Genomic DNA, 144,179 nt, shown 5'->3' with positions numbered 1-144,179 from the left:
GATTATATGAATCTTCAAGTATATAAGCTCTTCTCACAGAAATTCTCAGAGGACTGTGATGATGATCGTGTTGATGTTTAATCTTAGATCTAAAGTACGACCTTTTATTGTCAAAATCAACAAAACGAGGAACCTTCAGCATGATGGAGAAAGACTTCTCCAGTAGTCCAGGATTCTGCCGAACAAAAGCATTAAGAAGTTTTTTGTGCTTCTCTGCAAATTTTACAAAAGCAATGTGCTTCTCATCAACTTTTGTTGCCGATGTAGGTGTTTTTGGCTGCATAGCAGAAGCAGTAGCTTCTTCTGGATCAGGAACTGTCGCAATACTGAACTCCTGCCCTGCACCCAAATGCCCAGGATGCAACTTCTCACACATCACAAAAAAGGACTCTATGTACGGTAAAATGTTTTGTGTGCCTGCAGGGAGGGGAGGCATTGCTCCAGCAGGTTTAGATGAGGTAACAATGGATGAACGAGGAAGGTTGGGTGCTGTTTCAGAAAAACTCTCTATTGTGCTAATGCAAGTGCTTAGCTCCTGCCATAGAGGTTCTAAAGCTGTGTTAATGTCCCAAACCAGGGAGATAGTAGCACCGTGCTCCTTCTCAGAAATAATTTGATTCTCGTTGTTCTTGTCACCAATTGAAGCAACAAGAGAGCTTAATGCTTGTAAAACCCTGAGTATCACAGCGCCATCAGTTGAAGTGGTACTGAGCAGTGCTTTTTCCACTTCCCTAAACTTGTTTAACTCATCCATCGCAGATCTGGTCAGACTTTGCACAGAGCCAGCAAGCTCAGTAATAAATAAATGACAAATGGCAGGAGCTATGGCCACCAACTTTTTCAGTACCTCAGCTACCAAAGAGTAAGCATTGTCTGAAAGACTGATAAAAGAAGAAAGCATTAAAAAGCTTCAATAACAAATAAAGTAATACATTATTCAGCGAGACTCGAGTAAAAATAACCCACTGAAGGTTCAAAATCACTTGGTCATGTGAAGACAATAGCAAAGTATTAAAATATCAAATAAGTGCATGTACAACCAAACAGATAATTCAATGCCTGAAATAGAAGCCATAGGCACGGAAATTTTGACAAGACCGTCACACCAAGCAGTCAGTTAATTTACTGATCCAACTTTTAAACAAGAATGAAAATATGTTAAGTGCAAAATTAGTAAAGTATTATCAACCTGCTGGCAAACACACAAGTCTCTAAATTAAGGGGTGTCTCACAGAAATAATATCTACAGAACTTGTCACATCAAACCATGGTATCTACAATTTCAAATACACATCACAGGATTAGGAACTAGCTTACCCTTCTCTGGCAAGCAATGAGCACAGGCGTCGAAGCTCTAATTGTGGTAGACTGAGTAGAATACTTTCAGTACTTTGGTCTCTGCTTGCAACAGAGGACGATGCTCCAGATTTGTCCTCAACCTCAGGTGAAGCTGCATGAGATTCAGTATTCATTTCTGCAGCAGATTGGATTGGAGGACCAGTCAGTTGCTCTGTAGAGGATGTGCCAGGTTCTTCACGCGCATTTGATTTGCTTTCTGTGTTTTGGACTACAACATCTAGCAGATTTAACAGCTAGATACAAAAAGGAAATTAGTTAATGACAGCAAGAAACACCAGATAATGACTACTCAAAGAGACATCCCACTTGTGCAAACTACCTGCTCTAGATGTGCAACACTTCTCAAATAAAGGGGATGATTCAAGAGGCCCAAAAGCAATGCAAGAGATACTTGTCCTTCAAGCTGCCATCTACCTGGTCCATCAGCCTCAACCATAACAGCTTTTCCCCGCCTCTGATCTGGAACTATTGGCCCTTCCAGCACTGGTCGAGGGAGCCTGAATTCAAGTAGAGTCTTTGCAACTAAAGAATGGTTCTTTGCCAAGTATGTAAGTGTCTCAAGAACACGACGAGATAGTAATGGAGGAATTCCTACAAGCCATGAGATAAATAAAATTTAGCCAAGGCAAAAAACAACACAAATACAACAGTAGTAACAATAGATGTGATACTGATGCATGATAAAAAGTTAAGCAAGATGATAAGGTCTCACCATCAAGATGTTGAGGACGCGAATACATCACATTACTTTGGCAACCATATAGTCGATATGGGGGTTCAGCTGTATTCAGATCATTAGCAGGCTGTCCGACATCAAGCATCAACAAGTCCATAAATATTTTCACTAAAGCAGTTCTTGTTTCTGCATGTGCACTGAGATTCAACATCAGCCTCTGTAGAGGAACTTTGTAAATTGGCTGCAAAAGAACCAGGTGTCAATGTTCAAATCATAGAAGCAAGAAAAACAGTAATTCAACCTCACCAAGTTTATACCTGGAATACGCGGAGCAACCGCACCAAAGCTCTTAAGCCCTCAGTGTCGACTAAGGGAGACCCATCTGCCTCCAGAGGCTTACTTCCAGCTGATCTACGCGAAAGGGTTCCACCAGCCCTGTCCAATTGTTCATTCCGCCTAGAGTCGCCTCTACGACTTCTAGGATACATACCAAAAAGTGTTCGGTTATACCTACGTGCAAACCTCTCACGCAACATATTTGCTTCCGCCACAAGAGCAGGTGTTAAATTAGCAAGAATGGCATCAGAAGATGTCAGAAGGACCTGCGAGATACAATGTCAGATCCAATAATAGCCATAAAAGGATTCAAGAAAACCAAACTTAAATCAGAACTTGAAAAAAACAAAAAGAAATAGGAAAACAAGGTCGCTACTTGTAATAGAGTAAATGAAACAAAAATTCACATCGATTACACTTAATTCATCTAAAGAAGTACCTCTTCCCGTAGTTCTGAAGGGAATGTAGCAATAATTGACACAGTGTCCATCTCAACAGGCTGGCCTTCTAATTCTTGTGACTGCTGCAGCCGCTGTGCCCTTTGCTGTGCCAACACTTCTTCTCGGATGTCAGACGGAAGGGCTGCCAGAAATTCTGGATCAATATCTCCACCATTTTGAGGCTCAGAATTTGGTGGTTGAGTTGCTTGACCCTGTTGAGCTGAGAGAACCTCGGCTCGCAACTCCTCAGGAAGCGCCTCTAGAAATGCAGGATCAATTGATCCAGAATCAGCATCTACATTACGTTGCTGTTCATCATTGGGTCCACTTTGTTCTGCTTCTTGATTTGGATGTTCTGAAGCTTCAGATACACTGTGAAGGGCAACGTCCCTCGCACTTACCTGAGTAGAATTTCCAAACGATACATTAGTCCTCCTAATTCGAGCATCTGCTGGACCTTGTCTATCACCACCATCATCATGCCCATCAGCACTTCCAATTTCAACATCAAGACTTCGAAGACTTTCACCCAGAGTTGCACCACTTCCACTGCTTTCTTGGCTAACTGCCTCAACATCCCTTATGGCAACATCGTTCTGTTCAAACTGCATTTCGACAGGTTGAGATTGGCTACTTGGTGCATCTGTTCCCTGAGAAGACACATTTGCTACAGGTGTCACATTAGCACCACCAGATTCATCCAACACTGTTGAGGGGGTAGAGGCATCTCTGGCTTCATTGTTGTTATTGTTCTCCATAGCACTTTCAGCTGCCATTTCACCTGATCCAACAAACTGGGTGGCCTCACCTCTATTCTGAGACCCTTCTGTAGCATCTTGATCAGCTGATTTCTCAGGGCTAGGCCGCCTCAAGTGGGAAACAAGCAAATCCTCAAAACCCTGTGGAAGAGCAGAGGCACCTGATCCACCGCTTTGTTGGTTATCATTGGTCCAAAAATTGAACCGTTGGCCATGACGACTGCTCCGGAGAGAACGGAAAACAGAATCCAAGCGCGATGAGGTTCCTTCTGAGCTCCTATCGGAATAAGCATCACGGATACTCTCTGATGAAAAGGAAGAAAGCAATGAGATATTTTTTGAAACCAATAAACAAAGGCAATGAGATTTCACATCAGATAAAAATTACGATATTAACCAGTAGTACAGATACCTGATTGACGTGGCTGACCCAACTGCAGCAAGGAAGAGGGTTCCACCAGAAGGGGATGTTGTGAAGGAGCAATGCTGTCACCACCTCTTCCCAAAAGATTGTAGATGGATGTCGTGCGCCCCTGGCGCCTAGAGCCAAAAACTTCAACAGGCATAACATGTAAAGTTTCACTGGAGAGACTATGCTCTCGACCAAAAACTTCAATATGGTCAAATACATTTATTCCATTCATTCCATCACCCAGACGAAGTATTACACCATCCTCCTCATCCTCATCCTCTTCATCCTCTTCATCCATTACCTCCTCATCAAAGTCATCTTCATCAATCTCTTGGTCATCTTGATCAGTATCAGGATGTTGCAAGTGATGAGCTTCATCTTCCTCGAGGTCATTATGTTCTTCATCCCCCTCTTCGTCTTCATCAACCTCATCTCCTTCATCACCTGACATCTCATCATCATCATCATCGTCCTCATCATCATCATCTTCATCAAGATGCTCTTGTACATCAGGCTGGATTTCAAATCTTATCTCAAGGCCATTTTCCAGATTTCTAGTGTCCTCATTACTTTCATGCATGTAATCATCTTCATTGGATGGACCAAAACCTCCATCAATATCCTGGTCATGTTCCATATCATCAGTGACAGCTTCAGACCCACCAAAATTTTGAGCTGCGCCAAAGGGCTCAATGTGATCTGTTGGCACTGAATTCACATTAGGCTGTGATAAAGTTTCATTAGCCAGGACTGCAAGGGCATCAATAGCAGTTCCAGATTGATTATGATCCTGAGTTTTTGTTGACTGTTCTCCCCTTCCAGCATTGGACTCAGCCGCATGGACATGCTCCTTTGTTACCAACTCCAGAACTTTTACAACACCAGTAACAACCTTGGAAGAATCAGTATGATCCAGGTCCAAGACATGAAGAGCTCGGGTCAGAGATTGAACCAGACCGACATCTATGAAAGTAGCTGAAGCTTCTGCTGAGATGGAAGAACCTGTAGGTGCACGAGCAGTCAGTACATCACTGAGAAGATCAATAAAAGCTTGAATTTCGATTCCAGGTGCCCTAAAACCACTTCCAAACTCAATAAAATCACTAAACACGCTGTTAATCTCAGTAAAGATTCTTCTCCTTGCCTCCGTTGAGCGAACACAAGATGCCACGAGAAACTGGCTAGCTCTGCTTGAAAGTTTTTGCCTCCAGTCCACATCAGTTTTTCTCTCTTTCTTAGAACTCTTGGTATACGGTAAAAACTTGTGAAGAATATGATGAAAAATTCCACCAGCAAGGTGCCCTGTCCGTAAAGGAACAGCTATGCAACTGCTAACTTCAGAATCTTTTCTAAGCAAAATGTGAACTGAAGCAGTATACATCAAAAGAATCTCAGTCAGAAGCTTCAAAATGAATACAATCTTAGCCATATATGCAGACAATTCATGGTTATCAGCTTCACTTGCTTCAGAAGCAGAGGCGATAGCTTTCCCTTTGCCCTTGTTCGCGGAAATATCAATCTCCATATCCGTTGAACCAAGGTTCTCTTTTGTTGCTGGTTCATCTTTCAAAGGAGGAACAAACTTGACAACTGGATCCAAGAGAAGCTCAATAACGCTTACAAAGCTGTGAGGCGGCTTTCGATGAACTTTCACATTCTTAGAATTCGCATCAAGACTCTTGCCATGCACTCCATGGCTCACATTACCAACACCAGACTTCAAATCTGCATTCTGCATTTTATCTTTGTCTTCTGATTTCTCTTTCTCCCTGTCTTTATCCTTTTTGTCCTTCTCACGGTCCCTCAACAAGACCACATAAGGTCGTTCACCAACCATCTCCACTTGGCACACAGAACGAGCAGCCCGCATGAAAATCACTGGATCCCGCTGAATAACAGAAGTCAAATTCAACAGGAAATTACGAGGTGTGAGCCTTCCACTTGACTGTCTATTAGAAGCAGACACAACATTATGCCGTATCTCTGCTTCCATAGCTTGCTGTAGAGTCTGGGGATCCTCAAGAACATGTCTTATTATAGTAGCGGCGATGTTGTCAAACCCAATAAACAAGCTGCTGGTTGGCAAGGAAAGCAGCAACTGCAATCCACCGGCATCCAGAAAGTTAACAGCAACAGAGTGAGTTCTTGTAAGAGTTGCACACAGCTGCAACACAGCATGCATTGTTTCCGAGGGAAGCTGGTTTCTCATACAACCACAAGCTATTTCAACAAGCTGCTTCTGCTCTTGGACATCCAGATATTTTGGAGACAAAGAAGACTGCAACTTATTATACTTATCCTCGTTGATCGAAACTGATTTCTGTGTAGCGTCATCTCCCTTAAGCTGTTCCAGTATATCAGCATTCACCTTCTGATCCACTTGAGCAAGCCGATCAATAGCAACAAAAGCTGCTGTCACCCATTTGGGGACTTTCTCCCTATCAAATGTACTGGAAATCCATTGTGAAAGAAGATCAGATGAGACATTCACCAAACCATTCTTTGCAGCTATCTCTCTGGCATCAGTATCTTCATTAAGAATCAGAGCAAGAACATGAAAGAGATTAGAAAGAATGCTGCGGTTTCCATCCTCAGACACATTACTAGAAAGCTTCACTTGTTCAACAATAAAAGAAACCACAGCCGACCGATGTTCACCATCATTCTGGGAGCATATCATCACAAGAAGATCCCTGACAGGAAAAGCAAGAGAGTCTTTCATCTGTAGAAGCTTTCGGCATGTGGACAACAACTCATCAACAGGAGGAGGCTGAACCATTTCTTCGTCAATGGTCACGCTGCTTTCTTTGGGAACATCTTCCTTTGCCTCTGATCCAGAGTTCCCAAGTGACATGGCAAGGGCACGGGCAAGTTCATCATCTTCTTGTACTTCCTCTGGATGCGAGAACAACCACTCCATTGCCAGCTCAACACTGTTTGAACCAACCTGCCTCAAAGCCTCTTCTGCTCTATTCCTGGAGAACCCCATTTCAACAATTGTAGAAATTGTAGTTTCATTTGGGGGAGGACCAGACACACGAGTAGCAGTACTGTTTGTGTTTTTGACTTCTACTCCAGAGTAGATGTGCCTAATGATGTTGAGAACAGCTGCAATGAAATCATAATTGCATTCTGTGAATTGTGGATGAGTCCAAACGGGAAGTACAGTCTTCAATACCATGGATTGAAGAACCTTTACAAATGTCTCCTCATCCCGTGGAAATGGGATATCACCACTAACCAAAGGTTGAGTCAGTAAATGCTTTGTGAAAGGAGATAGAATTAAAGATGAAGTCGCCAGATGATCCATCAGCTTCCCATAACTACCTAAGGGACCATATATCCATGAACGGTCTGCATCCTCAACTCCATCCTGCCTGGTATGTGTCTCATCAGTCTCCATAGGAGAAGTAGGAGCTCTATTGACAGCAAAGAGCAACTGACTAGTAGCTTCAAACGTAGTTAACACTGACTGAATAACCCCACGCCCATAAAGGCAATTTAATATAACAGCATTGCAAGAATCAGGCTTGTCCAGCAGAATACCATCAATAAATTCAATAACCTTGCCAAAATAACGACATTTGGTCGACACAGGTGCCTCCGATCCAGAAGTTACATGACCTCCAAAATTCATGTGATCAATAGCAATTGAAGCAAAAGTTGAAGCAACAGATTTTGAGGGAGCTGACACATTGAGTGTATCATCCCGCCTACGTGATGGAAGTAGCATTACCTTGCCCATCTCTTGAAACAAATGGGTGATATGGATTGACAGGGATTTCACCATATCACGGCAAGAATGATAATATGACCTCTGTTTGTCCTCTTTTCTATTACTGGCACCAGCATCATCAAGAGAACCTGCTTGTTGTGATTGATGACTAGCTTCTATCCGGACATTTGAAGGACCATCAGTGGTCTGACGTTGCTGAATACTAGAAGCTCTAGTCAGATCACGATATAGATTGATCAGATCAAAAAACTGTGATTCAAAACTCCACCCTGACATCCTCCTGCGAAGTAACGGGTCAAGGAACTGTCTGAAGGAATTTAATCTTTGTTCTTCAGAATCAGTTGTACTCAATTCTGACTGCCGTGCCTCGTCAGTTGCACCAGCACTACCTTCCTCAACATCAACCTTAGATTCTTCAAGCAACGCCAACTGCCAAAGAATTTCACGATGAATACGACCAATATCTTCCAAGACATCTTTGCTTCCATTTCCAAACTCTGTTAACAGAGCAGTTACCCATCGGTTGTCTTTGGAGGCAGCCAGAAATAAAAGAAACTCAACTAGAAAAAGTGAAGAGAATGTCCTATCTGGAGTACTTTTAGGATCCAACATAAAAGCACCAGAAACCACATCAAATCCAGACAGCGCTTTTTTCAAATGATCCTTGAGAAAGAAACAGAAAGCACGAGCCAGAGCAGCAGAGTGATGTTGGGTGAAAGTCTTGAAGACCATGGTGCTGTGTAATGCTATGGACATCCCTTCAGATGACTGTGCAACACTCGGCCGTAGGAGTAGTTTCAACAAAGATTCAATGCCCGACTTCTCCACAAATAACCGACAAGTTTCAGAGTTCTCCATTGTACGATGAACAAGTACCATCACATGAAAGACAGCCAACTGAATGAACTGTTCATCACTGATAGTTTCCCCAGAAGAATAAGTTGATTCAACCAATGAGCTGGATGCAACACTCTCTCTGTTATCTGTGTCCGTGTCCATTTCAGTAGTCTCACTTGATTTCCCTGATGACTCAGCATGTTCACCATCACCACGTGAAGCAATACTGTTAACAATCTCAATAATTAAATCCACTCCAGTACCTCTCAGTGAAGATACATGGCGTAACAGCTCTTCTACAGCATTTGCCAACGGGACAATACCTTCATTCATAGCTACCACGTACTTCTTGTTGGTAAATATGTCAACAAGGAAACGCAACGCTGAAGTTTCTTTTACCGACTCCAGTCCCTTCGGATTAAGGCAAATTGCACCTAGACCATTAGGTACACAAGTAAGAGCTTTTGGAGACGGTAGTATCCCAGATACCACTGAAGACAAAAAAGCAATAGGAAGACCCAATTCATGCAGAGCAGGAAAACATGTCGGGTCTTTGTGAATTATTTCACTCATAACAGTCACGGCCGAGGAATAGATATCCCCTCCAAATTTTTCCACATTACTAAATAGCAGACACAAAGTGGCAGGTAAAGATGCATCATTAGAACCCTGTGATCTGGCCGAATTTGCAGGAGCATAGGTAGCAGACCCAAGTGCCTTCAATAAGACCCTAATAAGTCTCTTTTGAGAATATATTTGTTCTTCACTAGATTTAAAATGCTCACCAATGACCATAGAATTGTCATCATCTCCAGCCACGGCAATCACTCTGTGCACTTCTATCTGTAACCTATTAGCCAAAAGCTCAACTCCACCTAGATCTTTGAAAAGGGTTACTGCTGCATTACTATAATCCAGAAGCTTTTGCAGTGTTTTCACAGCCAGGCAAACAAGATGTATATGTGCAGGATCAGCGTCCTCTACTAGAGGCAAAAAAGTTGGCACCATTCCAGACCCTCGAATAACACTACCGGAGCTTGAAGAGGATATGACATGTAGCAGGTAAAACTGCAGAACAGCTTCAACAAAGGATACTGATGACAAGTCATTTGAGCTGCTTAGTGACAAGATTGCTCTCTGTAAAACATTCAGGAGGATCATGCGATTACCACCAGCAAAACTGATGCTTGATCCACTCAAAATCCTTGCCCGCTCATGTGATGATGCATAAGCAGCTAATTGTGCCCCCAAGGCATTCATTGCTAGCGTTCTAACATTTCCAGAGATGGTTTCTTCAGATCTGACAATCCTGATCAACTCATTTGTGTATTCAGGTTCATTAGCAAAAAAGGACGCAAGTTCATCATGGGAATCACTAGCCTGGACAAGCACAATGAAAGCAAGAAGGCAAATCTTGCTGTAAAGTCTGCATACTCTGGGGGAACGGAATGCGTGTGCATATCTGATTCTTGTCAGCAACGCAAACCTTTGCTCAGGAGGAACATTGTACTGCTCAATACAGAACTTCATTAGCGACAGATCTTCTTCTTTCCGTACATGGAGATCAGGTATGTTAATTACACTCATGCTCGTTGATACTGCGCCATCCTCAGCTTCAGCATTGCTTTGAGCATTGGCACTATGCAACTCAAAATAAAGGGTGGAACCCAAGTGATAAAGTGACTTGTCACCGTCATTTTCCACATTGGATGGAAACAAAGATAGGCCTTCATCCTGACTTCTTTCGTTTACAGTAACACAATAATACAAGCCCAGACCTTCTTCCTTGCTTCCCCACCCCTGCGCAAGTGACAGGAGACAGCTATTTATAGTACCACACCCAACCAATTTACCACTTGCATGTAGCTTCGATGGATTTATTTTTACTAATAAAGCAAGAGTCTCTAAAGTTGCAATGAGGATCTCAGGATCTGTTGAAGCCAACAAAAGCATGAAATGCTGCCAGGTTCAAAGTAAATAAATTCAGACATCATCAGTACATGTGAATACTTGTTACAGACATTCATTCAAAAACGAGTGAAAAGTTCTAGTATCTTCAGCTTACCTCCAAGCCACTAAACGAACCCTTATTATGACAATTCTCTAGTATGATCTGCATCACACGTAAGATCTGTAGAACTGCTTGCTTGGGGAAAGGGCTATCATCTCCTAATATATTATCAGACAAGCCAAGATCTTTCCTACTACATAAGTAGGTCTTGAAATATGTATCAAAATGTAGAAACAATGGTCTCCAGTGATGAAAATTTCCCTGAAAAGGGAAGGCCAAGTAAGTAAAAGTCCAAAGTATAAAGGCAGGATAAACAGAGGTAAGATGGATTTACCTTGCCATACTCCCAGCGGAAACCAGAAAGAGGTATTGCTATATCTTGTAATGGACACTGGATGACCTTGTCAATAAAGGCCTTTATTTTTGGGGGCTGACATGCAGATAAATGCACAATAAGATCATAGCAGATAATGGAGAGAAGGCTCGAAAAGAAAGATAGAAGCAGGAAAGATAGAAGCGGGAATCTACTGCAACAGAGAACAGTAGTGAAAAGCAGAAGTCCATGCAATTCTTTCAAGCAGCTGAAGTCAAGACACTAATCAGATGATTTATTGCTTTATTATTTCCTTGCATATGACTAAATCGATGTATATTTCTAGATCCCTGAAAGGATGTTTAAAAGGCTCCCACAAACTTAAGAATTACTCCTACGAGAATAACCACAGTTCATCCAAATAAAATGTAAAAAGGTGCAATATACTATGGTATTGCCTAATTTTTCTTTTTGTTTTCTTATGATAGCTATGGTCTTGCCTGATGTTAAGGAACACAACAGTACTAGAAACATAAAACACACCGAGAAAACATAAGAGCCACTAAACATTTTTTACCAAGATAAACAATAACAATCCTCAAAACACACCAGCATCTTCAGCTACATAAAAGAGTACTCATTGAAAGGTAATAAGGAAGAGAATTACTATCAAATTCAATGATTGTCGTGGAAATGCAACTGTGCAGAAAATCAAAGGGGGTTGTATTGCAACTTCCTATTTTTGGTGTAAAGAACAACGCATAGAAGATGCTGAACAGATAGTTGATCTCTTAGGATTCCTGTAATTACTCTTCTGTTTTGGCTTGTTACAGCCTTTTTATGGAGGTCACCAGCATATCCTAAATGCTGAGGAATACAACATCACAAGTTTCAACAAAAAAAAAAATGAATGGTCCAAGTGTGTATACGCGCCAAAGAATGATAATCAAAGATGCTAAAGAAGAGCCAATCAAATGGCTGAAAATTGGCGCAACCCCTCCCCCACAATTTCATAGAAACAACAGGAACTTAGATAGACTGCAATAAATAGTAGAAGTATTCTTACCGGTACCCACCTAGTCAGGATTAAGTCTTTTGTATCTTTTTGGGAGAACGTAACATATGTTGTATATATAAAAGATAGACTGCACAAGAAAATTGCGTACTCGCACATATAGGATAAAGTCTTGGTTTGATCAAGTTTACATTAGCTCAGTTGTTGTCAAAATTGCTGGTTATACTTGAATCTTAGTACAAGGACAAGTGTGAAATCGAAAAGCTTCTACTTTTAAGGAGCTCCTATTTGACTTAGGAGACAAATTCACCACTGTCGAATGAAAATGAATTGGCTCGAAAAGTAAAAAGGATACTAAGAATCAAATTGTTGATATCTACCATTAGCAAAACAAAACTGACTGGCCCGAGTTGAGAAAAAAAGAAAATAGAGAATCTATTGTTGACCTCAACTAGTTTGGACTTGAGATATAGCTGATTGACAGATTGCTTGATATTGAGAAGTAACAGGGAAAAGAAAAGGACAAAAAGAAATAAATGTATGCTTGCGAAATAATAGTATTAAAGTTGAACTTCAAGAAATAAATGTATGCTGGCGAAGTAATAGTATTACCACTGTCAGTTTGAAACAAGAAAAGGACAAAAAGAAAAATAACAGTATTACTTCAAAAAATAAAATGCATGCTGGCGAAGTAATAGTATTACCACTGTCAGTCTGAAACTATCTTTTTTTTCCAGATAGATCTCAGTTTGGTTTGTACTAAAACACTTCAAAAAATGTGATGATAGACGAAATGATATCTCCAAAAAGAAGAATTTAAGAAAAAGCAAAGCTAGTTTGATGGAAACATCAGATAACTCTAGCTCCCTAAAGGAGACCAAGACGAATGGATCCTGTTTATTTTGAGATCTAAATATATTTGAGATTCACACATGTACATTATACAGTTTCAATTGACAGTCTCATATTAGACCAGCTCCTGTCATATTCAATTCCAGAGTCATCCCATTTCATCATCCTATTAGCTATGAGGTTCTAAAGATAACATGCTAATGATCACAATAATGAGACTCAATTTTAGTGATATCCAACCAGCACCTTGATGTTACCATAACCAACCTCTCACCTCCTTACCGGGGCATCTGAGCAAATTCTCTTCACATACTCAAACCATCCTCAAAGGAAGGCATCAATCTACTATAATTTAGTCCTTTTTGTGCTTAAATGTAAAATGAGATTTTCTAAATGTACACTAGTAGGCTTATACGGGGGGAAGTACTCATGCTACAAATACAATAGCTACGCCTTAGTCCCAAACAAGTTGGATCGGCTCCCAATGGAAGAGGAAAAATATTCTTTTTTTTAATAGGTAAATAATTTTATTATCATTGGGGAAACCCCAAATACAAGCCATATACCAAAAGAAGTGAACCTACATCAAATATGGTTCTCAACAAAAGAGATTCAATCCTCTATACAAAAATGGACCTCGTAAGTAGACCAAATGAATCTAGAGATAAAACACTACTTGACATCTTTAAAAATCTTGTTTCAACCCTTCAAAACTCTTCCTATTTCTCTTTTTCTAAATGACCCACATGATTGCTAAAGGGGTAATCCTCCCTGTCGTTTGACTTCTATTTCCCCTCCTCAGACCAACTTTGCAGAGCCACCTTCCTGTGCTTGACATCACCCATTGCATCCCAATTAGACTGAGAGCCACCCTCCATAACCGACTAGCCACCTTGCAACGCTACAGGATCTACACTTTCAGCTAAATTCTTAAACATAAAACACCAACTAACATATGTGATCCTCCATGGAAAAAACATTCTTCTTAAAGCAACATCTAGTGAGTGTATTTATGAGTGGTTACTGGTTAGGGAACTTCATTAATCTTTATGCTTTGAGCCCTTCTAGTATCCTTAATATTTTCCGCTTCATTTAAATAATGTACCAAATTGTTCTCTTTGTTTTTAATTTATCTTTAATAAAGTCCTACTAGTACAACCAATGACTTCTTTGAGCAATGGCAGATATTTGCTACTCATTGACTGCAGAAATTGAATTACTCGACACAAAAAAGTCAAACGTGATCAGAATAAAAATGTTGTGCATCACACAAGAAGTTGCTAGTTGCTACTTCACGCAGCACTATAGCCAATCCATAAATCCCCTATACATTAGCCTGCAACTTCAACTCTCATCAACTTTAACAGGATCCAATCTCAGATCCTAGGATCTAGAGCTAAGCATCTCCCTGATATGAGTGGTTGCAAAGTTGTGATGTCGACTGGTAAAGATTGGTAAAGATAGTCAAGATCAATATTATTTTTGATACATTTACTACCGGAACCTTAATATAGTTAGTAGTATCAGCTCTCAAACAAGCTTGAGACCATGTCGATATCAGTTCTGAAGGAAAGGGCAGGTATACTTTCTTGGTAAAGAAGTATGGGTACATAGCTAATAGCAGTAACACAGAGCTGGAATTCCACCGTGGTAACAATTAGCACGACTGGGTACTTGTCATAGAAATTTCACAAAAAGAACCCAAAGGAATCATAAAAGCAAATAGCTGCAATTTCCAATTCTTAGCGACCACAAAAAGAAGCAAAAAGGTTAATCAACAACAAATTTAGCAGCAGAAAGGACCTTAAATGTGATTCCAGTGGCAAACCGAAGTAAGCAAAAATATAAAATCAATTAGATATTTTCAGTATCTTGTAACCAAATACCAAATGCAAAATCAAACTCAAGGTATGTTATAAATTCTGTTCTTGCTACACAAGAAAAATAATCAATTTTTGACTCACATGGCATAAACACACTTGTAATAGAAACATTAAGTTTCAGACCCAGGCATCATCAGTACACTTGTGACAGAGAATTTCCACGTACCGATCATAAGAAATAACAAAATTCAAAGAAAAAAAGCAGGTAAATGACTGATAATAAAAGTATAGATTACATAACAGTTAAAAACAATAAACCACATAGAGAAGAGGTACATTATGAAATATGATTTTCAATAAAAAATAAACCCTAAGAAACAACAGAACATACAATAATTAACTTCTGATTCTCAACTCCACAGCAAGACTAAACCCTAACAGCACACATTACACGTCTGGAATAAAACAACACTGAAAATGCACATTGTGAAATGATTCCAAAAAAAAAACTATGAAAAGAAACTGCTCAACAACACACAAAAACAACCAAATGCAAAATAAAAGTAAGAAAAACAAAAAAGGAACGAGTAAAACGAGTACATACAGGTTCAGAGTCGAGTTTAATAGATGGACCAATGGCTCCTTCGCTGGAGAGAAGTTGCCGTAACCTGGACGGCAAACTCGATCTTAAGGTCGTCATATCCAACCTCTACTTTCTCTCCTTGTATTCACTAACCAAAACACAAATCCAACACACAAATCAGAGAAAAAATAACAAAATCTCTGCACACATTCAAATACATCAGAAAAAAACGCATAGAACATTAAATCGATCAAATAAACACACAAAAAAAGCAGAATCCATAGTAACTGATTTATTCTATCGGTACCTGAATTAACAAAGTAACGAACGGGCGACTCATCCAGAGAGTGTGTAAAGACTGTACAGAAAATAGGGTTTATAGAGAGAAGAAGAAGGAGAAGAACAAGGAAAACCCCAAAGCCAAGAAAGAGAAAAATGGTGAGAAGGGGGGGGTGAGGTGGGGGTAGGGGGGTTCCTTTTGCCTTTTGTGTGTGAAATTGGTCTAACTAGTACTAACCCTGGGAACGATGACAGGGGAGAAGCTTATATACACGTAGAGATGCACACAAATTGAGTCTTCTTCTATTGAGGGACTTCTATTCAAGTCGGTTTGGCTATTTGGTCCTCTTTTTTTCCTTCTCTTCTAATTTTGCCTATAAGAAATTATTTCTTAAGGTAAGTGTAATAATTTCGGAAAAAAATTAAAATTAATTTATGTTTATATTTGATTTGACGTGTTAGATAATTTTTTTTAAAAAAGTATTTATTTTATTATTTATATTAAAATAGTTTGATTACTGTTTAAACTCATGAAATATTTTTGTTTAATTCACATCTTATGTACCAAACGTTTCTTTTGGAGTTCTTATTTTTGGTTTAAGACATAGTCAGCTTCTTAAATTTGTTAGTATATTTGATTTAGACGCTCGAACTAAGTTATGTTTGAATTAAACACCTCAACTCTTAATAAGGTGTTCGAATTAGATATTTTCGATTCAAATTATAGTTTAAAAAACATGTGTATTTCATTTGTCTATTAGGTAGTTAAATTGAACACTTAAAGTATGTCATCTCTTTTAAATAGAAATTTTCATAATCACAGAAAAAAATGAAAGTATCAAAAGTTATATGTTTTAAATTTAAAATTAGAATAATGCTCAAGGACAGAAATAATTTGTAAAGATAACACTAATAAAAGAAATTGATTCATAGTTTGGTTAAGGGGAGAAAGTTACGCTTCATTGATAGGGGCCCAAAGTAAGATGAGAACGGTTGATTCAATCTGGAACAAAAACTCTCAATCAAGGCATGGATTCATAGTTTGATTAGCTGTGCAAGGCACGTTGTTGACTAAAAACATATTACAAAGATGAACATATCAGTGGATAACCCAATATGTAGTTTATGTGATGTGCAAGTTGTAGGGACACAAAATTACTTTTTTTTTTTAATGTGACTGGACCAAGGAAATCACTAAAAAAATGGTTCAATGGGTTGAATTGTAGATTCCAGTATGAGATGTTAAATAAATACTGAACAAAATTATGAGGAAGAACTGGAAGCAACTGTACAAGGAGATAATCACAGCACTTTGGGGCTCAATAGTATATCACACGTGACAGACAATAAATTGGAGATTGTATAGGGGTATAATTGTGACTATATTACACATATTAAGTAAAGTTGATGCGGTTATTTGGTTCAAAAAATTGTCATGTAATTAAAGCGATATATAGGGCTTAACTTACATAGTCCCCTTCTACGAAACTAGTTGTGAAGTTAGGTGTTTTTAGGTGTATTGATTTGGTTGTTAAAAGCAATATTTACATTTGTTACCAAAAATAATAATAATATGATATTATCTTTAAATGTACGAATATTAAATTTAAGTGCTTGACATGTATTATATCATGATGGTGAAGAAAATAAAGCAAGGAGTTTTTTTTCATATTTTTATGAATTTTGGCTAAGACTTTCATCTTAATCTCATCTTCTGAAAAGGGATGTAAAATTAGTTAAAATGATTATATATTTTCAAGTTTATCCTAACAGTCTCATCTACGAAAAATGAGATATATAATTATCTGGAATAATTATATATTTTTAGTGAAAATTTCATATATGACATATTATATTAATATTTTCAAGTTATAACAGTAGATTTAAACTTTCAAGTTGTAACATTAAAAGTTTCAGGTTCTAACAATTTATTAAAAAAAAGTTATTTTTAATAATTGAAAACATTTGTTTTAAAAAAGAAAAAGATAAAAAAAAAAACAAAAAAAAACATTTTTGAAGGCAAAAAGGTAAAAAACAGAAATAGGGGTGTTAATTTAATTTGAATTGAGTGTAGACAATTACTAATTAGCACGAATTAAGGAATTCAAACTTATTAAGAATATATAGTTTCCTTAATTCACTAAAATTAGTTAAACTTAATTTAAAATTCTGATTTTATCCTTTTTTTTTGTTCAACGTTTCTCTCTTTTCAATTTTCTGCCAAAAGTCTTCTCACTGTCGAGTAATTGAAGTTTTTTTTTTATTTGAAAAATCTTGATTTTGTTGTGATGGACAACTACGTATCAATATTAATTAAACATGGTGGAAGATGAGATCTTTCAGGTTAGTATTTATTATTGTTTAGTGATTGGTCAAAATTCGTTTTTGTTATTTTTTGTTCATAATACGTTTTTGTTAATTTTGTTCATAATACGGTTTGGTAAGTTTCTTTTTTTTTTGTTGTTTGATTAATTTGTATACTGTCAAAATCATGATTTCCTGAGAAATATGCACAATATATGAAAGATTTGAGTATAAATGTATAAAATATAAATAGTTTTATCGTTGTAGATGAAGTAGGTATAGTAAAATTGTAATATTGATTACTGGTTTTTTTTTCGAAAATATAAATTAAATGTAAAATGTTGAATGAATTTGGTAGTATAAATGTAATGAAATTGGTATGAAAGTGTGTTCACTAATGTGTAAAAAAATTATTTAGATTTTTGAAGAAATGTATGAAAAGTGTTTTAATTTGGTATGAAATTTGAAATTTTATTGATTTTATATGTTTTGTCATTTGTGTATAAATTTGTGTGAGAGTAATGAATTATTTGGTATGAGAGATGTATAAAATTGGTATGAATGATGATTGTTGTATGAAATGTGTATTAAGTGAGTATAAAATGTGAAATATTATTTTTTGTATGAAATTTATTTTGTAGTGTACTGTCTGAATGATATTTGTATGAAAAAATAATGACGAGTGTGTATAATATTGTTGTTATTATAATCAATTTAAGATGAAACAGGAAAATATGCAATTCAAAAAGTGTCGGAGCATAAATTGATACAAAAAAATATTGTTTCAGTGTGCATTATCATATTATATATAGTTTTGTAAAGTTTTTTGTACTTTTGTATCCTGTAATTAATACTAACACAATAGTTTATGATGGAACAGGAAAATATGCAATTCAAAAAGTGCCGGAGCATAAATTATTGTCGTCTGGTTCAAAAAGAATTGTAGGGAGACCACAACATGAACGTTGGAAAGGATTTGCTGATGTGAAATGCAAGAGGTCTAAGGGTACGTGCAGTACATGTCGCCAGGAGGGACACAACAAGAAGACATGTTCAAATTACTTTGCTGAAAAAAAAAGACATATTTATTTTTATTTTGTTTTGATTGTTTTAATGTGACAAACTCATGTTTTGATTTATTTTGTCTTTTAAGTTAATGAATTATAATTTCAGAAAATTTATTATGTGTACTAGTTAATCATTTGTGTATTAAGTGTTTTTCAAATGTATAGTAAAAAAACTAGATAATGATGGTATGCAATTGATATCAACTGAAAATTCAAATATTAGTATGAAATTGATATACATTTGGTATCCAACTGATGTCCCAGCAATAAAATTGAAAAAAAAAACTTGTAATTGAGATTTCAACTGAAATAGCCAACCTAAAACTAATTAATGTTGCATCTAATTTGTATGCATTTGGTATCGAATTGATATCTCATTGGAAAAATTGAAAAAAGGGCATGTAATTGAGATTTCAACCGAATTAGACAACCTAAACTATTTAATTTTATATCCAATTGAAAAAATTGAAAAAAATATGTAATTGAGATTTCAACTAAATTAGTCAACCTAAAACTAGTTAATTTGTACCCAATTGGTGTACACTTGGTATCGAACTGATATCCCATTTGAAAAATTGAATAAAACATGTAACTGAGATTTCAACTAAATTAGTCAACCTAAAACTAGTTAATCTGTACCCAATTGGTGTACACTTGGTATCGAACTGATATTCCATTGAAAAATTGAAAAAAACATGTAATTAAGATCTCAAATGAATTTGACTGCCTACCAACAATATTCATGTTTCATTCCGATACCAACTTCATTTTATAAGTAGTTATAAATTAATTATTTCACATAATTTATACAAAAATTAAATCAATTTCATATCAACATTCATACACTATATATAAAATTCAGTCCAGACCAATATTATTCATGTTTCATTCCATATTCATGTACATAAATTTTAATAAAACAGTATGCCATATTTGAAAAAAAATTCACACCAATATTATTCAAACATCATACAAGATTTCATGTGCATTGTGGCATTTAACAAACGACTCTAAAATCAACTAATTGGGCTACTGATATCAAATCAATTTCATACCAATATCAAATAACAATTCATACCAGTTGAATACCAACATTACATCACATTTCATACAATATTCATATATCATATATTAATGTCATATTCATACAAATATTATTCAAATTTCGTACAGTTTTCACATCAATATAAGTTTCGTAACAACAATAATCATAATACAATATTTTTAACACAAAAATACTAAATTGAATAATTCAAAAATAAATTAAATAAAATACTTATCCTAACCACTTTTTTGCCTTTTTTTGAAATTGGGATTTCTGAGTTCTCCTTCCTTGTTGTTTTTCTTGTTGATTGGTTTTGAAGACTTGACCAATTTCGACATTTGTTGCTTTTTTTTTCTTTTTAATCTCACATACGAAATCTGAATCCGAATCCAAAAAAGAATGAGTCGCTTCTACAATTTTCACATTCTTTTTTTTTCCTTTTGATTTGCATGTCTAACTGTTTTGTTTGCTTGACTAATCTTCGACTAAGAAGAAGCATCTTTTACCGGAATTTCATTATTTGTTGGTATTGCAGCACTTATCTCTAGTTCAAAAGTAGAAACCTTGGCCAACGCCTCTTCTCGAGTTGCCTACTACCGACAACAAAAGAGTTGATAGAGAGAACAAAAGAATATAAAGAAAAAATCAGAATTCATAACTGACATTCTTTCCTGCACATATAATTTTTAAAACATGTGTTAATTTTAAAACAAATACAGATCCACTTCTAGGGGGGCACAAGTAAGCATTCGCTTCTTCCAATTATCAAACATAACAAAAAATTCATACAGAAAGGAAAGTATGTTATCTTATTTTTTTCCTTCCACATCCATGGGTCTCAATCGTGAGTTCTGCTGATTTTCTTTTTTAATGAAGAAGACGAATGTTGAAGATGGTGAGAGAGAAAAAAATAATTCTATGTAAAAGAGGAACATGGGGGTGGGGGGTGTGAAAACTGGAAAAAAAATCCCTAAAATGGTGTAAGAGATAATGACAATTGATTATCTTATTTCTCTTACTTATTAATTGTAAGGTAATTATAAAAATAATAACTAATTAATAAATCAAATAAATTAAATTATAGATTAAAACTAATATGTTAATACTTGTAATTAAACTGTTATAAGTAGTAATATAAAAAAAAATACATCTAAAGACTGTAATATTAAGCTTTAAATAGATATGTGGGGTGAATTTTCCATATTTTTATATTTATGTATAACTTATATGACAACATTCGTTTCTCGGTTAAGTTATTTTCTCAGTAATGATAATATATAAATGAAAAATAGTTTATCCTAAGAGTTTTTTTTTTTTTGAAATGGTGTGTCCGTCAACCATTTTATTGATCAAATATTTAACCACACAAAATTCGGGCAAAGCCCACCAATCTAAACAATGAGGCCAGATTTAGGATAACCATGCCCAATACTAATCGAACTACACTCTGCAGCTGAGAGTGTTCTCTACCCTTTCCTAATTGTTGTCCACTCCTCTTCCCCGTATTGCCTGCCTCTCTCCATTGAAAATTGCATTTACTTCGTCTCCTGGTGTGAGTATTTCGCACCCTATCTCTTGATGATTCTTGATGGCTTTGTCTGATATAATGTATGATCCCGTCCCTTTCCTCTTTTGCCATGTTGTTTCCTTCTAACCATTTTCGATATATCTCAGGTCGTTGTGATTTCTCTCTGTAGAGGTACTTTTGTGGACAAAACCCTCTCTGGTTGCTGTTGTTTTCCTCTATCTCCTGATGAATGACCCCGATCTTGCTATATTCTCTTCTTGGTGGACATATTTTACAGCAACGACTAGTCCTAGCTAGACTTTCGTCATAGCTTCTATCATTCATCGCCCTAACACCGTTTGTTATGTATTTGACTTTATCATATTTATTTGCTTCCTCTATCAATCTCATTGTGTGGTTATCTTTCTTGTTTTAATTCTGATGTTTGGTATTTGAGCTTTATCCATGTTAGCAGCCATGGAAGAACTCATAAGCTTGAGAATCATGCAAGAGTAGGCTTGAGAGAGAAGAGAGGAAAATCAATCTTATTCACAAACTGAACTGTAGAGTACATTTTATAGTTAGAGAACTAGCTAACTCTGTAAACTAACTAACTATGCCTAACAGACTTTCTAACAACTTGCAAAATATCTTAATTGAGTAAAGACACAATTACCCATCAGCTTGGTATGGTTCTCATAATTCAACATCCCTCCTCAAGCTGATGGGCCAAACAGGTCTTTTACACCAAGTAAACTAAGTAAATACTCATGTTGAGCTCTTCTTAGGCCTTTAGTTAGTATATCATCTAGTTGATCATTGGTAGATACATGATAAGTTCTGATCAGGCCCTGCAGTACTCTTTCCCTCACAAAATGACAATCTATGTCTATGTGCTTGGTCCTTTCATGAAAAATAGGATTCACAGCTATTTGAATGGCTGCTTTACTGTCACACATTAGTTGCACAGGAACTTGTACTTCAACTCCCAACTCCTTTAGTAAACCAGTTAACCAAATAATCTCAGCAGTTGCAGATGCCATGCTTCTGAATTCGGCTTCAGCTGAACTTCTAGACACCGTGTCTTTTTTTTTATTTCCATGAAACCAATGCTCCTCCAAGCTTCACAAGGTAACCTGTCACTGATCTTCTGGTCTGCAGACATGCTCCTCAATCTGAGTCACAGTAGCAAGTCAGATTGTTTGTGGATTCTGCTAGCATATACAATCCTAGACCAGGTGTCCCTTTTATGTACCTTACAACTCTCAGGGCAGCTGACATATGTGAGACCTTTGGACTATGCATATACTGACTTAGAACCTGAACTGCAAAGGCCAAGTCAGGTCTAGTCATAGTTAGATATAATAACCTGCCTACTAACCTCTGATATGGACCAGGATCCTTGAGTACAGTGTCATTGTTTTCCCTCTTTATACATTTGTCATATTCTTCAGAGGTGAGCTTCAGATTCAACTCTAAAGGTGTTCCTGCTGGTTTAGAGCCACTCAGGCCAGATTCTGCAACTAGCTCTAGAGCATATTTTCTTTGTGACATTACTATCCCACACTTTGATCTGGCAAATTCTATGCCTAGAAAGAACCTTAGTTCACCAAGATCTTTCATCTTGAACTTGGTTTGCAACTCAGCTCTTGTATGATTTATCAGTGTTGGACAACTTCCTGTGACCAACAGATCATCAACATACACTAGAACTACTGTAATGTGTTCCCCTCTCTTCTTAGTGAATAATGAGTAGTCAAAATGGCTTTGTATGAACCCCAAATCTTCTAGAGCCTCAGTCAGTTTTTTGTTCCACTGTCTAGGGGCCTGTTTAAGACCATAGAGTGACTTGTGGAGTTTGCAGACTTTAGGAGAGCCTCCCTGTCTAGCAAACCCATCAGGAAGTTTCATGTACACCTCTTCCACAAGATCACCATTGAGGAAAGCATTATGAACATCCATCTAGTAGATGAACCACTGTTTGGAAGCAGCCAGAGCAATCACAGTCCTCACAGACACCATTTTAGCCACTAGAACAAAAGTTTCAGAGTAGTCTATACCCTCTTTTTGGCTGAACCCCTTTGCCACTAATCTAGCCTTGAACCGCTCCACCTCACCATTAGCTTGGTATTTGACTTTGTAGATCCATTTACAACCAATAGGGGACTTATTAGGAGGTAGATCCACTATACTCCAAGTATGATTATCTTCAAGTGCAGCAATTTCTAATTTCATAGCATCCACCCACCTATGATCAAGAGAAGCCTCCTTGAATGAATGAGGCTCATGATGAGTATCAATAGACGTTAGGACTTGTACATGAGTTGGGTTCACAGTTAAATAATTGACATATGAGTGACTTCAAGGGCATTTCGGATTGGAATCTGAGGGATCTGGCCATACCAAGTATGGTTCTGTGCCTCCTTTCAACCACTCCATTTTGCTGGGGAGTGTAGACACATGTGGTTTGATGTTGGATGCCAAAGACCTTTAAAATATCTTGAAAACAAGTACTTAGAAACTCACAGCCATTATCAGTTAGAAGAGTCTTAATAGTAGAAGAGAAAACATTTTGAACTGTATTAATAAAGGCTTTCATGACTACAACAGTATCAGATTTAGAATGCAACAAGCACAACCAAGTAAATCTAGAGTAGTCATCGACTAAGGTAACAAAGTATCGCTTATCATCATACGTGGGAACTCTATAGGGACCCCATACATCACAATGAAGTAATTGAAAAGCAAATTGAGACCTACTAGTACTAACAGGAAAAGGTAATTTTGCTTGTTTGGCTATTGGGCACACAGAGCAATGAGAGGACTGAGTAGACTGAGGGAGGTGAGGAAGACCACCAAGCTTGGTTAACACTTCTAACGGAGCATGACCCAATCTAAGATGCCAAAGATGAGCATTATTCGTAGAAATTGAGGTGACTGTGTGACTGGCTGGATAAGAGGGAGAGGAACAAGTTTGAAGACCTGATCCTCCATGTAGCACATATAGACCTTGGTGTTCTCTACCAATCCCCTTCACCTATCCAGTGGAGAGGTCCTGAAATATACAAAAATCACGAAAAAATGCTGCTGAGCACTGTAATTCTTTTGTGAGTTGGGATACTGATAGAAGATTGTACTTAAAATTCAGGTATGAACAACACATTTGTAATATCCTGATCCTTAAACACATTGGTTTTCCCTGTATGAGAAACTGACACAATATTTCCAGTTGGTAACTGCATTTGACTACTGGTAGAGGTTGAAATAGCCTGACAGTTTTTCAATGTGGTTATGTCTGATGTCATATGGTTGGATGCACCTGTATCAATTATCCAATTCTGACTCATGTAATTGGACATTAGGGATATCAGGTTACCTGCTGCGGTAGTACTGGTGGAGGAGCCATCAGCAGGACTCTTATTCAGCATTTGAATAACCTGTTGGTACTGCTCAGGAGTGAAGTAAGGCCTGACATGATGCATGAGTTGAGAATCTCCTCTACTTTGCTGAAGGTCAAACTGCTGCATCTGAGGAAGAACTCTGGAGTTGTGAGACTGCATTTGGAGATTTGGTGAGTAGCCTTCAGTGGGAAATTGCTGCAGAGGTAGTTGATGACCAATCTGTTGAGGCCAGTAGCTGTGTTGACTGCTTGTCCCTGTGCCTGCAGTCAGAACACTAGTATGATTGGCAAAGGGAATATTACCTGCATGGCTGGACTGATAGTTTGCTGGTACTCCCTTCTTTCTCCCTTTCCAATCTGCAGGATATCCAACAATCCTGTAACAGGTATCCTTTGTGTGTCCTTTGAAACCACAAACTTCACATAAGACCTGAGGTTTTTTTCCTTTATAGTTGCTGCTACTACTAGCACCATGAGATAAACCGCCACTACCACTCATATGATTAGTAACCCTATTGTTGCCAAATAATGCAGTAACATCATTGTGACTTAACAGAGCAGTTCTATCATGTGTATCACCAATGTGCATCCCCTGAGTAAAATTGACTAATGTTCTCTGGCTCTCCTGATCAATTAACATTGAGTAGGCCTTATTAACACTTGGAGTTGGGCTCATCATCATAATTTGACTCCTGGATTGAGAATATGACTCATTCAGTCCCATTAAGAACGGGAGTAACCTCTGGTATTCGAAATGTTGCAAATAGCTTTGAGATTCTAGACAAGGACAACCTGGGCAAGGCATGATGGCATCAAACTCATCCCAGAGATCCCTCAATTTAGAGAAGTAATCTGCAATTGTCATTGTTCCTTGAGTGAGAGTATGAATCTCTTTATGTAGAAACAGGACTCTAGATCCATTCACTTTGTTGAATCTCTCCTTTAGATCCTTCCATACTTTGCTAGCATTTGACGCATATATTACACTACTTAGAAGCCCAGGTCTAACTGAATTCATGATCCAGGACAGAACTACAACATTCACTTTTTCCCACTGATCGTGATACATTGCTGGAAATTAAGACTTAGGAAATCTACCATCTACAAACCCCAACTTGCTTTTACCTAGCAGACCAATTCTCATAGACCGACTCCATAAAGCATAGTTGTCAGATCCAGTTAACTGAAGTGAGATGAGAGAACTACCTGAAGTGTCAGTTGGCTGCAGAAACAGTGGGTGATTGTGATCTAGTGTAGGAATGGCGTGAATTGTCTGTTGAACATTCACTCCATTTGTGTTGATTTGCTCTTCCTCGATTGCCATGCTTTACGATTCAAATCTGGCTTAGATGAAATAACTTCCCACGAGCTTGCTGCTTTGAGTTGAGACAGAAACTGCTTCAGATCGATAGTGGAAGCTCTGATACCATGTTAAATTAGGTTTTAGGCCTAACTCACACCCCAAAAGCTAGCTCAAAGGGAGAAGGATTGCCCAAGCCTTATAAGGAGTCTATCCATCTCATTAACCACCGATGTGGGACTTTTGTCATTCTTTAACGCCCCACCTCACGCCCAGTGCTTAGCATCTGGTGCATGGGCAATTTTGATTTTTGGGGCCCCAGCATCAGGTGAGACGGGCCCTGCTCTGATACCATGTTAGCAGCTATGGAAGAACTCATAAGCTTGAGAATCATGCAAGAGTAGGCTTGAGAGAGAAGAGAGGAAAATGAATCTTGTTCACAAACTGAACTGTAGAGTACATTTTATAATTAGAGAATTAGCTAACTCTGTAAACTAACTAACTATGCCTAACAGACTTTCTAACAACTTTACAAAATATCTTAATTGAGTAAAGACACAATTACCCATCAGCTTGGTATGGTTCTCATAATTCAACATCCATGTTTAGTATTTTCTTCATGTTGCAGGGTAGTTCTTGAAATGTATTGTATGTCTTTGTGTCTTGTGTTTCCACCACTTGGTTTGCTAAAGCATCTGCTAGGTTATTACCTTCTTTGGATGTATGGACGATGTTTGCATTTAACATCTGCATAATCCTAATAATCTCCTCAACCCTCTCCGTAATCTCCCAGGGGATTCGCCATAGCCTTTGAATGATGTTCCTCGTAATCAATGAATCAATTTCGATAGTGACTCCTCTTAATCCCTTCTCTTGGCAGTGTTTCAAAGCACTATATATGGCCCTGGATTCAGCTTCTGTATTTGTTGTTATACCAATTTCCTGATCTTTTGTAAACATCATATCGTAAGAGTCTCATCTACGGAAAAAGAGATATATAATTATCTAAAATAATTATAGATTTTTAAATTTATTTATAACCTATATGACAACATTCATTTTTTGATTAAGTTATTTTCTCAGTAGATAATATGTAAATGAAAAATAAATTATTTTTGGTGTCATAGTTCTTTACTAATGTAGAGAAGGTTGCACAATTATATGTTTGAATGTATAGCAAGTGCAACACTGAAAAATAATGACAAGCCATTTGTAAGTATTATATGTATTTGAATTGTTAGTCTTGATAATTTAGTTTATGTAAAACAATAATTAAGTTCTCAAAGTGATCATAGATGTTTGTTGAACAGAACCATATAAGATGGTCATATAGCAATTGAGATTAAGAGATAAATAACAAAATTCAAATAGTACTTTCAATCCTTTATTAATCCCCTTTTCGCAATAAGAAGAATATGCGACCATTTTCAAAATTTAAATATTTTGCACTATTTCATGATTTACTTCTCAATAAAAAACATATTTCAAAATTATTGATGCCATGATTTTTTTTTTCTCTGTTTTAAAGTGGAGATTGTTGGTCACTAGTTTCTTTTTTTTTTGCTTAAATCATATATTTAAGTATAATATGATTGCAACACCAAATGAATAACTTAAAATTTTATTATATAGTATATTATTTGTATTTGTACAATTCTTGACAATTTAGTTATTTAATAATAACGATGAATAGGTTCTCAAGTGATAAGGATGTTCGTTGAAAAATAAAATCTAAAATATGATCATATATTTACTAGTTTACTTATGACGGAGACAACAAAATCTAAATAATATTTTTAATATCTTGATAACCACCTTCTTGGTTAAGAAAAGAATGTGGATCCGACTTTTTAATTTCACTAGCTCTTCATTTACAATTTTAATGTATATTAAAGATATAATCAAAATTTAAAGCTTATGAATCTTGTTTTTTAAGTAATTAAATTTTAGATTATAATTTGTACAAGTTAAATAATTTTTTAAAACAAATCAAAGGTGTCAAACTTTTCCCACAGAAGATACATCCATCCTCATATACTGCAGAAGTATTATAAATACTTATCCTCGAATTTATCACGATCTAAACATATCTCTAATTATGATGATACCAACTATTTCTAAGTTAAGCAAACCAAACATGTATTACTCAAGACATGGTAATTAGGTCTAAAATAGTGAAACAACATAAATAAAGGATAGATTTAATACAATGTGAAAGCCATAAACCCCAAAATTGAAACTAATTAAACTCCCCAAAATTTATTGTTGCATTATCATGAGCAAAATTAAAGAATGAGTCTAACAACACAAGAAAGTTACTCAAATAAAATGGATGTCATAGCCACTATGATAAAGCAAGTGGCTTATTATAGAGAGTGATAGCAACTAGAACTCACTTCAAGATTGTACTGGTACTAGATATTAATATACACAAAGATCAATACAATAAATGCAACATGATTTTAATAATTAACGTGTATAAAATTCAATATTTATAGTAACATTTATAGTTTACATGAAAATAATATAAATAGAGCAATAACATAAATATAAATAACATAAGTTCTTTACCTATAATGAATTTAAGCAAAGAAAATAGTCAAGAAAACAATATAAGTGGATCTTTATCACACAATTTATCCCTCAATTCGTCAATTTTTTTACAATCAAACTACACACTATAATGAAGGTACATACTATAAGTCAATGCCTCACGGATGAATATGGGTACATGTCTATATAATACCTCGTATTTGTGAAAGGATAATTTTTAAATGAGCCGTATAAAAAAATTTAAACGAATGTATCTTTCATGTTATAAGCGTTAAGATTAAATGACCTTTTTGCCTTTGCATGCTAATAAGTTCTATATGTTATAAGTTTAGTAAGTTTCAAAAGTCTCTTATGAGATTTAGATGCTCATATTACAAGTTCAGCGGTCATAATAGCTTACAATAACTAAATTCTTTCTATAAATAAATAATACTCCATATATTTGTGTTCAGAAATTTAAATATATATTTTACGTAGAGAATAAAAATTAAATATAATTCGTTTAAGAGGCAATTTGTAAAAAAACTTCTTATTATTGTCGTACCATTCCATCCAATTCCGTAGCATATTTGTACTGAATGTTCACCTTTTTATGTGTCTCATTTATGTATATTTGAATTCTAGTTTTGACAATAGTCATATAAATAATATAATTGGACTTTGCTATTAATATTAAATGCTCTTCAGAATAACGCGAACTATATATTATACTTTTCTTAGTACCGGCGTTCCAAAAAAATTGATGAATCAGCTATAAAGTAGACGGGACATGTTGATTTAGTCTTATCATTTGTTCCATCACTTTATTTATTTTTTTGGAGGATATTTAATTATTTTTTCTCTACTAGTATTTGAAATTGTGAAGTAAGAGTTATCACAATATAGTTTTCTCCTTTCTTTCATTCATCTGAAAAATGTTTTTCTTGCATTTTGTACCCTTTTTTTCCTGCAAACTTCAATGTTATCTAAGTGAAAAATAAAATCATAAAATTTGTTGGCCAAATGCTTTATTAGTCTACTCTTGAGCCACCCGGGTTACACTTATTAAGGGATGTCAAAATATAAAAAAATAAACACACGAGAAAGTCAACAAAATATTTTTTATCAATAAAAGTAAAGGATAGTTAGTACATTATAACTCGATGAGATATGTAATATGATGAGTAAAATATGTGTCGTTTTAATTGTTTAAAAATGAAAAAAAGGGCTGCAGTCAAAAAGCAAAAGGTTGTTACTATAATGTTCGCTTGCTAGCAGGGGTGAAATACATAACCTCTAAATTTTTGCCCTTAATCATTGTACGAGGTAATATCTCATATGATAATTTAACTTTGAATATTTCGCTTAAAAAGTCACTCAACTTAAGCTTGTTCAAATAGAAAGTCACTCAACTTTGTTTAATAACTCAAAAGTCACTCAACTATTGATATTTCACTTAGTAAGTCACTCAACTATTACTATTTTATTTATATAGTCACCCAATCAACTTAAATATTTTTTTCATTAAATTTTGTTGAAATAAAGTATCTATTTTAATTATCTTATCGACCCACTCTAATTATTTAATTATATTTTTTTTCTGAAAAACGTATCGAAGCGATTGACAAAAAAAATAATCTCTTTTCTATTCCAGCAATTGTCTAACTGGAACTAATGCTAAAAAATGATTATTTTTTTTGTTTTTTAAAAATGGATTGGAATCAAGAAGTTAAGAAATAATTCAAAAATAATAACTGTAGCAATCTTATTATTTTTTTTTAAAAATAGTTCAAAACAAAAAAATATATTTAAAAAAGTTTAATAAAATAATTAAAATGAGCATCTTATTAGTTTTTAAAAATAAGTCTAAAACAAAAATTGTATTTTAACAAAATTTAATTTAAAATAATTTAAATTAGTTGAGTGACTTTCCACGTAAAATATCATAGTTGAGTGACTTTCTTAATGAAATACTTATAATTAAATGACTTTTGAGTTATAAAACAAAGTTGAGTGACTTTTCAAGTAAACTACTTTAAGTTGAGTGACTTTCTAAGAGAACTATGGAAAGTTGAGTGACCATCTGAGATATTAACTCATCATTGTACTAAGCCTTCAGTTTATATAAAAAAAAGTCAACATTTGAATAAATATTTATCAAACCAAAACTTGGCGCATATATATATGTAATGTAATTTTTCGATGAAGTTAGTCGTTTAACCCTTATATATAATGTAATTTTTCGATGAAGTTGTGTCGTTTAACCCTTATATATAGTGAATTCAATTCCTAAGAAATACTTTAATTCACCTAGATCCTTCATCTTGAAAGCTTGTTGTAATGCTCTTTTTGTATCTTCTATCAGTTTTAGACTGCTACCAGTGATCAACATATCATCCACATACACAAGTACAATAATGATCCCCTCTTCTGCTTTGTTAATAAACAGTGAATGATCATGTTGACTCTGTTGAAACTTTAGTTTGAGAAGTGCTTCAGTCAACTTATGGTTCCACTGTCTAGGTGCTTGTTTGAGGCCATAGAGGGATTTGGTCAGCCTATATTCATTCTCCCCTTGACTGACAAAGCCCTGTGCCAACTGCATATATATCTCATCTAGCTCACCATATAGAAATGCATTAAACACATCCATCTGATTAACATGCCAATGCCTTGAAGCAGCAAAAGAAACAATGGTACTAACAATAACCATCTTCACAACAGGTGAAAAAGTTTCCTTGTAGTCTATTCCTTCCTGCTGGCTATACCCCTTAGCAACTAGCCTTGCTTTGAATCTTTCAACTTCCTCTGTGGAATTATACTTCACTTTATAGATCCATCTACAACCTATAGGTCTTTTTACTTGTGGTAGATCAGTGATCACCCAAGTGTTATTACTTTTAAGGGCCTGGATTTCAGATTGCATAGCATCCACCCATCTTTTATCTTTAACAGCCTCAAAGTAGGTATTAGGTTCCCTTATTATAGAGGTTGCAACAATGTAAGCTTGATAAGAAGATGAAAGATGATCATATAGCTCATATAGTTGCACATAGAGTAGGGAACAGGTTTATGGAGAGTATATGAAACAAAATCCTTCAGCCATAATGGAGATTGTTTATGCCTAGAAGATCTTCTAACAGCAGGCAGTCTAGAAGTCTCATTAACAGAATCTTAAGTTACAATACCAGTATCTTCGTCAGGAACAGGTATGGCATGACTTAAGGGCAACTCAGACTCCTTCTGTTGATCAGCATATGGACAATCAGTAGTAGGAACATAGTGAGACAACATGTGATCTAAGCTAGGAGGCATAACTGCAGAATCATGCATGGAGTCTGTAAACACCTTCTCTTGAATTGAACTAGACATCTGAGCAAAAGGAAATTGATCCTCTCTAAACAACACATCTCTACTAATAAAAAAGGACATTTAACTTAGATCAAGTAGAATATATCCTTTCTGAATTTCTGAATATCCCATAAGAACAGCAACCTGGATATTGGCATTAGTTTGTCATGTTCAGTCAATTGTTTAGCATAGCACAAACATCCTATAGTTTTGAGATGAGTCAATACTGGTTTTCTACCATACCACCTTTCATAAGGTATCTCGTAATCAAGCACACTACTAGGTAACCTGTTAATGAGATAAGTAGCATCTAACACACACTGACCCCAATAACTCATTGGTATACTAGCCTGAAACCTGAGTGCTCTTGTGACTTCAAGTAAATGCCTATGTTTCCTTTTAGTAACACCATTTTACTGAGGAGTATAAGGACATGATCTTTGATATATAATACCCATCTATTTGAACATATTAACACACACAGAGTTCACAGACTCAGTACCATTGTCAGACCTCACTATTTTGACTGCCTTCCCAAATTGAGTTTTAACATACACAAGAAACTCTTTAATAGAAACACAAACAGTTGATTTATGTTTGAGCAAGAATAACCAAGTCATTCTAGAAAAGTCATCAACAATGGTAAGAAAGTACTTGCTACCATCAACTGTAGGTACAACATAGGGACCCTAAACATCAACATGTATCAAATCAAAGCAGGCTACAGTTTTAGTACTACTCACAGGAAATGCTAGTCTTGTTTGTTTGGCATAAGGACATAAAAAACATTTAGACAATGCACATAGAGTTTGTTGATTCACCTCAAACATTCTTGCAAGAACTGCAGAAGACACATGTCCTAATCTTTGATGCTACAACTCCATTTCTACTGCCTTTGTATTGTTGACAACAAATGCAACTTCCTTTTCACTACTGGTACTTGAATCATTTTTATTGTTTAAGTGCTGCATTAGCAAGTATAAACCACCCTCTTCTTTACCAACTTCCTTCACCTTTCCATTGCAGAGTTCCTGGAAAACACAAAAATTAGAAAAGAAGGTGATAGAACAACCTAACTCCTTTGTGATCTGACTGACTGATAATAGATTATACTTTAAGTCAGGAACATGTAATGCATTAGTGATCACACTTTTGGCTGATAGAGCACATGAACCATATGAGACACTTGAGTGATAGTACAATTTGGAAGATACACAGGTTTAACTTATGTAAGCTTTGACACTGAGCCTTCCACCATCATATCTAAGCTAGAGACCATATGATTTGTTGCACCTGTATCAATAATCCACACTCGACTGTGATCAACAAGAAAAGACTTTTTACCTGTGGTACTAGCAGTGTTGCAGGTAGAAACAATAGATGCATCTGACTTCTGTTGAACCATCTTAAAAATATGATCATATTGATCTTTTGTAAAGGTGCACCCCTGTAGCATCTGTTGAACCTCTTTCTCAGCCTTACTGATTTTTGGATTGATAGTAGATCCCTCAGAACTGTGTTGTTGTTATTGTTGATTAAGTGGAAGTCCCCAGCCTAGTGGAGAAATGTTAGTGCTGAGACCATATGTGAAATTGGCCTGAGCTGATGGTTAATGGTTAGATTGATTGCCAGTTGGGGAAATTGATCCCCCTTGCACCTTTCTTTTTTACTTAAAATCAGGAGGATAACTTACCACTTTGTAGCAAAATTCTTTGTTGTGACCTTTGCATTTACGAAAGTCACATATTAGTATTGAATTCCTCTTAAACTTCTGATTAACACCTGAGTTATTACTAACACCTGAACTGCTACCAACTTTTGAGTACATAACAACAGATGAATCCAAGATGATCGAAGTCATTCTCAAGCTAGTAGTATAACTCATCACAGCCTTTTGACATTCATCCCCAACTATCATAGAATACAAATGATTGATTGTTAGTAAGAGATCTATCATGAGAATTTGACTTCTAGCTTGCTGATAGGATTCAATTAGTCCCATTAAGAACTGATAAACCGTCTGCCTGTTCATATGAGCTACAAATCCCTTTGAAACCTCACAGTTACAACAAGGAGCAGGTACTAATATCTCAAACTCATCCCACATAGTTTTGAGCCTTGTGTAATACTCAGAGACAGACGTTGTACTCTGTTGCATAGAAACAATATCTTTGTGTAAGCTATATGTTCTAGAGCCATCTACTCGATCAAACCTTTTTCTTAAATCAGTCCAAACATCAAATGCACTAGAGGCAAAATCAAGTTCACTCAATAACCCTTTAGATACAAAGTTTAGTAGCCAGGACAACACAATTGCATCCACTATTTCCCAATGTCCCCATAATTCTACACCATACATCTTTTTTCTAATAGTTCCATCAATTAACCCAAGCTTATTCCTTCCTAACAGTGCTAGTCGAATAGATCTACTCCGTAACATATAGTTTTCATTATCAAGCAGTTGAACGAAATCAAACTAATACCACTAACATCAGTAGGATTAAGAAACAAGGGATGATTGTAGTCAATACCTTGGCCTTGTACTGAACTGCTAGTTTGAGGAACAAAAGGTGCAGATTCATTCTTAGGTAAATCAATCGATCTATCTTCAGGCGCCATTGATGATCAAATTGAACTTCTACTCGTGGAAAAACAATAAACTAACAATTACCAGAAGATACAGATTCCAGCCTTATTTTAAGCTACGATCTGCAACCAATTTTGACTCAACTCTATGAATCGATGAATCAGACACTTGATTCTTTGATCCTTTGACAATTACCAACTTTAGATCTTAATCAGATTGAAGTGTGAAGCTCTGATACCATGTTCGTAAACTAAAGAAGTTTAATTACACCATGAATGAGAGATTGAGAAAGAGGAACTTTGTTTATTTCAGCTTAAAGAAGAAGGAGTACAGAATGAGAGAATAGCTATTTATACAACTATCTCTTACAATTATGTAACTAACAATTCAGAAATTAGTTATAACAAACTTCCCTGAAATGACTAAACTGCCCTTTCTACTTCTAACTAATGTCAACACTAATGTCACCTACTTATATCACAACACATTCCTCACTCTTGATCACAACATCTTGCAAGATGAGAGTTCAGACATTGTTACAAAATCTGTAGGTGTGAAGATGTCCTTGCAATGATAGTATGACATTCAAATTAGAGACGGATTTAGATTTTTGAGTTTATAAGTTCTGGATTCTAGAAAAGACATTTACTAAGTTTTGAATAAATTAGTTATACATATCAAGTGTATTTCTTAGCTTTTAACCAAAGCTACTGAGTTTAGCCGAACCTCTAGCTCTAGCTCCACCCCTGATTCAAATGAGGTGGTCAAGAGGCCAAACTCCGTAACATTTACCAGCACAGAGCCAAAAATTTAAGTTGAAAACTCGAGGAACCAAAAAATCATAAATGAAGGCCCAGTGCAGCAGAGTCAAAGACATAAATAAGATGAATGAAAGCTACTATTTCTAAGAATACAAACAAGTAGCTTTGTTCTCCAGAATGAAAGTGGGATCTCAAGATCGAATAGCATACAGAGAGGAGAAATCTAACAAGAAGAGTTAAAAAGGAACTGATGGTACACCGGAAAATTTAGATATTTTAGCATGTACTCAAATCACTTTTTCACATTTTCTTCATAATAGGTAGAATGACAAATTAGCACAATCCGCGGAATTACTCCCCAAATGGCAATTAATTCAAAGAAGATATGAAGATTATATTTTTCAGTTTTGAAGAATTGACATTTGATTGCAAGAGTAACAACATTAGTATAGCAATGCTGTGATAATTGGGTAGTACTAAAAGATAATAAGGACCAGAAGAGATGTTGAGTCAAATTATTAGTTCAAGCAACCTATCAATGACAGACAATATTGACCACTAATAGCATAGCAAAGTCAAGGAAATGACGATTGAGAGGAAAAACATTCAAGAATAAGATTTAATTAGAAAGCATTCTGCATTAAGGTTCATCTGATCTCATCATCTTCGCTAGGAAATATAAGTAATGAATGTGGGAATTGAAAAAACATTGAAATAGTTTGCCTCTCGACCGATAATGATCATTAGTGTCTGACAATTTGGCAACGAATATTTGGCCATAAATTCTTTTAAGTTTGATTTTCTCACTGCGACAAAATATATATATTTAAGTGTTAAAAACACACCTAAAGTTCTAAACTATATTTTTTGAGTTTCATACCTAAATTATTGAGAGTGTGAGTTTCATACCTAAACATATTTAGGTATGAAACTAAAAAAAGAGGATAAGTTAGGTGTGTTTTTTGTTAGGACCGAAAATAATCAGGTGTAATACGGAAGCTAGCAAAGCAAACCTCGAAAGACCACGAGTAAAAAGACAAACGAGAAACATGCCAAAATAGACAGATTTAACGTGGTTCGGTCAATCGGCCTACATCCACAAAGGAGATGAGCAATCCACTATAAATATGAGAGTACAAAATATAGAGAGAAACAACCTCAACCAATTCGCTCGGAATACAAGGAGGTACACAAAATTCTCCTTCATAACCGCAACTCTCAAAACCCTAGGACTACATTGTGAATGCTAATTAAGTTAGAAGGAACAAACCTATATTTATAGAGTCCTAAAACCTTTCCTACAAGAAAATGACTAGTCAAAATATTAAAACCTTTTCCTAAAAGGAAAACCTATTTATGGTAAGAAATTAGGGCAAATAAACCCCTAACATTTTTAACAGTTATCTCATACATACACACAAGGATGGCTTAAGGATAAGGCAAATTTTTTGGGAGGCACTAACATTTTAATAGTAAATTTATAATTTTAATTTCAATTGAAATAATATTGGAAAAAATAATACAAGTTTAAATTAAAAGAAGAAGAAGAACTAGTTATTCTTTATCAAGAATAGTTTAGAACTTTGAATTAAGCAACTTAAATATTTATATTAATAAGTATTAATTTTTATAATAACATCTAAGGTAATGTATTGCAAACAAATGACTAACTTCTTATTAACTAGAGTTAATCCTTACTTTTATAAATAATAATATTACACTTTCTTCTTTTAGACGTTAGTAATGTCAGGTTGACAAGAAGAAGTTGTTTGGATGGTAAGCACCCCTCACTTTCAACTTTAAGTTGTGAGTTCGAGTAACCAATGAAGCAAAGGTAGGAGCTCAAGTTCGAGTAATCAAGAGAACAAAGGTGGGAGTTATTAGGAGTAAAATGAAACGACAGGTGGAGATTTCAGAAAGTTGTCAAAACATAAATAAAGACTAACATCTCTATATGTATTTAAATCATTGTGGATAATCTTCAAGCATTTGATTGAACATACCTAATTCTTATTTCATCCACACTAGCCTCTATATATGTATTTAATCCGTTCTTATTTCATCCGCCCTACGTAAAGACAATATTGGGAAAATGCATAAGTACCCCCCCAGCCTATGTCCAAAATCCCAGAGACACACCTAACCTTTACTAAGGTCCTATTACCCCCCCGAACTTAATTTAACTATAATATTCTACCCCTTTTCGGCCTACGTGGCACTATCCTTGAAAAAAAAGTCAACATGCATTGGGCCCATAAGATAGTGCCACGTAGGCCAAAAAGGGGTAGAATATTACATATAAAATAAGTTCGGGGGGGTAATAGGACCTTAGTAAAGATTAGGTGTGTCTCTGGGATTTCGGGTATAGGCTGGGGGGTACTTATGCATTTTCCCTAATTTTAATAAGAAAACCATTATCATAAAACATGTATATTTTCAAATTAACAATAGTGCTAGATTTAAAATTGAAAAAAGAAGAAGACATTTAATTTTTAGTTTATACTCTTCATTTGTAAAAACATTTTTTATTTCAAGCAATATAATAAAACACACTATTTTCATGAGCCTAAGTATACTTCTGCTTGCTTTAACATATTCATATGAGGATACTCTCAGAATTGAGACTAGAGCTCTGGACACGCTTGCAAACTAACTTAACCATTCAGCCTACATTCCTTATGCTTCTATTGTCTGTAAATCATTCAATTCACTTTATGTTAATAAGCAATAAATATTCAAACCGTTAATAAATGTACCTAAAAAGAGTTAGATTAAGACACGTGCTCTTGACCTCATATAAAATAAATGTTCCATTTTTAGGGTAAACAATTATACCTAAATGCTCTTGTGATAATATTTACTTCTTACTAACCGAAACACCAGAAAATAAATAATAAAATCACTTATATTCCAAGAAAATATTTTCCTTCCTACCAAACACAACCTATGACTTTTCTACTTTTGCTTAGTTACTATTAATTATACTTAAACTCATTTTTTAATCAAGTGTTCAAACTACTAATCATTCTACTATGACAATACTGGATACCTCTGCTCTGGATTGTATTTTTAAGTCTTCAAATATCATTCTACTATATATATATTTGAAACAATGAATACACAAACACAAGCAGCAATGGGTGCATTTCTGTAAATCATCCGTACCTAGAGACGAAATTAGGATCCAGAGTCTATGGGTTCACAATGAGAGTGATCTTATTTTATACATAGTTTACAACAAAAGCAATTTGTTTAGTTGAACACACAAGAACTGTTCTTGACTGTGCCATTAAAAGTACTTATAATACATGGCGGAAAGAGGAGGAGTTTCCAGACGAATATAGTCATACATAATCCCATTGAGAGCACTGACGCTCCGTGCTTGTTTGAGGTATATGATATTCTCTCCTTGAAAGAGTTGTCCTGCAGCTACCTCCACATTAAACAACCAATACAGCCCATGGACTCCATGTCTGGCAATTGTATTATCACTTCCAATCAATCCACTTGAGAAATGTGGTGGATTTGCTTCTTCCTCATTCACCCTTACCTGAGACATGAGTAACATAACACGATTATGTCATTAGTGTTATTTACTTAAATAATTAGCAAAACACATAAATTATGAGTTCTTTCATTGAGAAATGGGAAGGACTCAACCGAGACAAAAATTTCAAGTGATTTCTTCCCATCTGTTCAAAACTTATAACTAGATAGGGTTATACGGTATTTATGTCGGTGAGGGGTAGCAAATACTCATACACCACAATCCACGATTATCAAAAAGAGAAGGGATAGTTATATATATACGGTTCGGCCATGTAGATTACCAAATATGGCCAAAGTATACACTACATATACACTCGGTCAGTTGTATATGCTGTGTATACATATGTACATATATGTATATTATATAATACACATATTAGTATTAAGAATACACTATCTATACACTGTGTACATATTTCGTAAACTAGATGGTCCAAAGGTATTGTGATGTAAGCTTCTTAAAAGAAAACAAAGGGAAGAAGGTCGATGTTTCATAACAGAATACCTCCAATATAGAAGAAGTTGCAGATGAGAGCGCAATACGGAGTGTGTAACTTCCATTATGATCAATGCTTTCTAAATTGAATTTAATTTGCCATGTTGTAGGTTTATATGCTTTATCACCAACTTTTCTGCTCAAATGCAAAAATAAGAAACGAAAAAAGGAAATCAATCTTGCATTCAAGAGCTCCAACATAACTATAGTATTAACTAATTCCAATATGACCAACATGGGTTGTGGTGCACTAGTGGGAGTGCTTCACCCTTAACCAGAGGTCTCAGGTTCGAGTCCTGGGTATGGAGAAAATCCTGTTGGGAGCGCCACCCCCGAATGGGCCCTGCTCCGAACACCGGGTGGGAAACCAAAATAAACACTAATTCCAATATGTATTTATTCTAAATTCCTGTTTCAGTTTATATTATATGAATCTACGTTGGTCGCGAAACGTGTACCTTGTCACCTGAGCATAGAACCAATCTTTTTTATAGTCACTGCTTCCAACTGTAAATACCAAATCTTGATCTGGATATAAATCTGCATATCTCTCCCATAATCCGTACTGTCTAAACCTGGAAAAAAAAGAGAGACTATTGTTGAGTTTACGGTTCTAGATTCTAGAAAAGATAGCTTACTATGTTTGGAGTAAATTATTATACTTATTAAGTGGATTTCTTAATACAAATACAAAAGTTTGACCGAGTCAGTAACTACAGCTCTAGGTACGCCCCTGTTTATAGACATATACTATTAGTATACGTAAAGTTAAATCAGCAAACTCTAATCAGGAAGAAAAGATTCTATTAAGAACTTTTAAAAATGCGGCTAGCTAGAAGATTAACCTGTTTTCTGGTTGGTTTATGTAAAGTTTGTTGATATACTGTGGATCAGGGTCAGGAACGTAGAATTCTGCAGCAGAACGATCAGGGATACCGATTTCCCACAATGTAGGACCACTCCTCGGAGGCTCGTACATAAGTTCACCGATATCAACATCAGAAGCTGAAGCCACAAGAAATGTGGTACAATGGATTATTTGAAAATTGGAAGTGAATGAAGACTTTTAGAAAATGTGAAATGATTGGAACCTGCAGTAATTGCTATGGATTTTTCATATTTGTAATCTCCAATGAAACCAGGTACCCAAGCATAGAGGTTATAGTCTCCCGGACGAACATTTTGGATTGAGAAATAGCCTTCATCATCCGAGTTCGTCCAGAATTGGTAGCCCTGAGTAAAATACAGTGTAACTTACTTTGTTATCACGTTTGTTCTTATTTGATTCCATGTCATAAACAATGTACTTATCGGTAAGCTATATATTATGATCTACGACAGGACATGCAATATTTTTTAAGCCCAAATAGTGACCTTATGTTAACAAAAAACTTGCATCTCACCTTGCATTCTCTTTGAAATGATCCTGCATTTCCAGGTGGAGCTAGTCCCACAAAAGCACCCTTTGCAGACAAATACTCCTTGCTTATACACCTTTTGTCGATACAAAATTCCACAAAACTTGAATTTCATATGAAATTAACATGTACTAATAATTCATTTATTTCATTTTTCTTGATTAAATTAGGCAACTGATCTTGAAGTAGCCAGGGAGAATATTTTTTCTTTTTGAATTTGTACCTGTCATTGACTAATAATCTACCACGGATGGCACCTCTTTGGTCAGCTTTTGGAAAATCTTCTGAACTCGCGAAACTATAAGGCCAGCAGTCGACTTCTTTGTGCATCTAAAGTAACATATATACAAAAGGACACATGAATTAACGAGAAGATCATTATATGTGCAAAAGTAGGCTTTGATCCCTTGATGGTATACCCGTTCTTTCGCGTCATCCCATAGGGAAAGTGTATCAGTCTTGTCTGCTACAGAATTGAGATATATAAAAACAGGTCCAAAAACTTTCTTCCATTGTTCGCCTGATCCAAATTGAGTCACAAAATCCTGGCCTCCATAATGAGTGCTCATGAACATCTAAAAACCATTTTGATCAATAAAACTTAAATTACTTCAAATGTTTGATGAGTCGAAACTCGAAAGGTTTTCAACTACTTACAGCCAGAGTTGTTGGATTAACATGAGAAGTAAGATCTTGTTTGATAGGTCCACCTGTTCTGAACTCATTGCTTGGCGTAATTTGCCAGAATCCCACAGGAGGATCTAAGCAAATGAAGCCGTGGACTTTGTTATCTTTGTTCTCACATGAATACTGATACTTGTCATCAACCTACTCATTGAAAGGAAAACATAAATTCTGAGGCTTAAGTACTAAGTGAATCATACATATCAAATATGAATCACTTTTACGGGCAAACAGAGAGTGTTGTATTTACTTCTCCTTTGAATTCTGGCTCCACAGGATCGACTAGCAGGACTGCTTCTGGATATGCCAATTCCTTCCCTCTTGGAGGTACCCGATCTTCAGGAAGGGGCATTAGTCTTTGCCTATCATCTGCCATAGCCATGTACCGAAACCTAAAAGTTGGATACAAGTACATCACTTCATCAGTAATTCAGCAGTTTTGTTGATGAAACTAAGTACTCTTTTGTCTTGTAAGAGAACAACATTAAGCTTTCAGAAGTTCCAATTCTTGATTGAAAAAGAAGTTTTTATACAGAGGGAGAAATAGTACTTTTCGATGCTGAGCATGAAAGCTATCCTGGTTTCGTTGAGGTTGAATGCTGGCATATTCTCTTTGTGTTCATAAATAGCATAAGAGTAAAAACCAGGCGAATCATGAAGAATTATGTACCTGAAATTACCATATCTCAGTGCTGCTAAAGAAATGACCACAATAAACTCTACTTTAAACATGAGATATATTATATATGCACGTGTATGAAAAAAAGACACACACAAAAAAACTTGAACCTTATGTCTATGGTTAACGGGGATTGGTCGCCCTGAAGTGAAGGATCCCATGTCCTTGTAAAGGAGAGCTCTATCTGTTCTTCAGTTTCCACTATAACTTTAAAACTATTACATTCAATCCTGCATAATAGCTAATTATGAACACCGATATAGAAACTATGATAAGTAATATGCATCACTAGATCATGGTTATTTTGTGGTTTAAGGGGAAATATTATACTCATCAAATTTTCCTCTTGTTCCAGAAGTTCCAGGTACACTCCAGTTTAAGTCCCAGAACCTGCATATCAATTGTAAAGTAGCTAAAATAATAAGTGACTTCCCGCTACATGAACTCAATATACATAGAGTGCTAACTTACATTTTTTTCTACTTTTAAGTTCATATTACTTTCTCCAACTAACATAACATTGTTAATGATCAAGAACACACCTGAACAATCACTTTTTCGTGATTTCATACCTCAACTATCCATTGTTCCATTTACTACCTTAACTATCACTCCTTTTGTATTAAAACACACCTCGATGCTGAGTTGGCCTACACAAGCCTGTTATCAAGTGGGAACAATATTTGGCCACTCAGCATAGGTATGTTTTTTTAATATAAAGGTAATGATAGTTTTGGTTGAAACGTAAAGGAAATAACAGATAGTTAAGGAATGAAACTCTAAAATAAAATAAAATAGTTTAAGTGTGTTTTTGACCATTAACTCTTGTCATAAGTTGATACACTCTCCGATCTTGTAATATAATTATTAATATTTGAGACAATATATGTTTTCTTTGGCGAACATTTGTACTCACCAACTAAACACTTGAAAACATTTTTCATGAGAAATGACTTTCATCCTACCAAACATACACCGAAAAGGAACAAAAAGAGTAGAATTCGTGCAGTTTACCCTCCATTCAAGATTGGGTTGTTGAGTTCCAACAAATTTTCAATCCCATTATATTGAATTCCAATGATTTTTCCTCCTGGATTTGTCAATCTGAGTTGGAATATGCCATTATCTATTACCACCTGCACTTAATAAAACATATCAAAATGGCTCTACTTGTTGCAACTTCAGGTGTTGAATGAATTAAAGACCATATTTTAGTCCTTGTTTTGGCTTATCTGATAAAAACACAAGTACTACAAGAAGGTCAAAATGGGCGGGTCAAGATGAGCTAAGCTAATTAACCCATCCAAACATAAAAGGGTTGGACGGGTCAATTTTGACACTTCCAGTACAATCAAAGTTTTTTTTTTTTGGTTATTCCATTCGGTGTCTGATATTTATGTTAGAGTTGGACTAAATCTGAATTCATATTTGAAAAGTCTCATATTGGAGGCTAAACCAAACAAAGACGACTCCATAACCACGAGACTCAAACCTGACACCTCTAGTTAAAGAAGAGCTAAAGTTGAGACTTCTAGTTAAAGATGAATGTCTACTTATTACCCTTCGCCAAAACCTTTGACTGTATTAACCAACAAATATGACTCTTATATACTCAGATGTCCTGGGTTCGAGCTTTAAAAATGACAAAAGTTCTTCTCTCTTTATGAACCTTACAGTAAGTAATATATAGTCTATCCTCCCAACCTAAATATTATGAATGAAAAGAAATAACTGCACTATTTATATGAGAAATAATAATATATTAATATTATATACTGTACTTGGTCCTCTGGCTGAAGAAGCTGCAGAACTGGAGTTGATATTTGTGAACGCTTTGGTACAATCATAATGCAAAACAGAACTTGGAGCAGCTAGAAAGATTCTTTAATATTGAACTAAACCTGCACAAATATACAAGTTCAATGAGTATAAGAAACTTAGAATTTCTTTATGTGGATAAGGAAGATATATATATATAGGTGACAAAATTAGCCAATGAAATCATAATTTGCCTATGCCCAAGTTTAAGTGGATTATTGACCCGTCTATTTATTAGCTAAGCCTATTTAATTCTCAAAGTTTGGGCTGATTATTGACTCGTTCATTTATTAGTTAGCCCATTTTAGACTATCAAAGTTTGAATTGATATCTAATCCAAATTGAAACATGAGAAATTATTAAAATATTTAGTAAAAATTGACAGGTTAAATTTTGATTTGCATTTTAATTTATTTCAGCCCTAGTTATTTTTCCAAGGGTTAATAACCTGTCAATTTATTAAGCTCAAATTATCTTGACCTATTCAAATTTAACCCAATTCGCTCATTTGACACGTATAAATATACCATCCTCCCCCACTCCTAGTTAAGGATTCGTTTTCTTTCCTTAATTTGTTCATGTTTGAGTGTCTTTACGCCAAAGCTACTCCTATTTACAAGCCAATTGTGTCTTTGACAAATTAGACGATCACAACTCACAAGGCATGAGCAATTCTTCTCTTTTTGAGTTAGTTTTGGGGTTCGAGTTAGATCTAAAACCTAATTTAACAGTAAGCCTCACAAAACAAAGCCAAGATTAATAAGTTATTCCATTATATAGATGGATGACTTATCCATCACTAAGATATAAATGACGGGATAATAAGTTATTCCATCATATATATGTGATGGCTTATCCCATCTAGATATAAATGGTGAGATAATAATCTCAAGACTGCCTAATACTTCAAACCAAATGCATAGATTATTATAGGCATAATACATAAATATGACCCTTAATTTGATTACAGTAGTCAACTATGACCTTTAACTTTGATAATGCACAAATAAACACTTAAACTTAGTTGTCAGCTGAAGTCAAGTTAAGAACTATATTTATGTATTAAGCATTTATTATACCTTATACGTTACGATTTCTAAATATATGAATTAGATTTGGTATAATTATTTTTTTCAGATTTTTTAATGAAATTATAGTATGTTATTGTTGTATCGCCTTCCCAAATGCCAGCCTTTACTTTCCTTGTGTAATATTTCCTTGTCTCTATCTTAAAGCAACATCACATCAACTTTTGTCATTCTGGCAGCATTCTCGACGCAGCAAGTAAGGTGCAAAAGTTCTGTTTGAAGGCAGGGGCCAAAACAGTGAATATTATACAATTCTCTCTTCTCCCAATACATATTTGAAGATACCAAAAAGAGAAAAGAACAAGATACGTGAATGCTACATCCTATAGACAACAAAGAAAAAATTATAATTTAATTTAATCTAATATGAATATTTATTATAATGTTTGTATTAATTAATTAATTTATAGTCTTAGGTTTATTAGTATAATTTGAGAAATAAGTAATTAATATTAAAAATAAAATATACTGTAATTCTTTTTTATTTTAAATGTGACAAATAAAAATGAAAAAATATTTTTTGGATACTAGATAGATAAAAAGTGAACAGAGGTACCCGAAGTGGCCCAGTGGTTTGGGCTTGAGACTTCTATGTTGACGGTTTCAAGTTCGAAACCCCTAGCCAGCGAAAGTAAGGCATTTGCCTTCTCGATTGAGCTCGTCACATCGAACTTGCCTAGTGCGAGTTACCTCAACTATGTGATTAGCGATTTTTGCACCAAAACAAAAAAGTGAGCAGAAGCAGCAACTAGCCTATTACTTATTTTGAGAAGGATTCAAGCTAAGATAGTTTCGTTTAGGGAATCAAACAATTTTTATAATCAAAACTATTAAATTATTATTTTTAAGAATTTAAATTCCATATATTGACGTTGTTAAATGTACCATATTTTTTTCTTTTTCCCTCTGAATTTTCTGATCATGGACTAACAAATGCTTGGTTACTATTGCTTTTAGTGGGTAATTTAACCAAGCTGAAATCAGCCTCTTTCCTTATTAAAAAAATACTGTAGAAGAGAAAAAATAAATAAAAAGAAAGAATGTTAGAGAGTTACATACCATGTGCCAAAAATCCTTAAAATAATTGATATGGAACAATGCACAAAATTCAAAAGAAGAAGAAGAAAATGATAAACATTGGTTGATAACATTCAAAGAAATTAATTAGTACATACTATATGCCAACATTTGGGTCGATAATGCATGCATAGAGAATCTACGCGAATCTGTTCTTTTGTTGGTCTATATAACTTAAACTCTTATAAAAGTTAAAAATAATATAATATCTATACAATGAATTCTCAAACAATTTGTCTTAGTCATGGGAAGGAGGTCCTTCTAAACGAATATAATCGTACATGATCCCTTGAAAAGGACTAGTTGCATTTGCTTGTGTCAAATATATAGTATTTTCCCCTTCAATTAGTATAGTACCCTGCAAATTCACATTGAACAGCCAGTAGAGTCCATGAATTCCATGTCTTGCTATCGCATTATCCTTCCCTATCACTCCACTTGAAAATAGAGGAGTATTCGTGCTTGAATTATCATTGACACGAACCTACAAGTTTCATTTCAATGATTTCTTGTATCGTTGACTCGATAATACTCTAATGGTGATAAGAAAAAAAATGATGTGAAATTAACATTGTGCTATATGTACCTGTAGTTCAGCTTGAGCTGCTGATGCAAGTGCCAGTCTTAGTGTATAGATTTCATTTTGATCAACATTGTCGAGTTTGAACTTTATTTGCCATGTTGTTCCTTGATATGTCTTCTCATCAGTTTTCCTAACATGCCCAAAAAACACGAAAAAAAGGAAGAAAATTCATGTTTCATTTCATTGAAGACATCGAATATTAGGTCTAATTAGTGATTTAGCTGTTTTTTACCTAGTGACTTGAACAAAGAACCATTCTTTTTTGTAGTCACTCTCTCCAATTGTAAAGACTATATCCCCATTTGGATACAAGTCGGCGTATCTCTCCCATAGCCCATACTGTCTAAACCTGAGGACGTTGATGATGATGATGATCAACGGTGAGATGAAGAGAAAAACATTAAACTTATGAGGGAGGAGAAAGCTAACCTATCAGGATGATTAATAAAGAGTTTGTTAACATATTTTGGATCAGGATCAGGAATGTAAAACTCGCGAGCAGAACGATCAGGAATGCCAATTTCCCAGAGTGTAGGTCCATTTCTTGGGGGTTCAAAGACGAGATCATCCATCTCAATGCTGCAGCCTGATTTATAACATGTTAATTTTTGGCTCATAATCTCGAAAAGTTTGAAATAATGGTCTACTTGCCAAAATGGAAAATTAGTACCTGAGGTAATTGTGATTTTGATATCGTACTTGTAGTCTCCAATGAATCCAGGGACATATGCATACAAGTTATAGTCGCCTGCTCGTATATTACTTATGACGTAATTGCCTTCCTCATCTGCTCTTGTCCAGAATTGGTAGTCCTGATTAACATCAACGGTTGAAATTGTTGAACAGAAAACAAATTCTAAGTAGTTTTCGAGTACTGATTGAGTTTTTATGTTCTCCTGAATCACCTTGCATTCTCTTTGCCAGGAACCAGCTTCTCCTGGTGGAGCTAAACCAACATATGCACCAGAAGCAGATATCTTATCGTCTTTGAAGTATCTAAGTAAAACAAACGAGAATATAAGTAGAACCAATGACCATAGAGTAAATGGATCCTCCAAAAGAAAAATGAAAATATGGCAACAATAGAGGCGGAGCCAGAATTTGAACTTTTTAGGTCCTAAATTCTAGAATAGCGATATCAAGTATTAGTAATTGGGTTCTGAATTTTGTTTTTTTATACGTATTTAATGGATTTTAAATACAGATAGTGTGTTTGGACTAAAGTTACTAGGCTTGACAAACCCATAGGCAACCTTCTATCTCTGCCCTTGGATAACATTAGAGCAAATTAGCGAATAATACCTGTCTAGGACTAACAGTCTTCCACTAATATTACCGCGTTGAGACAATGATGGAAAATCCTCAGAGGCTGGAAAACTGAAAGGCCAGCTTTGAACTTCCATCAGCATCTGGTTTTTGCATTCAGTGCTTAGATAATCATGTTACCTTAAATAAAGAAAATCTCAAAGATCCCATTTATGTTCAGTTTTTTGTACAAAAAAATAATCTGTTTTACTTAATTATACCTGTTTTTTAGCATCCTCCCAGAGAGTAAGAGGATCCTCCCCTGAAGTGACAGAATTCAGATATATAAAAACTGGTCCAAAGACTTTTTTCCATGGCTCCCCTTGTCCAAACTTTGGAACCAAATCTTCTCCTGCATAATGAGCACTGAGAAACACCTGCAAAAAGAGGCGAGAGTCAGGATTTAAACTTTATGAATTTTAAATTCTAGAATAACGATATCAGGTGTTAGTAATTGAGTTCTGAATTCAATTTTTGTACATATTTAGCGAATTTCTTAATACTAATTTATTAGTTTCCAGCTCCTCCCCTGCCTGCAAAATAACATCTCTTGACACAATCAAGAAAGACAAGAAAATGTGTTAAAGGCTTGTGATTATGTTACTTACAGAAAGAGCAGTTGGACCAACATGAGATGTGAGGTTTTGTTTAAGGGGTCCTCCAGATCGAAATTCGTCACTGGGAATAATTATCCAGAATCCTAGTGATGGATCCAAACAAATCCATCCATGGACCTTGAGATCTTTGTCCTCACATGAGTACTGATACTTGTCATCAACCTGATAGCATTATCAATCAAGAAACCTTATGAAATTGATTAATTGGACAATATTGCCTCTTTGCAACGAGTAAAAAGAAGTACTAACAAACTTAAGCCGAGAGCACATTTTTAATTACTTAATTATATTATATCTCAATGCCACATCCTCTCGTGCAGAGTTGATTCTTTTTGTCATGAGCCAAGCATGTTAGAATATATTTTTTTTTTGGACGGAGAGATTGATATATGAATACATGACTAGTGTATGCTCTAATACCATGTCGAATTGTGTATCATCTCATCCAAAACTTATGCCGTTAGAGAGAACATGTTTGTAATTTCTTGATTAAAATATATCTCTACAAATGACAGAAGAAACAAGGTACCTCGCCTTTGAACTCAGGCTCGATGGGATTGACAAGTTGGACTGCTTCTGGATAAGCAAGTGGTTGCCCTCTATCCGGTAACCTGTCATCAGGTAAGGGCATGTATCTCTGCCTGTTATCTGCCATAGCCATGTAATGAAACCTGGTCGACGTTCAAGATTAAACAGTTAAGCATCCTTCTCAATTGTAGTCAACGAAGATATAATTAAGAGATTTGACAATGCGTCTGTGATGTATACAATGATGAAGTGTGTGACCATCTCATCTAAAAACTTAAGTTGTTAAAGAGAGCACACTTTAATCATTTAATTGTATTCTCAACATACAACAACTACGCCTCAGTCCCAAACAAGTTGGGATCGACAATGTGTCTGTGAGTATGAAGACGAAGTGAGTATTTACTTGTCTTTTCTGAGCTTGAATGCAATCCTAGTTTCATCAAGGTTGAAACCAGGCCATCCCTCTAAATGTTCATAAATTGCATAAGAATAGAACCCCGAGGAACCTTTAAGCATTATAAACCTGAACATCATCCATCTAATTAGTCATCAAGTATCATCTCAAATCCATTTACTATTCAAAAAAATGCAACCAGATGTTTAAACAACGAAAAGAAAACGAAGAAAAAAAAACAACCTTTTGTCTATGTTCAGGGGAATAATCTCGTCCTGAAGCGACACATCCCATGTCCTTGAGAAGGACAACTCTATTTGATCATCTGTTTCCAATATGACCTTATATGTTGTGCATATGAGCCTACATTATATAAGTGACACAATTTTATTTCTTCAAAACACTTTTTATTTTACAAAATAAGTTTATTGTTTGAGATTCTTTGTCTATATATACGAGGTACGACCTTTCAAATGTTCCAGTAGTCCCTGTAGTTCCTGTCGAACTCCAAACAACGTCCCAATATCTAGAGAAAGCATTACATTTACACATTGTTACATTCATCAAAAAGGAGAACTTACTTGATTCATTTTCCACAAGGGAAGTTAAATATGAGTTACTTACCCTCTGTTTGTTTCATCATTTAGAACCTCAAGCAAATTATCGACGCCATTGTATGTAATTCCAGTTACAATGCCATCTGGTACTGATAAAGTCACTTGGAGAATGCCATTGTCCATCACCACCTGAAGAATTTTATCAAAAAAAATCCAACTTTGTAGTGTTTTTTATTATTGTGCAAGTAACATAGTTTAGTAACTTTACTCCGTACAAAAACATCACTTTTTTCCATTGAAATTTTTCACTGGAAAATGTTCACAGGCTTACTCTCATAGATATTTTGATTGAGGAAAGAAAAATGCCCAGTAACTATTCTCAGTATTTCAGTGAAAATATATTTTCCACCTGCATTTTTCCAATGAGCTGGTTCGATGAAAATATAGTGGGAAAATCATGTTTGTAGCATAAATTTGAAAAAAAAAAACAAACTCTGTTTCCGGTAGTAGTTGTTACATAACTAGTTTTGTGACTTTAGTGTTCCAAATAGTTGGACAAAAAATATAGTTTTATGGCCTTAATGTTATAAAGAGTAAGTTTAGTGATCATATGTGAAATTAACTCGGACATAGTTATAGATGAGAAAAAAATATTTCTTCAAAATGATATAGTGACGAATAAATTACATGGTGATCATCGGGAAGATGTAGTTGTACTCCTGGAGCAGTCATTAATCTTAGCTTCTTCTTAATTCAATACTGCAAAAATGAAAAAAATAATAAAATTTTCATTTTATTCCCCAAGAAATTGAAATCCTAAAATATGACATAAAAAAAGAATAAAAAAGAAAGAAATATTATTTGACCTCTTCTTGCAGTTTGGAAGAAGCAGAATAATGTAAGGTATTAATATGCATATGTTTGATTCACACTTCCCTTGAAAGGTAATAATTAAGTAAAAAGAAAACAAAGTTTGAATATGTGATATAAAATCATTATTTGAAATTATGATTTGAAATTTTGTTTGGATAAATAATTTGAATCTTTTAAATTGTATTTTTTTCCTTCATAAATATAAAACCCCATAAATTGTGAAAACAATCAAAAATTTCTAAATTCTTATACAATCTTACTAAATGAGCAAATCATAACTCATAAATAATATATCATAATATCCTAAGGCGCTGCATTAATACATCACATCTCTCGATGTTTCTCTTATAAATAAATATTTGTGATTACAAACTTTCAAATACACATAATTTTATAAAGATTTACTAGTCAATAGCAGTGATAACTAGTTATTCTTAAAAATAATCCTATCAGATGATACGAACAATCTCTTCGGGCGAAGTATGAGTTTTTTTTTTTTTACAACATTTGAACACATGGTCAAGTTTTACATTTATTTTTTTTAAAAAATCATGATTAAAAATCCCAAATCATATTTTTTTTTTTGGACTATTTAGGATTTAAAATCATGATCTCAAATCATGACTTCATATCGCGTGTTCGATCGAAAACTTAGCTTACTCGTCAACACTAGTTTGGTACAATTACTCATATATTTCTTTTAGCGTGTAAGAATGGACAAGGGGAGTGTGCCAAGTGCCAACTGATCATGAAATCACTACTTATATGTGGGACACTGATGGGAATTTTAGAGTAGTAGTTAAATTACTTGCCCAATGGAAAAAAAAAAAGCCAATTTAAAGTTTGCTTTGATTAGCAGAATATTGAATCATGTTATGTGACATCTCGCAATGATGCGTATGGGTCAAAATTAGGATTTGATAGCTGGCCGTATCAAAAAATGATGACACGTTGAAATAGAAGTAATTTTTATTTTTATTTTTGTTAATCTGCTAATTAGGGGAAAAAAGAAACAAAAAGATATTTTGAAAAAACACTAATAAAGGAGCAGTGTGTAGGTTGGCATGTTTCTCATATGTTTTTGCAAGTATTTGGAGAAGAAAATCGCCTTGGGGGGCAAGAGAACGGGGTGTGTGCAGATATTTCTGGAAAATGGGTGGGGGTATTTCTGCAAATGGACTGGGGTGTTTAGAGAAGAAGACTGTGGGGGTGGGTGAGGGAATTTTATTTGCTAAATTTTTTTAAAAAATTATTTGGGCAAAAATCCATATGTCAATATTCATTGGTTACTTTTTATTTTTACTCAAAATTTATTGTTTAGGAATTGTTTTTGACACAAATGACAAATGTCATCGTTTAATTTGTCACTTTACACGTCATTCGCGAGTGTAACACACACACTTCATATATTTTTGTTGATTGGAAAAAAAGTGTCAAAATGATATAGCGGTACCGTACATGAGGTGTCTAAAATAAACATCGTCCAATTGAGATGTCTAACTGAAACTTCAATTCGTGTCAACTTCAAGGGGCCACCGATGGGTTAGGCTATAAAGATGATATTGATCTCAACATACATGGCTCGTAGCTCCCGTCACCCGAAGGACGAGACCTATAAGGTGTGTTTGGTATGAAGAAAAATGTTTTCTTGAAAAATTTGAGTCATGTGCTTGGCCCCGGAGATGTAATATTGAGAACATCTTAGTGGCCGGCCGGTCAAAACAAATCCCATTGTTTGGTCATCTCAATTTTGTGTCCGTGAACCACATCAACAAGTTCAATTGTTATTCTAAGTCACAAATTTAGGAGTAAACAGTCGGGTTAAAGATAAGAATTAAAGAAGTTTCTAGGCTGACAAGCTTATGATGAAGGGGTGCACATTGACACCTTAGGCAATGCAATATCACATGATTGTAGGAGAAAAGTGAAAAACTTTACAAGATATGATACAACTTTACACGTTACATGCATTTTTGAACTCAATGATAACGTAGCATAAAAGACAAATTTATAAGGTTTGTTAGGCCAAAACAAACAATACATATCATTGGTTGTGGTGTGACATGTAATTAGTTACATCCTCAATATTGTGAGAGTTGATTTCAATATGATACAATCTATTCAAACATTATATTCATTCAAAATAATACAATATGCAATACAACCAAATAGAGTGTTAGAATTATACTATTATTTGCTTAGTTTGGTGGTGCTTCGAGACGAATATAGTCATACATAATCCCATGGAAAGGACTTTGGCGTCTTGGTTGGCCTAAGTATATGGTGTTGTCCCCTGTCACTAGCAGATTCCCATGTATGTCTATATTGTGCAGCCAGTATAATCCATGAATTCCATGCCTAGCAATTGAGCTGTCATTTCCAATCAATCCGGTTGTAAATAGAGGCTGGTTTGTGCTCGGATTATTCACTCGAACCTGCAAATACAAGAATTTAGTAAGGGACTTTCTGGTGTGAACTTTGATTCTGTTTTCGGTCATTTAGAAAGTATTAGATACTTCAGTCGTAACTCGTACATGCTTTCCTTTTAAGCTTGTTGCAGAAAGAATGTTTCTTTCTATACTTGGTAATTCTTTAACTTCAACATCCCAAGTGACATGTTTAAGACCACAAGATGTACTTTACACACATATTTACCTTAAGATCATAAGAGTCAAAAGTCTTCCTAAATAACTTTTGTTAAACTTTATGTCCAATCAAACTAAAACACGTAATGAAATGGAGGGAGTAATTGACTACAAATTGCAAATTGCAGTTTACATAAATAGGGATCAGTGTACCTGCACTTCAGCTAAAGATGCAGAAGCAATTGCAATGCGCAATTTATACATTCTGCTTTGATTGACTGAATCAAGTTTGAATATGATTCTCCATGTCGTTCCTTGATATGTGCCATCATTGTTACTCCTACACATAAGATGGTTTCTGCTTAGTTCTGCTTCCCAATTTATATGATCACACTTTTTTGAAACATTGTAATTTGAAACGAGGAATTTAATATAGCATTTCAGTTTTCAACTCATCAGATTGCTGATTAGATTACCTTGGAACCTGAACAAAAAACCAGTCTTTTCTATAGTCACTTTTTCCAATTACATACTCAAGGTCATCGGTTGGATGTAACTCGGAGCACCTATCCCACAATCCGTATTGCCTAAACCTGCCAATTAAAGATGTGATGACATTAGAGAAAGAGAACGGAATTGTATTAACTATGTGGAGTTAATTTATCATTCTGTGTTCAACTCTAGAGGAAATAAAAAATAAGGCCAATACATAAAGGTAGGTTAATAACCTGTCAGGATGATTGATGAAAAGCTTGTTGATGAATTTCGGGTTAGGGTCAGGAACAAAAAACTCTGCAGCAGTACGATCAGGAATCCCTATTTCCCATAATGTGGGGCCATTTCTTGGAGGCTGATATACGATATCGTGCACATTAATTCTACTACCTGTTTGCATGTATCACGCGATCCAAGAGATTCAGAGTTTTTGTTTGAAGAATAGGAGTTGAATTGAATGATAAACGTGGAGTCAAGACCTGGAGTTACAGAAATGAGTTTCTTATATACATAGTCCCCAATGAATCCAGGGACCCATGCATAAAGATTGTAGTGACCGCGACATATATTTTTTATTGAGAAGTTTCCATTGTTGTCTGTTTTAGCCCAAAATTGGTAGCCCTGAAACAGAAAACACTAAGACTTCAGTTTTACCTTTCAAATTTTTGAGTTAAGTAAATCATTTATACCGAAATGCAATGTCAAACAGAGCATTCAACTTTAGGAGGGGATTTCTCAGCTTGTCATTGGATCGTAATATCAAGTTCACATCTAGATCTACAATCATCATCATCATTCAGGACCAATATGCTAGAAGTCATCTTGCTTGTTTTTTGCAAACATTTGGGAACATGTTTGATTTGTTGATAGATATTTAGCATAGAAAAAAGACCTTGCATTCTCTTTGCCATGAACCAGCTTCTCCTGGTTGAGCAAGCCCAACATAAGCGCCATTTGCTGGTATATGACCTTGATTCTTGTACCTATCAAAAGTAGTTAAAAATCCATAGAAAATCATATTAACTTTTTGTTTGAATACATATTTTCAAGAAAAACTGTGTTATGTCCTTACTTGTCTTGTACCAAAAGTCTACCACTAACATTGCCTCTTTGATTTGCTGATGAAAAATCTTCTGATGCTGGAAAACTGTAAGGCCAGCTTTGAACTTCATGTTGCATCTGCATCAGTAGCCGATATAAGTACTTTGACATCATGCACAACAAAATCCGGAGTAAATTTCAAACCCTTTCACTGCTAAACCTGTATCTTGGCATCATGCCATAGAGCAATAGGATGTCCTCCCTGCTTAACAGAATTAACGTATATAAACACGGGGCCAAAAACTTTCTTCCAGGCTTCGCCTTGAGCAAACTTTGGTATTAGATCATCCCCAGCGTAATGAGAGCTTATAAACATCTGAGAATATCACATTTCACCTTTTAAATGTATAACCGCGGAAAAGTATCCTATTGTTGTGAATTTATTCATCTTGTTGAAAATGTTCATGGTAAAAGTAATGAGTTAGAAGAAAGCTCTTACAGCTAGAGTAGTTGGACCAACATGGGATGTAAGGTTCTGTTTGACAGGTCCACCAGATCGGAATTCATCACTCGGAGTAATTTGCCAGAATCCCACAGGTGGATTCATAGATATCCAGCCGTGGACCTTGTTGTCTTTATTTTCACACGAGTACTGGTATTTATCATCGACCTGTATGCACGGGATGATTCAAAGCACAAACCATTGCGCGATAGCAGTCTAATAAGTTTTGAGTCTTTATGAAATTGACAACTAGAAATATTGCTTCTTCGCACAAGTAAAGAGAAGTAACAAACTTATGCCGCGCAAGCACACTTTTAGTTACTTAATTAGATCATATCTCAACACCCCTCTTCATCTGTGGAGCTGATTCTTTTTTCATGCGCCAAACAATATGTTAAAATATTTTTTTCTTGTTCATGGGTGGTGGAGAGTTTGACATAAGAATTTATGACCTCTGCATGCTCTGATACATGTCGAAGCATGTAACCATCCGATCTAAAGCTAACGTTGTTAGAGAGAACATACTTTTAATTACATAATTGAATTATATCTCAATAAATGCCATAAGAAAATAGTCACCTCGCCTTTGAACTCAGGCTCGATGGGATTGACAAGTAGGACTGCTTCTGGATAAGCAAGTGGTTTTCCTCTATGTGGTAACCTGTCATCAGGTGAAGGCATATATCTCTGCTTGTTATCTGCCACGGCCATGTAATGAAACCTGGTCGACCGGTGTTCAAGATTAGGCAATAGAACATCCCTCTTAATGTTGCCAATGAAGATATACATAAGAGATTCACAATGTGTCTTTGATGTATACTGTATACAAACAATTAATCGTTTATTTTGTATATTTTTTTATCATTTCATAAGTATGACTATAAAAGAATATGCCATCACGAAAATGTTAGCAAATAGGTATATAGACATACATTCCTTGTCATGACCAGGGGCGGAGCTAGAGCCTAGAGGGTGGTAGGGGGTTCATTTGAACCTCCTTCTCAGGCAAACCACACCGTATATATAAGATTAAATTATATATATAGATGTTGAATCCCGGTCCTTGGTGAAAATCATGCCCTTCACCAGTCGTTACAACAACTGGATAAAAATAGATGGATGAAGAGAAAGTGAGTATTTACTTGTCTTTTCTGAGCTTAAATGCAATCCTATTCTCGTCAAGGTTGAAACCAGGCCATCCCTTTAAATGTTCATAAATTGCATAAGAATAGAATCCTGAGGAACCTTTAAGCATTATAAACCTGAATATCATACTTCTGGTTAGTCATCAAGTATCATCTCAAATCCATCTACTAATCAAAAAGTACATCCAGAGATATTTAAAGAATGAAAAGAAAACGGATAAAAAAAACCTCTTGTCTATGTTCAGAGGAATAAGTTTGTTCTGAAGCGACACGTCCCATTCCCTTGAGAAGGACAGCTCTATTTGATCATTTGTTTGCAATATGACATTATAGGTTGTGCATATGAGGCTACATTATATAAGTGACACAGTTTTATTGCTCATAACACTTTTGGTTTGACAAAATAGTTTTTTGTTTGTGGTTCTTTGTCTATTTTTATATATACCTGTCAAATTTTCCTGTAGTTCCTGTCGAGCTCCAGACAACGTCCCAGTATCTAGAGAAAAACATTACACATTTTCATATTCACAAATAGAAATTAGTTGATTCATTTTCATGAAAAAAAGGATTTTTTAAGTATCTGATTCCTTTTTCTTCTTCATAAATATGTGACTTATAGTGGCTATTTTATTTCATTACAGTCAGGGCAGAGCTAGAGTTCTAGTTGCAGGAACAAGTCAAAAGTTTATATGTTCATTTGATAAATACACTTAATATGAATACATATTTATTCACAATCCAGTAAACGTTTTTAATTTCTATAATTCAAAATCGTTAAACTCAAAATTCTGGATCCGACTGTGATTATAGTGAACTTGAGCTAAAGAAATGGCAGATGAAGTTACCCTCTGTCTGTTTCATCATTAAGAACCTCAAGAAAATTGTCGACGCCATTGTATCTGATTCCGGTTACAATGCCATCTGGTACTGATAATGTCACTTGGAGAATACCATTGTCCATCACCACCTGAAATTTTTTAAATACCTATTAACTAGTACAACTTAACTATACTTTTTTTTTTTTTGGGTTTCCCACTTGTTGTCTAGTACTCACATTAAAGCCCGACTAAATCCAGATCGTGCACTACGAGGCGTATTTCTATGCGCAGCACTTCAACAGAACTTAACTATACTTCATTATAAAAGAACAAATGGCTACATTTTAAGCTACATGCTCTGTACTGATTAAGGAAAAAACGGCTTTGATCCTATACCATGAACACATTAATCTAGAGATTAACTTTCTTTTTCAAGTACAAGTAATATGCTTTGGTCCGAATTCTGTATTTATCTTTAAAATAATTTGAAAATCTACAAATTATTAATTTAGAACCCAATATATACTTCTGATTAAAATACAAAATTCATAAGCTTCAAATCTTAGCTCTGTAATCTGTTAAGCACATATAGTCAAATGAAAGAAAAACATATATTCTACAAAACAAGTGCTCCCTCCTTCCTATTCATGTGACACTCATTCTTTTTAGTCAATTCTAGAACAACTGTAGCTTAATATAATTAGAAATAATTTAATTTTAAAATTATCACCTACCCTTAATGAAATGATTTGCATCCACATAAATATCTAAGGATTGTTTTAGACCACAAATTTTAAAAGTCTTCATTTCTTTTCTTAAATGCCATGCCAAGTCAAAGGATGTCACATAAAATAGAATAGAGGGATTAATGTGTTTGACCATGAATACAAATTGAAATCATTTTTAACTTTTCGTGAGTAATTTGAAGTGGAAAAAAAATGAAAATACCTTTTTTGTTGTTTTCCAAAATCTTGAAAATTTTGGAATTCAACTTAATTAGTAATTTTATGGTCAAACGTGAACTCTTAAAAAAAAAGTGAAAAATATCATGGCCAAACACCTAATTTATGAATAAATGATTACATGGCGATCGTCCTGAAGGTGAAGCTGTACTCCTTGTGCCATAATTGATCTTGTTTTATGAATGTCTTCTTATCTACTGCATAAATGAAATTTCTTAAGATATGATAAGTCCAAAAAGTATGACACAAAAAATAAATAAAAAGAGAGAGAGAGAGAGATTGTTTACATCTTCTTGTAGTTTAGCAAAGTGCAAGCATGTAAGGTATTAATATACACCCGTTTTTAATCACTAAGTACTTTTGTTGAATTTTTGTTTTTTAAAACAAGAAGGCAAAATTCAGTTGCTGTTTCCAAATTGAATATCACTAGTTTAGTATAGTTAGACATCAACAAATTCAATTGCTATTCTCAATTAATAGGGGTAAATAGTCAGGTTATAAAAGATAAAATTTGACAAGTTTCTGATGAAGAGGTGCACATTGACATCTCAGACAATATCACATGATTGTAGGGAAAAAGTGAAAAGTTTTACAAGATATAATACAACTTCACATATTATATACGTTTTTTAACTCAATAATGACGTAGCTAAAGGAATAAATCCATAAAGTCTATTAGATCGACACAAACAATACGTGTCATGGATTGAAGTGCTACATGCTCAAATATCTTAAATTCATCCTAAGGAGATTACTGCGACGCTTGTGTCTTATCCCAAGCTCCATTGATCCCAAAATAGATAGACTTATTGTATATTACAAGTCCATCTCAAAATGGCTAACAACATGTATAAAGTATTAGATGTTATTTTTGTTCGACTCTAGAGAAGCGTACAAAACAACCATTATGATGTCTAAACACTACAACAAAAACATATTTTAGCGGCAATTAATAGACAAATTATTAAAGAAGGCTAAAGTTTTCACCAACATTAGTTAAGTGTCATTAGATTCAATGTCGCTAAAGGCTTTAGGAACATATATAAAGAGTGCTAATTGCCACTAAAAATACATATTTAGCGACAATTGAGCTATTGTCGTTAATTAATTACCGCTAAAGATCATTTTGGATGTAGTGAAATTAACTGGATTTTCAATTCATACCGTATTTCACCACTTGGTTAAATTATCTCTACAAGAAATTTATGCATTTTATACTAGGTGGCAAAATTTAATATGCTCAAGATATATACACCGTCAGATAATGTAACGTAGTTGTATGTAAATAGTATCCGATAAGGTTTGGAGTTGAATTCCAAGAGAATAACGAGAAACTAAATTTTAGTTGGTTTGCCACATAAACTTTCACCTTATTGGTGAGAGTTCGATTCCACTTTATAACCCCATCCACATTTTCCCTTTCCCTACTTCTATATTTTTATTTTTATTATTTTTTAAAAAAGATGTGACAAAATTAAACCGTGAAAATACAACCTATTTAAGTTGGGTAGATTATTGACCTGCTTATTTATTAGCTCAATTCATTTAAATTCACAAAAAAAATAGGTTGATATGTAGATCAAATTGATCAATGAAAAATCTTATTAATTTTTTTTCAAATTTACTTTTTTTTTTTAAAAAAAAAAGAATTGATATGTTATATGCAACTATAATAATAATAAAAAAAACAAGAGAGAGTTGCTTAGATGGTAAACACCTACCTCCACCTTAAGGTTGTGGGTTCGAGTTACCAAGAGAGCAAAAAAAGTGAGAGATCCTGGGAAGGGGTAAAAAAAAGATTTAAAAACATAATTAAAAAAAAAAGTAGTTTTATTAGGGCACTATAAATTATATAAAAAAAACAAATAAATAAAGCAATTAAAACTTATTAAAAATTTGACGGGTTGAGTTATTATGACCCGTATTTTAACTCATTTCAGCCCAAGTAACTTTTCGGGTTAAGTATTTGTAGACGTTCTTGCAAGTATCTCTAGTTTTCCATTTTTTCTAAAGAAAAAGATTCTTCTTGAGAGACATTTATACTCCATCTTCTTACTAAATTACATAATGTATTTATTGATTTCTTAATGAACGAGAGTTTTGCCAAAATAACACCTATTTTAAACGGATGGAGTAATAGATTAAACTAAAACAAAATTGTAAAGTTGAGAACAATTAAGGTCGCAAAGAATTGCATGTGATATTGTGATGTTTAGTATGCCTTTAAATCTTAAATTCAATTCAAAAAAAATATTCAAGAATATATGCGTTACTAGAAGGGCAAGTAGAGCAAATAGTCCAAATGATTTTTGTATAGAATTGCAAAATAATCAATCTCCAAGCGACTCTGTTTCCAATTTCTACTGACTTGTTAATTGTTATCCAATATCGAATTCTTCAAAAATACACTACTTTTAGACAATCTGACTCATATCTGGCGGCATGAGCGGAATCTAGTGGCGCAAATGGTACAATTTGTATAATAGCACCTATCATAGTGAGATAGTTTTCTCGAAATTTTCAACTGTATAAGTAGAAAGACACAATCCAAAAGCTAGCTATTAAGGTGGGAGAGCCAAGGCTATATAAGCCCCACATCAGCTTGCCATTAAGGACTCTGTAGATCGCGAGAATGCATGTTCTGATGCTTGCACGGCCTAATCAATCTGCTTCGAACAATCTAACAAAGTGAGTTTCATAGAAGGGAGGTTGTGGGATCCCAACTCTGAGGAAAGGAAGCTCGAGCATGAAAAGACAAGTCATGTTTAACCACATATATATGAATTGGTTTGCGGCCCAGACAAACGTGGACTCCCATGGTTTTCTCGGAAAAGAGTCGAGTATCCCTCTCTTTCTATTAGCTCCTGTAGGCTGTAGCTATGGAAATTTTGGATAATCTATGTATCTTAAAAGATCGTTAGAAGTCTTATCCTCTATCTTTTATTCCGCAAACTTCATGGTTGTTTGAATCCTCTATTGTTATCTCATACCTCGCAGTAGGATCATAACAATATCCTTTGCATTTGCAAGTAATTCATTACAATGTGGAATTTTATTGCTTTTTTTAATGATAAACAGGTAATACAAATCAAACACATAAACAATTTACTTACTTAGAATTATAATAATCTGAAACATTTCTTAGTTTGGTGGAGCTTCAAGACGAATATAGTCATACATAATCCCCTGGAAAGGACTTTGATGTCTTGGTTGGCCTAAGTAAATGGTGTTGTCCCCTTGCACTAGAAGATTTCCCTGTATGTCTATATTGAACAGCCAATATAATCCATGAATGCCATGCCTAGCAATTGAGTTATCTCTTCCAAACAATCCGGTTGTAAATAGAGGTCGGTTTGTGCTAGGATTATTCACACGAACCTGCAAGTACAAGAATATAGTAAGGAACTTTCTGGCTTGAACTCTGATTCTGTTTTCGGTCATTTAGAAAGTATTAGATACTTCATTCGTTTCAATTCATGTGTCGTACTTTCATGTTTAGTTTGTTGCAAAAAGAATGTCACTTTCTATATTCAGTAACTCTTTAAATCCAATCCCACATGACATGTTTAAGATTACAAGATTCAAGTATATTTTGGTACGTTACACAGATTTACTTCAAGATCACAATAGTCAAAAGTTTTCCTTAATTAATTTTGTTAAACTGTGTCTAGTCAAACTAAGACATAAGATGGAACGGAGGGAGTAATTGAGAACAAATTATGCAATTTCACTTAGTCAAAAGTTAGTTATTTGCCAATAGTGATTTTTATACACTAATCAAAGACTGTTTCTGGTTATAGAAGTGCAATTCTGATCAAATTTGAGTAATATATTGAAACCAAATGTGTACCTGCACTTCAGCTAAAGTTGCAGATGCAATTGCAATGCGCAATTTATATGTTCCTCCTTGATTGACTGAATCAAGTTTAAATCTGATTTGCCATGTCGTTCCTTGATACGTGCCATCCTCTTTTCTCCTACACAAAAGATGGTTTCTGCTTAGTTCTGCTTCCCAATTTATATGATCACACTCTTTTGAAACATTGTAATTTGATNTACTTTCATGTTTAGTTTGTTGCAAAAAGAATGTCACTTTCTATATTTAGTAACTCTTTAACTCCAACATCCCACATGACATGTTTAAGATCACAATAGTCAAAAGTCTTCCTTAATTAATTTTGTTAAACTTTGTGTCTAGTCAAACTAAGACATAAAAAGGAACAGAGGGAGTAGTACTTGAGTACAAATTATGCAATTTCAATTAGTCAAAAGTTAGTTATTTGCCAACAGTGATTTTTATACATTAATCAAAGACTGTTTCTGGTTGTAGAAGTGCAACTCTGATCAAATTTGAGTAATATTTTGAAACCAAATGTGTACCTGCACTTCAGCTAAAGTTGCAGATGCAATTGCAATGCGCAATTTATATGTTCCTCCTTGATTGACTGAATCAAGTTTAAATCTGATTTGCCATGTCGTTCCTTGATACGTGCCATCCTCTTTTCTCCTACACAAAAGATGGTTTCTGCTTAGTTCTGCTTCCCAATTTATATGATCACACTCTTTTGAAACATTGTAATTTGATTGTGAAGTACTAAATGATACGGATAAATGTTGGAAAAGAAACGAGGAATTTAACATAATATTTCAGTCTTCAACTTATCAGGTTGCTGATTGTAGATTACCTTGGAACCTGAGCAAAAAACCAGTCTTTTCTATAATCACTTTTTCCAATTACATACACAAGGTCATCCGTTGGATATAACTCGGAGTACCTATCCCACAATCCATATTGCCTAAACCTGCTTAAAGACAATAATGAAGATGTTATTCTCAATGCCACATGACATTTTTGGATAGATGTGATGACATTTGAGAAAAAAACAGAATTGTATTAACTACGTGGACTTAATTTATCATTCCGTATTCTACTCTAGAGGAAACAAATAGTAAGGCCAATACATAAAGGTAAGTTGATAACCTGTCAGGATGATTGACGAAAACCTTGTTGATAAATTTCGGGTTGGGTTCAGGAACAAAATATTCTGCAGCACTACGATCAGGAATGCCTATTTCCCATAATGTAGGGCCATCTCTTGGAGGCTGATATACGATTTCGTGCACATTAATTTTACAACCTTTTTGCATGTATCACACGATTCATGAGATTCAGAGTTTTTGTTTGAAGAATAGGAATTGAACTGAATAATAAACGTGGAGTTGAGACCTGAAGTTATGGAAATGGGAGTCCCATATACATAGTCCCCAATGAATCCAGGGACCCATGCATAAAGATTGTAGTCACCGCAACGTATATTGTTTATAGAAAAGTATCCATTGTTGTCTGATTTAGCCCAAAATTGGTAGCCCTGAAACAGAAAACATTATCCGGGAGCACTATACAGGAAGTCCTCTTGCTTGTTTTGATGCAAGCATTTTGTGAACATGTTTAATTTATTGATAAATAATTAGGTTAACAAAAATGACCTTGCATTCTCTTTGCCAGGAACCAGCTTCTCCTGGTCGAGCAAGCCCAACATACGCGCCATTTGCAGGTATACGACCATCACTCGTGTACCTATCAAAAGTAGTTAAAATTCTTTAGAAAATCATATTAACTTTTATTTGAATACACTTTTCAAGAGGAGAAGTGTTAGTATGTCCTTACTTGTCTTGAACCAAAAGTCTACCACTAACATTGCCCCTTTGATTTGCTGATGGAAAATCTTTTGAGGCTGGAAAACTGTAAGGCCAACTTTGAACTTCATGCTGCATCTGCATCAGTATCCGATATAAGTACTTGATTCATTAACACACAAAAGTTGGAGTAAATTTCAGATCCTTTCACTGCTAAACCTGTATCTTGGCATCATCCCATAGAGCAACAGGATCTTCTCCTTTCTTAACAGAATTAACATATAAAAACACGGGGCCAAAAACTTTCTTCCAGGCTTCACCTTGTGCAAACTTTGGTATTAGATCAGCCCCAGCGTAATGAGGACTTAGAAATGTCTGAGAATATCACAAATTTTTTACTTTTAATGACTTAATGTATAAAACACGGAAAAGTATTCTATTGTTGTGAATTTATTCATCTTGTTGAAAATGTTCATTGTAATAGTAATGAGTTAGAAGAAAGATCTTACAGCTAGATTAGTTGGACCGACATGGGATGTAAGGCTCTGTTTGACAGGTCCACCAGATCGAAATTCATCACTCGGTGTAATTTGCCAGAATCCCACAGGTGGATCCATAGATATCCAGCCGTGGATCTTGTTGTCTTTATTATCACACGAGTACTGGTATTTATCATCGACCTGTATGCATGGGATGAGTAAACTCACTAACCATTTCGCTATAGCATTCTAATAATTCTTGAGTCCTTATGAAATGAATAAGTAGAAATATTGCTTCTTTGCACAAGTAAGCAGAAGTAATAAACTTAAGCCGAGAGCACACTTTTAGTTACTAAATTAGATCATATCTCCACGCCCCCTCCTCATCTGTGGAATTGATTCTTTTTTCATGCGCCAAACATATATGTTGAAATATTTTTTGCTTTTTCTTGGGTGGTGGAGAGTTTGACATAAGAATTCATGACCTCTGCATGCTCTGATACATCTAAAGCTAATGTTGTTAGAGAGAACATACTTTTAATTGCATAATTAAATTATATCTCAATAAATGACAGAGGAAAATAAGCACCTCACCTTTGAACTCAGACTCGATAGGATCAACAAGTAGGACTGCTTCTGGATAAGCAAGTCGTTGTCCTCTAGGTGGTAACCTGTCATCAGGTAAAGGCATATATCTTCGCCTGTTATCTGCCATGGCCATATAATGAAACCTGATCGATCGGTGTTCAAAATTAGACAATAGAACATAGAACATCCCTCTTAAATGTTGCCAATGAAGGTATACATAAGAGATTCACAATGTGTCTTTGATGTATACAAACAATTAATCACTTATATTGTATATGTATCATTTCAAAAGTATGACTATGAAAGAATATGCCATCAAGGAAACATTAGCAAACAGGTCTATAAACCTGCTTTCCCTGTCCATGACCAGGGGTGGAGCTAGAGGGTGGTAGGGGTTCATTTGAACCTCCCTCGCAGGAAAATCACACTGTGTTTATTAGATCAAATTATATAGATGTTAAATCTCCTTAGTGAAAATTCTGCCTCTGTTAGTCGTTATTACTGCTGGAGAAAAAAGTTGGATGAAGAGAAAGTGAGTATTTACTTGTCTTTTCTGAGCTTGAACGCAATCCTAGTCTCATCAAGGTGGAAATCAGGCCATCCCTCTAAATGTTCATAAATTGCATAAGAATAGAATCCTGAGGAACCTTTAAGCATTATAAACCTGAATATCATACTTTTGGTTAGTCATCAAGTATCATCTCAAATCCATTTACGAATAAAAAAATGCAACCAGATATTTAAAGAACGAAAAGAAAACCAAGAAAAAAACAACCTTTTGTCTATGTTCAGGGGAATAAGTTTGTTCTGAAGCGACACATCCCATTTCCTTGAGAAGGACAGCTCTATTTGATCCTTCGTTTTCAAAATGACCTTATAGTTTGTGCATTTGAGCCTACATTATATAAGTAACACAATTTCATTGCTCAAAATACTTTTGGTTTAACAAAATAATATTTTTGTTTGACATTCTTTGTCTATATACATATATAGCTAGGTAGATACCTTTCAAATTTTGAAGTAGTTCCTGTCGAGCTCCAGACAACGTCCCAGTATCTAGAGAAAAACATTACACATTTTCACATTCACAAGGAGAAATTAGGTTATTCATTTTCATGATAAAAAGGGGAATTTAAATAATTGATCTCTTTTTTCTTCTTCACAAGTATGTCATAATATGACTTAGAGTGGCTATTTTATTTTATTGTAGTCAGGGTAGAGCTAGAGTTTTAGTTCCAGGCACAAGTCAAAACTCTATATTTCCGAATCCAGTAAAAGTTCTTTTTCTAAAATTCAGAACCCCTTAAACTCAAAATTCTAGATCCGACTGTGGTTATAGTAAACTTGAGCTAAAGAAATGACAGATGGAATTACCCTCTGTTTTCTTCAGGATTTCGAGCCTCGAGCAAATTGTTGACGCCATTGTATCTGATTCCAGTTACAATTCCATCTGGTACTGATATAGTCACTTTGAGAATGCCATTATCCATCACCACCTGAAGAATTTTAGGTACCTATTAATTATTAATTTTGAACCCAATATATACTTAAAAAGATTAGAATCCAAAATTTGTAAGTTTCAAATCCTGATTCCGCCTCTGTCAACAGGCACATAGTCAAGTGAAAGAAGAACATAGATGATTACATGGCGATTGTCCTGAAGGTGAAGCTGTACTCCTTGTGCCATAATTGATCTTGTTTTATGAATGTCTTGCTAAGCTTTACTCCCAAAGATATTATAAGTCCAAAAAGTATGACAAAGAAAAGAAAAAAAAAACAAGAGAAACTGTATGGTACAATTAGGCATATTTTGTAGCGTGTAACAACTGATCATGAATTCATGACTAATATGTGGGACAGTATTGAGAATTTCAGAATTCATGAAATTTGTGTTTGCTTACGATATCTAACAAAACATCTACTTCAATTTGAAATTTTGATTCCAAATTCCATAAATGGTAGAATTTCAATTTCAAATTTGTGACTTCAAACTTAGGTTTTGTAAAAAAAAAAAAACTAAAAAAAAACTCATGCTCAACCAAAAGAAATTGTGTGTACCATGTAGAAGCATTATATTAAAAGTAGTAGTAAGTAGCAGCTAGTTACTACTACTGTGATTTATTGGACCAGTAAATCTTTATAAAATTATATATATTGAAAAGTTTGCAATAGCATGTTGTTAGAGTGGGTAAAAGTCCCACATTAGTTGGGGAATGGACCGTGGTCTGCTTTATATGGACTTGAGCAATCCTCCCCTCATGAGCTAACTTTTGAGATTGAGTTAGATTCATGTGTTATATCTTTACCTGATATCAGAGCACATCATACCTGTTTATGAACTATGATTTGTTCAAGACATGGGATATCTAGAGGGTCAGTTAAGGTTCATATCAAGAAATTTATCGAATTATACATTATCAATCCAGTTATTATGTTAAAGTTACACTGAGCTAAATCCCAATCGTCAAGAAATTTATCGAATTATACATTATCAATTCAGTTATTATGTTAAAGTTACCATAGACTTCAAATACTTTAAGGTGTAGCACAAATGGTACAATATGTATAATAACAGTATAACACTGAGCTAAATCCCAATCGTTGATCGCATCAGTAATTGGAACAGTTTACATCTGAACGAAACGCAGAATTTTATTGCTTCACAAACCAGAAGTTAATGCAAAACTGGTAATACAAATCAAACAATTAACAGTTACTATCTTATTTACATAGAATTAGAATTACTTGAGCTCTGTATAAGAAAGGGAAATCTGAAACACTGCTTAGTTTGGTGGAGCTTCGAGACGAATATAGTCATACATAATCCCCTGGAAAGGACTTTGGTTTCTTGGTTGGCCTAAGTACATGGTGTTGTCCCCTTGTACTAACAAATTTCCCTGTATGTCTATATTGTATAGCCAATATAATCCGTGAATTCCATGTCTAGCAATTGAATTGTCTCTTCCAATCAATCCGGTTGAAAATACAGGTCTATTTGTGCTTGGATTATTCACCCGAACCTGCAAGTGCAAGAATATAATAAGGGGCTTTCTGGTTTGAGTTCTGATTCTGTTTTCAATCATTCAGAAAGTATTAGATAATTGACTACAAATTATGCAATGTGATCAAGGACATTTTGGTATGTCATACAAATATTTACTTCAAAATCACAATATTCAAAAGTCTTCCTAGACGGAGGGACTATGAGTACAAATAGCGCAGTTTCACTTGGCCTAAAGTTAAGTATTAGCCAAAAGTGAATTTTATACACTAATCAAGGACTAATTCTGGTTGTAGAAGTCTGACTAATATGAGTAAAATAATTCAAACCAAATAGGAGAGAAGTTGACATCAATAGGGATAAGTGTACCTGCACTTCAGCTAAAGTTGCAGATGCAATTGCAATGCGCAATTTATACGTTCCTCCTTGATTGACTGAATCAAGTTTAAATCTGATTTGCCATGTCGTTCCTTGATATGAGCCGTCCTCTTTTCTCCTGTAAAATAAATGCCTTATTACTTATTAGCAGGTAATTATAAAAGAGAGAAGAGTATGTGGCGATGTAGTTCACCATTATTCATGCATAAGATGTTTTCTGATTGGATAAATGTAGGTGAAAATGAGGAATTTAGCATAGTATTTCAGTTATCGACTCATCAGATTGCTGAATTGCTTACCTTGGAACCTGAGTGAAAAACCAGTCTTTGGTATAATCACTTTCTCCAGTTACATACACAAGATCATCCGTTGGATATAGCTCGGAGTACCTATCCCACAATCCATATTGCCTAAACCTGTAAAGACAATAACGAAGACACTATTCTCAATGCATATATTTACTGGACAGATGTGATGAATTTTTGTGAAAGATAAAGGAATTTATTTTTAACTAAATGGAGTTCAACTCTAGAGGAAACAAAATTTAAGGCCAAAACATAAAGGTATGTTAATAACCTGTCAGGATGATTGACGAAAAGCTTGTTGATAAATTTCGGGTTGGGTTCAGGAACAAAAAATTCAGCAGCAGTACGATCAGGAATGCCTATTTCCCATAATGTGGGACCATCTCTTGGAGGATGATATATGATTTCGTCCACATCAATACTACAACCTGTTTCCATGTACCACACAATCCATGAAATTCAGAGAGCTTGGTTAAAGAATAGCGTAGAATTGAGAAGTAAACATAGTGTCAAGACCTGGAGTTATGGAAATGGGAGTCTCATATAGATAGTCCCCAATGTATCCAGGTACCCATGCATAAAGTTTGTAGTCACCGGGACGTATATTGTTTATGGAGAAGTTTCCATTGTTGTCTGATTTAGCCCAAAATTGGTAGTCCTGAAACAGAAGACATCAAGACTTCAATTTCCAAGGTGTACAATCATCATCATCATCCGGGAGAGCTATACTGTAAGTCCTCCTTTATGCAAGTTAATATGAAGATTTTAGGAGTAATTAGGTAAGCAAAAATGACCTTGCATTCTTTTTGCCAGGAACCAGCTTCTCCTGGCGGAGCAAGGCCGACATAAGCGCCATTTGCGGGTATATGATCATCACTAATGTACCTATCAAAAGTAGTTTATAAACTTTAGAAAATCATAGTAACTTTTAGCTTGAATACAATGTTTAATATAAATCCAAGGAGGAAATCATGATGTCCTTACTTGTCTTGAACCAAAAGTTTACCGCTAACACTGCCTCTTTGATCTGCTGATGGAAAATCCTCAGATACTGGAAAACTGTAAGGCCAACTTTGAACTTCATGCTGCATCTGCATCAGTAGCTGATATAAGAACTTTGGATTCAAAAACACACACACAAGTATGGAGTAAATTTCAAATCCTTTCACTGCTAAACCTGTATCTTGGCATCATCCCATAGAGTAACAGGATCTTCCCCTGGCATAACAGAATTGAGATATATAAACACGGGGCCAAAAACTTTCTTCCAGGCTTCACCTTGAGCAAAATTTGGTGTTAGATCATCCCCAGCGTAATGAGAGCTTAGAAACATCTGAGAATATCACACTTTCAGCTTTAAATGACTAAATGTATCCATCTTGTTGAAAATGTTCATGGTAAAAGTAATGAGTTAGAAAAAAGCTCTTACAGCTAAGGTAGTTGGACCGACATGTGATGTGAGGTTTTGTTTGACAGGTCCACCGGATCGAAATTCATCACTTGGAGTGATTTGCCAGAATCCCACAGGTGGATCCATAGATATCCAGCCGTGGACCTTGTTGTCTTTATTATCACATGAATATTGGTACTTGTCATCGACCTGTGTGCACGGGATGAATCAAAGAACTAACCATTTTGCTATAGCTGTCTAGCAATTCTTGAGGATCTATGCAAGTCAATATGAGTTACTGTTATGAAGTTCTCAACTGGTTCATGAATAAACTTTTTTTAACCTGTCATTTATATTGAGGAACATCATCAGATTGATGAATCGATATTCCTCAAGTGATCAGCTATTTTGTCAAGTATCAATCGGGTTGGTAATAAACACAGAGATGTCAGAAGTATGGTTTAAGAAACTGTATCCAGATCCTTATGTGGGATATCATTTTCTAGCAAAGTTGAAGGAACCGAACAATCAGAAAAACCAGAGTTACCTCTCCTCTTAACTCTGGCTCCACAGGATTATTCAGAAGGACCGCTTCTGCATAGGCAAGGCGCTGGCATCTTGCAGGCATTCGGTCATCTGGTAGAGGCATGAATCTTTGCCTATTGTCTGCCACAGCCATATAATGAAACCTATCCAGTGAAAGTACCAAACTTATCATGAATCTGTGATTAAATAAATGATAAATATTTGACACATGGACAAAGAATAATCGACCTCTAACTAAGTGAAATTGTACTGATAATTTCTTCCAAAATGGTTTTTATCCAAGGTTTATAGACCAGACATTTGGTTTTGAACATACAACTAGTTTTTTCTTTCCTTGATAATCGAGGTATCCACGCCAACTTGCGCGTGCCTAGACTACTTCCACGGGTTACCTACTACCTCCCATCAACATAGATACCGGGTAACTTTCTCTACCAACCACCAAGGTTAGACCAGATGAGAAGAAATCACCTAGTGTTTTTACCTCAGATGAGTGATGACATACAACTAGTTCTTACCAACCACTACATAAGCATAAGGGTAGGAAAAGGAGGAAAAATTCTTCTTACTTATCTTTCCGGAGCTTGAATGCTATTCTGGTTTCACCGATGCTGAAAGCAGGCCACTCAGGTGAACCAACATGCTCATAAATGGCATAAGAGTAGAAACCAGAACAGCCACGGAGCAAAATAAACCTGTTACACCATCATTAGTTTGATTATCACAACAATATCAGTAATGCAACATTAGCAGTATGCACATTCTCATTTTACCCCATATGAAGTAATTAGGAAAGAGAACCTTTTGTCAATATTCAGCGGAACAAGTTTGCCTTGGAGGGAGGGATCCCATGGTCGCGAAAATGATATCTCTACTTGATCATCTGTTTCCTTTATAACCTTGAAATTAGTACCCTTAATCCTACAGTAATTGGTCATGTTTTGTGCTTAAATTAGCCAGATTTTGATTTGATCAATTGTAAATAAGTAATATAGAAAACCATACACTTCAAATACTCCAGTTTTTCCACCATCGGGAGAATTCCAGACAACGTCCCAGTACCTGATATTACATTCATAGCTTAAGGTCACCAGTTCTGCATCATAAAGAAAAGCATGCATACATATATACTGAAAAAAAAAACACTTATCTTCACAATCCAAAAAATTAATGTACTTGTTTCAGATGTGGTAGCTTGTTTTATGCACTTAGGTACACACAAATTACATTTTCATGAGCTCAACCTAAGAAATATGCAAGAAACATGTAAATTGAAGCCAATTACCCTCTATTAGATTCATCGTTAAGGCCTTCAAGTAGATTATCAACGTCATTATAGCGTATTCCAGTGACAATTCCATCTGGATTTGATAACGTGACTTGTACTAGGCCATTATCCATCATCACCTGCAAAAAAGTTAATGTTGTAACAACTTTATCTGTGTAGAGGAAACTTCGTAAAGGTAAGCGCCATCTACTTTTCAAAATGTGCAAACATGCTCACATCCTTATTCATCTTTACATAGCACATAATAAAACGGAATGAGATGCAGTAACTGATACACACGGGATGTAAATAGCAGTACAAAGATCAAAATTTAATCCTTAAAATGAAGCACGAGGAACGCGCCTGTTAACTAAGATATCATTTTCAAATTTCGTTGTGTGTGTTCTTTTTTCTTCTGAAAATACTTGGAAAGAAACATAGTTTAATGCTTGCTAGCAAGACAAAAACAATGCAACAACTTTGCTAATTCAAGCAATAATTAAACGTGTGTTTGGTATGGAAGGAAAGTATTTCCCTTCATACCAAACACACCCAAAGAAAACAAATATATAGATATTCCAAATGTTCTTTGTTCCTTACATGGCGGTCTTGAATGTACAATCTCACTCCAATTGGAGACATTGTTCCAGGGCCTCCACTATGACAACAAGCTCCTATAAAATACAAAAACAAGGAAAAACAATGTCATATTGGCTCATTATGGTGCAGTTTATCCAAGTACATATTTGCAAGGCGGATCCAGGGCAAGTTCCAAGGGTTCAACTAAACTCATTACTTTCGACTAAAGTTATGTATACAAATGTAAAAAATGTTTAAAATACATTTGATAGTACTGTAAAATTAGGAAGGAGAGCCTTAGAACAATAGTAAAAGTTAACCTATATAGATCACGAGTTCGAGGCGTGACCTATATAGGTCACATGTTAAGAAGAAACTTGTTCTCCATGTATTACTAACCAATTTGTAGTTATGTTGGTTGTAGGAGTAGAGATATACAAACTACATCAATAGCTATAGCACACATATATAACAATCTCTAATTTTGTAATTAGACTTAACTTTAAGTACAGGGAAAGAAAAATCTTTTATTTTCCTGGCTTTAGCTTTAATAATCCACTTCCACTTTTGCTATTGCGCCACTATCGTTTGGTAAAATTAGAAATACCTTGGAAGTAAAGACGCCCAGTTGAAGAAATCAAGTAATCATGAATGCATGTAAGTAGTGGTGGTAAAATCAAGTAATCAGTCCCGGACATTTTTGTTAGGGAGCTCTTTATCCATGTGAGACTTTTTCGCGTGAATCTGAATTTAATTGAGCTCCAATGTGGGTACCGGACACCAGATTGGAAACCAAAAATAAAAAATAAAAAATGGAACTAGCCCATGAAAACATAATCCGATTAAGTTTGAACGGATTATTGATCTGTTCATTTTTTATCTCAGTTCATTTCATTCCATCAAAATTGGGTTGATATGTAGCCCAAATTGATTCATGAAAAAAGTGTCGAAATATTTTCAAACGACTTTTATTTAATGTAAGATTGACATTTTTATTTATTTTTTAATGTAAGATTTACATTCATTTTTAATAATTTATCTGGTTTTAAGCTATCTTTGTTATGTAACATTTAACTTGATGTTTGTGAAATATTCATTTGATGGTTGAGATGTGAGAAGAATAAAAATGGGTTAATGGGAAAGAAATTTGTGGACTTGATGAAAATCGAGTATTTAATTTAACCTTTTTTTTATAATACTCAATTATCATATTAATTTGAAGCTAATAAAGAGTAAAGACCATAAATATAGAAATGTTGCTGTAGCAAAGTCGCGGACACAAAGCAACGTATAATGTGATTTCTTTAATGAGCATTGTTATTTTATTTTTTACCGACATTTCTGTTATTACTTTATTTGTAGTGTTTCTCTTTTTATATGTTCCTTATGAAAATATTAACAAGGAAGATTTTTCTTTTTACTATTTTACTCTCATATATGTGTTATGATAAACCTATCGTCATTCAACATTTATTCTATTAAGATATTTGTAGTCTCGAAAAATAATTACTATTACGGATAAAATATGGACAAAAATATTTACTAATTTTATTTTGAACTTCTAAAATGAAAAATAATTTAAAATAATTATCATTAGAAATCACGATAGATAATTTGAGAAAGAGAAAGTATTACTATTAGGGATCCTAACTTTTAGCATAGGGAAAATTACATTTCAATACCTTCGTAGCATCTAATTTACAAAATATATATATATATATATATATATATATACACACACACACTAGTTTCACAGCATGTGTGTTGCACGTGTATATGTATATATAGTATACGAAATTAATTTTTTTTAGTAAATAATTATAGTTTAAAGAACATAGGACAAGTGCTTTTCAATGATTAACACAAACTGTCATAGAATTACTTGTATTTTGATATCAAAACGACCAAATATAATTGAAACATTTCAAAATATATTCAAAGTTTAAATATGAGGAGAAAGTGACATTTCTTTAGTAGTATTATTTTTTACTTTACTAAATTTTGTAAGCAAATCTAACCAACAAAATTTTAAAAAAATATCAATACAAAAAATGTCACCAATAGTCTTTCCTCTTGAGGTTATGAACATAAATTATGGACACCATTTAAGTATATTTTTTCTCTTAAATATTCATACTTTAAATTTAGTATGTGCATGACACTAATAAGGATTACCATAAATATTACAATATTTTATCTTTATACACAATCTATCTTTTACTTGTTGTCTAATGAAAGTATCTAGTATCTTATAGAAGCTCTATCGTGATATAAAATATTAAACTTTTTAAATAATAAAAATTAATAGATGAATAAAATTTAAAGTATTGTTTATAGAATATTTAATTTGATTTAAGATTATTTTATGATCAATCACTATATTCTTATCTATTTTATAAAGCTAGCAAGGAGTGTATCTTGTGACATATCATTTTCTCAAATTAAAATGAACACAAAATAACAGGAAATTCATACTTAAAAAATTTCATACTCAATATAAATATTAAAAAAAATATATGGAACGATACATAACCAATGAAGAAGGAAGACGAAAATATATGATCATGTTATATTCACTATAGTGTTCCATTTGATTAAAATCTCTTGTCACCACCACTTTACTTTCTCCGTTCATTTTTACTTACATATCTATTAAAAATAATTATTATCATGACTATATTATCATATTATTATAAGTAAAAGTGAAAATATATTTTTGAAATAGTGGAATTAACATCAAAACTAATGATTCAATAGACTACTTTGATGCCCGTTCTTTTAGCAAAATTAGAAAGAAACTCCTTCATTGGAGGGTAAAACAATAATTAAAAAAAAACAAAGAACAAATATCTTACCCAAATAATGTGACTATTTTCATATTTGTTTATTTTTATTGTCTTTCCCATAACTTTTCGTCACTATTAACTCATGAAAATCGTAAGAAAAAATACGAGGGTGAATTTATGAATGATTTGCTACAATTTGTTCTCCAACTCTTTCTTATGTGGTACCTCGAATTTTGTTGAACTTTGAACTTAATCACTGTTGCAAATAACCCAGAGATTATTTAAGAAGAAGAAGAGTAGAAAACTTTAAAAAATCTTAGTTTAAAAGTGAGAGGAAGACCCACTATTTATAGCTAACAAATAGTAGTATGAATAAATGTTAATTGTGCCTTATCAGAAAAGTTACAACCTTTCTAAAAAGTCATTGCTCATCGGAAAAGTCACAACCTTTTGCAAAAGTTACAACCTTTTGCAAAAGTCACAACTCATCGGAAAAGGCACAACCCTTTGGAAAAGTCACAACCCTTTGAAAAAATCACAACCCTTCAGAAAAGTCTCAACTCATAGAAAATGTCAAAACCCGTCAAAAAAGTCACAACCCTTTGAAAAAATCACAACTCTTCCGAAAAGTCACAACTCATCGAAAATGTCAAAACCCATCAAAAAAGTCACAACCCCTTGGAAAAGTCACAACTCTTTAATATAAAAGGGTATCTACTTTTAATATAATACAAATAATTAAATTAATAAATAAAATAAATTAAGTATTTTTAATTAGGGGTATTATAGTAATTTAACATTTAATTTAGGAGTTCATGCTTTTAAGGTAATATATATATATATATATATATATATATATATATATATATATATATATATGCTTATACACACAACATATAGAATTGAAGTGTATAAATAATGTATACTTAAACTGTATTAATAAACTAAATTAAATTAGATGGGTGAAAGTGTATATTTACATAAGTTTCCCGTTAATATACTTGTAAGTTGAATAAAGTTGTAACTGATTTAATTAGGAAGACTTATTATATTGGGAAAATTACGCGGTTAAGCAAACTTATACTACTTAATTACTCATCATAGTTATAGTTTGCTATAATTATCACTCACAACTAACATTATACATTAATTAAGCGGGTTGACTTCGAGTTTGTATAATTTGCCACGTTTGTATATGTATAATTCGCCAGAATATATAAATACATATGTATAATATACAATTATCTAACCTTTATACATATACAATTCACCTCTCTCCCACTCTCTGCCCTCTCTCGCTCGCCTCTCTCCTCCCTCTCCCAATCTCACTTGCCATATATACAAATGCATATGTATAATATACAATTATCTAACCTTTATACATATACAATTCACCTCTCTCCCACTCTCTGCCCTTTCTCGCTCGCCTCTCTCCACCCTCTCCCAATCTCGCTTGCCATATATACAAATACATATGTATAATATACAATTATCTAACCTATATATATATATACAATTCACCTTTCTCCCACTCTTTGCCCCCTCTCTCTCGCCTCTCTCCTCTCTCACCCAGTCTCGCTCGCCTCTCTCCTCCATATAACATGTACCTACGAATTGTAATTATCAAACTATAGTTATGGAGAGTAATTAGGCTATTTTTGAGTGGCTATATGTGAAAGTTCACCTATTATATTACTCCCTTGTTTTCTCACTCAAGGCGGGTCGATCCATACAAGTAGGATGGGCCAAACTTTTCTTCAATGGACTAAACTTCGGCTGGCCTAATGAGTTATTGCTCATGGGCCTTATTTGGGCTAAGATATGCCATTTCCCATTTTCATCGGGTCAAAGTGCACAAATACGCTATTTGGGGACAATTCATAGAAATATATATCCACAGTGAGTAAGAGCTTGTTTGACATTGCTGTTGGGAGCCAGAAGCATTTATTTTGAGAAAAAAATATTTTTTTTTAAAAAAGTAGATGTTTCACAAAACTATAAAAGTGTTTTTAAATAGAAGCAGAAGCAGTTTTCTTGTTATTGAGAAGAAGTTAAAAATTTCCGCTTCTTAAAAAAAACAGAAGGAAGCAGAAGCAAAAAATTATATATATATATATATATATATATCTTATTACTTAATTAACATATATCATATGTTTGGTTAAGTTCCATTTAATAATTTTATTTCTATATAACAAATTTTATTTTATTTTATTTATTACTTTACAAAATTAGAAAACAAGAAAAAGGCAACAACAATATTTTTGTAAGATTAGGAAAAAAAACATAACAATTAAAGATTTCTACCCATCAAAAAATGTATAATATTGATTGAAAATTTGAATATGAACATTTTATTTTAATAAAAATTTAATTTAACTTTTTGTAATAGACGTTTAAACTAGTTTCTCTCTATAAAATCACCATAATATTAAAAGTACATTAATACTTGCCCTTAATAGTAATTTGACTCTCAAAAGCACTTTTTTAAAAAGATTAGTCAAGCACAATTTAGTTAGAAGAAACATTTTTCAAATGAATCAGCCAAACACAAATTGCTTTTTTTTTCAAAGCACTTTTCTGAAAAGCTATTTTAAAAAAATGCTTATGAAAATAAGCAGTTTTTAGCAGTAATGCCAAACATGCCCTAAATATTTAACTTGAGATATATATGCATATACTTCAAGTGAAAATAATTAAAATTCAGTCATATGAAAGTTCAGATAAAATACTTGAACTTCATATATTTTTTAAAAAAAAACATACATTCTTATTACTTTGTATATGTTTAATTAATTTAAAGAAATACTTTATCTTTACTAGAGTAATAGTTTTTGTTTTACCAATATAGCTGCATTGAGGCTTGATTAAATTTAATTTGCGCAATAAGGACCCAATTTTAGACATGGCGCTCTCAACGGATTTTTCTTTCATCCTAATTAATTATAGAGTGACCTCAATCATCCCACCACTATTCATGTTATCAACAAAAACTTGGTTAAACACTTCTATTCTCCAAAGTAAAATATTTTGTTTATAAAATAAATATTTATGTATCCCAAAAACTTAACTAAACATGGTATAAATAAAAAATCTTTATAGTTTAGTTGATTGACTATTTTTTCCTTAGGTTTTGATTCCCACCCCCAATTATTTTTTTCAAAATAAAAAAAGCACGTATAAATATCTCTAGTAACTGGGGCCACTAGCTAGACAAATGTAATAAGCATCTCCTAATATTTTGGGACACGTGTGAATATCAATTGCCAGTAGTAGTTAGACGTGTTACCTGTTTGTCCAGCGCACGCGCATAATAAGCATTTAATCATGCGTTTGAAGCGACGCCCATTACCCATTTGTGTAACTGTATATGCACTTTCCCCGTTCAACCACGCGCCACCAACTTCCGCCGTTTCACACCGCTTCTGCCGTCAATCAATCTGCTCAATTGCCGCCCTCACATCGACCAACTTATGCCTGAAGCATCGTGTTTCCGTTGTTGGTAAAATTCAATTATATTTTATTTCTCCAAAAAAAATAAAAAATTATAAAGATAGTACGCGTCTTTGATTTATCGGAAATTTGTTTGTTCTTGAACACATGATTTAACCAAATAAAATCATATATTATATGGGTTTGGAACTTTTTTCGGTACAAGGCGATATTGAACGAGAGTTTTGGAGTTGGTTACTGTTACTGCTTGAACTTCAAAGTGGACGGGCCCATACGAGTACCTCTTTCATTTGGGAATTGGGATTCGTAGTTTCATTTTTAGTGAATTTTAGGTATAGCAAGCATGCCATGGAATAATTGTGCTCTATAGTAAATTTTATGTTTGCTATAGAGCATCAGATTTGTATAAATTGTAGGTAGGCATTTCATTTGTATAAAAGCGTATCGATTGTATATGTATATCGGTTATATAATGATATATATGTAATTACTATGTATATGTATCAATGATTGTGTTTGTATATATGCATAAAATTTGTATTTGTATACAATTGAATCGAAATAAAATATTTCTATATCAAATATCTCTCTCGCTTTATACAACACAAATTATACATTGTAATTTGTATAATTTGTGTTTGTATAAAGCAAGAAAGAGAGAAAAGCAAAAGAGAACTAGTAGGGGAAGATCTGTGTTTGTATAATTATAAGTGTATAGGACAAAAATATATGTATTTGTATTTGTATATACAATTTTCTCTCGTTTTATACAAATACAAACGCAATTTATATATTTGTGTTTGTATAAAAGTGAGAGATGCGAGGGAGAGTGGTGAACGAGATCAGGGAGAGTGGCAAGTGAGAATTCTAGGAAGAGACGCGAATAGCAAGTATTTGCTACATGTTAGAATTAAATGAAACTGTAATTATAACATTTAATTTGAATTAATAGGTTGTTATTTTATACAATTTTCCCTCTGTGGTTGTTAATATTATTACTCCCGCCTCAAATTATCTATCTAATTTCTATAGTTATCTTAATTAAGAGGTGATATTAGGATTGTTTGAAGTATCAATGATTACCAAGAGTAAAAATATTTTTTAAAAAAATACTCCTAATTAATGCTTTTTTCGTCCATTTTATTTGTCAATTTTAAAAAAAAATACAAAATGATTTATTACTTAATTCTTAATATACCTTCATAATTAACTATAATTATTTCCAAATGCATAATTAGCCGACGAAGTAGTTTGCTAACAGTTGGAGGTTGGACTTCAGTAGAGGTAGGTGGGGGAAAACAAAATAGAAATCATGACTTTTGAAATCGTTTGGTAGAATGTATTTACTTTAGTATGAAATAAGATATATCAGTAACGTTGAAATTATTTCTTATCCATTACTATTTGATGATTAATAGATTCTTGTAGTGCTAATATCATAATTTGCTACGTACTAATATACACCCTAAAATACTAAATAGGATGTACAACTAAACTGAAATTCCTACCAGACAAAATTAAATAAACATAACTAATATATATTGTTTTCTCTAATACATCATACCAAACGATCCAAGTATTTTGGGTACTGTAGTCAGTGCTGTGATACAAGTTTCTCTGCAAGTCCGAAGTTGCAAAAGAAATTAACTGTGTAACGGCAATTTTGTAACCTCAAAGCAGAACGCATGATACAGCCATTTAACATAATCATCACTGAATAATACATTGAGATAACACAATTGCTTCAACAAGAACTGCTTCCACTTTATGACGGACCGAAATGTTAAAAAAGGCAGACACATTATTTTCACTACCACTAAAGATACAATTTTATCAACTTTCACTTTACACAACACCCCGTAAGCAGTTCAACTCATCTCATAGGAAATGGATTCGCATATTAACTACTTGTACAGGCGGAATTCTTAGGCATATAGTTATTATACTTATGGTAAGTTCTCTGATAGGTAGAAAATCTAGTGATTTTTGAGGTTTCAGTTGATGGTTGAAAACCAACGCTTGTTGATAGCGCCTTCAGTGTACTAGTGCACTTGAGTCTGCTAGACTTTCCTCTGGAAAAGAAGTGAGCCTAATAAAACAGCAATGCCTGCTATCGCTATTGTAAACAGAAGCCGCTTTTTGGAGAACTCTTGTGGCTGCCTTCTTGGTGGACCACGGTCTCTTTCCGCTGTGTGTGTGTTCCTTCAGAGAAACCAAAGAGCAACAAAATGAAAAAACATATACCAGAGCACTTGACATGCAACAGATAAGTTATGGTGTCGAAAGTTCAATTGATTGTTCAAGATTTGGTCCCCATTTACGGATTTGAGAGGAAATGGTGGAAATTCATTTCAACAAATGAACTACAAACAGATTGCACTATAGCGAGCAAATAAGAAACGGAACACATGCTCAGGCCTGGGAACTTTGAGTCTATGAATTTCATTCTACAGATGGTAAAAATCATGTTTCTTCACCTACTGTTTTAGAACTTTCAGCATTGACCATTGCATGATTCCACAACTGCTTGTTTTCTTATTCACAACTAAACACGGGTTTTTTATTTGATGCACTACTAAGACTAGTTAGTAGTGACAAAGAATCTGAAGCCCCTATATCTCAATCTTAAATTCTGAATACCGACATGTCAAGGTTGAGAGTGCAGAACTTAAACATGTCAGCCATCTGATGTATATGAGAGAAACGGAAAGACTTCCTCCTGATAGGTTCATCAGTTTTTTTTAAGGTTCATCAGTTATTCAAAGAGAGGATAAGGTTGATTACGGGTAAAAAAAACTTTTAGCTTGCTGATTTTCTGGGGCTTTAGCTGGTTAAATTGCACATATGCTGACCAATCTATGTTTTAATTCAATGCCATGGATCATTTTAAGGGCCATCCACATACTAACAGAGGTTTAAATAGTTATTTGAGAGTTGAAATATGTCAATGGGTGATGCCGTGAAAAATATTAGAAAGAGAATTTAGCATTGGGCAGCTGAAGAAAAGACGAAAACTTCTTCAATCAATGTAGAGAAGAAAGATGAAATCACGGAAAAAGATGAAGTTGTTATGAATAAGAAAAAAAGAAGTAAACAAGTTCAAATGCAAGGTTTGGACACTTTGGAGTCCATCTTTAAGTGATCGTTAAGTAAAAAGTCTGCATTTTTATATCTTCTGTCATTAACCTTAATGCATCAGGGAGGGGATTTACAAACTGGTTATTGTACCAATAAAATAGGAACACATTTAGGTCCCAAAAAAAAAACAGACAATAAGAATGCCAGGGAATAGCATGTTCGCAATGGGAGTGGAACTTGATCTAAAGAATATACCAACAATGGATCTTACATATCAATATTATAAAAGACCTCGATAAGAGAATATCTGTAAAAAGCCATTTAAGCATATAGTGTTTTTAATACCTGGAAGATTCTGCAACATTATTTATGATTCCATTGCATCTACTCTCATGAACATCTCTTTCTCGGAGTCTAATATATTTGCTACAAAGATGACATAATTCTGTCCGGTTCCCACATACTTCCTGGGGTCAAGGCAGTGTAAATATCACACTAACGAGCAAGATGCTAAATTCTAATCACTCCCAAAGATACAAAACATGAAACCATACCAGAACTTTGATATTTCTTATTACCTGATGCTCAAATAGATCAATTGCAGGCAAAGGAAACTCGCAATATTCGCATGTCACAATCCTTTTTGGGCAATTTTCACCTCTATGAACAGCTAAAATCTCACGTTCCATTGTCTCGCTACACAAAGAACATGCAACCTAAAAATAAACAAGCACAGTAATAACATCAAAAGGTATAGTTTGGCCTACAGATTTTCCATCTAAACTACAAAAAAGAGAGAACTGAATATTATCCCTGCCCCACGGCAACCACAGCCTGCTCTCTCTCAATAAAAACTGAATGGAGAAAAGGTGAGAGAACATTTAAACAATATCTTCTACATATGTATCCTAAGGGAGGAAGAAAAACTTTAACCTAAATCCAGTACTCTTAGAGATGGTTCTCCATTTCAATATCCCTATTACTTATCCGTTGGTAATACTTGAATAGGAAAGGCACAAGCCAAAACATCTTGGGTTCTCTAAAGCCCTACTACCTCTTGTTTGCTCAATAGTTGCTAGCTGTTTGTTCTTAAAGCAAAATTTTAGAAGATATATTCAGCTAAAAGTTAAATCTAACATTAACATCACATTTTGTAAGCAAAAAGACAACAAAATAATACTTCGTCGATTGCTCTGCAGGCCTTAATACCTCTAAATTGTGTGGTAGATTTTAGCAGTCCATTCTTAAGGCAAATTTTCAAAGATATAATCAACTAGTTGAAGCTTAACGCCGCTTGTTGTAAGCAAGAAGACAAAAAAATAATACTTGCTATGCAGGCTTAGCACTGTAAACTATTAACAGTCTGAGTAAATTTGATACAAGCCCACTGTGAGGAATCATTTTAGTTTCACCGATGGCAGATCATTCAAAAGCTTGAGATTTTTGCTGTGGGTAGGGGCTGCTGAAGTGCTCAATGGTAAATACTGTTTACCCCTCCCTGTTCATGTTGTTTATCACTACTCAAAACCTCCTAAATCGTTTATAAAAAAATCTAGAATGGATCACATGCAACACACTATCGCGTCCATGCTCTATACAGAAAATTCAGTTGCAAGGACTATCATCAAAACAAAAATGAAGAAGGCCCAAGGAAACCTATGTACTCAGTTGATTATAGAGACAGCAATTGAAATCACAGGCAAATTCAGTTTTTTATTTATTTTGATAAAAAACAGGCAAATACACATTGATGACTTGAAAAGGTAGGATTAATTAGAGTAGAGTAGACTAATTGAGCAGCGGAAGACCGCACTCATCGAGCTTTTTTTTTTAGTCAGTTCCAGTGAAGATAATTATACACCCTCTTATGCTATTCCAGCTTGTAACTCAACTATCTGAGGACATGTGGAGTATGAAAACTAGTGAGTTCTTAACCACATCACCTAAGAGCAAATACTTATTATCCACATCTTCAGATTCCATAAATTACACCATGAAGTAGATACTTCTTGTTTTTTCTAACTTATAGATTCTACAACTACTGATGCCAAAAGGAACGAGATAGTGAAACATGTGGGCTAATGCTTGATACATCATACATCTATTCATGTTTATAAAGACATATTTCTAGTTGTATTCTTCTTCTTCTTTATTTTAAACTTGTATGGTTTATTATTGGTAATTGCAAAAAAACTGACAGGGAAAAAACCCTTGCTCTAAACAACCAAGGGCCACCTGCTCACGGTTCAGAACTCGGTTGATAATGGCCCCGCCACTCTACCCTTCTCCACTTAAGACCAGGATTTAGTCTGTGACACAATTAGAAATTGTGTCGTGTGCTTAAGCTATATATTGTGTGTGGTGCTCTTACCATCAAAGCAAAGCCCTGGGGCAAAATTATAGATGTCGGAATAAACATAAATATATAAAGAGAGCCTACACAACTCGTGCAATTTTAATTTTAATTTTTTCAAACATGTTCTGAAACACAATTTTCCTTGAGATGAGGGTTTACCGGAAACAGCCTCTATACCCCTACAAAGGTAGGGGTCCCTCCCTAGGATACACTGGGTATGTTGTAGTTGTATAAAAAGGGAACCCACATTATACATGTTTACAAATATATATATATAGATAGATAGATAAAATGATGTACAAATCCATTCAGCTAAACAGTATCTACATGATCAGCAAAGGGATTGTACGTTACATCTATCTTCAAATGAGTAACATCTATTGGGATCACAAAATACAATCATATTCCTAGTTGTGCACTCCTTGCACAAAAAAATCGAGAATAAGTAAAGAGATAACAAGAAAATAATTTTTTTTCCTATAGTAGGATTACTACCCAATCCCATCACTGACAAAGTGTATAAGAGGTCAGACGAATAAGGTCACTTACCGGAGCATGAGTGCTCAAGAAATGTTCCTCTGCAAACTTTCTAGGAACCATATCCTCACAGATTTTACATTTTTCAAGATTCCGGGAGCAGTGAGCAAAATGAAGATCGAGATTGGTGGAAGGAATTGCCCTGTCACTGTAAATATCACCATTCAAACCAGCAGGTGCCGCAATGTCAGAAGTAAACAGATGGATCAACAGTCAAACAACCGAACATAAAACAAACATGATGCTAGTAACCATGCATAAATAACAATATTGCCAGATAACTACATTTATTAAAGAATCTAGTCAATTGATTTCTTCTATTGCTTAAATTACATATTAATCTTTTAAAGCATGGATTCTTCATTTCCAGTAGAGAAACAAAACCATTCTTCGTTGCAGAATCAAATATAAAAGAGTAAAATTGTGCTAATAAAAAGTCACATTAATCCACTAAGCTGAAAGAAACAATCAAACTGATGCTAATATAGGACAGTTAAAAATAGTCATAGAAACAGCAACTTTCCAGTAGTATAATTTTCGTAATCAAGCTAACAACTTCAACAATTAATACACCTTTCTCCTTCCGAGTTAAATTATATCCAGAAACAAACATCTTTCGAATTAAACTTCCAATAATTCATCAAACAAACACAAAAACGAAAAAAATAAAATGAAAATTCAAATAAAATTACCAGTGACTGCAGATGCTAGTGGCTTGATCAGAAACTACAGCCATTACTCCGCCCCAAAAGGATCCACGAAAATCTCTCCCTTTGAATTAAAATCTATAACAAATGAGAAATTAGCAAAATTGAATTATTAAGAAGCAAATATGAAGAAAATTAATTAATTGAAGACAGAAAATGGAGTTAGGTAAGCGACTTGGGAATCAAAATTAGGTAAAATCAATTTCTAATTTGTGACTAATTGAAACCAAAAATAAATTTGAGGATTTTACTATGGTTGAATTAGAAAAAACAACCTAAGATTCTCCGAATTGGATTTATCGAAAGGATCAATAGATTTTGATCTGAGAATTGTATCCCTTTTGTTGGATTGAAGAGAGAGAGAGAGAGACTGTTGGTCTCTCTTTAGCTAAGAAAAATGGAGTCCACTTTGACGACGATTATGTTCCTTTTACTTACCGGGTCGGACTCCGATGATTGATAGTTTCTCGGTTTCTCACGCTCCTTTGCTGCGCGTGCATATGAAGTCAATGATGGGTTTAATTGGGCTGATGAGTATTATTGGGCTTATGTTATGGGCTAATTCGGGTTTTTGATCAGTTTTGGATTTGGTCCCAGGCCCAAGTTGAGGGGAGTGAGCTCCATTATATTACACCTTAGAAATGGGTGGTTTTAAATTTTGACCTCTGTTTAAAAGTTAAAATTTATTAAACGTAAAGTTTTTTTTCATAAAGTAAGAAAGATCAAGATCATCTACCTACAAAACACTCAGATCTTGTGCTAAGTTTTGCATGTCGAGGCATGCACAAGAAGGGGCATCTAATTAACTGCGTTAGTTACCACCAAAGGATGTGATGTAGTGGATGAGGTTGTTCCTCTGTTAATTGTAGGTCTTGAGTTCAAGCCAATTGAGTATGAAAAAAAAATCCTTTATAGGGAATGTTTCTCGCCGAATAGGGCCCTACACGATTCGAATCCAAATTAGTTGGGAGTACTGAACGCCGAATGAAAAACAAAAAAAATGTGTTGAGTTTTTGTTTTTATTTTGAAGTTCTGTTTTTATATGATTTCTTCAGCTTGAAGAAACAAAAAGTAATTAAGAGTGTGCTTGGTTTTCCAATTTTCTCATATTAGTTACATTAAAATGAGAACATATATAACTTCGTTGATGGGAGTAGAATACATAAATTCCGTAAATGATATTTCATTCCTAACTATCTTTTAACATATCTTGTCTCCTAAATGTTTATTTAATTTATATATAAATATTTTAAGAATAATATTTTTTATTTACTTATCAACACTAAAAAATAAGTTAAAGCTACATACTTTCTAAGGGGGGAGGGGGGGATTTTATGTGAAAAGCATTTTTCTTCCTACCAAATACAGTACCCTAAGTTTTATCTACACACGATATACCAACAACTAACAAGACATCCATTAAGACTTGTCCAAATTGTTTCATTGGCATGACACAATTAAAAATAGAAGAAAATATAATACAATAAATAATGGAAAATTCAAACCTAAACTAATAAATTACGACTCTTAATTTTAGTCAATAGATCTTCTAGAAACTCCCACCGCTCCTAGCTCAATTCTCCAAGTACTAATTTTTTTTTCTCACTTAATGTCCAATATTTATTTTGGAGCCAGTTAAAAAATCCTATTTTGAAATAAAACCCTCTCAATCAAAGACGACTCTGTAGTATTACATACTCACTAATAATAAATTTGTTAATCGTGCAACTTGCATTATAATTTATAAATTTGCACTACTGGCCTACTCCAACTTGCTGCCTTGCTGGTCATATGTTTCTTTTTAAAAAGTTCCGGATTTCTGGTCAATTAATATAGGAGGAAAAAGAGAGAACATGCGTTAGCTATTAAGAAATTGAGTACGTATTTTATTTTGCATAAAGATAAACAAATACGACAAAAAATTAATTTATAGGCCACACCATGATTATCTTTCCCTTTTCAATAAAATAGAGCACATAGTGATGATTAGTGGAAATATAATGGGTTAATCGTAACAATAATAGTAACCTTAATTTTGGATATAAGACTTCATGTATTGATAATTGATCAATTGCTCAATATCAATAGGGCACGCCATGGTGTTCTTTTTTGCCTATGCCTACTCTCCGACCTGATTTAAGAATACTTTTTACCCTTTTTCATATCCACAATAAAAGTCACTCATATTTCGTTTCAAAATTTAACATGCTATAGCATTTTACTACGACATATAAGTATACTTCGATGGGACAATGACTTACTAAGCAAACAAAAATGAACAGCTCCAATGAATCTTAAATTTGACCTATTGAAGGTATATCATGATAGGAAGAGAGAATCACTTTCTTAGTTTTGATATCCGTGCCCATATGATTTGGCTGATGATTGACACTTGTCCATCCTTTTTAGTTGGAGGTGAAATAAAGCTCCCTTAATTTTCCCTTAACACCTTCATTGGATGATACAAAAGCAAGAAGTATCTTGACTGGTCCAAGAAATCTTGTTCACGTGGGAGTCAACCAACTAGACATTACTAGTTCCTAAAACAAGATAATCATAATTATCAATCCCCCACCCTTCAAAGTTCTTGTTATACCTCTCAAACAATTTTGAACTGATATTATTACATTATGTTTTTGGCCACCTGATATAGATAATTAAGAGGTCGTTTGGTAGAGTTTATAAAAATAATGTTAAATAGAGTGTTTTAGTAATGCGTGAACATTAGTTATACATAGATTGTATTTATGCATTGTTTGATTTGATGCATTAAAAAATTATTTTCAAAGATACTCTTCACTATATGATGGAAAAGATATAAAAAAAAAAAGATATTGAGGGACAATTGAGTCTTTAATTGATTAAACCATTGCATTGCTACTACCTAGAAATCCATGGTATTAGCAATGCACACTTTAATACACAATAGAGTGTATAAGTAATGCAAACAATAATTATACATAGGTTGGAAATGAGTACCAAACAATAATACACAAGGCTAATACATGCATTATTTTTCCTAATACACTCTACCAAACGACTCCTAATGAGTGTAAGGAACTCAAAGATATGCTTATAATTTTATTTTACAAGCTTTTATATATATATATATATATATATATATATATNCCATCTAATAAAAGAATGATACTAGTATTTTTCAAACCTTAAAAACGAAAATTTTAGAAGAAGTTGAGGCTACTGATTTGTATAAAAAAAGAAGAAGAAGAAGAAGAAGAGGCGGAGAAGAGTGAATGTGGGGCTTGAGAAAGAAGAAAGTTGAGGGCTGTGGTGAGGGGTGGAAGAGAGAGGGCTGGAGCAGAAGAAGAAAGGGTGGGTGTGGGTGTGGGTGAAGGAGGGTTGAAGAAGATGAATTTTATTTTTTAATTTTGTTAAATTGAATTTTTTAAAAGTAAAATATTATTTTAACTCGCTTTCAAACGCGTGTAATCACGCATATTTCCGATTCACCAATATTAATGCCACATAAGCTCGGTCAATGGTCAGAGGGGTTTAAAATATTGCGTTTTGATGAGTTTAAGGGTTTGGTTGGCAAAGTGATGAGTAGGAGGATCCAACTGACAAACGGAGTCAAGTACAGGGGTCTCCCAGGTCATTCCGCCTTATAATTATCAACCCCCCACCCTTCAAAGTTCTTGTTATAGCTCTCAAACAATTTTGAACTGATATTATTATATTATGCTTTTGGCCACCTGATATAGATAATTAAGAGGTCATTTGGTAGAGTTTATAAAAATAATGTTAAATAGAGTGTATTAATAATGCATGCACATTAGTTATACATAGATTGTATTTATGCATTGTTTGATTTGATGCATTTAAAATAGAATGCATTGCATTAAAAAATTATTTTCAAAGATACCCTTCACTATATGATGGAAAAGATATAAAAAAAAAAGGTATTGAGGGGTAATTAAGTCTTTAATTGAGTTAATGCATGCATTAAACCATTGCATTGCTACTACCTAGAAATCCATGGTATTAGCAATGCACACCTTAATACACAATAGAGTGTATAAGTAATGCAAACAATAATTATACATAGGTTGAAAATGAGTACCAAACAATAATACACAAGGCTAATACATACATTATTTTTCCTAATATACTCTACCAAACGACTCCTAATGAGTTAAAGATATGCTTATAATTTTATTTTACAAGCTTTTATATATATATATATATATATATATATATCTTGCTCCTACAAATACAATCCATATATAGTTGATAGTTCTAATCCCTCCAATAAGAAAAAGGTAAAGTAAAAGATAATAATGAAACCTAGGAAAAAAGTTGGATCATAAAATATTTAAGCATGCTTGATATTTGACAAATTGATGGAAACATGAATATTATATTATGATGATTTGACTATGGAATGATAACTTTTCACGTGAAATCAGATCTCTAAACTTCGTTAATCACGTCTATTACCATTTAATAACTTTACTGTTATCGTGTCATACTGATACAGTACTTAGGTAAGTTTTTCAATAAAATAAAATTCATGATATTGTTATGTCATACATTTAAAACTTTAATTATTTGCAAGGTCGTTATTGCTGATGAAATATTTTTTTATTATCAAGGACATTGTTGCTGACGGAATACTCTTTTATGAGACTTATTAACATAAAATACGTTTAGTTTGAATATTTTATGTATTGATCACCACTTTTTTGGAGTGATATTTTCTGTTTTTGCCTTTTTAATTATCTCTTAGTTAATTTTTCTTCTTCTTTAATCCCACTGTGTGTTGGAGATAGAGAAAGAAGATAAACATGAGGAGACAAACAAAAGACACTTTCCATGGAAATTAGGAGTTTTAATTTCCATATTTGGCAACCTTTCTTAATCCAAATACAGATCACATGTTGGACAATTGACAAGTGGGATCTCACTTAAATCGTTTTCTTAAATTCCTAGATTGTTATTCCCTAAAATATCATGTTTGATGAATAAACATATATAGATATGAAAAAAAAGGAAATTAGAAGAAAAAGGTAAATGGTATATATTGTATTTTAATATCCTCTGTTCAAAGTAACAAATCAGAAAGTGGGGGAAATGTAAATTTATTTCGAGTTCACAATTTGTTAATTGTGTGTTCTTAAAAAATATAAGTCTCTCATTGTTATCCAAGATATGCATATTAATTATTCGAAGACTTGGAATAAATAATCATGAGTTTGAGAATCAACAAATAGCCATTCAAACAAAGGTACTGTCTGAATTGGAAATTACCGCAAAATTTCCAATTAAATTAAGCACAAAAATATATCAGAAATTGGTAATAGAAAATAACGGACATGAAAAATATTTCTTTGTCCAAAAAGCTGAATAATTACATTCGTTATTTGAACATTTGCTAGTCGCGCATATTATATATATATATATATAAAAAAAAAAAAATCTATAAAAAAATCTTAGCTAAAATTATTAAATTTTATCACACTCGATGATAAATTTCTAAATCTATAAAAAAATCTTAGCTAAAATTATTAAATTTTATCACACTCGATGATAAATTGTATGGGTAATTTTTAAAATTATTTTAAAATTTTAAAATAGTCACCCAAATCAAGAAAGGGCAAACTCGTCAATAAACATGCTCGACTCTGAATGAGGAAATTCCTAAAACGGGAAAAATTATTTTCAAATTCCACGACAACTACAAAAACCGCTGTACTTTTTTCTGTCTCAATTAAAGCGGTTTTGACAATTTATATAATTGATGGACATAATTTCCTCTTATAGGCAATTGATTTAATCAGAAGACTGACTGAAAAAATAATAGTAATAATAATAATAATCAGAAGACTGACCCAAAATGACGATGGCCAAGCCTCATTATATTTAAATTATATATGTTGATAAATTAAATATTTTATAGTGTTAGTATAATTTAGTACCCCTCCGATTCGTCGCAATTTATGAAGTTAAAGTTTAATTTTTTGAAAGTCAACTTGACTGATATTTGAAGCTTAATTAACTGAATTAGATCAACATTCTTAATATTTTAAAATTAAATTCTAGATATTCAGAAATTATATAAAAAATATGATATGTTACAATAATTTAAAGTATATCATAAATACTTGTCAAACTTCAGTTAATATGAATCTCGAAAAGCAAAAAATATCTCATAAATTGAAATAGAAAAAATGTTTGGTACAAGTAGCAAGTTAATTAGCTGTCGTCTTTTTTCTTTTCATCAATTAATGTTTAGTATTATAAAAAAAAACTGCTTAAAATTAAAATTATATAAGTGACATACAAATTATGTTATTTCTATTATATTTAATAATGATGCATAAACCTTAAACTCGGTGTATGAATATCTCCTTCTTGGATGCTGAATTCTCCAACTACCAATTCTGATAAATTAATTAAGTTGCATTATTAGTATCATGTGCATACCTCCACTTGTAGCATGAAAATAAGTATTACTATCCAAAAATATAGTAGTAATTAACAATCAAAAGAATAGTACTTTATAGGATACCCCATGACTAACTTTCTTAATTTAGAGCTGCAACATGATTCATGATTATGACTACTAGATAGTAACTTTATTTATTGATATGTTTTCAATTAACAATTCCCCTAATTGGACAAGTTGTAGAGTATGGATGACTGCATTTTCCTCTATGTATTATATATAGAAGATATCTAAAAACATGTATGTGACTAAAAGTAGTTGAAAAGTATGTAGGGGAAGTGGTGGGGGGGTGGGGGGGGGGGGGGAAATTAGGCGTCAAGTTGAATTTAGTATAAATAAACAATATAATTACGTATTTAGATAAAAGTCGTTGAAGTTATTTACTAAAACTATACGTTTAAGAGTATTTTTACATGAATAAGGACGAATGACGAAGCAAAAATAAAGAAAGAGAGTTAGGAATTCTATATTGGAAAGGATATTTTGGAGATTATAAAAAGTATTTCGGATAAAATATTAAGAGATTCGATCAAACTAAAAATGTTTATAAATTTAAAATTCATAAGTTTGGAGTGATCGCAACTTATGACTCTTTCCGATCCTCAGTGCGTGAACACTCAATACTATCTGATTCCGAGGCACGAACAATCTATCTGGAGTCCCAACATTGAATGTCTAACTCTAATATCATGTTAAATAAATTTTGAGACAAGCTTAACTCGAACACTAACTCAAGGAGAGAGAATTATCTAAGTCATATATTCATAAAGTCAGGACCCATCCATCACAGATGTCGGTGAAGTCTTCTCATCACAAGTTCATTCAATTCTTGTTTCACATGATGTTGGACTTGCATATAATTGGGACAACTCCAATTGACAGGTTTGGACATGTGGGGTTGTTAGAATTATTCCCCGTTGATATATAGGTGAAGGCAATTTGTCCTCCTTATGTGATTTTATACGAGTCCAGAGTCAATAGGGTAAAAAAAAATTGTTAAAAAATTTAAAAGGGCATATTAATTTTTTTTTTTAATCAAAAGGTAAAATCGCTTTTGACGGAGTGATTTTATTCTGATAAAATTGACGTCGTTACTTCGTTAAAAAACACAAAATCACTGCCCCAGCAGCGATTTCGTCCAAAAAAAAAAACTTTAAAATCATTGTTGTGGCTGTGATTTTGTGAATTATGTTTTTTAACAACGCTTCCCCAGCAACGTTTTTCTCAAAAAAATAATAATAATTTTTTTTTAAAAAAGAAATAGCTTCTATAGCAGCGATTTTCTTTAAAAAGTTGAAAGAATTGTTTTTAATTAAAAATCGCTTGCCAGGCAACGATTACCTTAAAAAAAAATTACTGATTTTTTTTTAATTCACTGCTTTCTTCAAAGCAGCAATATATTTAAAATGCAAATTATTTTTTTTAATAAAATCGCTGCCTTGCAAACGATTTTTGTATAAAAAAAAATTAACTTTTTAAAGAAAATCGTTGCTATAACATCGATTTCAATTTTAAAAAGTTTTTTTTTTTTTGAGAAAAACGCTGCAGGGGCAACGATGTTAAATTTTTTTTTTTGATAAAATTGTTGTTGGGACAGCGATTTTTATGTTTTTTAACAGTAAGGGCGTCAATTTTGTCAGAAGCAAATCGCTCCATCACGAGCGATTTTGCCCTTTTGATTTTAATAAAAATTAATGTACCCTTTTAAAATTTTTAGTAATTTTTTTTACTCTTTTGGCTCTGAACTCGATTTTATATCACCCTTTTGGAAGTTAAGTTTGGTATCGTTTTCTTATCATACTTTTACTCGATCGGTTGATTTAATGACAAAAAGAGAAAGTATGTCTTTAATTTATATATATAATTAAATATTATTCGGTGCCTAACAATGTCAAGCAGCCTCATTGATTAGCTTCATCTAGTTTTCACCTACTTGAAGAATTTTTTTAAAAATGATCAAGAGGTCCACTAATTATTATATTTTTGCTAGTCTTTAGTCTACCTAAATTAATCCAAAGGGAACAAGCAACTAAGGATATATGTCATAATAGTCAATAAAATAGGATGAGAATCAGTCTCATGTTTAAAATTCAGAAAAACCAAAATACTTTGATGGTTTCTTTCTATTTATCCTAATTTTGATCGAATATTATGATTATAAAAAATAATAAATTAATCCAAGGGACCTAAATGATTTTTACTTTTGATGATCTAGGCTTATCCTGTTTTAACTAAAGGACATTTTATGATCCACTATCTTCTCCTGATTAAAGACACCAGTGGGGTACATCAGATCTTCTAATTATATATTTTTTAGTATAAAGTACGCTTTCATATACTAATATATTAATTAAGTGAGGGATACATCTAATGTGAACGCTTCTTATATAAATTATTGAGAATATGAATTAGTGGTTTTGTTATCTGCATGCTTAAACTTTTATGTGTACCAAATATTGCCGGCCACAAACATGGAACCTCTGTCTTTATCTATAATCACAATTCATATGTTTGTTGAAGTTATAGAAAAAATGTTGAAATTAAAAAAGAGCTTTGATTAATTTCGATTAACTGATGAGTTTTCTGCTTTGAATTGATTCTTTGTTGTTAATGCTCCAGATTTAAAATCAAAGAACTTATTGAATCTCCAAAGATAAGTTTTTATCATATCGATGAAACATTCTTGAATATATAAAGTATCCTTCACACTCCTTAAACTTTGAAGAATTTTCACTATTTTTCCAATCATAAATCTGTGTACATACAAAGTTAATGTAAAATTTTCCTCTTCTGAAAAGTACGGAATTAATTATATGTTTTATAGGCCTTACGGAAGTGTATAAATTACCTTTCATATTTTTTAGGATTGTACTTAGCTATTTATATTTTGTTGAAGGTCAGGTTCATGTTCCCCTCTTTTATCTGTATTTTGCATTGAATGAATGGGTAAGACATGGGTCAAGCCATCAACATGTGGGGTGGAAATCGAAAAAAAAAAAAGAAGACATGGGTCAAGCTAGGTTCCAAACACCAAGTTGACAAATCTTTGATGATTGTAATTGTTAGGGTTTTATCCTGATTTTCTTTCTTTATTTGAAGTTTATTTATTTCCTTAAAGAAAAGTCAAAGTATTATCATAAATACTTGAAATTTTTCTGAAAGAAAAATATAATTTTCTTCCATATTTGGTTTATTTTCCTTAGAGGAATATTTTGGAGATCTATAAATTGAAGATCCGTATTCTCATAGCGTAACACAATAGAATCCACAATGTAGTCGTTTAGTGAGTTTTGTTTATGGGGAGATTTAATCTCTCAACAATTTTAATATTTTTTCTTTATATTAGTTTTGATATAATAATATTAGTTTTTAGTATAAGTTTTTGTCATCTAATTTATCAATCATATTATTTGAAATTGTAAGCTTTCGCATGACGCCCTAATCACCTTCAGAACCCAAACAGTTATTTCATAAATAAATAAAACATATCATGGGCAGCATACCACTGCTAACTATGAGACAAAACTTCATTCTACAAGAAAGATTATTATTCTTTTTCAATATCAATTAGGGTATCAAATACTCTCTCTGATTCATATCAAATACTTATTATTTTTATCTTTTTTATTTAAATCTAAAATAAATAGTGTTTATAAAAAAAAGTATTTCTTAAGGGACGTAAAATACAAAATTATGACATATAAATAAAAATGAAGGAAGTATATATATACTTTTACTTGTATAGTCTTAATGGATTGGGAACATAATTTGACGACTAAGTAGTTAACATTAAGGTGAAATAAGAAAAAAAAATTATCTTTCTCTTGATATATATTGGAGAAGTAAAAATGAAATTTATTTTTTTAGTTCAACAGACAACTAAAAATGAGTGAAGAGAATATATTAAAGATATACTATTACTATTTAATTAAGGATAAATTATTTTAAAAAAACTTGTTACTTTTTAGGAGTGAATAAATTTCTTAAGAGCTAGAAGTCTCTTTAATTAACCATAAAAACATTTTTGATGGAGAGTAGTTTCTCAAATAAGCCTACTACAGTTCAAATTTAAATTAATTGAATTTCATATTGGACTGAATGAGAAAAATTATATAAAAAAAAAAAAGCATTAAAGAAAAAATTATCAATGGACAGTGACCTGATAAGTCAAAAAAAACACTTTAGTAAGGTGTTGGATGGTACATTAACAAAAGTGTTCACTTTTTCGTGGTTCCTATGTATGATGTGGCCGATGACTGACACGTGTTTTTTAATTTTTGTATTTCAGGTGGAATAATTTAATCAGTATTATAATTAGCGGCCGTTGATTTTGGCTTAAGGCTTGTATGGTTCAAGTGGTAAGAAGAATCTTATTGGTCTATAAAATCTTGCCCACGTGGGATCAGCCAACTAAAAATAAGTTCCTTGAACACTTAAAAAGCACAAAAGTGTAACTTCCTTAATTAACAAACATGTTTTGATGGCCTAAGTTTTAAAAGATAATTTTTTTAAATAAAATGGGGCACACCTTCTCTCGAAGACTAATTATTACTCCATCCGTTTTAAAAAGAGTGACTTAATTTGACTTGATATGAAATTTAAAAAAATAAAGAAGACTTTTGAATCTTGTGATTTTAAATTAAAGATGTCAAACGTACAAAATTGTTCTTTAATTTTGTGGTTTTAAACATGCCACGTGAAAAACTGAAATTAAAATGTCACAAAAAAAAGAGGACATTCTTTTTTAAACAGACTAAAAAGGAAATGAGGTAATTTTTTGAAACAGAGGAACTAATATGTTTGATCAAATTTTTAAAATTATTTATTTTTAGAATGTTTTTTTGGTTAGAAATATTTTTTTATAGTAATAGTTTATGTTTTTATTGATATTTAATAATAATTATGTTTGACCAAATTTACAAAAATGCCTCAAAAAGTACTAGTATTTCTTTCCTCTAATGCTGTTATTGCTATTCAAAAAACACTTATTTTTATCTTAAAAACTTGGCCAAACACATTAACTTTCTATAGTAAATATTTTGCAAAAGAGAAAATTCTTGAATTAAATTATGCTCAAACTAGGGGCGCAACAAGCATATTCTTAGGAATTCATTTGAACTAACGGTAGCCTCGTGGATTCCAAACAATCCAAAATATGTTAATCGTAAAATACATTAACATTGCTAACAAATTGATATTTAAGAGTAGAATTACTTAGGTATTTCGTTGAACACTTGGCGAATATCATATATAATGCGTACTCTAAAATTTAAGAATTTCTATGTTGAATCGTTAACTCACACACCCATGATTCCACGACTGGATCCTAGGTTCGTTGTCAACCTCACACAACACCCATATCATTAATGGACACACGTAATTTAGCCAACTCCAACAATTTTTTCATTTTCTTTCTTGGAACAAAATTTGGAATTTCAAGGTTCCAATTTCATGATTACTAGTATGATCTCAACTCATTAAGCCAACCTTAGTTAACCAGTGTTATTCCCTCCGTATATTCTTACTTGTTCACTATATTAAAAATAAATATTAATTTTTATTTGTCAAGTAATTACAAATAAAAATAAATGGAAGGAGTATTAATTAGTGCCCCTTGATTTTCGCTTGAAGGCCTCGATGGTTCAAGTGGTATGAAGGAACCTTAATGGTCCACGAAATCTTGCCCACGTGGGATCAGCCAACTAATAAAAATTATACTCGTTCTTTATAAAGATAATCTTTTTAAATAAAGAGATTAAATGGGGCACACCTTCTTTTGGAGACTGTTTTTACTATGTTTAGTACAAAAAAAATTAGTTAAAAAATATTTTTTGTTAGAAGTGTTTTCGATAAAGTATTATTAAAGTAGTACTTTATGTTTGTCTAGCTAATCCACTTAGAAATATATATTTGCTAATATTAGAACAATAATTTGTGTTTATTAGGGTTTCAAAAAATACTTCTCTGAAAAGAAAAAAAATATTTTTCCGGCTACTATTCAAAGTCACTTATTTTTTTCCTAAAAAATTGATCAAACACTCTAATTTCTAAAATGAATAATTTATATTTAAAAATAATAATTTTTTACTTTTCAAAAGCTTTGCCAACATATGTATCATTAAATTAAAAGAACAATAAAACTACTGTTCGTGATCAATAAGATTTTGTTTGATAGTGAAAGTGATTGCAAAATTAAATAATTTTAAAGTAATAAACATCAAGATCAGATTAGTAAAGATATATAATTATTATTTTTGGAATCAAGATAAGAGAATTATCAAAAAAAAGTTGAGAAAGTTACCTCAATCAAAATTGCAGGTACATACGGTAGGTGAACCAACTCTCGTTTAAATGGGTCATTTTTTGGTGCAACGCTTCGAACAGATTTTTCTTTTCTCATTTTAGAGTGTCGAACTTGAGACTTCTTAACTAAGGATAGATAGATCTCAATCATTCCACTACAACTAATGTTGATGGATCGGACTTTACTTTCTTTCTACTACCTCAATATATTGGCTTCCAAGAAATTATACGGGGATAAAAAATATAATACAATCAAGTAGGCATATATTATACACTCTTTTTTTTCTTTTTCCATTGGGAAATGATCTCTCACTAGTAAGGCGAACGTTCAAATATTCAATACCAACTGAACTACTAAGATTTTTCAGAAGTTATATTCTTTACTTAAGACTCCTCTTACAATTTTTATTTTTTTTTTGGTTGTAAATTTTGTTTTGTTGAAGTTATTTATCAAAGTGCTTACTTGGAACTGTTAGGACCGAAATAAGCAGGTGTAACGCCGAAAGACCATGAGTAAGAAGACAAACGAGAAATATACAAAGACACAAAGATTTATCGTGATTCGGTCAATCGACCTACGTCCACAAAGGAGATGAGCAATCCACTATATAAACATGAGAGTACAAAATATAGAGAGAAATAACCTCAACCAATTCACTCGGAATACATGGGAGGTTCACACAAGTGATAATGTATCAAGCTTGTGACCCACAAATTCTCCCCCTAACCAAAACTCTCAAAGCCCTTAAGACTACATTGTGAATGTTGATTAAGTTAGAAGGAACAAACCTCTATTTATAAAGTCCTAAACCTTTTTCTACAAGAAAAGGACTAGTCAATTCAAAATCTTTTCCTAAAAGGAAAACCTATTTATGGTAAGAAATTCAAGGCAAATAAAACCCAACAGGAACTTGGGACCCAATAAGTAAAACCATAGTAAAACAACATAGAAAGATTGACAACTTACCAATACATATTCCTTCTGTATTTTTTTAATTGTCAAATTTTGATTTGACATATTTATTAAGAAAATAATAATTGATATAGTGAGTTTACAATTTATTCATATTAACTGATAGAGTCTTAATCATATTTATTTACTATATTTTTCAAAAACATTAACTCGATATTAACAAATTAAGGGTATATATAATAGAATTTTTTTTTTATCTTTCTTAATTTGTTAAAATTGACGAATAAAAAGAAGAATCAAATTAAAAAATATTTGACAAGTAAATAGGAACGGGAGAGTATAAAAAAAGGGTTTAAATACTGGTTTATGGGAGATAAGAATCATATCTGATCAGGTAATTAAAGCAAAGATTTCTGGAGCTAAAAAGTAAGGACAGGAAGGGATGGTCAGCTACTCCCAAGTGCTTTTTCTTATTTTATTTTATTTATTTATCTGTTTGTCTGATCTGTTACTCCCTCCGTCCCATTTTTTTATGTCACCTTTTTACTTTGCACTTGCATTAAGAAATGATGTAACTTTACCCTTTTACCCTTATTTAATGTTTTCTTAAGTCAACTTTATTAATAAATGACAAGATTAATTAACTATTCTATCAAGGGTATAATAAGCAAAATATGGTAATTTATGCATAAATTTTATAAAGTGACAAGTATTGTGGTCCAACTATTTATAGAAAAGGACGACATATAAAATGGGACAGAAGGAGTAGTATTATTTGTGTTTTAAGTGAATCGTTCAGAAAACAGATGAGTTATTAATTTATTTTTATTGTAATTACTTTCATATATACATATATATATATACACGCTCTAGTTCCAGTGTCATATGTTTTCTTTCATTATTTAGTGGGAAACAAAGGAATAGCAGATAGAGGACAGAATCTTGAATTATTTTTAAAAACAAGAAAATTGAAATATTTCTCAATTTCATGTGTGTTAGTTATCCTTGTACGGGCTATGCTATTTTTTTTAAAAAAAATCATTTTAATTTTATTGGATGTCTCCAAAAGGGACAATAATCTTTAATTTGTAATAAGATTTAGAATTCTAATTACTTTAGTGGTAGTAAGAAAATTATCAAAACTATTTAAGTTGTAAACCTAATTCCTGTTCAAGTGATTAATTTACTCACGCATAAATCATGAAAAAAAAACGCGCAAAAAATGCAATTCGATTACATAATGTTTGAAACCAAGACACATAACTTCCACATGCTGAAATACCTTCCACATATTGGTATACCTAGAGGAAATTTTATTTGCATTTTGGACAAATCAAGACTACGCAAAGGTATAATATCATGGAAATTTTGTTGATTTCATCAATCTAATTAACTAAGCCCTATACAGAGGATAGATTGGTGAAAATCTTTTCTATGATCCGAATCATGTGTATATGAGTAGATTCGGTTAGATCCCGAATAAGTGAACTAGATAAAACAACAAAAGATGATATTTACATAATTAAAATTTATTGTAAAATTAAATGAACTCGCACTTTAATTTATAAATTATATGAAAACAAAACTTGTTATATTTGTTATTCCCGTGTCCCTAATTACTTCTCTATTTTTGAATTGACACACCTATTAAGAGATATATTGAATTTACCATTTTACCCCTATTAATTATGAAGTCGATGAATTAAAAAATTAAAATTTTCAAACTGTACTATCTTTTTCAAATTAATTAATTGAAGGTATAATAGGTAAAAAAAAATTTGTCCAAGGACAACTGAAAATTTAAAAAGTGAACAAGTAATTAAGGACAAAAGGAGTATTAACGTTTCTAGAGCCCCTCTAAATTTAATTTAGCTCTCTTTTGCTCCAGCCTCCATGGTCTAGGAAATGTTTTTCCATAAAAAGAAAATTTAACATATTTTTTTAGTGCTTGGTAGATGATAGAAATTAATTATTTTTCAATCATTTGAACTTTTCTTTCCTTTCATTTGTGTGAATGTGTCCCTATAGTCAATTGAAATTAATAGAGTAAAAAAGAAATCAACATGGCTAGTAAGTTAGAAAATCAGCAATGGAGAAAATGAGAATCAATCAACATCAAGAAATTTGCAGCTTTAGGGATGATATACAAAACTTATTTCTACATGTATATTATATATAATAATTACTTCATATTTCTAAATTCTAATTGGTTTCTTAATTAAGAAGAAGAAAAGGGCATGAAAATGATTTCGAAATTAAAGACGTGTTGGAACATATACTTGTTCCTCAGCTTTGTAAGAGTTCTTTAGAAGTACAATTACATCGTAAAATTATATATTTATTTTGACAAATTGATATGAAAAAGGTTATTTCCAAAAGTTTAAATTATGGAAAAAATGACTTTCACGTGAAATCTGATCTATAAACCTCGTTAATCACATAAATGATATTAGTGCCATTTTTTTGCTTACATAACTTATAGAATTATTTGCAAGTTGGACATTATTTTATCAAACTTCAACATCATATAAAAGGACATTATTTCTGATGAAATATATATTTTATTTCCACATAACACGTTTCTATGTTGGTTGTACGAAAGGAATGAATATTATATGTATCCACTACATGTTTTTGCCTCTTAATATATCCTCTTATTCTATCTTTTAATTCAATTCCACTTCGAGTATGAGACGTAGAAATAAAGAACATTTACTATTGAAATTAGAAGTTGCAGGGGAAGGGAGCAAGACTTCCTTATTTGGTAAGTTGAAATCTAAAAGTAGAAGGCATTACAATACTGCAGAATACAAGTGGGATAGGTGGCACGTGAGCTCCCATATTTTGGTTGAGCAACAAAAAAAAAATGTAGTACTCCCACCCTTGATTTACCACATTAAAAGGTTCACAATCAAATGATCTTTATAAATGTTTGTGAATATATTTTTAATACTAAAGATTTGAGAAAAAGTTATTGAGTTTTAGTGAAATCATAAGCGTAGTAAACTCGTAAATCAACTTTTTAAATGCACCATGCCCTTAGGAATTCAACATTGTTCTCACCAAGGGTTGTTTGCTACCATCATATCCTGTATGAGAGTACACTACAACAAAAATAATTTTTAGCGGCAATAAATATAGACATTAATAAAGAGTGCTAAAGTTTTTACCGACATTAGTTAAGTGCATGCCATTAGAATCAATGTCGCTAAAGGCTATATGGACATGTACAAAAAGTGCTAATTGCCGCTAAAAATACATTTTTAGCGACAATTAAGTTATTATTGTTAATTAATTACCGCTAATGATCATTCACTTAATTATCATTAATTAATTGCCGCTAATAATCATTCGCTTAATTATATATCATTAATTATTTGCCGCTAATAATAATCATTCGCTTAATTATATATCATTAATTATTTGCCGCTAATAATCATTCTTGATGTAGTGGTAGTCAGACTTAACATCTTAGCTTGAAGCGCATATGAAACCATAAGCAAATATAAAATCATGCATAAGATGATGAAAATGTCAAGTTCTAAATGAGATAAAGCACAAGTTCTCATCGTATGCACCTTTTTTAACTTAAAGATAGCATATCCCCATAGATAACTTTATGATGTTTGTAAAATCAAAATAGATAGTATCATGAGCTTTTCTTTTAGCGCACTATGTGAACTTGTGCTACATATTTTACTTACAACACTTGAATTTTCCCAATCTTTTTTATTGAGATTTGCCTAAGTATGCACTCTTTTTCCGTAAGTTTACTAGCCTAAAAATCAATCAATCATTTATTTAACTTAACCCTCTATCATTAGCCCAAAGTCTGACAAAAAGCCTCACATTTTCACATATAGCATTAACATTAAGGGTGAGCATCACTTAAAACTAAATTACTAAATTCGAATCGAAATTTACTTTGCCAAAGTCTGATTATTGTACCAAATCAAACTTTGAAAGTTCAGTATTTGATACTTAATTTTTATTATTGAATTATCGAAACTGGAGTTTGAAAATACCAAACGTACCGAATGCTCACCTAATAAATTATTTAACATATATATAGCCTATAGGTAACGACATTAATGAGTGATTTGAATATCGTGATTGAGCTATGACAACAAATTCATAGTGTTTGAGCTTGAGAGTGGAGATTTTACCTCGATACATAATTTCTATAAAAGCTACATGTAAAATGTTAGACAAATTATGAATATATCTTGTCAAACTATGTTTTTCTTTAATATGTAATAACCGAACCAAAGTTTAACTCATCATGCCGAAAATTGATTTAAATACTTAATAGCTACTTTTAACTCAATGCACGCCCTTACATATCATAGAGTTCAAATAAAATAAGTGTGAGTCCTAACGGACCCATATCAACTTGTCTAGATCTACACTACACACTCAAAGTACAAGTTAGCTAAGATAAGAAGGCAATTAATAGAGTTTTCTTAAAAAAAAACAATTTATAATTAATGGAGTCGTCATTCCACTATTAGCTTAGCTCCAAAGGGGCAAATTAGTCATCCAAATACAGAAAGGGCAAATCCGTCAGTACGCAGTCTCCAGTTCGAAAAAAAGTTATTTCCAAAAGTGGGAAGTTCATATTAAAATTAGGAGCAGCCACGCGTTAGCAATCTATACGAATGAAGAAACTTTTCGTACGAGTCTGACCTTTTATTAAACCATCTGACAAATTAAAATCTTCCATGTGGCAAAAGCACACAAAACCACTATGGTTTTTTATAAACCCGAGGTATAATAGCGGTTTTTCTGAAACGCCCTAATACCCCCACCCCCGTTTAACCCCCAACCCAACCCCAACGCGTTTCACCTTTTTTCATATATAGACACACTTTCCTTATATGGGCAAATTCAATCAGAAAAAAACTGAACCCAAAACGACGATTGCGAAGTCTCCTTTTGTCTTCTCCATCAACAGCGACTTTTTTTCTCCCTTTTCCTGGAAAAATTCCTCCACTGATTTGTTCTTCTGCTTCTTCTCGTGAATTCAATTTCTCTGGTAAGTGTAAACATACATTTTTTTTTTTTTTTGGTTTTTTGTTTTCGCATATTTGAGGAATTGAATATGTAGCACGCAGTTGTGTGTAATTGTAGCTAGCTAATTTTGTGTATTTGTAGAGAGAGAGAGTGTGTGTGAGATCGGCGATGGGGAGAGGAAAGATAGTGATAAGGAGGATCGATAATTCGACGAGCAGGCAAGTGACGTTCTCGAAGAGGAGAAATGGATTGTTGAAGAAGGCGAAGGAGCTAGCGATTCTGTGCGATGCGGAGGCCGGAGTCATTATCTTCTCCAGTACTGGAAAACTCTATGAATATTCAAGCACCAGGTGATTTTCGCTATTTACGAGTATTATTTTTTTGTAATCTATAGATTATCAATTTATGAATTTTTCAGAAGTTTTAGTTTCATGTTTTAGTTATGTGGATTAACGAGATCTGTGTGCTAAATAGTTCAATTTTGTAAGTTTGACTTGGATAATGTGGTATTATAGATGCTAATATAGTGTAAAATAAATTCTTCTAGCTAGTGAAGTTCAAATCTACTAAGTAGGATGAGCTCATCTATGTGAGAGTCGAAATGCTTTGTTTACTCTTTTTTCGCTCGAAATTGTGCTTCATTTTATTGCACGCTTTCTGTTTGTTATAATGTCGCTCAGTTTGTTTAATGACTGCGTTGTATGAGCTCACTGGGTGAGAAAATGTGTGGATAGTGAGTTCCGCTTAAGCTAAGTGAATGTATAGAATGAGGCTAGCTGGTGTTAGTTATGTCAGTAGTGCATTGAGAGAGTACTATTGCTATTGAACTTGCTTACTGGTTTTTATGGGCTAATTGCTTGGGGTTCTGTTCATGACAACTTTGATGTATAATTTGAGGTTAGCTGGACTTGGCGAAACTTCGATATAGTGTAATATATTGAGCATATAGTTGTATGCACACCCACTAAAATGATCAATGCTAGAAAAGTTTTCATGAAATAATGAACAGAACAAAGACAGCTTCTCATTGTTAATCTTGTCTATGCATAGAAGCACATTGGTCGAGTTTCATAAAAGTGTGCTTAAAGACTAGCACCAGATGAACGTAAGGGCTAGCAGTAGAGATGCATACTCATCATACAATGTGTATAATTATTTGGCTTCTTTTCATTCACATCCTAAAACTACTCCTAATGGGCGGACAGTTATTTAAACAACAAGAGTTTTTGGTTGACAGAAGTTAATGAGATGCATGCTGGAATATATCATGGGCCTTTGATTATATTATTACAAGGCACATTGAGGTATATATAGGTGACCAACGGCACTTCTAGATTCAATAGTGCATGTGTGGGTAGATTTGTCGATCTCTCTAGAGTAAGCTCTCCCATCTCACAATTGAAACCATTCAGTTTGTGTAATGTGACAAATAAGATTTATTTCAAAGATTTGGTCTATCAAAATGACCCCCATTTTACGCAAGCTCATCTCCGAGAATCATGTTGGGTTTGTAAGGGGAAGACTGATAATTTGAAATGTCTTATTAACCCAAGAAATCATAGATGGAAAGGAACACAATAAAGGAGGTATTATTGTCACAGGCTCTCCTGGACCTTCTTTATTAGCTGTTGTTGATTTATCGACAAATTGTTGTCAAGAAACTCTTGTTTAGTCATCATAAAGGGTACAACAGATGACTTCTTTAACTTCCCTAGGGGAGTTAAATAAGGGGACTCTTTATCTACTGTTTTCTTTATCATAGCTGCAGAAGCCCTTTATAAAGCTTTCAATCAACTTAATAACAAGAGCAGTTATAATGGTTTGTTCTACATAAGCAGTAAGGGATCAAGAATTAACCATTTTTATTGTGCTGGTGATCTAATTTTATTCACTCCTAGGGATAAGAGGTCAGTCAAGATGGTCATGAAGGTGCTTAAAGATAATCAAAATTTCATGACAAGAAATTAACATATAGCAGACTAATTTCGATACGTATGACTACAAAGACAGAAGAAGCTATAAGTATAGGAAGATTGAGGACATGGTATGGTTACAAACATTCAAAGTTCTCATTTTCCCTATACAGTGTAGGAAGAAAGTGGCCTATATTACTGACATGGAAATCAAAGTTTTGAACAAGGCTGGTGACTGGCAAGGTAAGCTGCTGTCACGGGGAAAAAGCAATCATCATTAGGCATGTTTTACAATCCGAGACACTTCACTTGCTTGTTGCCATCACCCCTTTAATTACCGTGCTCATTAAGATAGAAACTTGCTTTTCTAATTTCTTTTGCAGTATGAAAGAAAGCAATATCATTGAGCTCATGAGATTAAACGTGTTATCCTTATGAGGAAGAGAAAGGTGATGTGGTAGGGCGAATTGGTTTTAAGATATTCATTCCTTATTTTCAGCTAAGAGATGGTGGAGATTAAGAATCGAAGACAACCTTGTTAAAAAGGTAAATTGGATTTATCCCAGCTACATGAATTTACTTAGTTCATGTATTAGGAATTCAATGTTAAGATACATGTATGCTTTTATTCATGAATTAGGGAACAAGAAAAACTTAGAACTAGTCATGATACATGTACTTGAATAGGTACATGTTATAAGAATTCCTATAAATATCTAGCTATGATAAGCTAAAATGTAAGATAAGTTGGTGGAAGAAAATATTCCCCACTTATCTTCAAAGAGAATGATTGATTATGTAAGTCAAGTTAAGTGGAACAAAGAAGAATTGTTGCCTCACTTGTGTTCAAGAAAGAATTTGAATGATTGCGAGTGTTTCTCCAACCCCATTTTTCAACATTTGTTATCAGAGCTACTTGTCCTAAGGGGGTTAATGCTAGATGAATGGAGGTGGCAGTTCAGTTCTCCGAGGCTAATTCAATTCTTTCTTGCTGTGAAAGAAAGCACTGCTGAAGAGGGACCTACTTTCAATGCTAGTTTTGAGTCATTTAGTCTTAGTCCTACTTTTATCACTACGACTTCTATTACATCTCATGAAATTCCGTCTTCTAAGCCAGAGGGAGTAAAATGATTCTGTTGTATAAGAACAAATGTGATATTTAAAATTGCAATAACTACAGGAATATCAAACTACTATATATGTTACACTAATGAAAGTTTATGAGAGGATGGTAGAGATGAGAATAAGGAGGAATATGTCTATTTTCGAGAATCAATTCGGATTCATACCAAGACGATCAACTATAAAATTTATCCATCTTTTAAGGAGATCGCTGGAGCATTATAGAAATAAGAAAAAAGACTAACTTATGGTGTTCATTGATCTAAAAAAGGCACATCCCAAAGTCCTAAGGGAGGTTATTTGGAGATCATGATTGGAGTCTTGAAATGTACATGTGGCATACATTAGAGCGATTAAGGGCATATAGGAGGAGACTCTGAATACTTCCTAGTCTTAATGCGATTTCATCAAGAATATCAACTCTTAGCTCATTTTTATTTGCCTTGGTGATGGAAGAACTGACACAACATATTCAAGAGGAGGTACCATGATGTATATTATTTGCAAACATAGTATTGATTGACAAGACATGTCGTAGCTAACATTAGATCAGAGTTCTAAAACCCTAGAGACTTAAAGTTTAAGGTTTAGTAGGATTAAAACAGAGTACTTCGAGTGCAGGTTCAGTGACGTAACAAATGAGACAAATATGGAAGTGAGGATGACTTATTAGTCATCACTAATAGATAAAACTTTAAGTATCTTGGGACAATAATCTAAGGAAGTGGGGAGATAGACAACAATGCACGTGCATTGGAGAAGTGTAGATGAAATGAAGGCTCGCATCCGATGTCTTATGTGATAAGAATGTGCCACCCAAAGTTAAACGTAAGTTTTATAGAGTTGTTAGACCAATTATGTTGTATATGACAGAGCATTGACATGTCAAAAATCACATAAGATGAAAGTAGTAGAAATGAGGAGGCTTAGCATGGGCTTAGCATGTGCAGACATTTTAGTAGACAAAATGAGAAAAACGAGACTAAGATAACTTTACTATATTTATTTTAATACTTCTCTTTTCTTGGTATTTTTATTAGAGCTTCTTTCACTCATCAATGACGAATTATAATCTAAACATGGGGAACTTGAGCTCGTGGTCTCTCCATAAAATTAGGTATATATATATAACGGAAAAGGGTCAAAATTGCCCCTGAACTATGTGAGATAGACCACTTATACCCTCCGTTACATTTTGAGCTAAAAAATACCCTCTTTGTTATCTCTAGAGACCACAAATACCCCGCAAAAGTTTACTACCTAATTTTTTAATGACATGGCAAGCCATGTGTGACTGGTCCTTCCACCTAAGCTGCCAACTAGGATTACCACTAACTTTTTTAAAAATCTAAATCTCCTAAAATTGTATTAATCCAACAAAATAACAAGAACAAAGTTAATATTATCGAGTCGTAAATTTCCCCTCATACATACAGAAGATACAAGTATGTTATACAAAAAATCATCCTATCAAGTTAGATATATTATATATTAGTTAGAGTATAGATTCGCTTCTGCTTTCACTCTTGTATTTTGCAAACCCGTTTTAAAACGCTTTTCTTGAGTTGAGTGTCTATTGAAAACAACCTCTCTACCTCAGATTCCACTTATGAATTCATACGGCATATGTTGTAAGGTTCTCTCATGTGATAATATTTGACAAGAATAGAAAAGTGTAGTGGTGTTAAGGTAAATACTTACCGCGTTTGGTGATATCAAAACAATTCAAATTATTGGGTCAAGTTTAGAATTGGACCTAAAGATGGATTGATCTTGATATTTTATCCCCATAGGAAAAGTCTTACAAAAATGGCTTCTATAAAGGGTGGTCTTGATTTTTTTTTAGTACCATTGAACAATTCTTTTTAAAAAATAGCCTCCGTTTCAGAAAATTCTAAATTTTGCCTCGTAAGGCATCATGTTAGGAGATTTTAAGACATTGAACTTGCTAAATTGATCAGATGTTTTGCCTTATAGGCAAAAGTAAAAATTTAGATATGTTGCCCATTACATAATTTATCAAAATAGTAAACCTGTTCAATTGACCAAAAGTTGTCTTATATAAGGAAAAGTTGGAATTTAATTAGATATGGTACCATTAGATATAAATTCTAACTTTTACACTTAAAAGAGTCTGGACATTTTACGATAGCAAACTTGATCAATTGATAAAAGCTATATAAAATTTAGAACTACTGCATATTGCCCATCAATATAAGCTCCATTTTTTGCCGATAAGACATGCCCAAACGTGAATACATCTTGAATCCACAGGTAGAACTACTTCAATTGACCAGAAGTTCTACCTTAACAGGCAAACGTTAGGAACTATTACTAATGTCTGATGACCAACATAAATTATTTCCAGCAAATATTTTCAAGTTCAGTTTTAAAATAAAATTATCAAGCGGAATTATAAATTTTTTTGAGACAAAAAAACCCAAAACTGGACACTTTGTGGAACACTTTATTGTTCCTTTTGTTGATTTTGTGTAACAATATTTCCTTCTACTTCGTTATGAAAAAGCCTGACTCATTAAAACTTGTCATTTCCTTAAACTCATTTCTACATTTGGATTTTGGATTAATATAATTAAAACTTGTCATTTGTTCCCTTGACGACATATTTTGTATCACAATTTTTTTTTGACATGTTTAAAACCACACGTGTCGTAATGTTTGCCCAGTAAAAAAAAAGGTAGTGCTATTACAGAGACAGCGATTTAGCTTCATTGCAAACCGTAGTGCTTCTATAGGAAGTAATTCCTAGCTCGTCTGCCTTGAAAGCTAAGTCAAACAAAGGAGAAACAGTAAAATGTATTATATTATCATGCATCCTATGTCCATATTGTTTTGCAAGTTGATCCGCCACCTCATTTTGTTTCTTGTAGTTGTGTTCAATCAAAGGTTCTCTTAGTTGGTTCAGCAATGACCTGGAACCATGAACAATGTCAGAACAATGTAAGTTATTGTCGCGGAGGAACAATGTAAGAGAGATACTTGGGAGCATCGACTCTTTTATGTATGACAAGGCAACAAAAACCTTTTGTTCATTTGACTGTATGTTTGCACTAACATTTATAGAGGAAGGTATCAAATATTATAAACTTCAGTACGATGGTAGTGCTGGGTGCCACATTTACAATTTGGAAAAAAGAAAAGAAAAAGTGTATCCTTGATTCTTCCTACAAGGATTCTAAAACTTAAAAACTTCTAAACAACATTCGAATTATTTGCAAGATTTTCGTTACACCAAAACAGAAAAATAAAATATCATTCTTCCATCCCCCACTTTAATATGAACTTCCGCTTTGAAAGGTCATAGACCTATGACTGTTCTCCATACACATATGTTCCATTTTCATACTTCACGTTGATGACCCTCATTGATAGAGTTTGTTCTCCTAGATCATACCTCCATAATTATTCACTTTTCATTTAGTAAAACTTGAATTATGTTCGCTTTAAGTTTTTTATGCCCAAGCCCCCTTCCATTCACTAGATTAAAACACCTCTTATCTCTATCTCCTTGCCAGATAAAGTTCCTTATTAAAGCATCAATCATCTTTTCAATTTTTACTGGTATATTTGGCAGATAGCTTGATTAGTTAACAATGTACTTGCCTCATTAACCATCAATATTTCATGTTGCATCCATTATCTATCTACCAATGAGTGTCTTATCAGTTTGTCCACCATTTTTTTGAGTCTCTAGATAGCAGCTTAGAGTACCAGAAGTTATGCCCTAAAGGACGTGTGGGAGCTGTCATTAGCGTGAAAATAGTCGCAGGAATTGTTTCCCACAACAATGAGTTTACACCAAGGAGAATGATCCCCTACGTGTTTACCCTAGTCTAGACAAGTTAGCAAATGCAATACAACATGAAGTCCCATGATGTATGCTGTTTGCTAATAATTTGTGTTAATTGACAAATCTAGCAAGGGTGTCAAACCAAAAGCTTGGCTTATGGAGAAAAACTTTAGAAAGCAAGGGTTTTGGCATAAGTAGAAGTAAGAGAATGAAATTACAAATGAAGGTGTTACTCATTAAAGTCGGATGGTTGAAATGAAGAAGTGCTATCAAGTGACATGTGATAGAAGGATGCCTACCAAATTGAAAGTTAAAAAGTATATAGAACAACTATAAGTCGTACAATGTTATATGGTGGTTGAATGTTGGGTCGCTAAAGATACAATCCAAGTTCACTTGAGATGGTTTGAACATGTTTTACAAATGCACTAATTCGTTGGTGTGAAACAATAGTAAGTGAAAGTGTTGAAAAGAGATGGGCAAATCTAAAATGACATGGAAGAAAGTCTCGAAAGACCTATAAATGCATGGTGTTAATGCAGACTTAGCTAACGATTAGGCATAATAGAAGAAAAAGATCTATAGAGGTGATAAGCTACTAGTTGAGAATAGATTTTAGACTTATTAGATAACTTCTAATATTATTATTATTATTATCATTATATATCCATAAACAGCCTCTCAGGGAACTTTCACAAAAATAAATTATTGCATGTACCCAACATCCCAAAACAGGGGTAACCCAATACTGTCCTCCAGTTGTACAGAGAAGTCTGAAATAGCAAATCACCCAAGAAATTTGCTGCTCCAACCGTTTCGTGCAGCAATCTTGATTGCCAGCATGTCCATTCTTGTCTAAACATATTTGCTCAATCATCATCTCATGAAGCATTTCTCATTTAGTCATTACCTACTGATGGCTAACAACTTGCTATTGTTGACATGTCATTGTTGTTGTAGTATTTTTTATCTACTACCATTCTACAACTAAACAATTGTTTTTAATTTTATGGGAGAAGAGAGAGGGCAAGAAAAGTTTGACCCAAGAAATTGGATGCCTCTTTGGTTTTTATCATATTCAATAATCGGATCCCAATACTAACCTTATTTACCCCAACCACCTACTGCTAGTTCCTTAACTCGCAGTAAGCGTTATGCATCTTTTCTCTAGTATGCATTTATGTTATACTAGTCACGTTTAAGAAATTCTCTCCTTTATCTGTTTTTTTTTTTTGAGTGAGGTGGGTGGGTTGAAGGTATTCCAAGGAGTCTTATTTTGAAAACTAAGACGGGTCAACAGAATGGAGTTTGGATAAACAATACGATTTAGTAAGGGAAAACTTGAACATTTGGGTTTTCATCCTGAAATATCCCCTTGTTATTCTTTGTCTGAAGTCAGGTTGTATGTTTCAACATTCAATAACTAGTATAGAATTGAGAAGCAACATAGACAATGCCTACAGAAATAACGTGTGATGAAGATAACACACTTAGATATATTCATTAGAGCTAGATATATTCATTAGAGCATGTTCACCATATCTCTCTTGTTTTGCTTTAATATTAAGCATGAAGGCAACAGCCACAACTAATGAGTATTTCATACCTTGGTGATTGGTACATGAAAGTAGAGTAAAAGGAGCAAAATAGACTTCAGTGACATACCTTAAAGACAGTACCATTCACTTTGTAAACGTTTTGTGTGCTATCACTCCCAAGTCCATTCAACTGACAAACATAGAAAAAGGAATCAAATACCAGAATTGCAGCCATCAGATTAATAAGAGGCTGCAAAAGATATTACCTGCGTTGTTCTATTTACGTCCTTTCTTATAAGTAGATAATAAAGACACTTCTGAATATATTTACTTTGACAGCATGAAGTCGGTGATTGAAAGATACAACAAAACAAAGGAGGAGAATCATCAATTGGCAACTCCAACTTCTGAGGTTAGGGTAAGTTTCACTGGTTAATTTGCAGTCAACTATTCAAAGAAAAATATGCATAGCTAAGCTTTCTATCATAACCACTTCATGTTGTTGGACATACTCTAGGAAATACCAAGGGACTTGTTGAGTAATTGAGGCATAGAATTAACAACCTAAAATCTCAGGTTCAAGACCTTCTATAACACATAATATACGCATATCTACTCAACCATGGTGAGCTGATTTCTGGACATCTGTAAGGTAGGCTGCAGCAAGCTTTTTGGTGAGATAGTCAAGGTGCGAGCAAATTGATCCAAACACCACTATAATAAGTAAAACTTCTGTTCAAAGTTAACAGAATAATTAAATGGTAGAGAATATTTTAGTGATTATATTATAGATGAAAGTTAAGAGGATCATTAAGAATTATATGGAAAATATTCTTAGTGATTATATGATAAATATAGGAAACCATAGAAACAAAAAAACTTCCCTCATACAAGCATCCCTCTTGATATTACCAACCAGTGCCAACAAGAATATCTTTTCATCTTCTTCTCCTACTTATTGGGCGTATTAGGCTTCTAGGAAATTTGTAGAAACCTAAGTGAATATATATTTGGAGATTTTATTACTCATCTCTTTCCTGATTGATCATTCTAGGAAGTACCATTCTTACTTCCAGCGATCATTTAGGCAGCACTGTGCTTTTTCAGGAGCCATAGCTCTTTCCAGAGAACATTTGAGGCACCACACTGATGTATTTCAGGCAACCATCTATTCCTAGAGATTTGTGTCACCATATCACTTCTCCCTAAATTAGAAAAAACATTTCCCTATGGGCTGTAAGGACACTTCTTTGGCTACATCGACAACAGTCTGTGAGAAAGAATAAGACCTTTTACGGCAAATGTCACTATTCCAGCAACTCATTTCAGATGACTGTCAATTATTCTGGTGAGTTCTAGTACAAGGTGGCATGTAATCCTAACATTGTTTTTGATAAGTATAATTTATTCATAGAAACAGCAACAATCAAGTATTAAACCTGTAACAGAAGTTTGACTCAACTCCTATCCAAGATACAAGGAGTCTATATGAAGTCCAAAAGTGTTATCAAGATAATTTTTACTGAGAATTATTCTAAAGGTTTATACTATAGTCTAGAGAACTATTAATTACTATGTCAAAATTGAAATCCTCAATGATTATGGTTCTTTAGTCCATAGAAACTCCCAAGAGTCTAGTGTTTTTCTAACAATAAAAGCTTAGTTAGAGTTCCTTACATGAATTATGGTATACTTCTGTGTATATGACTTTGTGAAAAGGATTTAAAAGATATTAGCACCTATGATTAAGGGGAATAGAATTTTGGAAACAGCCGTTCTACCTCTGGGCTCTGAGGTAGAGGTCAGGGCTGTGTTCACTCTACCCTCCCTAGATCCCACTCCGTGGGACTACATTGGGTATGTTGTTGGAATGTCAGTCATAGGGTGGAGAATCTTATAATAAGAGGGATAGTGACTAGTCAAGTCAAAAACCTAGTTTGATCTACATGACTGGTTATATGGGTAGACGAATGGTAATAAAATATTAACTATAAAGGAAAACAACAAAAACGCTAGAAAGAGTCAAAATGAATATTGATAATATATCTGTGAATTTACACTATTCCGATTTAATTAATTCTATTTATACCATGTGAGTCCTCCAGTTTTATCACTTCTAAGTTTCTATGTGATCTGGTTAGATTGCACGAGCCTGGTCCTAAGTTTGTAGTATCCTACCACTCAGATTGCTATTTTGACAGTTTAGGAAAAGAATAAAATGCACATTAAAGTACGTTGCTTTTGTTCTCACCAGAAAAGTGGAAAGAGAAAAATGAATTCTCATCCCTTGATAAATCAGATAACTTATCCACCTTCACTTCCTTGGCTTGAATTTGGTACAACGATTCCTCATTGCCCTGCCTTTCTGCCATACTCAACACTTGTCTGTCCAAATGGTCGGTCTAGCCATATGTTGGGTCAAAACTGAAAATAGAAGAAGTGAGGGAATGATCTTAAAGGTTTCATATTATCACCAACTCTACTGGAAAGGTCAAACTGTGTTTCCAAGGGAAATAAAATTAGGAGACGGAAGCAGGGTAACAGGGACAAAAGCGAAGAGACAAAACAGAATCCTGCAAGAAGCAAAAGATTCTTATAGTTAACAGTTAGCTGTACAGCTGAAGATGCTGGAATGGAGGCTAAAGTTTGAAAACCAATATTTAAGATGGAAGGAAGATGCTTTATGAGAAAATAGAAACATTCATCCAAACTGGTGTCTTATAAACCATGGGCAATCCAATACATTGACAGAGAACAGGAGCTAAGTATTCCATTATTACTTATCTGGCATGAAATGCTACCCATTGAAAATGTAACAAAACTTCACCTTTTCAAGATTTAACTGGAGAGAGGTCACATAAAAGAATAGATCAGGGACTATGGCTTTAATTTGTCGAGCAATCACAGCATAGCTCAGGATAGAGCTGTCTTATAGTTCACACTTCACAATTACTTAGAAGCATTTTGTATCATATCAAGCAAAAACACTTCAGCTAAACAATTTTCATATAACCCCTACAGTCTGCATATTAATGCGAAAAAAGATTCTACACAGACACAGCCTGATTTCCTGCAAGAGCAATTAAAGAAAGGATTTTCATGCTCTTGAGAGGGGTACATGATTGGAAAAACAAACCCACGTGTTGCCTTTTTACTGACGATCACCATTATCAACTTCAAGGATTTAGTAGTCTGCCTAATCCTGCTGTACTTGAAAATTTGGCCATCTTTTAAATTACCTTTACAGTGTAAAGGTTCTATTGTGGGCAAAGTTCTAGTATGACAGGGACTTCAAAGGCTGCTTATCCTCCGGCCCCCTTCTAACTAGTGTCAAAATCTTAAACAAAATCTTCTGAATCTTAATCATTTGAGCCATGCCAATTCAACAAGGAGATTCAATTTGTGGTAGAGGTAGTAATGATTTCTTTCCGGTGAATCCCATTTCTTGAAAATCGTCTGCTAGGGCACACTATCTCTTGTCAAATATCTACCAAGATGACAGCTGGTGTTAACCTACACCTAGATCATTCCTATGTTCACATATAAGTTCAGGTACAGCAAGGAGCTTTTGGATATGGTATTGGAAGATAATTCCTGGTAGATTGATCATGGAAGCAGCACTTGACTCCTTTTAATAATAAGACTGGATAGACCACCCTAATTTAAGACATAACTAAGAATTCTGCTCGGGGGTTAATACTGCCATCATGACGTATTGCACTCATGTTCATAGCACACTCTTCCAATGGTACACAAATCCAGGAACAGAAAATCTTGTCTAGAGCTGCTTTACAATCTTCAAGCGGGGTAACTATGACGCAGCTGTAATTAATTTTTTTTTTTGTACAACTGTAATTAATCATTTACAGAACATCAAATTTAATTACTCCTTACTGTACCAGACATCATAGTTTATGACCATCAACTTCAAGGCCTCCAAAACAACAATAGCTTATAATTTTATCCCTGATAACATATTGTCAAACAAAATTGTTAATGGTAGGAAGCAACAAATATAAAAACGACGCCTTGTGGCAATCTCAAGGAAGTAACTCTAAATTGAAGTTACACAATCTTAAGGGTACATATGGATCTAATTCCCAGACCACAAGGAGGGGAACGGCTCACTTTAAATCTTAGTGTCACCCATTGCATCTAGGCTTGGTTTCCTATTGATTTCACAGCTAGTTTTATCAAAGCATGCAGAAATATCCATTAGTTTGTCCTATGATAATCCAAAACCATGTATTAAAATATAATTTCCTGTTAGCAGTTTTGGCAAAGGGAAGCGGCAATGCTGAGGCAACAACTACAGAACTTGCAAGAGAATCACCGGTAAACTCTCTTGTCATATGTTAGATATATTTCTTACTTCCACAAATATCTTATTCAATGACCTATAGCACAAACACAGGGACTCTTGTCTCCATTGTAAGTTTTAAGACATTAAAGTAAAAATTACTCCCTTCATTCACTTTTACTAGTCACATTTGGAATTAGCACACCCAATAAGAAAACAATAATTGACATGGCTATTTTACCACACTACCCCATTAATTGATGTTTAGTATTAAGTGTTGAAAATGATTCGGGAATATGTAATCAATGCTAAGGGGAAGACATGGAAAAAATTTATTGTCTTTTCTTGATATCTTAAAGGTGGAGTAAAAGTAGGTTTGGGGGTTTCACATGAACCCCTATTAATTGATGTTTAGTATTAGGTCTTGGAAATGGTGTTATCTACTTTAATGTTGAGGGACTAGGAATTAGAGATTTTAGAATGTTCATAAACTCTACCAGGAAAGTTGGTTTGGGGTTTCACATGGAACACAACCGTTGTGGGCATCGACAAGTATGTTTTTTTAAAAAATGGTAATTGTTTCTATTTCTGCAGAACAGTACATAGGTTGTACTGAAACCCATATTTACATATGGAAACTCTAATAATACCGACCTATCCCTATAATATGTCTAAGACATCAATGATAGAGACGGTATCATTAGAGTAAATTTGATTACACCAAAAACACAGGGTCGAAATGCAATTCAGTTTAACTTGTTGCATACTACTCTCCCTATTCTCAAAAACTCTAAGGTTCCTCTCTTTCCATATTGTCCACCAAATAGTGGCAGGGACAATTCTCCAGTTACTTCTGTTTTTTGCTTGTGTCCCTGCTTCTTCCCAGCTAAATAGAGCCTCTGAAATTCTCCCTGCGTCTCAAGAACAGATTCTACAACTGGCCAGTGACTGCATCGACAAGTATGTTATTAAATGGGATAATGAGGACCAATCATATTGAGCATCTCTTTAGAGGATATTGGGAAAATGTGGAGAGATCCTATCTAAGTGACAATTTATATATACTTTTTTGAAAACTACCCATCAAAGCGACAAATTTAAAAGGGGAGAAGGGTTTTGTTGGGGGGGGGGGGGGGGGGGGGGGGGGGGGGGGGGGGGGGGGGGGGGGGGGGGGGGGGGGGGGGGGGGGGGGGGGGGGGAGGCTATTGAAACTAGAATCAATGTCTTGAAATAGAGAGGGTAGAGTCGTTGATTGTGTTAAGTTTTCTGATCATTTTTAATACTTTCAACCAACAGATATTAACAGTTGTCGACAATTTTTTTATTTTCTGAAATGGTAACATAATAATTGTCCACAATTATACAGAATGGGGGGAATTTTATAGGACCTATTGCTTGGATCACCATACATGCAAAGAAAATACAGAAATACTCCTAATTCACATTATTTCGTAGTTATTACTGCTCATTTCTGTATTTTCTTTTTTCAAACTACTTGGAAATGCTTTGTTTTAAGCCGAGGGTCTATCGGAAACAGTCTCTCTAGCTCTAAGAGGTAGGAGTAAGGTCGGCTACACTCTACCCTCCCTAGACCTCAAATGTGGGATTACATTGGGCATGTTGTTTTTGTTGTTCTTTCTTTAGGTAGGAATTTTCCCATAACATTAGTATACGTTGATTTCATCAACAATGTTACTAGGCAAAATAAAATATCTCCTCCATTGCACTACTTAAAATATCTAACTGTTGTGATCTTTTGGATTGACGGTGTTATTTCTTTTTATTTTTTGGGGGTTGGGGGGAATAAAGGTAATATTTGAGGGTTTTACTTTTCTGTCTTTAAATGGATGGAGTGAGGAAATAGAGAAATGTGTATTAATTGACACTAATTCCCGTGATAGCTATTTTGTTCATAATCCGGAGCTTTCTTTTGACACTACAGAAGTTCCGTTAAAACATGTCCTGTTTTTCTTCGTTTCACTCACTTTTTGACAGAACATTTTGTTAACGAACTTAACTCTCCTTTCTCTGCTTCTCCCTTCCTGTCCCTCAAAACCCTTGGAAGAACAAAAAAAATTGAATGTACCTCCTCTTCTCTCCTCTCATTTCTATCTGTCTTTCAATTCTATAGCTCTATCAGTACCCAAAACCCACACCCCAGTTTTCTTTTTCTATGTTCAGTGGGCAGTAGAAAGAGAGAAAAGGATAGTTCTAGTAGTGATACAAAAGGTGTCTCATCAAGGATGCCGTTTGGAATGTTCCTTCAATATCTTCAACAGTATAGGCATCCTAAGCCAACCACAAGAAAATGCATGAAACTAAGAACTAAACTATCACCACCTTGCTGGAAAAAAGCAAGTGACACTAGATAGCTTGTAGCATCAGTTCACAAAATAGAATATGACAGAGATATCTGCTCTAGGTTATCCTTAAAAAGATTATATCTGGAAGTGCTGACAGAAAGGATACTCAGATTATTTCAAGCTACTGGTTTTACAATCAAAAAGAAGAGGCACTCAGGACCATGGTTGTAACCCTTCAGATCAGGGTTTTGAAGGATCAAACAACATTCAGTCTCTCTTATGAATTAAAGTATTAGCATGGACTTCTAGGGTGTGCCTGGTATGGAGGAAAACATTTTCTAGTAGAACAAGTGGTTTCTTGTTTATTTCTTGTGTTCGGTATGCAAGTAAAAATTTATAATGCTAAAAGTATTTCTATATATATCTAAGACAAAACTATGACTCTATGAGGGTGGGGGTGGAGGGATTCAGGGGTGGGCTGGGTGGTTGTGGAGACAATGTGATTTGTTTTTCCTACTTTCATTAGGAAAGTCATTTTCCATATTATTTTTTTTATGACAAGGGAAACCCGAAGCCGCTACCTTTTGGGTGCGCACAGGGTAAAACCCCCGCTCCTATGCAATAGCTTGCAAACCACATAGGAGAGGTAACCCGCACTAGGCAAGCCCGGTGCGATGAGCTCGATCCAGAAGGCAAACCCCTTGCTTTCGCTGGCAAGGGGTTTCAAACTTCAGACCTCCAACATGGAAGTCCCAAGCCCAAACCACTGGCCAACCCCGAAGGGTCATTTTCCATATTTTCAAGGAGATTGTTTTCCTAAAGAAAATATTTCTCAAAATTTTTGGTCAACTGAACTGCAGTGAATCATGCAATTCACTGGAGGATTCTGTAAAGATGTCTTCACTATATAATCCCAGGAAGCAGCTCAATGTTGGGGAGTGAAAATCCAATAATAAGCACACCTCAAATGGTGTTATAAATTTCTTCCAGAGCCCCATCAAGCTGTTTAACATCACCCCCCACCCCCCCAAGAAACGAGAAGTCACAGTTGTTTAAAACAGGATGCATAAGTCACATACAGTCAACTGTCAATTTCTCTGTTGGAATCACATGTTTCTTAACAGTTTATTTCTGCAATATAGACAAATGATGGGTGAAGAGCTTTCTGGTCTGAGCATCAAAGATTTGCAGAACTTGGAGAACCAACTGGAAACGAGTCTCCATGGTGTTCGTGTAAGAAAGGTATGAATTTTCCAGATCCAACAAATGTTCACTATATTAATTAAATAAAAACTAACTCTATCCCCACATGTCTACAGGACGAAATTCTGATTGATGAGATACAAGAACTAAACCGAAAGGTCAATCAACATAAAATGCAGAGACTCTTATCAATTTATTCTAAAAAGTATTATAACTTCTCAAGATACTAAATTAATATTTTTCCTTGCAGGGAAACCTCATTCATCAGGAAAACATGGACCTATATAAGAAGGTAAACCTAATTCGTCAAGAAAATATGGAATTGTGTAAGAAGGTATCAATGTACATCACTAAAAGCTTTCACATGCTTCAAGATCAATTATTTCCTTTTGTTTTCTTATACCAAGTGAAAGAGGGAACCATTCTTTTTAGAACTCTGGCAAATTGTTTCTACATTGTGTTAAACTACAGATTTATGGAAATAGAGATGCAAATGGAGTGAGCAGAAGTCCCCTTGTTGCGAACAGTTTAAGCATCAATGAGGACCTTCATGCTCCTGTTCATCTCCAGCTTAGCCAGCCACAGCAACAGAACTATGAGACATCGGGAACTACCGAATTGGGGTAATTTCTTGTTCATATGCTTCATCTGGAAGCACAATGGTAATTCACTAACCTGATCATTGACTATCGTCTTACTGGAAAATGCTGCAGGCTACAACTGCATTCGCAGTGAAAACCAGAGTCGTAAGAGTTTTCAGTTCTCATGTTGAAGAAGCAGCTGTGCTTACAGAGCTATGTTTTAATTTTTAATGGTAGTAATGATATAGAACCCAGAGATGTCAGGAAAAAATCTTCAGTTCATAAGGTTTATGACATCAAGTTTGACAAGTGTGAGGTAATCCTTAGCACAACTACTTAAAGTAAGATAACAACAAATAAAGGAATACATTGGCACAGTACCTCTACATTTCTTTATCTTTCTTGGCACTTCATGCTTATGATGTGTATGCCCTGTATACTAGGATTGTCCTTGATGACGTTTTCAAATAGCTATAAATAGTTGACTACTTAAAACAGGGGTGGGAGCAAAGAAATGCAATCAGAAAAAGGATATACATAACAGTAACTCCTCAAAGAAATTCCTTGAGAAACACACCACAAGCAAACAGTACAAAGCAGAGCTAAGAAACTTAATAAAGTAAGCCATACCGCATTGTTGCATCAATATGCTTTGCGTGCAATAGTCTTTAGCAAGGGACAGATTAAATTCATTTCACACCAGCGTCGAACTTCAAATTTAAGTGCTAAACAAAAAAGATACAACAAGAATTTGTATTAGTAATGCTCTTCCCAGAAATTTTTGAATGGATGATCAAATAATATATGAAGCAACAACAGCAACAATATACCTAGTGCAATCCCACAGGTGAGGTCCGGGTCGATAGACTGTACGCATACGTTATCTCTACCTCATGGAGGTAGAGAGGCTGTTTCCAAAAGACACTCGCGCTCAAGTAACAGATAATCTATGGAGGAGCATGCTCCACAAACATTCTTTTCTGCCGAAGACGGTAAGTGCTCTTAAACAAGCTATTTCTGGATCACAAGGATTCCAATGGTAAACCTACACGAATGACATGCACTATCAACAGCCAAATTTTCTATACGACAGAAGACAGACTCTCATCAAATGACCTATTTGTACAGCAATGGATTGCATACTAAATTAACATGGAAGAAACATGTTTAGGTCATGATGTGTGTGAGCATAAAGTCCATCGTAGGCAAAACTTCGTATTACTTTGGAGAGTACACATAAACAGAACATAGTCATCTAAAAGGAGTAGAGTCTTCACCACGAAAGATTATTCATCTTCTATCAGGAGATAGTTTACAAGAACGTAAATGAAGGAATAACTGTTACCATTGACAAAAAAAGTGAATGAAGGGCTATTAGGTAGTGAATAGGACTAGGACATTAAAAAGGCATAAACTCCATGGAAGTTATCAAACTTTAGTGCGTCAGGTACTATGTATTGACAAGGTAAATGGAATTAAAACTAGAAATTTGAATCTGTTTGAACACCAAAACTGCAAGCATGCTATGTTATACTACAAAAGAACATGATACCATTAATTTAGGAATTCTGGAAAACTGTAAAAGAGAAGATTTGTTTTAGATTTTAGTGGAATCATCAGAGCACGATAGAGCACCTTCTACAATGCCAATACTTAAACTGATTGGAACATTTATTACAACCAAAGCTCAATAACAGCAGCAGCAGCAATTTCAAACAGTGAGAATACAAGACATAATTTAACAATGTCCTTTGGTCAAGATTCTCAGTTCAAGACAAATAGACACAAAAGAGGGGGAGATTAGGTTCCATTTTGACTAGCACCTGGATAACAATGAAGATGATTCTCACATCTCCATGTGGTGCAGTAAGGTTCTTAAAGTTGCATGAACGAACAAATTCTGAGGAAACTGGCCTGACTCGAGAGAAAAAATGGATCATCTAGAGTTACTGCAGTAGTATGTCAGCTAAATAACAATTTTCATCAACGTAGTAAAAAGATCAAAAAACTTCCAAACAAGCTGGACAAGGATAGCCTCTTCCACACAGCAAAGATCTATAACACCACATTTGAGTGAGATGACATGGTACTCTCTCAAACACCAAATTGTCTTTTAGCAACATAATATGTCCAATCTAAGTAAATAAAACTACTAGTAGGCACTGTTACAACCATAGCATTAATAAGTTACCCTATTGATGGGACAGGCATGGAAATAGTGTACTTAATTTATCTCTAAACATCATCTGTACTGCCTAAAGTTCCAGTTTGAGGTGTCCTTGCAATATAGTATGAGGTGATTCCAAGCTTTCTTTCCCCATATTTTTTAAATTTCACAAACTCTTTTGAACTTCATAAATGGTTTAACCTTCTACAACCATTCCAAAAATGTGACATTGCTTTAAGGTAGGTGAACCATAAACCTTTACACGCCTACAATACCCAAAATCTCGATGACTCTTGGAGTGTCCAAGATCACACACCTCTTTGTTCAAGAGTTTATGGAAGTATGTCTGCCATCTACACCTAATAAGAGTCCCATCCACCAATACCGTGTCATCCTCATCTTTGATGCACTTCACTTGCTCCAAGTCACAAGTCTTCTCCTCTCTCACCTTGGCTGTCATGTACAACTGCTTGTCCCAGCCTATGTCCCCAAGTTCTTCATACAGACGTCCAAAACCCCTGCAGTCTTTGCTGCCTTAACTGCTAATTTCGCCCTCTTCTCCTCGTTGTCTTTACTTTTTACTATCTTCACATATGCTGCTTTCTTGGCGTCCACTTTTCCTTGGACCTCTTCATTCCACCACCAATCCTCTTTTGTGTCCACTGGAGTAACCCTTCAAGATCTCTAGCACCGCTCTAGCTGCTCCCTTAATGTAAGTCGCAGTCATCGACCACATGCTACTCGCGTCCCCACTGCTCCTCCAGGTCCCCATTGCTATCAACTTCTCCACAACTCCTGAGTATTATTCTAAGTCAAGGCACCCCACTTGATCTGCCTTGATCTTTGGGTGACCATACACGACACTTTTCTCCTCTTCCTCGTTATTATGAACTTGTTATTTCGATGTCTATCATAACCATCTTATTTTGCTTATAAGTCATATTCACAGTTAAGTCATGTGAATCTATTGTATAAACAATATGGTAACAAGTCAACTTTATTGCATTAACAAGACTAACTATAACCGAATTATATCAGTAACAGAAGTATCAAATTTGTTTCTTTTATCCCTCTGAACCTAAAACTTCCTCTGACACATTAACAAAAGGGTCCTCTAAACCTAATACTTACTCTGTCACATTTACCTAAGGGGATACTATTACTTTTGGGGGAGTCAGAGGTTTTTCTTTTACGACAAGCTTTTATAAAAATCTACTAAATATTTTGATCTATTAACTTTTGTGACCAACCGCACTTGTTTTACAGTTTTCAACTATGTAAAATTTATGTCAAATTCTTGATGAATCTATGTCTAAATCCACACTGAAAATTAGGTATTTTGACCCTCATACTATAAAGCAGAGGAAGTGTTATGCAATATATAAGATCACTTGGAACTTCTATGATGCACTTTACAAGGATGTGATTAAATGAATGCACTAAAGCTTTCAATCACATCCAGAACTATCTGTGGAATGGAAACTAGACTAGCTCAACTAGGACCAACTGATCCGTCATTTACCAAAATGCTAACATAGCTCACTAGCCACCAAATCTATGAGGTAGAAATCCATCTCAAAATGAGACTAGGTTTAACACAACAAAAACAAAGTATTATTGAAACCTTGAAACTCACCAGTTGCATAAACAATTGAATTTTCTATTTGCCAACCATTATCTAATTTTATAAAAACAAGAGTCTCAATAACTTATGGTTTATGGTTTTTAAAGATGAGGAATATTTATATGTTCCAATAATTAATATTTTACAGGTTACTTTAAGTTATGTCTTACGTTATTATTAATCTACAACCATTTCATTTGACCAACAGCCAAATCAATTTTTTTTTATTTTTTTTGATAACCGAGAAATCCGTTTGTGACCTGTCCTTTGGACCAATCACAGCCTTCTAAACTCTGTGGATAATGGACCCGCCCCTCTACCCTTCTCCACAGCCAAATCAAATTTCAAGTAAGACTTCATATTTTTTTGACTTTAATGAGAAAAATTGTTCTTTTCTTAATGTTTCAAATTATTACTAATTATTTTTAATAATATCTCAAGCAACAAATTATAAGAACATTCTGCCCCAACCCTCACAAAAGTAAACCTAGGTCAGTAACCAAAATAGGAGGCAACATAAGAAAGTATTTTGGTAGAAGCAGTTATTGTAATGTGATAACTTTCAAGCGAAAGGTTGCTAGTGAGCTAAAGACAAATACAGCAAATATAGAATGATCACTTAAACTTTAAAATTCATCAAGCTGAGAGATATAAGCTTTCATGATTAATCCTTCTTGTTCCAAAAATAAAGCTTTGAGGAGTTATCAATGTGTGTACAGTGTCATATCAGTCCATACACTGACAAGTATTTTGAAATTACAGGTGAACAACAGTTTGAACCTGTGTGTGGTGGATTCATAAATCACTGTCTTAATCCATATGGCTACATCCACTCCCTCACCTTCGTAAGTTACACTTTTACAGATTTAAATTGGAAACAAAATATTCAAGTCAAATATTTATCATCTTTCTTATTTCAATGATGTTCTTATTCAAAATTATGATTAAAATATAAAGTAAAAATAACCAAAAAAAAAATAAATATAGCAGCAAGAAGAGGTAAAATCAAAATACATTACTCATAAGCTAATCTTTTCTCCTTTTCAGAAAAACAAATGCGCCCACTCAGGCTTTGAATCAGTCTTCTTATCAAGTAAATAAAGTGAGGTCATTAGCAATTCTGTCTAGAATACCGATATATATCTTAATATGCATTCGTCTAAAGTAATTAAATCTATAATAACAACACCCACCTAAATCCCTAACATGAATTCTTCGATAAATCCTCCTCCTCCTTTTTTTATGACAAGTAAAACCAGCAGCCGCTACCCTTTGGGTGCGAACACGGTAAAACCCCCACTCCTATGCAATATCTTCCATAAATCCTACAGGTATTCAATTTCATTTATATGACTTTTCAGATCTTTCTACTCAAAATTGAGTCAAACAAACACATTAAGCAGTTAAATATAATAGTGAATAAACTTTTTTGTATAGAAACAAGTTCACAGTGAGGAGGGGACAACAACAAATCCTACAAGTGAGGTTTGGGGAGGGTAGAATGTACGCAGACCTAACAACTATCTCGTGGAGGTAGAGAGGCAATTTCCGAAAGACTCACAGCTCAAGTGCAACAAATCTAGGTACAAATAAGACACAGACAATGACAACAAAAATAGTACGACAGTTGAAATATCAAAACAAGAACAACAATAATACTAGTTGGTAAAATATCTTTTCTTTCCTAAGCAATATATAAGATCCAATACAGTGTACAACGATCATCCTTCAATCCTACAACTCTTTATTCTATCCCTCAATATGGACAATTCCCTAAACTTTAATCTTAAAAGCATATGACTAAACTAAAGGAATCATTTACGCAAAAAAAATCCTCAATTTATGTTAGTACAATGCTGAAATACAAAAGAAGTAGATTAGGTAGCCAATCCATTTCACGCAGTAAATTGCTTGTAATATGATCACTTAACAATTTTAGAGGGACAAAGCTAGTTAACAATAATATATTCCAGAGAAATGTGTAACAGTTAACATGATGTTACAAGATTTCAATTAGGTCGCCAAGTGGTATTTCAGTTCAACTTCTACTGTAGGCCATTAAACTGGTAAATCAATCATTTTCTTGCTGATCATGTATCTAGCTATCTGTATTTTACATGATGTTGTATAGATCACTTTAGATCAAAAACACAAAATGATAACAAAAGTAACAGGAGGTAATCATAACACAGTTCGCGGGAGAAGCCATAAGATGTACAGCAGCACTAAGATTATATCACACAGATAGAAAGCATATTTGACCTCTAATATACACAATTACATAAAGTAAATGCTATAAGTATTCCGTCATACTATTCTATGAACTACTATGATAAATTGGTGCCGAAAAAGAAAAAATGCAAAAGCAACAAACAAAAGAAAAGTGTACATGCAATAACATATCTGAAGCCAGCACAGATTTCACCGAGAAACATTAAAGTAATTTTCTTTAACTGAAGTACAGAAGCAAAATTGTTTGCCAACAGTACTTCAAAGTGTAACATCAAATCCAAGACAATATGCTTCCTAGTAAAGAAAAGAATCGTGAAGAAAAGAAACTCCAATAACTCGCAAGGAAAGATTTGTGAACCAGAAAAAAAAACTAAGAAAATACGAAACTAATTCAACATTACGCACCTGAAAAACGAAGCAACGGCATTTCCACAATGCTGTGAGTGTAATTGCATACCACATCTGTTATAAACTTGTGATCAGGAAAAAGTTCTGCAAGGGAATTGAAAAAGGCAAAACAAAAAATGATTCCGATCAGCAAGCTGCGAGATAAAATATTCAAAAAAGAATAAAAAAAGGAAACGTATCGGAAAACGCAGTTAGTTTAGAAGCAAAGGTGAAAATTGAGTTTAGCTTTCAACAAAGATAAGCATATGATATTAAATATATTTTTTCTTCTTTCTCAGGAACCAAGAAGAAAAAAACTGTGAATTGAACCACCGCCATGAGAGGAAAGAACAAACATTGCGAGTTCATCCTGGAGTGATCGATCGAAAAGTTTATCGGACAATTCGAGGAGAAGATGAAGTAAGAATTGAAAGAAGAGAATTCGATTTGTGATCGAAACAGTAGGTTTCACATAGACTAGAGAGAGGAAATGAATAGAGACGGGAAAAACGATATATGCGTGAGCTGTGAAGGATAAAAAGGACGGGGAAATTGGGATGAGAAACCCGAAGCAGAGTGGGGCAGGGGGTTGAGAAAATTCTGGAGACTGCTGCTGTTTCCTGGTGGCACCCCAATGGTGATTATTTTATGGCGTTCTTATATGCTTTTCTGGGGACTTCTTGTTTTATTGTGACTATCAGGTGAGTAATTTTTAAAGCATTTTCTACCTGCACTCCCATGTATTCTCTTTACCATTACAAAATATTTGCTTGTCAGAACTTTTTATTAATTAATTTAATTAAAATAATACTTTCTCTGTTCATTTTATTTGTCATTTTTTACTTTTCAAAAATCAAATAGTATGGAGTTTGGCCAACACGTTAATACATGTTTTTTCATTATTATATTAGTAATATGAGAGGAATCGTAACTTTTAATTATTATTTTTAAAGTTTTTGAATATTTTAATTTTTAAATTAAATTATTGAATTAATTTAGTGCAATATATCTTCAAAGATTAGTCATATTGACCTCCGAACATGATAAGTAAAAATGAATAGAGACAATATTTATTTGAAAATGATTTATAATTATTACTTTTAATATTAACGACAAATTTGTAACTATGTAAGTGTACTATGTAACAATTATATATAGCCAGTGTAATTCTACAATTGAGATCTCGGAAAAGTGGTAAATATGTAATCTTACTCCTACTTTTGATGAAAAAATGTTTTTGACGGACCTTGGCTAATTATTCAATATTGTATTTAATACATATCTTGAATACTTAGAGATAAATGATAATGTTTTTTTATATAAAATATATATTTCAAATATTAACGTTTTTTTTTTAATCAACTTTTATTTTAAAATTTAACTTTTGTAACTATACTTTAGCAACCAACATTGTAAAAAAATGATTGTGAAAGTTTTTCAATGGCTTAATAGTATTTTTGGTCCTTTGGTTATGGAGTAAAATTCTAATCATAGTCCTTGTATGATTAGAATAGCTGTTATGATTTATGCTTTAGGTTATTCCATAAACAAAACTTTATTTAGGTATTAAGGAAGGAGCACAATACTCAACACCTAAGGTAGGATTTAGTACCTAATATATGTTGCTCAGACTCTTCAAAAAGGTCAAGGGGTGCGTGTCAGATTCGCCAAAAGTAGTGCTTTTTTTGGAGAATCCAACACGGGTGCGGCTTTAAAAGTGAAGAGTTCGCGCAACTTAGTACCTAATAGAAGTGCCAAAAGAAAAGAAAAAATGTATGGCTTAGGAGCAGAGAAAGAATGCATGCATGAAGATTTTGTCCATTAGAGATTCAAAAATCTCAAAAAAGATATCTAAGACTAAGATTTGACATAATTGTAATGATATTTCTGATCTATTTAACTAGCTCAAGTCAATCAAGATTGAGCGCTTACTTATCATGCAACTCTTGAATTGAAAAGAAGCCAGTGGGCCAAGTTTTAAACTGCTAGACAAGTCATGCAAGCTAGCTGGAGTCTTACATATGTAAGTATAGAAAGAAAAATCGTCTAATATGCGAATTGGAGTGAGTGAGTGATAAAGATAGATGGTTTCATAAGTTAACATTTTTAAAGAAAGTTAAATTCTTCTATTCTTTTGGTTGAATCGAATTTTAACCTAACCAACAGGCCTTTAAAGCCTGACGAGAATAAAATTAAAAGAAAGAAGATTTGATTATATCAGTTTCAATAAATTTTCAGTTTTTATTAAATCAATCATAAAGAGAGTTCATTAGTATCGTGTACATATACACTATAGTTGCATCATTCTTTTTATTTTTGCTTATTGTCTTCTCTTGAAGATGTCTGATATAAAGCCTTTGAAAAGACACTTGTTTTCTCATATAAGAAGCTATCCCCTAATACTATAGCTCAAGTTTCAACTATAAAAAATCTTTGCTAAAATCAATGACTGCTTACTTATTTACATGTTTGGAAGGTTAGAGCATTATGTCTATCCTTACTTTGTCCTTCTATGAAGACTATTCTTTTTGGCTTTATTTATAGTCATGTTGGGTGGAAGGTATTTGTAGAAGCGTGACTATAAAACGACAATTCTCCTATTTTCATTAAAGTAGCGAAGGTCTCCTCTCCCATAACACTAGCATATTATTGATAAAGATTTCATTGATGTTTATGATAGCTTGATTATCAAGCCTTCCACTTGGACAGCTAGACACAAGAAAATAAGTGAGGAAGAAACAAAGTTGCTTCTCCCTTGTAGTTGTACTATTCGACTTATAGCTACTTTGATTTCAAAATAAAATAGTACATAAATAAGTCAAAGACAAATAAGATAGAACCTAAAGAAAAATAAAAAAAAAATAGACATAGACGTATGAGGAAAGGAGTTCGGAACCTAAATAAGCCACAAAAAGATAAAAGTAACCCAAATACGTCACTATTCTAAGTAACTAAAATAGACTTAGTGGAATAAAAAATTCGGTTTTATGCAATATTTCAAACGTTTTCCATTAGTCTCATAACGTGTATATATTTTAATATATAACGGAACTATTTTTTACACCTTGTAAAACGAAATTATTTCTTACACTTTGTAAAGTGTAAGTTTTTCTTACACTTTGTAAAGTGAAAGTTTTTCTTTTCTTACACTTTGTAAAGTGAGTTTTTCTTACACTTTATAAAGTGGAAGAAAAATTTTTATTTTACAAAGAGGAATATTTTTCACGTTCTCTTTATGAAGCTATTGCAGTGTTCGTCATACAATTATATTAATTTGACATATCATTAAAACAGAAAAAATTATTATATTATGTATTTTTATTCTAAAAACTCCTCCAAGCTCTATTTAAGGACGTTCAAACATAGTACCTTCATCATCTTTAGTCTTCTATTTTTCTTCATTTGAATCACAAAAAAAATGTCTTCTAAACCAACAGTTAGAGTTTCGATTTATTGGGATGGTGAAATTAAACATGACGAAAATATCGTTTATTATAATTATCTTTTTAAACACAATGCTAAATATTTAATTAATGTCTGATATCATAAATTTCTTTCATCAATTTATAAAAGAATGGGTATAAATAGTACATATTATAATTTGATTATAGTCGGAAAATACCCTACTTCATTTTGTCACACGGAGAAGTAAATTTTGGAGAGTGAATTATTTATAGTGATGAATCGTTGATCGACTTTTTGAGGGTTCCAAATGACTACATAGATCAAATCAAGTTAACACTTATGATACATAATGTAATAATTTTTTTCTTAAATAGAGCTTGGAGGAGTTTTCAGAATAAAAAAATAAAAATACATAATGTAATAATTTTTTTCGTTTTTATGATATGTCAAATCAATATAATTGTATGACAAACACTACAAAAGCTTCATAAAGAGATACGATTTAATGCAAAACGTGAAAAATATTCCTCTTAGTAAAACATAATTTTTTCTTCCACTTTATAAAGTATAAGAAAAACTTCCACTTTACAAAGTGTAAGAAAAACTTACACTTTATAAAATGTAAGAAATAATTTTGTTATATATTAAAATATACCCGTTATGAGACTAACGGAAAACATTTGGAATATTTTACAAAACAAATTTTTTTCTTCCACTGAGCCTATTTTAGTTACTTACTAGAATAATGACTTATTTTGGTCACTTTTATCTTTTTGTGGCTTATTTAGGTTCCGAACTTTGGAGAAAGAGGCGAAAAGGGGAATCACGAACAGGAATCTAAATAGATAAGATGGATAGGGTCGATCTTGGATGATAGAGTCATTTACCTTGTTTGTAAGGTATTATTATTCTAATTCAAATAATTCTATAGGTAATCTTTGCCTCATGTCTTGCTTCTTCTTTTTGAATTTGTGCTTATGTCTTTTTACTTCGCTTGATTTTCAAATCAGTAGACTCCATGTTTTGTTTTTTTGGCATTATTAGCTTGACTTCATAAGTGAGCATAAAATTTGAATTGAATAGATAGGCGGAAAGTGTCTTTCATGATTCAAGTAGTAAGCTTACTATCACTTTAGTTGAATCTATTATAGGGCAGGCTTTTTGAATAAGTCGTATTAAGATGTATTAAGATGATGAAGACCCACATTGCTAGGTCAAAGAGTGAAAATATCTACTTTCCTCAAGGAAAAATGAAATACTTAATTGAGGAGGTGAACCAAGCCAAGAGGTTAACTTGCTCAGTTGCATAAAGTTGTATGAATTTATTGCGAAGAATTTAGGTGCGTTAGGTCAACCATCTTCTAGTTTTTGGATAATCAATGCTATATAATGCTTACTGTGGGGGTAAACCTTAACCTTAATGTGAAGAATATCATTTTAAAAAAACCTCACCTTCTTTCACTATACTCTTTCGCTCTTGAACTACTTGAACAAGAATGCCAAGGAGCGTTATCGTATATAAGAAGAATTGTTGCATTTGACAATAATAAGCTCTCACTCACTCTAACTAGAAATTTGATAAGAGAAGTCTGAAAGGATTTCATGCTATATTCAATGTATGTAAATGTCCTCTCCACTTTCAAGATCAGTTGAGTCATAAAAGTACTTATTAAAAGTATAAAGGATTAAGTAGCTAGAATTATTTGTCCATTCTAGGTTCATAAGTTCTACCATTAGAGGGACTAGTTGTCATTCTCCCATAACTTAAGTTGTTTAAGGACAAGATTCAAATTTGATTGAGGTAATTGGTATGTTTTGAAAGAAATAAAAGATGAGTTGTAACTCATCTAGTTAGCAATGGGGTGTTGCGAAAGCCCTGGCTACCTCCATTCAAAGCTCAAAAGATTAAAGTTTCCCTTTATGCCCCCTAGTGATGGACTTAGTTAAATTGGAAATATTAAATCGTGATATTTTGTGTCACTTCTTCATTCATTTCTTTTACAACCCACATAAATTTCAATTATCCTTTAGCTCATATTTTCTCGTCTACTTTCTAATTTTCATAGCTTACTTCCAAACCATTTCGAACACGAGAAATTGAGAGATCTTTATCAGTGCTTACTTGAATCTCCAATGACAAAATAACAAGACAATCAGATGCAACAAGCAATCATGATTGAAGCATGACTCTAGTCAATAAGCTAGCAATGAACATAGCTACGACAAAGCACTTACTAAGAGTGAAGAAAAAGTCTTCTCCACTTGAGTCTTATGCAGGGGACTCGCACATTCGATTCTTAAGAAGAAGGGCCAGTAGGAGTCATCTCATCTCAATAGCTTAAATTTAGAGCTTAATATGAATATTTTTTTTGTAAAATCTATTCGAAAAGCGATAATTTCAAAGATTGCTTTTTGAAATAAGATACTTTCTTTGACTCTTTGTTGGTCCTCCAAGGACTAGTGAAAGAAAAAAGGGATCAAAATATCCCAACTATGAGGACTTTTCGCACTGCTAGTTATATTCAAGTTCTAAATTTTCTTTTTATTTTCTATTGTGAAAAGATAAGGAAAAGTCGAATGTCCATACGAGGACAAATTTTTTTGTTGGTAACACATGTGAAATATTACCATAACAAGCAATAGAGTACAATCTAAAGAGCATCTAGTGTTCCTCAACCACATTCTAAGGAGGGTGTCTTAAAACCACTAGATCTCCAGAAAACTAGTTACAAATTAGTTGTATAAAACTATGACATTTATGTGCTTTCCTTGACCCCTGTAACATATATATCCTTTCTTTTAGTTCCTTTTGTATTTGTGCATTAACAAATTCACCATTTACATTCTGATGAATGAAAATTCTCTTGTTCTTAGCTATCTAGGTGTAGAAGACCAATGCACCCCAGGCTGCTGCGATAACTTCCTTTTGAAACTGCTTTCACCTTTTCTTTTTTATCCATTTAACTGTTTTGTAAACTCCTCTAGATGATAATTGAACCCTTGGCCATATTGTACACATAAGGATTTTCACACCAGTAATCCACCTACACTTAGTAAATAAGTGATGGTGTGTCTCCAGCACGCTCTCATCACACAAACAACAATTTCCATTCTCCACTGAAATGCTCATTTTTAACAATCTACTTCTTTTAATTTCGTGAGTGGACCTAGTAGAGCTTGATTAACTGCGAGATACTCAGTAGGCACCATTATGTGTGAGAGTATACTTGTTATCCTGATACCAACTAGACATTTGTGCTTTTAGGGCATTTAATTTCCTCCAGTATCAACTGCATTCTGCTGGGGCATCATATATCCATATATTCACAGTGTTTTTCATATAAACATCATTCACCCACTTTATCCATAACACATCCTTCTTCATTGTCACTTGCCACAAAAGTTTCCCTACTGAGGCAATATTTCATTTGCAACATTCTTTGATGTTAAGCTCTCCAAATTTCTTAGGGACACAGACTTTATCCCAAGCTACCAGTGCTACCTTTCTCTTTTCCGCAGTTGCATTCCATAAGAACATCCTACACTTCCTATCAATCTCCTTTAACACACTTTGAGGTAAGATAAAAACTGCTCCCCAAAACTTATGAATGGAAAAAGCATTGTCATAACTATTTGTAATCTTCCAGCATATGACAAATGTTTTGCATAAGTAGCTTGTATTCTTGCGATAATTTTATCCACTAGTTGTTGGCAATCCATCTTTGTCTAGTTCTTTGAGGTAAGTAGCAGTCCAATTATTTGATAGGGAGAGTACCCAATGCAAACCCAATTTTTGTTAGAATGTTCTGTTTGACCTCATCTCCCACACCAGTTATGAAGATGTTGGACTTATCCAAATTAGCAATTAACCCTGTCACTCTACTAAAGTGGTCTAGTGCCTCCATCACTCTAGTAATTGAGCTCATATCCCCCTTGCAGAAATCATGAGATCATCGGCAAAGATTAAGTAAGTTAGTTTGGTCATCCTATACATTGGATGGAATTTGAGTTGGGTAAAGCTCATTTTGTTCAGAATCCTTGACAAATATTCCATTACCATTACAAAAAGAAGAGGGGAGATGGAATCTCCTTGCCTCAATCCTCTCTTACCTTCAAATAATAAATTCAAATGTTTAACTGTCTATACTCAATTATTAGGACATCCAGATACATGAATTGATGATTTCTATATGGCAATAATTTAGGTTACATGTATGAAATAGTAGTATGAGTCTATAATTATTTATTGACCCTTAAATAAACCTCGTATCTGATTTTGTAATGTAATCTAATGATATAATTTAGTTTTATGTATCTATCTTTTTCATTCTTTTTGCGCCTATGAAGAGGCTCATCTTATATCTCCAACAAGTGGTATTAGAGTGTTGGTTCAATCTTAAAAGGTGTAAACGTGAAGGTTTTGACAATCTCCATTGAAGGTGTGTCTCCGAGTTTGAGGACTTGTTAAGAGACTGGCTATTTGCAAAGAAAAGAGTGAATTTCTTTGGATTTGTAAAGAAAGAGCAACTTATCGAAATGGTGTGCCTAAAAATTTCACAAGATGAAAAAGAAGACGTGAGAAGTCTTCCATGAAATTGTGTTTGCAATATCTAGAAGTTATAATAAGGATATGGAGAATGAATTGCCTATATTATTAAGGGATGCACACAGAGATGTTGAAAATAAAAGTCCAATTGATATTGTATCAGATTGAATTCTCAAGCACTACTATTTGTCTTTCAAACTAGGAATGTTTTGATTTATCTCTAACATGCATAGACAGTTACTGAAGAAGCAACAAAATACTATAGACTAGTATTGATTACTAAGCAAAAATATAATTACAGTAATAAACAAGGTGGGCATAAATATCAGAAAATCAAAAAACCAAATCGAATCGAACTATTTTGGTTCTTTGGTGTCGATTTTTTTTTTCGGAACTTCGGTTCGAAGTTCGGTGTAAGGGTCCCGAAACTACAGTGCACCGAAGAATCGAAGTTTTATTAAATAAATTTAAAAATATTTAAATTATATTATTTAATAACACTTATATATTTTGACTCAAAATATTTACCTGGCCCATTAATTTTTAAATTTTGGAGCCTAAACAAAACAGTAAAGGGCACCCAGCCTAAACAAAACTATTTTGATGTTATTACTTTTTATTGTTAGACTGTTAGTTGTTACTTTGAAGTTTGAAGTGTGACGTAAACAACAATTGTTACTTTATCATATTCCCTTTTTATTTTTATTCACACCAAAAACCGATTTAAAAATACCGAACTAAACCGAATCAAAGTAAAAAAATTCGAACCGAACCGATCTAGTTTGGTTTGAAATATGGTGCACATTTTTCTGAAACCGAATAACGAAGAACCGAACCGAAATTTGATTAAATCAAACCGATCTCCCACTCCTAGTAATAAATACTTGAAAAGTAAAATATAAGATGCTTCTAGTCTTCATCAGTATAACTAAAACGCACCTGAGAAAATAAGCGACGGTTTTTCCACAATGCTGAGTCGTGTTAGATGCCATGTCTTCCAAAAACATTTGATCTGAAAATTCCAGAAGAAAAAGCAATTAAAGTATGATTACGATTTATAAGTTGTAATAAATTACTTGAGGGAAGAAAATAAAATATGACGCAAAATTATCGAAAACCAAAATCAGTACAGAAGAAAGGGTGAAAATTGCCTTTGGCTGTCGAAAAAAAACCCTGAAAATTAAGCTAAAATGGAAAAGCATACGACACAAACAGCGAATCGGTGTCTGAATCAACGCCATTAAAAACGCGAGAACAAGCACTGATGAGAAGAAAACCTTTAGCAAACAGCATCGGAAAAAATTGATCGTACAATTCGATTCGCAGAAGATCGGAGAGATGAAGAACTACCGAAGAAAAGTGAGTGAATGTGGTATTTGATGCAAAAATGGAGATGAGAGACATGAATACGTACCTGTAACACGAGTTCGATTCTAGAAATGGAAGGAGAGATAGAAAGAGAGAGAGGGGAGCGGAATGGTGTAGAGAGAGAAGGACATGAAAAATATCTTTGTGATGGATCGAGGACTTTATATAGTGGGGTTGTAAAATTGTGGGTACCACCCAACAATATTGGGACGTATATGGGTTTGACGGGTTGTGTGATTCTCTTGGGCCTGCTGCTGTTTCAATGTGGCCAACTGGTCATTATATTATGAGAAACCCGGGTCCCTTTGCTTGTAGGGGACAGCTGGCTGTCTCACCTTTGCCAACTTGTAATTTTTTTAAATGGTCAGAGAATTTGGTCAGAAAATTAAAAAAATTAGAATATTTTTTTTACATTTTTTAGTTAGAATGTATTAAAGTTAAAAGGATAAAAATATTTTAAAAGGTGAAATATCATTTTGGCCAAAAAGATTTTTCCTTTTTTAAATTTTTATAATTGAGTCATTTGAATGAGCTATAAGATATAATAATCTCAACATTAAAAAGAATTTGTTTATGTTGTGTTTGGTTTGAGATATTAAATAATTCTTGAATGATTTATTTATTTATATCTTAGTAATGGAATAAGTTATTCTGTATATATGCATGAAATAATTTGTTTCCAATCAAACGACATGATCAATAGATGTTTAACATCAATATAAGATTCGAACAAATGTTAATGGATTGGTTGAACCCGTTACATCTTTGCATATATTTTAAATTTTAAAAAAAAATTGGACATACAAACATATAGCCAACGAATCTAGAATTTAAACTGTATGAGTGTTACTTTTTAGATTCTTACTAATAAACTCAAATTTATTTAATATTATGGATTCATATCTATAATTGTAATTTTAGTAATTATTTATATATAAATTTATATTCCGCAACAAATAATTTTGAATTAAAATGAACCAGTATGAACGATGCATCAACGTTTATGTGTAGTTTCAATTTTTATGACAAGGATATCCGCAGTCGCTAACATTTAGGTGCACACAGGGTAAAAACTCTGCTTCTATGCAATAGCTTGTAAATCACATAGAAGAGGTAACCCACACTAGCCATGTGTAATTTCAATATTGCTAATGAATAATAAGTGCTGTGATAATATTTCACTGGTTTTAATTTCGAATACACCTTTATCTGTATAGCATTACATGTCTCACCACTCACAAGTATATTATTTATTACGTAACATAATGTATAAACTCTGTAACCTTTTTTCATGAATCCAAAAGGAGCCTCGTTCAAATGGACATCCATTATGACTGTGTCAAAGATATACTTCCTCTGTCTCAATTTATGTGACACATTTCAAATTTTGAGATTTAAACAAGTCTATCTTTGACCGTAAATTTTTTATATATCTTTTAAATAGTTTGAATTATCAATTATTGTGACTTATAGTACTTTTTATGTAGTTTACAAATATATAAATTTCATTTTAAAAAATTTGAAGATTCCATGAGCAAATTCTCGGTCAAACTTCAATTGTTTGACTCTCGAAATGCGAAATGTGTCACATAAATTGAGACAGAGGGAGTAGTTTTTATCAAGCATGTTCAACTTTAAATATATATTTTTTAAATATAAAATTTAACATATGTATACATCATAATTTTTTGAAGAAAGATGTCTAGTTAAACACTACGCCTCTAATTATTTGAACGCACGTTGCTAAGAGATCGCTGCCCCTCAAGTGGAGTAAAAGCAAAGGTTCATGATCGAACTAATTAATTCATGCAGAATTTTTTGATTATCGAACAAAAAGAAAGTTAAGCTTTTAATCTGAACCGAAAAAATACCAAACTCCACCACCCTTCCACTAGTGGCTGTTTCGTTGTCTGCAACCGAGCAGCAACAAGCATCTCTTTTTGTGCTTTCCAATCAGAAACGAGTTGAGACGGATTTAAAATTTAAATTTTATAAATTCAATATTTAAATATATCTTAACATTTAACCGATTAAATTTGTAAAATATAAGTTTTATATATAATATATTATAAGTTTAATAATTTTTTATAGAATATGCATAAATTTACACTACATGCTACTATGGGCTCAAATGAAGAGATGTAACTTTTTCTTCTAGAAACCAAATTCTTAATTAAGATCTACACGTGTAAATACAAGAAAGAGCCACGCACTCTCCTCTATATTCTACAAAAAGAAAACCAACCTAGAAACATTGCATTTGAAACAAAAAAACACAAAGGTTATTAAAAAGGGTTAGTAGTAATTAATTATGTAAACGTTGAGGTTCCCTGCCTACCTGTCACATGAGACGTGCCAGGTTCCTGGCCTTCCAATTCAACTTAGAAAAATAAATAAAGCAAGATGATATTTTTTTTCTCTTTCATGTTGAGCGACAACAGAAAGTGAAATTTTAATCCCTATTTGGTCTTAAAGAAAGATTTGTTTATTGGTGTGAGGAAAATTATAATCTGTACGATTAGTACATAACTAATTATTTTATAGTAGTATAAGATCTTTGGTCACTTTATTTTCTAGGAGACCAATAATTAATTAGAAGTACTTATGTGAAGGGTGGGTATGATTTTGTGCATTATATCGAATTAAACCACATGCTTTATTGTTTATGCAGGTTTCCATCAATTTCTTTGAGATTTGGTCATGCGATTGTACTTCCCAGGCAGAGTGTTTCACGCGTTAGCTGGGCCCTACTTCCTTTGTTCAACAATAGTTATACACTATTGACTTGGTACACCTCTTAAAAAACAATAAATAGAAGGGTAATTTTACTGTATCAACCTTTGAATATAATAAATATAATGTCTTGAAAAAATATAATAGGAAAATGACTATAATTAATTATAAATTAAGTGTAAAATTATCTATTAATTTTATAAAATAAATAAATATTATTAGATATTTTAAAATAGTATCGTGGACAAGTATTATTAAACGGAGAAAACACTAAAAGTTGGAAGATGGTGAGGGGGTATGTCTAGGTTATTAGAACATAAAGTAAATAAATTATGTGAAACCTACGAAGGCAACAAAGTCGATAACTCTACCTATCACAATTAGGCAGATGAAAAAGTAAACCAATGAGAAAAAGATCACATGGATTATTTTCTTTTGACTAATAATTATAATTAGCAGGTATATATAGATTTTTAATTATAGAAATGGACTCGTGGAGATTAAGCCGAGATCGAGGCCAAAAGTGGGGAGATTGGAGACTTGTTGCCAACGGATAGTTGAAACGTGTTAGTTTAAAGGAGGATTTGATTAAACTACGTGTTGAGGAATGGTGCATCGTAAAGTGGATATGGAAACGTTACGTGTTGGATTCCAAAGACCAAGATACTTTTGCATGGGATAGAATAGAGTATGGTTGTTTGGGAGGGGGTGGATTGAAAAGTCACATAAACTCAGCGGATTTGAATTAACTTAAAAGTTGATAAAATTTATTTTTAAGTCAGTTTTTTTTATTTTTAAAGTATTTGATAAATATAAAAAATAATTTAAAATAAGTTGGGAAGTGTTTGACAAGTTAAAAATAACTTTAAATAAGTCAAAAACCAAAGGTAGGTCTCTTTCTACTTTTTATTTTTTGACTTAAAAGTCATTTCAGTTTGACTTTTTATTTTTATTTTAAAAAGACTTTTTTAAGCCAATTCAAACGTGCTCTTAGTACTTTCGCTATTTATATTTAATGGTCACCATTTTAAATTTTATGTCCTTAAAAAATTATATAAGTTTGTTGTAGTACCCTTATTAATTAGTATGTAAGATGGAAATGAATTAATTACTGCTTAATTTTCTTATGTCGGTCAAATATATACTTTTGAGACTAATAATTTTCAAATACAAAAAAATGAATAGTGTAATTTATATATTAATTTTGTGTAATGACAACTATTAAGCCACATTTATTTTTGTAAAAATAACATGTATATAGATACCAAGAGAGTGCCTTTTGCTCAAAATCTGTATATATATTAAGAAAATTATTAAATACTTATACTTATATATATTTAATTGTAAATTTTGTTATTATTGTAGGATTAATTTGAGGTTATTGTGAGAACTTACTAACTTTAAAAATTAAAAGCATAAATCCAACCCACCTATGCTATGTGGGTGTGTTTGGAATTGAGAAAAAAATTACTGTACTTTTTTTTCAATGTGATTGGGTGAAAAATTCTCAAGAAAAACAATAATAATAACAGTAAACATAATCTCACCAGTGAGGCTCGTAGAGAGTAAAGTATGCAGATTTTTTACTTATCTTAAGAAGGTAAAAAGATTGTTTTCGTTACTTTCGCCTAAAAAAAAATAAAAAATGACTGAACTAATAAAATTTAAAAAAAAAGCATAAATAAAATCTCAAATACATTGTCTCTTCTTCTTCGCTCACCCAAAGCCTCCAATCTCACCCTATGCCACCTCACCAACCACTCCATTAGCAGCTGTTACGTTGTCTGACACCGAGCAGCAACATACTCATATGTTCTTTTCCATAAACCAAATAATTAATAATTCCACGTGTAAGTTGTAACTATAAAAAAAGAACCACACGCTTTCGGTATGTTTTGTATTAATTGATCATTATATTAAAAAGGGAAAAGGATCAAATATGTCTCTAAACTATTTGAAAATGTTTAGATATACCCCCGTTTAAAGTTTGGCTCACTCGTACTCTCGCCGTCCAACTTTTCGTTTAGATATGCCCTTATGGGCGTTAAATGCCAAATGGAATTGCCACGTCATTTTTACATTACCACGTGGCATTTATATTAAAGGAAAAAAGGTCAAATATACCCCTAAACTATTCGAAAAGGTCTAGATATACCCCCTTTTAAATAAACTACTCGACCCACTTTCAACAAAAAAAATTTGATAAATCCCTAAAATGAGTAATTGACTAATAAAAAATAGGAAAAATATGAAAAAAAAAATATATAAAATTAACGTCAAAAATTCACAAATAAATATAGTAACCTTAAATTCAACAAATTCAACAATTTCAATAATTTTTTAATTTTTTTTCCCGATAAATCCCAAAATGAGTAATTGATTAATAAAAAATATAACCTAAAAATTCAGCATAAAGTCATTTTCATATTTTTCATATTTTTTATTAATTAATTACTCATTTTTGTGATTTATCGAAAAAAAATAAAAATTTAAAGAAGTTGTTGAAATTGTTGAATTTAAGGTTACTATATTTATTTGTGAATTTTTAGCGTTAATTTTATATATTTTTTCATATTTTTCCTATTTTTTATTAGTCAATTACTCATTTTCGGGATTAACCCAAAAAAAAAAATTAAAAAAATGTGAAAAACGGGTCGGGTAGTTTATTTAAAGGGGGGGGGGGGGTGTATATCTAGACCTTTTAGAATAGTTTAAGGGTATAATTGACCCTTTTCCCTTTAATATAAATGTCACGTGGAAATGTAAAAATGACATGGCAATTCCATTTGGCATTTAACGTCCATAAGGGTATATCTAGACGAAAAGTTGGACGACAAGGGCACGAGTGAGCCAAACTTTAAACGGGGAGTATATCTAGACCTTTTTCGAATAGTTTAGGGGAATATTTGACCCTTTTCCCTGTTAAAAATAGTTATTCACATTAGTTATCTATTTTACTAAATTAAGAAAGAATTAATTAATTTTTTCTATATTATTCTTGCAATTAATTCTTTTTGAAAGTGTTCATATTTGTTTGTAAAATTTCAAAGAAACTTTTTAAAGGTTGAATTAGTAAAATTATCTTTTTATTTATAATTTCTTAAACATTTATCCATAATTACTTGTCAACTTTTCTTTTTTAGTTGTCCCTAGTTACTTGTCAATTTTGACAAAAGGATAAAAATATTTTACCTATTATTGCCTCAATTAATTATTTTGAGAAAAATGTAGAATTTCTTGAAAATCTTACGTTTTTAATTCAGCCACTTCATAATTAACAAGGGTAAAATAGTAAACTCACTATGTCAATCATTGTTTTTTTAATAGGTGTGTTAATTCAAAAGTTGACAAGTAATTAGAGATAAAGGGAATATCAATATTAAAGTATACAATATGCTTTTCACTTAAATTTTCTATAATAATTAATCAATATTTACTATTTTTAAAAATAATTATTTCTAAGAGTGAAATAAAAAAAAATCTACTAAAATTTTTATTTTATCAAATAATAATAATTTTAGACTATCTATATTTTATAAGAGCGATAGAGTACATATAAATGAAACAAAAAACACAGGTTAATAATTAGTACTTAAAAAATAATGTAAAAGTAGATGTTCCCTGCTTACCTGTCATTGCGACGTGTCAAATCTTTTGCCTTCCAAATCAACTTTAAAAAAAAACACAAAAATACGAAGATATTTTTTTCTCTCTCATGTCAACCAAACGACAATGGAAAGTGAAATTCTAATCTCATTTGGTGTAAAAAGATTTATTTATTGGAAAAAGTTGTAGGGTGGTGAGGGGATATGTCAGGGTTATAAGAACAGTAAATAAATTATAAAAACCTACGAAGGGGACGAAATTATTGTACCTAATCACTAGGAGGCAGGTGAAAAAAAATTACACCAATGGGAAAAGGGTCACATGGATTTTGATTGATACTTGTAATAAATTAGGCCACTTACACATTGACTAATAAAAACTTTATTTCATCCGTCTGATATTAGTTGTTTACGTTATTAAAAGTAATTGCTTCAAATTATGTCAATTTACAAAATCAAAAGAGAATAAATCTCCGTTTACGTTAGTTGTAATTTTTTATTAAAATATAAACAAGTTTGTAAGATTTAAAAAAATAAAATAATTATGGTATAATTTTTTTAAAAGATGTGTAGAAAATAAATAACTAAGATGGGAATGGAAGATATTTCTCAAGAGATAAATATATCTAGAAATGGACTCGTGGATATTAAGACCGAAATCAATGCCCAAAGTGGGAATTTTAATTTTTAAACTTGTTGCTTTCTTCTTCTATTTTTTATTTAAAAACTGAAACGTGTTTGTTAGAAGTAGGGTTTGACACCAATACGTGTTAAGGAAATAGGGTTTAGAGAAGTGGATTTGGGAACATTACGTGTTAGGGTTTGCAAAGATGAGATAATTTGGTATGGGATTTATAATAAAGTATGAGATGAACTTTTGTGTCTATATATGTTTTTTTTTTCAAATTTCCTTATCGTATTTCACATTATATTCCTTTGGACAAAATGGCTCAATAAATACTTATTCATACCAAATGTTTACAAATTACACCTAATTAAGTGTGTAGAATACATTATAACTCATGAATCATAATCTTCAAAGATATAAGTGACAAATAAGT

At 33.5% G+C, this 144,179-nt stretch overlaps 8 protein-coding genes and 1 long non-coding RNA gene across 26 annotated transcripts in view; 1 reads left to right on the top strand and 8 right to left on the bottom strand.

The window, feature by feature from the left end:
* LOC125855460 (E3 ubiquitin-protein ligase UPL1-like) overlaps positions 1 to 15,658 on the bottom strand; it is a 17,766-nt gene extending 2,108 nt beyond the window's left edge. Inside the window, exons 1-11 of the mRNA XM_049535183.1 lie at positions 15,459 to 15,658; positions 15,173 to 15,299; positions 10,900 to 10,995; positions 10,620 to 10,826; positions 3,982 to 10,513; positions 2,811 to 3,874; positions 2,353 to 2,637; positions 2,072 to 2,276; positions 1,679 to 1,950; positions 1,318 to 1,592; positions 1 to 881 (exon numbers count right to left, since the gene is read on the bottom strand). The exon at positions 1 to 881 is cut by the window's left edge and continues 239 nt beyond it. Coding sequence (XP_049391140.1) covers positions 1 to 881; positions 1,318 to 1,592; positions 1,679 to 1,950; positions 2,072 to 2,276; positions 2,353 to 2,637; positions 2,811 to 3,874; positions 3,982 to 10,513; positions 10,620 to 10,826; positions 10,900 to 10,995; positions 15,173 to 15,268 — 9,913 coding nt within the window. The 5' untranslated portion in view covers positions 15,269 to 15,299; positions 15,459 to 15,658. The remainder of the gene's footprint in view (positions 882 to 1,317; positions 1,593 to 1,678; positions 1,951 to 2,071; positions 2,277 to 2,352; positions 2,638 to 2,810; positions 3,875 to 3,981; positions 10,514 to 10,619; positions 10,827 to 10,899; positions 10,996 to 15,172; positions 15,300 to 15,458) is intronic.
* An 8,094-nt stretch (positions 15,659 to 23,752) lies between these two features.
* LOC125855502 (uncharacterized) lies at positions 23,753 to 25,297 on the bottom strand. The gene is made up of 2 exons (XM_049535223.1): positions 24,730 to 25,297; positions 23,753 to 24,408 (listed from the first exon to the last, which is right to left on the bottom strand). The coding sequence occupies exons 1-2, from the start codon at positions 25,250 to 25,252 to the stop codon at positions 24,374 to 24,376; spliced, it is 558 nt and encodes a 185-aa protein (XP_049391180.1). The 5' UTR covers positions 25,253 to 25,297; the 3' UTR covers positions 23,753 to 24,373.
* A 13,058-nt stretch (positions 25,298 to 38,355) lies between these two features.
* Positions 38,356 to 44,052, bottom strand: LOC125854478 (probable rhamnogalacturonate lyase B). The gene is made up of 15 exons (XM_049534038.1): positions 43,892 to 44,052; positions 43,125 to 43,246; positions 42,441 to 42,500; positions 42,221 to 42,340; positions 41,982 to 42,101; positions 41,682 to 41,823; positions 41,405 to 41,575; positions 41,167 to 41,322; positions 40,971 to 41,077; positions 40,733 to 40,823; positions 40,421 to 40,562; positions 40,175 to 40,334; positions 39,788 to 39,904; positions 39,339 to 39,465; positions 38,356 to 38,834 (listed from the first exon to the last, which is right to left on the bottom strand). The coding sequence occupies exons 1-15, from the start codon at positions 43,955 to 43,957 to the stop codon at positions 38,574 to 38,576; spliced, it is 1,962 nt and encodes a 653-aa protein (XP_049389995.1). The 5' UTR covers positions 43,958 to 44,052; the 3' UTR covers positions 38,356 to 38,573.
* A 2,209-nt stretch (positions 44,053 to 46,261) lies between these two features.
* Positions 46,262 to 66,952, bottom strand: LOC125854477 (uncharacterized). 6 transcript variants are annotated; one of them, XM_049534035.1, is made up of 16 exons: positions 50,944 to 51,006; positions 50,765 to 50,836; positions 50,145 to 50,266; positions 49,987 to 50,046; positions 49,764 to 49,883; positions 49,530 to 49,649; positions 49,128 to 49,209; positions 48,590 to 48,760; positions 48,203 to 48,358; positions 47,979 to 48,085; positions 47,582 to 47,672; positions 47,347 to 47,488; positions 47,106 to 47,262; positions 46,909 to 47,025; positions 46,680 to 46,806; positions 46,267 to 46,577 (listed from the first exon to the last, which is right to left on the bottom strand). In XM_049534035.1, exons 2-16 carry the CDS (start codon positions 50,807 to 50,809, stop codon positions 46,332 to 46,334), a joined length of 1,863 nt encoding a protein of 620 aa, XP_049389992.1. In that variant the 5' UTR covers positions 50,810 to 50,836; positions 50,944 to 51,006; the 3' UTR covers positions 46,267 to 46,331. The 6 variants fall into 6 exon arrangements, with proteins under 6 accessions (XP_049389991.1, XP_049389992.1, XP_049389989.1 ...); XM_049534034.1 differs by lacking the exons at positions 49,764 to 49,883; positions 49,987 to 50,046; positions 50,145 to 50,266; positions 50,765 to 50,836; positions 50,944 to 51,006 and adding exons at positions 65,978 to 66,097; positions 66,208 to 66,258; positions 66,577 to 66,698; positions 66,848 to 66,952 and having other exon boundaries at positions 46,262 to 46,577; positions 49,128 to 49,269; XM_049534032.1 differs by having other exon boundaries at positions 47,106 to 47,488; positions 49,128 to 49,269.
* On the bottom strand, positions 52,982 to 58,664 carry LOC125854480 (rhamnogalacturonate lyase B-like). Of its 2 annotated transcripts, XM_049534039.1 has the most exons (15): positions 58,620 to 58,664; positions 57,564 to 57,685; positions 57,164 to 57,214; positions 56,947 to 57,066; positions 56,716 to 56,835; positions 56,153 to 56,294; positions 55,571 to 55,741; positions 55,292 to 55,447; positions 55,103 to 55,209; positions 54,923 to 55,013; positions 54,510 to 54,651; positions 54,264 to 54,420; positions 54,012 to 54,128; positions 53,749 to 53,875; positions 52,982 to 53,385 (listed from the first exon to the last, which is right to left on the bottom strand). In XM_049534039.1, exons 1-15 carry the CDS (start codon positions 58,659 to 58,661, stop codon positions 53,149 to 53,151), a joined length of 1,902 nt encoding a protein of 633 aa, XP_049389996.1. In that variant the 5' UTR covers positions 58,662 to 58,664; the 3' UTR covers positions 52,982 to 53,148. The 2 variants fall into 2 exon arrangements, with proteins under 2 accessions (XP_049389996.1, XP_049389997.1); XM_049534040.1 differs by lacking the exon at positions 58,620 to 58,664 and having other exon boundaries at positions 57,164 to 57,220; positions 57,561 to 57,679.
* Positions 66,953 to 67,938: 986 nt separating the features above from the next.
* LOC125854476 (uncharacterized) lies at positions 67,939 to 79,173 on the bottom strand. Its single transcript, XM_049534031.1, has 16 exons — positions 78,744 to 79,173; positions 72,690 to 72,763; positions 72,108 to 72,229; positions 71,828 to 71,884; positions 71,624 to 71,743; positions 71,392 to 71,517; positions 70,824 to 70,965; positions 70,316 to 70,486; positions 70,064 to 70,219; positions 69,871 to 69,977; positions 69,681 to 69,771; positions 69,403 to 69,544; positions 69,158 to 69,314; positions 68,881 to 68,997; positions 68,573 to 68,699; positions 67,939 to 68,222 (listed from the first exon to the last, which is right to left on the bottom strand). The coding sequence occupies exons 1-16, from the start codon at positions 78,808 to 78,810 to the stop codon at positions 67,986 to 67,988; spliced, it is 2,013 nt and encodes a 670-aa protein (XP_049389988.1). The 5' UTR covers positions 78,811 to 79,173; the 3' UTR covers positions 67,939 to 67,985.
* A 1,466-nt stretch (positions 79,174 to 80,639) lies between these two features.
* LOC125856659 (uncharacterized) lies at positions 80,640 to 86,047 on the bottom strand. Its single transcript, XM_049536246.1, has 6 exons — positions 85,861 to 86,047; positions 85,571 to 85,663; positions 84,891 to 85,026; positions 82,564 to 82,701; positions 82,331 to 82,452; positions 80,640 to 81,109 (listed from the first exon to the last, which is right to left on the bottom strand). Exons 2-6 carry the CDS (start codon positions 85,612 to 85,614, stop codon positions 80,968 to 80,970), a joined length of 582 nt encoding a protein of 193 aa, XP_049392203.1. The 5' UTR covers positions 85,615 to 85,663; positions 85,861 to 86,047; the 3' UTR covers positions 80,640 to 80,967.
* Positions 86,048 to 104,143: 18,096 nt separating this feature from the next.
* Positions 104,144 to 121,637, top strand: LOC125855269 (MADS-box transcription factor 27-like). Of its 4 annotated transcripts, none has more exons than XM_049534978.1 (9): positions 104,144 to 104,306; positions 104,424 to 104,630; positions 113,004 to 113,082; positions 116,938 to 116,999; positions 120,410 to 120,509; positions 120,587 to 120,628; positions 120,721 to 120,804; positions 120,942 to 121,093; positions 121,184 to 121,637. In XM_049534978.1, exons 2-9 carry the CDS (start codon positions 104,449 to 104,451, stop codon positions 121,203 to 121,205), a joined length of 723 nt encoding a protein of 240 aa, XP_049390935.1. In that variant the 5' UTR covers positions 104,144 to 104,306; positions 104,424 to 104,448; the 3' UTR covers positions 121,206 to 121,637. The 4 variants fall into 4 exon arrangements, with proteins under 4 accessions (XP_049390935.1, XP_049390934.1, XP_049390936.1 ...); XM_049534977.1 differs by having other exon boundaries at positions 104,144 to 104,302; positions 104,422 to 104,630; positions 121,184 to 121,636; XM_049534979.1 differs by having other exon boundaries at positions 104,144 to 104,302; positions 104,422 to 104,630; positions 120,721 to 120,762; positions 121,184 to 121,631.
* Positions 109,877 to 136,911, bottom strand: LOC125855270 (uncharacterized). 9 transcript variants are annotated; one of them, XR_007445465.1, is made up of 7 exons: positions 136,827 to 136,911; positions 136,352 to 136,424; positions 127,480 to 127,566; positions 121,882 to 122,096; positions 121,682 to 121,776; positions 112,792 to 112,854; positions 109,880 to 110,248 (listed from the first exon to the last, which is right to left on the bottom strand). It is a non-coding gene; the product is annotated as an uncharacterized LOC125855270 (long non-coding RNA). The 9 variants fall into 9 exon arrangements; XR_007445467.1 differs by lacking the exon at positions 136,827 to 136,911 and adding an exon at positions 136,690 to 136,759; XR_007445466.1 differs by lacking the exons at positions 136,352 to 136,424; positions 136,827 to 136,911 and adding an exon at positions 114,916 to 115,237 and having other exon boundaries at positions 109,877 to 110,248; positions 127,480 to 128,131.
* Positions 136,912 to 144,179: the final 7,268 nt, after the last annotated feature.

This window comes from Solanum stenotomum, chromosome 2 (assembly GCF_019186545.1).
Source record: "Solanum stenotomum isolate F172 chromosome 2, ASM1918654v1, whole genome shotgun sequence".
NCBI lineage: Eukaryota > Viridiplantae > Streptophyta > Magnoliopsida > Solanales > Solanaceae > Solanum > Solanum stenotomum.
Note: the sequence above shows the minus strand (reverse complement) of the source record. Positions and strands in the feature narration are given on the sequence as shown.

Excerpts from the sequence above, each read along its gene's own strand:
- LOC125855502 (XM_049535223.1), bottom strand. The coding sequence starts at position 25,252 with ATGAGTGGTAGTGGCGGTTTATCTCATGGTGCTAGTAGTAGCAGCAAC. Across the intron at positions 24,409-24,729 it reads CACCAGTACTACCGCAGCAG|GACCTCTCCACTGGATAGGT; the intron begins GTAACCTGATAT and ends TGTATATTTCAG.
- LOC125854478 (XM_049534038.1), bottom strand. The coding sequence starts at position 43,957 with ATGATTGTACCAAAGCGTTCACAAATATCAACTCCAGTTCTGCAGCTT. Across the intron at positions 40,335-40,420 it reads ATCCATAGCAATTACTGCAG|CTTCTGATGTTGATATCGGT; the intron begins GTTCCAATCATT and ends TTGTGGCTTCAG. Across the intron at positions 39,905-40,174 it reads ATAAACCAACCAGAAAACAG|GTTTAGACAGTACGGATTAT; the intron begins GTTAATCTTCTA and ends TTTTTTTTCCAG.
- LOC125854477 (XM_049534032.1), bottom strand. The coding sequence starts at position 50,809 with ATGACTGCTCCAGGAGTACAACTACATCTTCCCGATGATCACCAT. Across the intron at positions 49,884-49,986 it reads ACTACTGGAACATTTGAAAG|GCTCATATGCACAACATATA; the intron begins GTCGTACCTCGT and ends TATATAATGTAG. Across the intron at positions 48,359-48,589 it reads TTGGTCCAACTGCTCTTTCT|GTGTTTCTCAGTGCTCATTA; the intron begins GTAAGTAACATA and ends CTCTTTTTGCAG.
- LOC125854480 (XM_049534039.1), bottom strand. The coding sequence starts at position 58,661 with ATGGCACAAGGAGTACAGCTTCACCTTCAGGACGATCGCCAT. Across the intron at positions 57,215-57,563 it reads AATGATGAAACAGACAGAGG|ATACTGGGACGTTGTCTGGA; the intron begins GTAACTTCATCT and ends GTTTTTCTCTAG. Across the intron at positions 55,742-56,152 it reads AGCCTGAGTTCAAAGGCGAG|GTCGATGATAAATACCAGTA; the intron begins GTGACTATTTTC and ends CCGTGCATACAG.
- LOC125854476 (XM_049534031.1), bottom strand. The coding sequence starts at position 78,810 with ATGGGTAATGGGCGTCGCTTCAAACGCATGATTAAATGCTTATTATGC. Across the intron at positions 71,885-72,107 it reads AACGATGAATCTAATAGAGG|GTACTGGGACGTTGTCTGGA; the intron begins GTAATTGGCTTC and ends ATGTAATATCAG. Across the intron at positions 70,966-71,391 it reads TTCAAGCTCCGGAAAGATAA|GTTTCATTATATGGCTGTGG; the intron begins GTAAGAAGAATT and ends TTCACTGGATAG.
- LOC125856659 (XM_049536246.1), bottom strand. The coding sequence starts at position 85,614 with ATGGCTGTAGTTTCTGATCAAGCCACTAGCATCTGCAGTCACTG. Across the intron at positions 85,027-85,570 it reads ACTAGCATCTGCAGTCACTG|TGACAGGGCAATTCCTTCCA; the intron begins GTAATTTTATTT and ends TGATATTTACAG. Across the intron at positions 81,110-82,330 it reads AATGTTGCAGAATCTTCCAG|GAACACACACACAGCGGAAA; the intron begins GTATTAAAAACA and ends GTTTCTCTGAAG.
- LOC125855269 (XM_049534978.1), top strand. The coding sequence starts at position 104,449 with ATGGGGAGAGGAAAGATAGTGATAAGGAGGATCGATAATTCGACGAGC. Across the intron at positions 104,631-113,003 it reads TATGAATATTCAAGCACCAG|CATGAAGTCGGTGATTGAAA; the intron begins GTGATTTTCGCT and ends TTACTTTGACAG. Across the intron at positions 113,083-116,937 it reads CTCCAACTTCTGAGGTTAGG|TTTTGGCAAAGGGAAGCGGC; the intron begins GTAAGTTTCACT and ends TCCTGTTAGCAG.